Source organism: Haliotis rufescens, unplaced genomic scaffold (assembly GCF_023055435.1).
Source record: "Haliotis rufescens isolate VD_foot unplaced genomic scaffold, xgHalRufe1.0.p SCAF_2, whole genome shotgun sequence".
NCBI classification, from domain to species: domain Eukaryota; kingdom Metazoa; phylum Mollusca; class Gastropoda; order Lepetellida; family Haliotidae; genus Haliotis; species Haliotis rufescens.
Genome location: NW_025963890.1, coordinates 63,460,624 through 63,582,519, shown reverse-complemented (window position 1 = coordinate 63,582,519; position 121,896 = coordinate 63,460,624). Strand labels below are relative to the sequence as shown.

Genomic DNA, 121,896 nt, shown 5'->3' with positions numbered 1-121,896 from the left:
TATTGTCATAACCCAAGTCTCCATGCAGACTCGAATATGTACGCGGGTCGCCATGGTTTTAGATGGAACCGTGCTGAGTGCGGGCCTCAACAACATTCACTCACTCAGCTAAAAAGGAATTTAATGTGAATGTTTTTTGTCTACATGACGATTGTTTTTTAGAAATTTAATGTGCATTGACATATTTGAACAACTCCTTTCAGAATATCTTTGTAAGTCATTTCTTTTGCTATAAGTTTAATTTATATTTCTTTTTGATGGGAACACAGCATGGGCGCGACAGATTCAGTATGTTGTCACAAACCATAATATTGCGTGCTTTCCCCACCTTCAATCTACTTATTTTTTTATGAAGAACATATTAATTTTTATACGTCTACATGTTTTTCATTCTTTGGGAGGCATATTTCCCATTTGACAAAAAGTATTCAGAGTGAGTGAGTGAGTTGGGGTTTAACGCCGCTTTAACATTATTCCAGTTATATCACTGTGAGTCAGCTTAATGTGGGAGGAAAGCCCGAAGTGATGCAGGTCTCAGACGTTTACCACTTCGGTGAAACCCACGAGCGCGGGTATGGTGCTGACAAACCTAGAAACATAATCGGGGCGAACCGGGATTCGAACTCACAATCATAGGTTTCTGGAGTGCCCAAGGGACGCAACTCTGCACAGCGAATCGCGGCGCCTTAGACAATTGGGCCACCCGTGCCCCAAAAAGAATTCAGAAAAAATCGAGCTTTAAGATATTACGGATGCTCACTCCCATGGGACGAAGGAGGGGGTAGGTTTTCAGTCAGTTCATTAATTATGCAAATTCGTCGTTTTCAGGGCCAACTGTAACCAATGATCATTAAAGAGAAGAGGGTAAATACAACGTCCATGGGAGTGTCATATTAATTCATCTGATCTATACTTGTTGACCAAAGTAAATACTCATCCATGCTGATAATATGTCGTTAAAACAGACAGAAGCAATATATAGCATTTGCAATATCTTTATCTTTCTATAATTTAACGGATGAATGATAATCAGGTGGTATGATAATGACAAAAGAATTACCCCCTCAAGCAGTGATAATATGATTTTTTTTCTCGTGGCCATTAACGTTAATGTGTTTCTATGTTTCACTCTCAAATGTTCGAAAACGGGTTCTCCGTTTTCAGCACCATCTATTCAGGCTTAAGACTTAATAAGCATTGGCTATAGTAAAATCGTGTTTGGTTGAGTGACTTGAACAAAACGATATGACAATCGCCCAAACACCCCAAAACGGGGATATAAGTATCTAAAATCTGCACATGTGTCACATTGTCGACGTCGTTGGGAGGTAAAACCATGAAGGCGGCGTTGTCTGTTTTGTTGGTTTTCGTGGCTCTGTCCGGATCTTCAGTGGTCCAGGGTTTGAGAAAATCCAGTCTGGAGATAGAACTGAAGTCACTGAAGAAACTCTTTGAGGCAGCCATAAAACAGATGCGAACAGTCGACACTTCTGTTGCAGAATTCTGTCCTGCATGCGAAGGTAAGGAAAGTTACTTGTGTCAGAAACATAACCATTAAGATAGAGGCACATTTGGCAATATTTATTCAGGTTTTTGTTGTTTTTTTGTTTGTTGTTTAACGCCGCACTCAGCAAAAGTCCACCTATATGACGGCGGTCTGTAAATAATCGAGTCTGGACCAGACAATCCAGTGATTGACGTCATGATAGTCGATCCATGCAATTGGGTACGATGACATGCATCAACCAAGTCAGCGAGCCTGACCACCCGATCCCGTTAGTCGCCTCTTACGACAAGCATAGTCACCCATGGCTTGTTCCACAAAGCGTCTTAAAGTCAAGATTGTACAAAGTCAGCAGTTGAATCACGACCGTCAAAACGCCGGAGAGGTTTTTAAGAACAGGGCCAATCCTCGTATCACGAAGAAACTATTGAACTAAATGGAAGCGACAGTTTGAAAATCTTCACTCACAATTTAAGTCACTGCCAGGCTGTACAGATGTCATGTATTCGTGAAACGGTTGATATCACGCTACGCATCCAGTATCTTCCGTTGTCTGTGAGGTCAGAGCAGAGGAATCCAACGTTGTGATATAGAAAATGACTTCTTTTTTTTATGTCAAACACCCTCTGTGTAGTGTTTTTTTCTATAGCAAGGGGTGTTTGAAAATAAAATACAAAACATGACATGTTGGATTCTTGTGGTCGAAGTCATGCACTAAATCATTCAAGCAAATAGTCGTCCTCCAAGAAATGTGTGAATACGCAGGTATACATATAGTAGTATTTATTATGTTGTTGGAAAAGTTATTGGATCACTGTATGAAGGATAGAATTGAAGTAGTGCTTGTTTCAAATATGAATTTAAAATAACACTCAACAAAATATCCGAGATGACTTTTTTTCGTCTTCCGAATGCATACGAACCTCTGGAAATAGACTTTATTTAATTATTTTTTTCAGAACTAAAGTTTCAAATTTTGTTTTAAATTTTTTTCTTTGATATTTTATAATAGAATGGAGACTGTTCCAGTCTACATGAGGGGTGCCTTGGTACAACTTTAATTAGAACTTGACATAACTGTGGACGTTACATATGATATATATCTTCTATACGCATACGTTGATAAGGCTTATTAAGACAATTATGCTCTACTTGCATAAGATTTAAATAGAATTTATCACATATCAATGACTTTGATTGATATGAAGAGACTATTTCAAGCTTATTTTTCAGTGAATCTTTTGGAAATCTTTCCTTTTGCCAAGTATGCAACTCAAATAACTCAAAAACACCCGATTCTTTCATATTACTATAGTAACTTTGTCAGGACATAGGCGGTGGTGCGGTGGTTTGGGTCGAACTAATCACATAAACTTTTACTGATATTGTATATATAAAACTCAAAATAAGTTAAAGAACATCCGATTCTTTCATACATACCATGGCAAATTAACTTCAGTAATATGAAAGAATCGGGTGTTATTTATCTCTTTTTTAGAAGTGCATGTTAACATTGCCTTTGCAGCAGTCAGGGAATCCAAGAAGAATTTAATGTTTCTTTCAAAGAATATTTAGTTGTTTGTAACTGACTGACCCTTGTTGAACCTTTACGTATCTGTGTTTAATTACAACACATTATAGAAACATAAGTGATATTAATTTTGAGCTTTATTCTCCGTCAGCTAGACGGATATCCACCAATTCTACATTTACCGCCAAAGAAAATATGTCCGGCCAAAAGAGAGTATATATACACCAGAAATTTGGATTTGGCCCCAAAATGTCATCTATGATACCCGTATCAAATACATCACCATCAAATAACCATTTCTTGTTTGTTTTATTTTTAGTCACTATCTTACATGGGTGTATACTTTCTTTTGACCAGCAGTATATTTTCTGTGGCGGTAAATAAGGAATAAGGTATGAGAGAGGCCATTATAGTTGTGTATTAGAACGTTAAACTAAAGACGTCAAAGGGTGAGCTGGTATTCCGGGGCACCACTACCAGGGGGGAACTATGGTGGAATCAGCTTGTTCTGTTTCACGTGCATACCTATTGGAGTAATACTGGAATTTAGAAAGCAGCGTTTCGATACGGCCTGCAAATAACCGAATCTTGGGCCATAAACTCGTGTTTGGCAGCAACGACAACAATCAACGCCTTCGAGACACAATGGCACCTCCCAGCTATACCTTTGCTGACCTCCTCCATGGTCTTGTGGGCAGAGCGTCTGCCTGGGTGAGTGAGTGAGTGAGTATGGTTTTACACCGCTTTTAGCAATATTCCAGCAATATCAGGGCGGGGGACACCAGAAATGGGCTTCACACATTGTACCCATGTCGGGAATCGAGCCCGGGTCTTCGGCGTGACGAGCGAATGCTTTAACCCCTAGGCTACGCGACCACCCCTCATCCCCTGACAGCGTCATACAAAAAAGACGATAAACCGATTTTATTTTTTGTTCCTTGGCATAAGGAAATAGGACAAGGATCGGTCGGTTTAGAGATAGTATGCTGTGTCTGGGTAACTATGGAAACTGCGGCATGGTATTTAAGTGGGCTATATAAGTCCGGGTTAGTGCAACCAACCACACGCGCATGCACTCGCATGCACGCGCATGCACACGCACGTCGCTATATAAATGTAATCATCTTGAACGCGACGTTAAACACCATTTATATCCCTCCTATTTGTAGCTGGCTATTACAATCACTGGGTACGAGGCACCTATTCGTGCTCGTAATCCAAGGGGAGGTTTCTTTTACAGAATAATGGCAGGTAATTTGACTTGATTTCAATTTTCAGACGAATGTGCAGATGACTGCCTGACCAAGTTGCTACGGAGGTTCGAGGAGCGCCTTCAGCGTCTGCAAGAGGTCATCAGTAAACTGGAGAAGCTTGCTTGTCACGAGTGTCCTGGCGAATTCTGGACTGATGCAGCAATTATCACCCCCGATAGTACGTTTACCAACATATAAACCAACGCACATACACATACACACACACACACTAGCACGCATACGCGCAGACACACACACGGACACATCCACACACGCACACATAGACACATCCACACACACACACAGGCAGACACACACACGCATTTATACTCACACGCAGACACACATAGGCAAGCACTGACATACAAACGCACGCACGCAAACAGAGAAACTCACGCACACATACACACGCGCACGCAGAGATACACACGCACATGCTCAGACACACACGCAAGCAGACGTATACACTAAGACACATCTGCACAACACACACAAACACATCCACACACGCAAGCACACGTACACACAAACACACATGTACACGCACGTACATATACAGAGGCAGACACGCACAATTACTCACACGCACACTCACACCATACAACCACTCACACACAAACTCACTCACACACACACACACGCACACTCACACCATACAACCACTCACACACAAACTCACACATACACAAACACACACACACAACATGTACATACACACACAAACGCCCGCGCGCAAGCACGCACGCACGCACGCACGCACGCACACACACACACACACACACACACACACCATACTCCTGGTATAGAACATAGAACCTGTAACCATACTCTGCCTGTCGAAGATGGCGGTTGGCTTGGTATTGATAGAGAATTTAGAACATGTAAACTGTCGCAAGCTATAGCCGATGAATTCCACTACCTGTTTAAATGTAAAGCTTTCCGTGAATCTAGATTTAAACTTGTCTCAAATAAATAATAATGTTGTCTCAAATAAATAATTAAGTTTCCGAATATAATAAAAAACAAAACAAATAATTGTTAAGTACCAGAAATGTAAAGGAAATCAAGAACCTTGCAAAATTCATATGTATAACAGATAAGTACCTTGGTGTGTATATATGTGTGTTTATGGATGTGTTTCTGTTTAAATGTTCGTAAAAAATAAAATAAAAAAATGTTGAAATGTCACCAAATATTTGTACGGTATAACCGTCATCTTGTTAAATATCAATTATAATCATGAAACCTTTTCTTCTGTACCACCGTGGGGAGTTCTTTCTGAGAAAGAAATGATGATTGATGACTGATTGAGATTTGAGTGCGCACTGATTGAGTGACAGGAGAAATAATAATATAGCGATGTGAGCATGCATCAGTGGGAAATACAAAGGCCCATGATGTATACTGTTCAAAGTGGCTTTAAACACAACCCACACACTCACCGTTCATTCGCTATTGTCATTAGTAAAGCAGTAGTAGAAGTAGTAGCAGTAGTAGTAGTAGTAGTAGTAGTAGTAGTAGCAGTAAGATTAGCAGTAGTAGTAGTAGTTGAAGTAGAATAAGCAGAAGTATAGAAGCAGCAATAGTAGTAGTAACAAACTCAGTATTGTTGTTTGTAGTAGCATTAAGTAGGAGTAGTAGTAGTAGTAGTAGTAGCAGCAGAAGCAGCAGTTCTGTTTCCAGCTATATGACGGCGGTCTGTAAATTATCGAGTCTGGACCAGACAATCCAGTAATTGACATCATGAGCATCGCATCACACAATTGGGCTACGATGACATGCACCAACCAAGTCAGCGAGCCTGACCACCCGATCGCGTTAGTCGCCTCTGACGACAAGCATATTCGCCTTTTACGGCAAGAGAAGCAGCAGTGGTAGTAGTTGTAATAGTAGTAGCAGTCATGCGTAGTAGTAGCAGTAGCAGCAGTAGTTGTAGTTGCTGAAGCTCGCAGCAGTTGATTGAGCAACAATAGTGGCTAGTCTTTCAGTTCTGTTGTAATTGATTTTCAGAAAATGGATGTAGGTTCTTCATATTCCCTTTTTTCGACCAGGTATCTTACGTCCGCGGGAAACCCCTGTTGCACAAGCACCCAGTCTAACTGATTTTGGAGGAGTCAGTGCCATGTCCAATGCGTTCACCAGCCGTAAATCTGTCGTGGTTGCCACCAATGAGCACATCTACCGTGACGCACCCGCCGTCGACGTCAGCGCCGGGAAGACAATTCTTGCAATCTCCTACGACCGTGTGTCCAACAGCCTTTATTCTGTTGAGGAGGCAGATGATGATTCCATTACAATTGTCCGTAGAGATGTTGATGGTAGCAACGAGGCAGATATCAGAACCTACACTGGTAAGTATCACACAGGTGGGAGGGGCGGAAGACATCAATGTTGTATCTGTAAGTGATAGGTAACAAGTGTTATCACTAAGAAGGGAGGGGCGGAAGACATCAATGTTGTATCTGTAAGTGATAGGTAACAAGTGTTATCACTAAGAAGGGAGGGGCGGAAGACATCAATGTTGTATCTGTAAGTGATAGGTAACAAGTGTTATCACTAAGAAGGGAGGGGTGGAAGACATCAATGTTGTGTCTGTAAGTGATAGGTAACGAGTGTTATCACTAAGAAGGGAGGGGTGGAAGACATCAATGTTGTATCTGTAAGTGATAGGTAACAAGTGTTATCACTAAGAAGGGAGGGGTGGAAGACATCAATGTTGTGTCTGTAAGAGATAGGTAACGAGTGTTATCACTCAGGAGGGAGGGGCGGACGACATCAATGTTGTATCTGTAAGTGATAGGTAACAAGTGTTATCACTAAGAAGGGAGGGGTGGAAGACATCAATGTTGTGTCTGTAAGTGATAGGTAACAAGTGTTATCATTCAGGAGGGAGGGATGGAAGACATCAATGTTGTGTCTGTAAGTGATAGGTAACGAGTGTTATCACTAAGAAGGGAGGGACGGAAGACATCAATGTTGTGTCTGTAAGTAATAGGTAACGATTGTTACCACTCAGGAGGGAGGAGTGGAAGACATCAATGTTGTGTCTGTAAGTGATAGGTAACGAGTGTTATCAGGAGGGAGGGAGGGTCGGAAGACATCAATGTTGTGTCTGTAAGTAATAGGTAACGCGTGTTACCACTCAGGAGGGAGGAGTGGAAGACATCAATGTTGTGTCTGTAAGTGATAGGTAACGAGTGTTATCACTAAGAAGGGAGGGACGGAAGACATCAATGTTGTGTCTGTAAGTAATAGGTAACGATTGTTACCACTCAGGAGGGAGGAGTGGAAGACATCAATGTTGTGTCTGTAAGTGATAGGTAACAAGTGTTATCAGGAGGGAGGGAGGGTCGGAAGACATCAATGTTGTGTCTGTAAGAGATAGGTAACGCGTGTTATCACTCAGGAGGGAGGAGTGGAAGACATCAATGTTGTGTCTGTAAGTGATAGGTAACGAGTGTTATCAATCAGGCGGGAGGGATGGAAGACATCAATGTTGTGTCTGTAAGTAATAGGTAACGAGTGTTACCACTCAGGAGGGAGGAGTGGAAGACATCAATGTTGTATCTGTAAGTGATAGGTAACAAGTGTTATCACTAAGAAGGGAGGGGTGGAAGACATCAATGTTGTGTCTGTAAGTGATAGGTAACGAGTGTTACCACTCAGGAGGGAGGGTCGGAAGACATCAATGTTGTGTCTGTAAGTGATAGGTAACGAGTGTTATCAATCAGGCGGGAGGGATGGAAGACATCAATGTTGTGTCTGTAAGTGATAGGTAACGAGTGTTACCACTCAGGAGGGAGGAGTGGAAGACATCAATGTTGTGTCTGTAAGTAATAGGTAACGAGTGTTACCACTCAGGAGGGAGGAGTGGAAGACATCAATGTTGTATCTGTAAGTGATAGGTAACAAGTGTTATCACTAAGAAGGGAGGGGTGGAAGACATCAATGTTGTGTCTGTAAGTGATAGGTAACGAGTGTTACCACTCAGGAGGGAGGGTCGGAAGACATCAATGTTGTGTCTGTAAGTGATAGGTAACGAGTGTTATCAATCAGGCGGGAGGGATGGAAGACATCAATGTTGTGTCTGTAAGTGATAGGTAACGAGTGTTACCACTCAGGAGGGAGGAGTGGAAGACATCAATGTTGTGTCTGTAAGTGATAGGTAACGAGTGTTATCAATCAGGCGGGAGGGATGGAAGACATCAATGTTGTGTCTGTAAGTGATAGGTAACGAGTGTTATCAATCAGGCGGGAGGGATGGAAGACATCAATGTTGTGTCTGTAAGTGATAGGTAACAAGTGTTATCACTAAGAAGGGAGGGACGGAAGACATCAATGTTGTGTCTGTAAGAGATAGGTAACGAGTGTTATCAATCAGGAGGGAGGGGCGGAAGACATCAATGTTGTGTCTGTAAGTGATAGGTAACGAGTGTTATCACTCAGGAGGGAGGGTCGGAAGACATCAATGTTGTATCTGTAAGTGATAGGTAACAAGTGTTATCACTAAGAAGGGAGGGGTGGAAGACATCAATGTTGTGTCTGTAAGAGATAGGTAACAAGTGTTATCACTAAGAAGGGAGGGATGGAAGACATCAATGTTGTATCTGTAAGTGATAGGTAACGCGTGTTATCACTCAGGAGGGAGGAGTGGAAGACATCAATGTTGTGTCTGTAAGTGATAGGTAACAAGTGTTATCACTAAGAAGGGAGGGGTGGAAGACATCAATGTTGTGTCTGTAAGTGATTGGTAACGAGTGTTATCACTCAGGAGGGAGGAGTGGAAGACATCAATGTTGTATCTGTAAGTGATAGGTAACAAGTGTTATCACTAAGAAGGGAGGGGTGGAAGACATCAATGTTGTGTCTGTAAGTGATTGGTAACGCGTGTTATCACTCAGGAGGGAGGAGTGGAAGACATCAATGTTGTATCTGTAAGTGATAGGTAACAAGTGTTATCACTAAGAAGGGAGGGGTGGAAGACATCAATGTTGTGTCTGTAAGTGATTGGTAACGCGTGTTATCACTCAGGAGGGAGGAGTGGAAGACATCAATGTTGTGTCTGTAAGTGATAGGTAACGAGTGTTACCACTCAGGAGGGAGGGTCGGAAGACATCAATGTTGTGTCTGTAAGAGATAGGTAACAAGTGTTATCACTAAGAAGGGAATGGCGGAAGACATCAATGTTGTGTCTGTAAGTGATAGGTAACGAGTGTTACCACTCAGGAGGGAGGGTCGGAAGACATCAATGTTGTGTCTGTAAGTGATAGGTAACAAGTGTTATCACTCAGGAGGGAGGAGTGGAAGACATCAATGTTGTGTCTGTAAGTGATAGGTAACGAGTGTTATCAATCAGGCGGGAGGGATGGAAGACATCAATGTTGTGTCTGTAAGTAATAGGTAACGAGTGTTACCACTCAGGAGGGAGGAGTGGAAGACATCAATGTTGTATCTGTAAGTGATAGGTAACAAGTGTTATAACTAAGAAGGGAGGAGTGGAAGACATCAATGTTGTGTCTGTAAGTGATAGGTAACAAGTGTTATAACTAAGAAGGGAGGGTTGGAAGACATCAATGTTGTGTCTGTAAGTGATAGGTAACGAGTGTTATCACTCAGGAGGGAGGGGTGGAAGACATCAATGTTGTGTCTGTAAGAGATAGGTAACAAGTGTTATCATTCAGGAGGGAGGGGTGGAAGACATCAATGTTGTGTCTGTAAGTGATAGGTAACGCATGTTATCACTCAGGAGGGAGGAGTGGAAGACATCAATGTTGTGTCTGTAAGTGATAGGTAACGAGTGTTATCACTCAGGAGGGAGGAGTGGAAGACATCAATGTTGTGTCTGTAAGTGATAGGTAACGAGTGTTATCAATCAGGCGGGAGGGATGGAAGACATCAATGTTGTGTCTGTAAGTGATAGGTAACGAGTGTTACCACTCAGGAGGGAGGAGTGGAAGACATCAATGTTGTGTCTGTAAGTGATAGGTAACGAGTGTTATCAATCAGGCGGGAGGGATGGAAGACATCAATGTTGTGTCTGTAAGTGATAGGTAACGAGTGTTATCAATCAGGCGGGAGGGATGGAAGACATCAATGTTGTGTCTGTAAGTGATAGGTAACGAGTGTTATCAATCAGGCGGGAGGGATGGAAGACATCAATGTTGTGTCTGTAAGTGATAGGTAACGAGTGTTATCACTCAGGAGGGAGGGATGGAAGACATCAATGTTGTGTCTGTAAGTGATAGGTAACAAGTGTTATCACTCAGGAGGGAGGAGTGGAAGACATCAATGTTGTGTCTGTAAGAGATAGGTAACGAGTGTTATCAATCAGGCGGGAGGGATGGAAGACATCAATGTTGTGTCTGTAAGTGATAGGTAACGAGTGTTATCACTCAGGAGGGAGGGTCGGAAGACATCAATGTTGTGTCTGTAAGAGATAGGTAACGAGTGTTATCATTCAGGAGGGAGGGTCGGAAGACATCAATGTTGTGTCTGTAAGTGATAGGTAACAAGTGTTATCACTAAGAAGGGAGGGGTGGAAGACATCAATGTTGTGTCTGTAAGTAATAGGTAACGATTGTTACCACTCAGGAGGGAGGAGTGGAAGACATCAATGTTGTGTCTGTAAGTGATAGGTAACGAGTGTTATCACTAAGAAGGGAGGAGCGGAAGACATCAATGTTGTGTCTGTAAGTGATAGGTAACAAGTGTTATCACTAAGAAGGGAGGAGCGGAAGACATCAATGTTGTGTCTGTAAGTGATAGGTAACAAGTGTTATCACTAAGAAGGGAGGAGCGGAAGACATCAATGTTGTGTCTGTAAGTGATAGGTAACAAGTGTTATCACTAAGAAGGGAGGGGTGGAAGACATCAATGTTGTGTCTGTAAGTAATAGGTAACGATTGTTACCACTCAGGAGGGAGGGATGGAAGACATCAATGTTGTGTCTGTAAGTGATAGGTAACACGTGTTATCACTAAGAAGGGAGGGACGGAAGACATCAATGTTGTGTCTGTAAGTAATAGGTAACGATTGTTACCACTCAGGAGGGAGGAGCGGAAGACATCAATGTTGTGTCTGTAAGTGATAGGTAACGAGTGTTATCACTAAGAAGGGAGGGACGGAAGACATCAATGTTGTGTCTGTAAGTAATAGGTAACGATTGTTACCACTCAGGAGGGAGGAGTGGAAGACATCAATGTTGTGTCTGTAAGTGATAGGTAACGAGTGTTATCACTAAGAAGGGAGGGACGGAAGACATCAATGTTGTATCTGTAAGTAATAGGTAACGATTGTTATCATTCAGGAGGGAGGAGTGGAAGACATCAATGTTGTGTCTGTAAGTGATAGGTAACGAGTGTTATCATTCAGGAGGGAGGAGTGGAAGACATCAATGTTGTGTCTGTAAGTGATAGGTAACGAGTGTTATCATTCAGGAGGGAGGGGTGGAAGACATCAATGTTGTGTCTGTAAGTGATAGGTAACGAGTGTTATCATTCAGGAGGGAGGGGTGGAAGACATCAATGTTGTGTCTGTAAGTGATAGGTAACGAGTGTTATCACTAAGAAGGGAGGGACGGAAGACATCAATGTTGTGTCTGTAAGTAATAGGTAACGATTGTTACCACTCAGGAGGGAGGAGTGGAAGAGATCAATGTTGTGTCTGTAAGTAATAGGTAACGAGTGTTATCACTCAGGAGGGAGGAGTGGAAGACATCAATGTTGTGTCTGTAAGTGATAGGTAACGAGTGTTATCACTAAGAAGGGAGGGACGGAAGACATCAATGTTGTGTCTGTAAGTAATAGGTAACGATTGTTACCACTCAGGAGGGAGGAGTGGAAGACATCAATGTTGTGTCTGTAAGTAATAGGTAACGATTGTTACCACTCAGGAGGGAGGAGTGGAAGACATCAATGTTGTGTCTGTAAGTGATAGGTAACGAGTGTTATCATTCAGGAGGGAGGGATGGAAGACATCAATGTTGTGTCTGTAAGTGATAGGTAACAAGTGTTATCACTAAGAAGGGAGGGACGGAAGACATCAATGTTGTGTCTGTAAGTGATAGGTAACGAGTGTTATCATTCAGGAGGGAGGGATGGAAGACATCAATGTTGTGTCTGTAAGTGATAGGTAACGAGTGTTATCATTCAGGAGGGAGGAGTGGAAGACATCAATGTTGTGTCTGTAAGTGATAGGTAACGAGTGTTATCATTCAGGAGGGAGGAGTGGAAGACATCAATGTTGTGTCTGTAAGTGATAGGTAACGAGTGTTATCATTCAGGAGGGAGGGATGGAAGACATCAATGTTGTGTCTGTAAGTGATAGGTAACGAGTGTTATCATTCAGGAGGGAGGAGTGGAAGACATCAATGTTGTGTCTGTAAGTGATAGGTAACGAGTGTTATCACTAAGAAGGGAGGGACGGAAGACATCAATGTTGTGTCTGTAAGTAATAGGTAACGATTGTTACCACTCAGGAGGGAGGAGTGGAAGACATCAATGTTGTGTCTGTAAGTAATAGGTAACGATTGTTACCACTCAGGAGGGAGGAGTGGAAGACATCAATGTTGTGTCTGTAAGTGATAGGTAACGAGTGTTATCAATCAGGCGGGAGGGATGGAAGACATCAATGTTGTGTCTGTAAGAGATAGGTAACGCATGTTATCACTCAGGAGGGAGGAGTGGAAGACATCAATGTTGTGTCTGTAAGTGATAGGTAACGAGTGTTATCAATCAGGAGGGAGGGGTGGAAGACATCAATGTTGTGTCTGTAAGTGATAGGTAGAAGGTGATTTGAAGCAAGGTCTGTAGTCCATACGGCAGATCTGCGGAATCTATGACCCGTTTAGGCTACACGAAATTACATTTAAATTCAGTATATGTACACGGAAAGAAGACAAAACATTCGAATCTTGTCAGAATTTCCAGATCTGGGAGGACACAATCAAGGCACAGAAGCGTTTCTTGGCATTTGATCAAGATATTGGACCAGCACAAAAACATGTCTTTCCCACACTTCTACTAATCCTGCAGACTGGGGCTGGTCGAGGACATGTCGTAATATGTGGATACCCAAGTGGACAACGCTTGGTAAAGCACAATAATGGAATCTGTTTCGGCAGATAATCTAGACTGATTATTACCTGGCGACGTTTTATATTTCCTTGAACTGGGTCCATGTTCCTGATGATGGAATGCAGTCGACCGAGTTTCATCCAAGCTCAGTAGCATTTATCAATTATATTTTACTTCTAAGCAGCAGAATCTCTGCATTTGTAAACGCAGCAGAAAGTAACACATGGTTATCAGATCAGTAAAATCACAACACAGCGCCAACATGTCCTGTAATCGTCATTTTATCCCTAGTCCATCCTTTTTTCATCCATTATCATCATCTCTTTGTATTTCTGTAATAATCTGTTATTTTCGAAAATCCTCTACTTTTCCTGGAGATCACACATTCATACAATGTCATCATATTCGATTTATTTAAATCTTGTCAACTTATCCAAAGCCAAAAGATATCAATAATATCGATAGCTGCTGTACAAATGGACAATTTCTGAAAATTAAGTCATTTTGGCGGCCATTGTGGATTTTCGTCACCACAAGGGGGCGCCGCATACTAGATTTGAATTTTATGCAGCATTGTTGTAATTAATCCTAAAATAAATTAATGTGATAATTTATATAATTGACCAGATAATTACGATATATTGAGTATTGAGTGATATCTTAAGAGATTTCAGCCATATGATGCAGGCCATCTTGATTTTAGGTCACTTCCAGGGCACGTGGCCGAGCTGATCAATATCCAGAAATGTTTGGAATGGTTCAATGTATACGTGTGTCATTTTTGGTGCGTTTAACCCGAAGTGCAAAATTTTCGGCATAACCCTTTGATGCATTTGAAAAACTATATCAAATGTTATATAACCAGATAGGTATTGTGCATGTGTTGTAATACTAGATACCCTATTAGTCTGTTCATTGATGTTTCTTTCTTATTAAATGTGTTTATTAGCGTTTCCAACTTAATATAATTTCCATAAGCCAGATATTCCGTGACTTAAAATGTCCGAGGGAAAAAAGGAAAATGCTGACATTATTTCCATATCTTTAACAAAAAATGTTTTTGCAAAAGTGTTCATTTGCCTAGGGAAGCCCTTGTTTGACAATAATAACCTTCAGGTTGAGATACTCATATATTTTAAAAAATGCAGTGAGTGAGTTTGGCTTAACGCCGCTTTTAACAATATTCCAGTTATATCACGGCGTGTCAGCTTAATGTGGGAGGAAAGACCGAAGAGATTCAGGTCTCAGACGTTTACCACTTCGGTAACAAACCTAGAAACATAATCGGGGCGAACCGGGATTCGAACCCACAATCATAGGTTTCTGGCGTGTTCAAGGGACGCAACTCTGCACAGCGAATCGCTAAAAATGCAATATAATGGGACGCAACTCCTAGAAAGGAATAAGAATTTCAATGAATTTCGGCGGTCATCTTGTAAATTAATACGTGGGCCAAGAATATATCTTTGTTAATAAATATGTTTAATTTTTTTATGATGTTTCTGACAAAAAAAGTAAGCTTATACAAGGTAATAAGAGTCTATTTACTTTGTCAAGAGTGAAAACAAAATGAAACAAGGCCTGAAAACTACTACTGATCATTTTCAAAATGTGATGACTGGTGTCTGTAACAGATAGGCAAACGCTGTTAAAGTAGCTGTTGATGGAAACTTGATCCTGCGTGTTTTAGCTCAACACGCTCCAGTTGATCTGACGTTTGACAACAGTGGTGTGATGTACGTCCTTCTAACCGAGGGAAATTCCAATTACATCGAGCAGATAGAAAATGTCACAACCACTCCCGTCGTCACAAACATGGGCGCTTCCCTTGGTCATGGCAGACGACTCGCCATTGATTCAGCCAATAGGTGAGTAGCGCGTGGCCATGCTGACTGCATGATGAACACTGAGGTATATCGTGAGTGAGTGAGTGAGTGAGTGAGTGTTGCTGACAAATCAAAATCATAATCGGGGCGATTGTGGAAAACAAACGTGATCAGCGGATCCTCGCGATGTTAAGGGAGGCAAATCTTCACAGTATATTGAGACACCTGACACCACTTGTCCACCGTCCCCAGACAAATCATAAAGCGAGAGAGTGGCAATGTGGTCTGTGCCCATTTGCCCAGCCGGGGGTGATTAGTGGTATTCAAGGTGTGGAAAATGTATTTTGTAAGTAAGGTAAACACAGTAAGAAGTATGAACAGTATTCCTTTTATATCGAGGTATAACACAAAAAGACAAGAAGGTGTGAAACAATACAATTAAAGGCAAAACAATCAAGGTAAAGGTATGTACATAAACATGAGGTGAGGTGAGGTGAAATGGGGTTTAACGTCGCGTCCAAGATTATTGCACTTATATAGCGACGTGCATGCACGGACTGATGCCGATTTATAGTGCTAGCTCACTGAGATACCATGCCGCAGTTTAACATGAATACCCCACTCTGACACAGTTTACTGACTCCGAGCCGACCAGTCCTTGTTTTAGCCCCTTGATACCGAGCGCCAGACAGGTAACAACAAGTACCATCTTTTAACGTCTTTTGGTATGACGCGGCCGGGGATCGAACTCCGGACCTTCCGCTCTCCGGGCGGACGCTCTACCACTAGACCACGGAGGCGGTCTCATAAACATGAAATCTATTTCTCATTCTTTGAAGGATAATATATTACACCTCCTCTACGGGCGTCAGCGCATTCGACATCAGCGCTAACACCCACACCAAGATCAGCGACGCCACAAGTGCTGTGGGTATTGGATATGAAGCTGAAGGTATGTTGAGGGTTATTGCTAAATGAATGTTTGTCTCGATGTTTCTAGATAGGTAAGATATCCGTAGAATAGATCTGTACAAGGCCCAAGTCTTAAGAAGGGACAATAGTCATACATCTCTCTATGGGTTGTAATGATACATACAGGTGGAGCACTTTCTGATAGAGTGGTAACGACGCGTTGAGATCCGGGGTAGAATAGGTCTTCAACAACCCATACCTGTCGTTTAAGGCGACTATGCTTGTCGTAAGAGTGAGTGAGTTGGGTTTAACGCCGTTTTTAACACTATTCCAGTTATATCGCGGCGTGTCAGCTTAATGTGGGAGGAAAGCCCGAAGTGATGCAGCCTCAGACGTTTACCACTTCGGTGAAACCCACGAGCACGGGTATGGTGCTGACAAACCTAGAAACATAATAGGGGCGAACCGGGGTTCGAACAAACAATCATAGGTTTCTGGCGTGCCCAAGGGACGTAACTCTGCACAGCGAATCACGGCGCCTTAGACGACTGGGCCACCCGTGCCCCCGCTTTTCGTAAGAGGCGATCGGGATCGGGTAACGGGATCGGGTGGTCAGGCTCGCTGACGTGGTGGTTGATGCATGTCATCGTATCCCAACTGCGTGGATCGATTACTAGTATCATGATGTCAATCACTGGAATTTCTGGTCCAGACTCGATTATTTACAGACCGCCATCATATAGCTGGAATATTGCTGAGTGAGGCGTTATACAACAAACAAACATCTTAACGTGGGAGGAAAACCTGAAGTTGTGCATGTTTTAGACGTTTACCGCTTTGATAAAACAAAGGAGCACGAGTTTGGAGCCGACAAACCATTATTCATAATTAGACCCAACGCAACTATTGATCCATATCATTACTATTTAATTTTGGCCCTTGGACCTAACTGAATCTCATACTACACATCCCGTGTTGCAGATGAGACGGTCGTGTACTGCTTCAGCGACAGCGGTGACGTCGTCGCCTACAACCCGGCAGCTCAGACATCAAATACGACATCACATGAAGGAAATGGCTGTTCGGACCTCGCTGTGAACAACCTGTTAACAAATAGCGTCACCGCTCAGACTGCCGGAGTTAGCAACGTCCTTGTTTACATCACCGCAAATGACAAAAAGTAAGTCAACTTTCAATGTCTGTTTAAAGGTAGTCATCAAGCGCTCATTACAAGCTCTGCTTAAACCCCAGAACGTAGCTTACATTATGCAAATATACGGGGCTTTTCTACACATAATTCCTAAATGGTGATTATATCCAGGGACTCCGTATAACATCGTATGCAGAAGCCCGTCATAACACTTGCATCCTGTGTAGAATGACAATTCCATTATTACGCAATTATGTCACGTGTTTTTGTTTAGTCTTTCAGCCTTTGGGTATGGTTCGATGACTTTCTTAATCATATATCACATAGTAAATAAAGGTAGTAATAATTTGTTTAACAGGTTCTTGTTACAGTCGGGGTCACCTGACTCAAAGTGATATATCGCTATTTTAGCTTCCATTATTGCCTCCAAAGGGGGGGGGGGGGGGGGGGGCACGGATGGCCCAGTAGTCTAGGGCGCCGCGATTCGCTGTGCAGAGTTGCGTCCCTTGGGCGCGCCAGAAACCTATGATTGTGGGTTCGAATCCCGGTTCGCCCCGATTATGTTTCTAGGTTTGTCAGCACCATACCCGTGCTCGTCGGTTTCGCCGAAGTGGTAAACGTCGGAGACCTGCATCACTTCGGGCTTTCCTCCCACATTAAGCTGACACACCGTGATATGACTGGAATACTGTTAAAAGCGGCGATAAATCCAACTCATTCACTAATTGCCTCCACGAAGTACGATGTTTGTATACTACTTTAAAAAAAGTTAAAGAACACCCGATGGGTATACCCCAAAACAATATCACTGCGGGGGGAGGGGGGACACCAAAATGGGTTTCACACAGAGTGAGGAATCGAACTCGGGTCTTTAGAGTCCCCAACGAACGCTTTAACCAATTGGCGACCCTACAGCCCTTAAAGAAGGAAGGGTGTTGGTGTAGTCTAATGGTTAATACGCACATAGGTAGAATATTTGAAACTCCCGCCTTTATATGACTGGAGTATTGCTAAAAGCAGCGGAGAATTCCGTGGGTCAGCCGACGAAAGTGCTAGAACTTGCTGGGGCTGCAACATTAAATCATCCTCATCCCCCTTTATCACAGTAGTGGTCAAGATTTAAGAAATTATTTTTTTCTTTCAGCGAGGTGTTTGTGTGCAGCCTTGACTCACAGACAGGCGTACCTCAAATGACCAGTGTGTTCGAAACCGACAGCACATTGACTTCCATCACCCTCGTTTAACAGTCCACCACCTGCACACATCCCCCTATTGATGCAAGGGCATGGCCGGATCCACTAAACACAATCAACCATACAGAAATATTTCCTTTAACAGTTTCGATTTTATTATATCTGCGAAATGATGTACCACTGATGAGATATCACTTTTTGAGGGTTGTTTAATGGATGTTCGAATCATAAGTATTACTCGAACTTTGAAATATGTGTATCGAGGTAAGCGTCTTTAAATGTTCAATGTGCTCTTAGTGTTGTGGCCTGTCCTGAATACTTTATTTTCATGTTATCCTTTGAAGCAGATCACCAACGCTTTGAGATATTAAAACGCATGAGAAAACGATGGTTTGTTTGTTGTTTAACGCCGCACTCTGCAATATTCCACCTTTAGGACGGCGGTCTGTATATCGAGTTTGGACCAGACAATCCAGTGATTGACATGAGCATCGTATACACAACATGTATCAACCAAGTGACCCTGACCACCCGATCCCGTTAGTCCGCCTCTTACGACAATGATATCCGTGGATATTTCATTAGATATGATTGTACGAAAAAACTATATAATTCGTGTTAACTTCGAAAATGTTTCATTTCACACCACAGGTACAGAAACTAACCTTTATTAGATGATATTTGTTGTTGCTATTTCGTATAAAGCACACCATACTAGCAATCACTTGGTTAGATGTGAGGTAAGGTGAGGTGAGGTAGAATAGGGTGCAATGTGCAGATTATTGCACTACTATAGCATGTGCATGTGGCTGCTTTCACTAGCTCGGACTAGTGCTAGCCCAATGAGATACTGTGCTGCAGTTTAACATGGAAACCCCATTCAGACAGAAAACGGACTCCAAACCGACTGGCCCTTGTTTTACCCCCCAACTGCAACATAATTAGGCGCCGTCGGGGCGTTGTGATTTGACGTGTTTTCATTGATATTTATGGTGCTCTTTACATCTTGTGATATGTGCTATAAGGACCTCCTACTCTGCTGCTGTATTTCAGCAGCATTAATCTGTGTTTTTTAGAAATGTTTATAGAGTAAAGAATTATTTTGAAGGAATATAAGAGCAAGATCAAAACGAAAAATATATAATATCGAGAAACATGGAACGTTTTTAGCCCCACTGTCAACACACATACCAATTTTCTAGATAAATTATTTTCCAAGAACAAAAACAACATATTTTCAACCACATAATTCTTCTTGCAAAAAACCCCCTTCACTAGTCAAACATTAAGAAAAACCCATTACACTTTCCTTTCTTCATAAAAATGTTGAAAGATGTATGTAAAATAAAATAATCTATCTCAATGAAAAATAGTAGAATTAATAAATTCGGCAGAAAATGGAAGGAATTATCAGCCTACTTATTATAATGTATGAGTCAATCCAATAAATGTATATTCCCGTATCTGATCATGTTTTAAGATATGATGAATTGCTACACTTTAATACTTCATGAAACAATGTTACATTTATGTCTACTGAATTGAAATAAAAATATTAAAAAATCAAACAAACAAAAGATCAGTGCATGTTAACCAAAAACAATGACTCAAAAAAGGTCATAAGAGGGTTGTGCAATATGACAGCCGTTGTCGGAAGGGTCATAAAAACTAATACACATATTTGAGGAGAGTAATGAAAAAAAAAGACAATTTATAATAAAAAATAAAGTGCTTTTGCATCGTATCTTTTCAGGGAGGGTCTTGAATGAATTGTAGAAGGACATGGGAGGGTCCTCCGAATATAGAACAAGCATTAGGGGAGGGTCATTACTTTACATTTGTGCATCAAAAACCTCTGAGCCCTGTAATAAATGACGTATCCCCAGCAAAACAACAAACACATTCAGTCTTATGTCAATTTTTTTAATGCATTAGGATGAATAATGGCACATAATGACTGGCCTTACAGACCTATTTTTAAGTAGGTAACATTCAGTTAAATCAAGAGAACAAACTCAAAGGACCTTAAAATAATCTGTCTTCTCTGAATATGCCACCTGGTACAACCCAAACAGTCATATCTCCTTGTTACTTGCTTCAGCCTACAAACTTTCTCACCGTGCAGCAAAGGTCATGGTTTTCATTGGCCAAAACAGCAAGGATAACTCTAAACTCAACAAGGGTTTGTTTGTTTGATGTTTAACCCCACACTTAGCAATATTCCAGCCATATGACGGCTGTCTGTAAAGAATCACGTCTGGACTAGAAAATCTATTGATCGACATCATGAGCATCGATCTACACAACTTGGCTATGATGATATACATCAACCAAGTCAGCGAGCCTGGCCATAGGATCCGGTTGGTTGCCTCTTATGACAAGCAAAGTCACCTCTTACGACAAGCATGGGTTGCTGAAGATCAATTCTAACCCAGGCCTTCAAGGGTGTAACAATGGTAGACAAGAAACCCATAAGTATTGAAAGTTTTCACCTTGCTGGAAATTACATTATCGCCAAGCATTCATTCCATCAAGATGACTAATAGAAGAGAGACCAGGCCACCAGGCTTCCTTCACTGTATTGATCATCTCCGCCACATTCAGTCTCCTTTCATAAACAAGGGAGTAGCTTCATATTTACGAGATTATCCACAGGTCTCTCTTCACATAACATATAACTAGCACCATTTGTTCCTCACCATGTCCCCCCCCACACACAAGGATAAAGTTAATCTCAAAATATATCAAAGTATTTTTTTTGTCCATGAAAACGTATTCAGTCCATTGTCCACCAAAATGACTATTGCAAATTAAATGAATACATGTCTGCTGTCATGAATTGAAAATATGTCAGGAACAAAAGCTGTGACAAGTGCTTTACTATTCCTTGTGACAAAGCAATGAAATATAACAGAGACTTGTGTCTCAGCTTGAGATTATATTAGACTATGGCAGTCTGACAATGCTGCTGAAGACTTGTTCAACACCTGCAGCACACTCTGTCAATGATATCGAGCATCACCAGCCCATATGGATGTCGTATTCCTTGTCACGACGCCCCCTGCCACCCCCACCTCGGAATGCCCCCCTCCCAAAACCCCCACTGATGAACCCATCATCCTCCCCACCGCCACCCCCACCCCCAAAGCCACCGCCTCCTCTTCTACCCCCACCAAAACCTCCTCCTCGTCCCCGTCCACCACGCCCTCCTCGGCCACCGAATCCTCCGCCTTCCTGCGCCACACGCTCTCTGTGGGCCTGATACCGTTCTGCCATTTTTATCAGGATGTCTGGGATCTCCTGGAATACAAACACAAAATGAGTGAGGGGTAATAATAATAATAATAATATAACCACTCTACACACACAAGAGGACTGACTCAGGAGGGGGGTTCAAAGCGGTGTTAAACCACCCTCCTGAGTCAGTCCTCTTGTGTGTGTAGAGTGGTTATATTATTATTATTATTACCGATAATAATAATAATAATAATAATAATAATATAATAATAATAATATAACGATAATAATATTTAATTATTAATAATAATAATATCGATAATAATAATAATAATATAACCACTCTACACACACAAGAGGACTGACTCAGGAGGGTGGTTTAACACCGCTTTGAACCCCCAGCCCCTACAATAGCAAAAGGCACCACTTCAGCCCCTGGTTAATACATGTACCAAGTTTGGATAAAAAATATTTCATGGTTATACTCCGGAAATGTCCGCATTATATGCCGGGGGGATAAAAAGGGTTGGAAAAATAACAAAATTTCTTATTTCTGTAAAACAAAGTTTGAAGGTTGTGAAAAAAATACATATATGGTGCTTTTAAGATATATTTGTTTCCCCTATTAATTTTTGTTAGGGTCATGGACTCCAAAAAACATCCCTTGTCTCACCTGGTCAGCTTCTGCCATGATGTCGATGAGTTTCTGGGCCTGTCGCCAGTCTCCCCTGGTGATGAATGTAATTGAAGTACCTGTATTCCTGGATAGAGAATACAACAGTCAGTGATGGCCTTAAGTGACATCTTAGAAGCTATGGCATCAATGAAGACTGAGAATGAATGAGCTGATTTGTGGATGTAAACTTGTTTCTTCTGTCAAGATGATGTTAGGTATAGGTGTTGTGGTACCTATAGTAAGCACGTGGTCTTCATGTACTGAAGGAGTAATGAAGTTGAAATCCTCACTTACACCCCTCAGAGGTACCTACCCTGCTCGGCCCGTTCTGCCAATCCTATGTACATATTCTTCAATGTTCCGGGGGAAGTCATAGTTCAACACATGCCTGAAAAACAGAACCAATCACAGCTGACTCAGGCATCTCAACATCTACAACATGGAGGAGACAGCCTATCAGCAAACGTTTTTGTAGCTTGTAGTGAATATTATTGAAGTCATGAATGTGTCTGCCTTAACTGATTTGAACACTATTTCTATTATATCACAGTACGTCTTAGATGTAAAGCAGTTTGGTGACACACATGAGCATGGGTATGGTGTTCTTTCTTAACATCTACAACATGGAGGAGACAGCCTTTAGCTTGTAGTGAATACTATTGAAGTCGTGAATGCGTCTGCCTTAACTGATTTGAACACTATTTCTATTATATCACAGTACATCTTAGATGTACAGCAGTTTGGTGACACACATGAGCATGGGTATGGTGTTCATTCTCAACATCTACAACATGGAGGAGACAGCCTATAGCTTGTAGTGAATACTGAAGTCGTAAATGAGTCTGGCTTAACTGATTTGAACAGTATTTCTATTATATCACAGCACATCTTAGATGTTAAGCAGTTTGGTGACACACATGAGCATGGGTATGATGCTGACAAACACCAAGTGCTGGCCTTCCCTAGAAAACATTCACATGTCATCCACACAGTCACCTTACTGTTCACATGGTTACAATTCATAGACATCCTCATCTCAGTGAGTTGTCAGCAACATACGTGATGTCCTTCACGTCAAGGCCCCTGGAAGCAACATCCGTTGCAATGAGAATTCGGACGGCTCCGGACTTAAAGTCACTCAGTGCAGCTTCTCGGTCACACTGCTCCCTGGAAAAGAAACATGTGACAGTCAGAGGGGCAACAGTGTTTTTGTTTGTTTGTTGTTTACTGCTGCACTCAGCAATATATCAGCTATATGACAGTGGTCTGTAAAAAAATGGAGTCTGGACCAGACAATCCACAGATTGATATCATGAGCATCGATCCACGCAATTGGGATACGATGACATGCATCAACCAAGTCAGCGAGCCTGACCATCCGATCCCGTTAGTCCACTCTTACGACAAGCACGGGTTGCTGAAGACAACCCGGATCTTCACAGGTTAGAAACCTACAAGCATGGGTATGGTGCTGACAAACCCATGATCATAGTCAGGGATTCAAACCCATGACCATGGAATTCCGACACACCTAAGGGACAACTCTGAATCGAGTTTTGCAGAGTCTTAGACGACAGAGCCTCCCAAGTTTTGAGTATGACTGGGTCTATCTATATTCTCAAGTACTGGAGACTTTAAGGGGGCTGAGGCATGAACATTGGGAGTGAGTGAGTGAGTATGTTTTTACGCCGCTTTTAGCAATATTCCAGCAATATCACGGCAGGGGACACCACAAATGGGCTTCACACATTGTACCCATGTCGGGAATCGAACCCGGGTCTTCGGCATGACGAGCGAACGCTTTAACCACTAGGCTACCCGACCGCCCCCAAGAACATTGGGGTCCATCAGGTACTTGGGAAAAACTAAATAAGTTTCCCAAACATAATAGTCTTCCAAAATTGAATTTTGGGGTTATCTTGCAGTTTATTTTATATCAAATATATTACTGACCTGTCGCCATGGATACACTGACACTCCACACCCTCCATAGCCAAGTCACTGGACAGGTCATCAGCTCTGGAAATACCATAGCATGCGTGTCAATCCAGGGATTTATCGGGGATTCTGAACTAAGTGCCCCTGGCAGGCAAACTGGCAGAAACCTTGTGAGTGTGACAAGTACTGTTAACATGTACCCACAACCTATTGATTTAGAAATTTGACAAGCAAATATGGAGTATTTCATTGAAACGGTACTATCCAATTTACTAGGGTTTCACGGTACTTCCTGATGATGCCTGATGCAAATACTCTCAAACTGAGAGCTGTCGGATACGATAATGAAAGCATAACTGTGTAAGATTTGATTTTATTTATCCTCAACTTTTGATTCAGGGAAAACAGCAACAAACATGTTCCTACATCTAGCTACAAACATCATTTCAGCCTTGGAACATGATAATCTTCCTCTTCTTGATCGATGTCATTTTTCAGCCAATATCCAAATTCACTTGATGTTCTGACGATAATATCTTTGACACTAATGGATAGTAAATTGTTTTTGGGGGGGTAAACAAAACTTTTGAACATTCAATAATATGATAAGTAATATTAAACATGGTGGACCATGTAACTGTGCACAGAAATATTTACACCCTTTGTTACTATGACAACCGATGATTTCAACAAATGATACTCACAAGACTTTCTTCCCCACAAACACAATCACTTTGTCTATGGGCTGAAGCTCATACTGGAGGAATTCAAACAGCTGAAAGTGAAATAAAACGTCATCAATATCATACATGCTCATTCTAAACTGTTGCATAGAATTCCCCAAAATGAGGATAACTCTAGGATAATTAATGGAGATAATCTTTGATGGTCCTTGAGATAAAAATGTTCCCTGAGTTAGAGGGCAATAAAGAGATATAGTACATAAACGATACACAAACAATGAAACTAAAGATTCAGATTTTATACCAAATACCATCTTGTCAACCACTAAATTTTAACATTATCAAATTCAGAAAGCTCAATAGAAAGCTCGGGTTTTGTTATTAAAACATTTTTACTAATTTTAGCATCTAGTTTGTTTGCTGGATTGATGTTTAATGCTACACTCAGCAATATTCCATATACATACAAAGACGTCCGATACAAAGTTTGATTAAATAAGACGTGACAGTTTCCTTACCCGAGGTTTCTTCTCTTCATCATCTAACATTTCAACCAGCTGTGTAACACTGTGGCAAGCCTACAACAAAGGGGGAGTGAGTCAAGTTTTCAACCTGTCGTTAGGAACACCCGTCATATTGTCATGATCACAGAAGAACGTCAGACACAGAAGAAGATCAAAAGAGATCTTAGATGTCTGTCACTAAAAACCCATTGCAAAAATTGCCTGAAGCATTCATACAATCCTCAGGCAAATCTCCAAAGGTTTCTTAACGTATCTGTAATGTTTGTTTGTTTGTGTCAACACTCGGCAATATTACTGCTATGTCATGTGAACAACGGACAACTGCATGGAGGAATGACACCACAACATTAGCTCCCTAGACTTTCAGTCGTATCAGCTAAAAATGTGAGTGTCTCTTGCTCGACATAATAAAAAGATGCAATATTACCTACGAAAACAAACATATCAGGGTTCATAAAAATCATATGTGCCCTAGGGTCATATCATGTCACTAGATAACAGTTTATTGTTACCAGAATTTAGACACTTGTGTCGTAAACATTATATGACATGTACACTCTACAATATCCCCTATTTAGTATCCGGACATATAGGGTCAAATGTCACTTCCCTCATATATTTTTTGAATATGCCTTGTTTGGAATTTCTTGATATTGATTTCATGCAAGTTAGATCACATGAGAAGCAAGAGAAGAGAAGGTTTTTTTGTAAGAAAGCAAATGAAATAATAAAATTGAACTGCTATTTAATACTAAATCATGGAGTGAGTGAGGTTTTACGCCGCTTTTAGCAATATTCCAGCAATATCACGGCGGGGGACACCAGAAATGGGCTTCACACATTGTACCCATGTCGGGAATCGAACCCGGGTCTTCGGCGTGACGAGCTAACGCTTTAACCACTAGGCTACCCGACCGCCCCACTAAATCATGGAAGTCGACAGTCTTGACGTTTTCGTTTGCTGATCAGTGTTTACAAACTTTAAAGATAGGACAACTCATGAAGCAGTCTGGCTAACGGTAAAAAAATTCATTTAGGAGTCTGGCTTATGGTCAGCACCTAGAGTGATTTACACGTTATGGCAATGCAATGTTTGTATTGGTTAATCATGATTGACCTGGTGAATATTGGCTTTTTGATATTTCACAATCCTTCTTTTCTGCCCTGTTGTTCTGAGAAACTCAGCCCATGCACATTACTATACTCATTCACCAGCCCCTGGACCACAGTGTGAGTGACAAGACATGTACCAAATAGTGTTGGGTAATGGTATTTTTCAAACCCTTGACAGACGAATAAGGTTCATCTGTTCCTGTTTGAAATATTTTCATGAGGAGAATACCATCGGCATGATGAATAGACTTACAGCCAGATCGAGTGTTCCCACAAAGATGTTGATAGGGCTGGACATGTACATGTCTGCCAGCCGCTGGACATCTTGAGGCCAGGTGGCGCTGCCAACAGAACCAACATCAGACATTCTCACCGACTTGTTTCCACAAATATAAATATTTGAATAACACCTCTCTCAGTATTGGTGTGTTATTAACAGCCTGGTTTCAGTGAGAGGGTAACCAGAGACTACTCTGACCCATGAGTGCTCAGATTACACAGGTAATATTTCTTGCGACCTTCTGCTCTACACATTGCTTCAATATCAGGCAACATATTGGGTTGCACAAAGTTCATGTATGGAATAGGGGTCATTTGGCTTCATTGAGTTATAAAGAGCATCATGTAATAAGCTTACTATAAATAGACACACAGAACTATGAGCCAGGTAGGTGGTCCTATTTACAGGTGATGGAGGAACATAGTGAGTGAGTGAGTGAGTAGGGTTTAATGCCGTTTTTAACAGTATTCCAGTTATATCGCGGTGTGTCAGCTTAATGTGGGAGGAAAGCCCGAAGTGATGCAGTTCTCAGACATTTACCACTTCGGTGAAACCCATGAGCACGGGCATGGTGCTGACAAACCTAGAAACATAATGGGGGCGAATCGGGATTTGAACCCACAATCATAGGTTTCTGCCGTGTCCAAGGGACGCAACTCTGCACAGCGAATCGCGGCGCCTTAGACGACTGGGCCACCCGTGCCTCCGATGGAGGAACATAGAGTATGGCAAACCTGGGAAGTACAGACGTTAAGTTGAGTTTGGCGAAGACAAAATAGCAATACACATCATCGGTGCAAGATGGAACATGAATAGCCTAGTCACATGCTGTAATCACACGACCCTCTTCATGATCAGTTCTTCCTGAAAAGAAATTGGGCATTTGTAGTTGCTCAGTCAAGGGATTCCACATTGAATATTTTCTGAGACGGTTTCTGTGCAGATTATTACCTTGTCATTACGGTCTGTCTGTCTCGTCTGATGTCCAACAAAATCTTTCGGATTTCAGGTTCAAATCCCATGTCCAGCATTCTATCTGCTTCATCAAGAACCTGCAATAAACACAAACTTCATTGGACGCAGAACATTTGTTTGTTTGTTGTTTAACGCCGCACTCTGCAATATTCTAGCTATTTGACGGCGATCTGTAAATTATATTGCCTTTTATAGCATGCATAGGTTGCTGAAGACCTTTTCTACCCCGGATCTTCACAGGTCGGGAGGTGGGACAAGGTAATGAGTCCACTCAGTCATTGTATTTCTATGCTTTTCCTAAAGTTACTTTGATCATTTTAAGTTTTACATTATATCCCAAGAAATTATCTTTGCGTGTTTTCCGTATCACAAATATCTTATATAAGGAATAAAAAACATGTATTATGCTCACCAAATATATGGTATTTACGGTACAGAAACACACTCATAATCTCTATTTATCAAAACAATAAGGAAAGACTATTAGAATTAAGCCTCTCATGACTTGTATTGTAGGTGTATAATGCTAGCAGTACATTCAGACAGACAACAGCAGGTGTCTGGTTAGCCCCGAGTCCTGAGCTGTTTTCAACTAACCAGATACGTAACAGACTTCACATCTACGATGCCATTCATGATGAGATCGTTGAGTCGCCCTGGTGTGGCTACAATGATCTCCACACCTCTTGTGACCACATTGATCTGGCTTCTACGGTTGCCGCCACCATACACGACCACACTGAAAATAGGAAAGATGACAACTGACCACAAACAGGGATATATCTCACAGGAACTACACCTGCAAAAGAACGGCACTGTCCTCACAAAACCATGCATCACTCATACTGTATGTAGCAAGAGCACAATAAAACATTGGAGAGAGAGTAAAACATTGGAGAGAGAGTAAAACATTGGAGAGAGAGTAAACCACTCAGGCTGCTTCCCTCATGGTTTATTCTCCCTGCAGTGTTTTATTGCACGATAAACAACTCCAAATCCTTTATTTCTTTAGTACATGGATGATTATTAGCTGAGTTTACTAGACCGAACAGTATTAACTGGGGTCAAGGACCAGTGGTTACAGTCACGGACGGCTGAAGCTCTGCCAGTGGGAGACAACACACGAACACGTACACGTACCTGCGTATGCCCCTGTAGTTGATCTTCTTCACCTCCACCTCTATCTGCTGGGCCAGTTCTCGGGTCGGAGACAACACCAGCACATTGGGGCCGCCTCGCTTTTCTCTGGGGCTGTGACAATACAAGGGGAGGGAGTGAGGGAGTGAGTATGCAACATTCCATGAGTGAGTGAGTGAGTGAGTGAGTGAGTGAGTGTGGTTTTACGCCGCTTTTAGCACTATTCCAGCAATAACATGGTGGGGGACACCAGAAATGGGCTTCACACATTGGACCTGTGGGGAAACGAACACAGGTCTTCGGCATGACGAGCGAATGCTTTAACCACTGGGCTACCCAATACAAGGGGGGGAGTAAGGGAATCATGTTTCACTGCAGTCAGCAATACTCCAACTACAAGGGAACGGAGAAATCAGTTTGTTTTATGTTTTCGCTCAGAAAAGTCCGTCATCTTGGATAAAACTAACCACAATACACATAATTACAGCATTGACTTGTATTAGCAGTGATCACTTCATAGTATTCAATTAATGACATTTCATAACATTCATTTAATAACATTAAAATTGTAACATTTTTAGAACATTGTTTATCAAGTATGTATTTAGCATTTCACGATTAACATACAGGAAGACATTTAGTCGGTGATTGAAAAATGTAATAACCCAAGTAAAATAGAAACCTTAGAGTAAAAACTAAATTGCTCAAAAAGTTATCTGGGGCTCTGCTTTGATGACCTTATATTGTTGGGAACTTGTTCTCACCCGGACACCCACAAGGTGTGACAACACAGTAGTTTCTATATAAATGGCATCGTCAAGTATGACAAAGATGACGGTGGGTGAGTGAGTGAGTATGGTTTTATGCCGCTTTTAGCAATATTCCAGCAATATCATGGCAAGGGACACAAGAAATGGGCTTCACCCATTGTACCCCTGTGGGGAATCGAACCCAGGGCTTTGGCGTGATGAATGAACACCTTAACCACTAGGCTGCCCCACAAAGATGACAGTGTTTGACAGTCCACTGTTTTCAACACTATTTCAGATTTATGACTGCATGTCAGCTTGACATGGGAGAAAAGCATGAAATAATGAAGGTCTTAGATGTTTACCTTGGAAAAATCAATACTTATTACTTAGTGTGCGATTGTGATCGATTCTTGTATCGAGAAGTAAAAAAAATCGCCATCCACATTGCATCAGTGTATCGTCCAACTACTTTTCTCAGGCAATGGCTTTGAAATTATTGTGCAGGCAGTGATTTTTTTATTAGGTTGTTCGAGCTAGTAAATATTGTCTACAATAACTTTGGGGAAATCATGTTGTTCTTTAGGATTGAAGCATTAAACTGCCGGGGTCGTGTGTTCGAGACGCAGAATATCTGAAGATTATACATGCGGCAGACTTAATGATGATGCGGGCGGTGCCTGAGAACCAAGACTATTATATTTTTTAGCCTTAGCTATTCCAAAGCAATAAAACCAGCTACTATGGTTACCATGTTACATGTTCACAACTCACACGGGCTGGTTGTCAATGTGGATTAAAGCTGGGAGGAGAAAGGCCAAGGTCTTTCCGGTACCTGTCTAAATAGAAACAGTTCGATCTGAAAATCAACTCAAACAAGTATTGACAGTTTATGTTTCTAAATCACTTGATGTTGCAACAAATTGGATCATAATTAAGTTTATCATGTCTTAACACACACATATATTGTTTGACATCGTTCCAGAAAACTCCAACAAATGGATGAGATTAGGATTTTGGTGCAGGACACCTACCTGTGCTATTCCAATAAGGTCGAGTCCTTGTAACAGAATGGGCCATGCTTGTTTCTGAAGAAACAAAACAAAAACAGGTTAGATGAAGAATTTCTACAGGGTGGTTAATGGACACAGACACTAAATATCAACCAAGTCACCGAGCCTGACAACTGGATCCATTATGTCGACCACCATAGGTTTCTAGGGACCAATTCTAACCTGGAACTCCCACGGGTTGTCTGTCTTGTCTATTTCAGCATAAATTAAACTTAATAAACAGTTTATTTATATTCTGTTTGAAATGTGCTGAATACACACGTTATTGGAACCATGCCTGTGCTGTGATATGTAAAACCATATCTTGTATAATTCTAAATTTTGAATTTCGAAGCATCAATCCGGGGAGATTCTCAACTGAACATGAAACCCAACATCATTCTGACACAACATGTTTACAAAACAATACATCATTTGGAACAACTCACACTTTGACAATACCTGTTTCAGTGTTGACAACCTACTATGTGGAAAGTGTGACTGTCGCCATGTAAGGCACAAGATGTTTACCGAACTATGAACTAACCACTTTTTCTACATGAAACAAACTGTTGATTATGTTTAGTGTTTCTATACACAAGGAGCAGATCAGCTCGTACGACTGAACTCATTGTAAGATGTTGATTAGTTTACAAAAGGTTTGTCAGAAACTGATTTGTCGACCAGAAGAGTAGGGTACAAGTGGAGAATAGAACTCGGGTCTTCGGCAGGACAAGCGAACACTTTAACCACCAGGCTACCCCACCGTCTGGCTGTAAGGTGAACACATGTTTAGTGAATGTACAACAATGTAGCAGAGTGCAAGTACTGACCTGTATTGGTGATGGCTCAACGAACTTTTGATTATAGATCTGTTGTAGGATCTCAGCTGTAAGGAAACTCCTTGTATTAATTTGAGATAATAACCAAACACACTGTTTATATGATGAAACAGGTCTGAACAACGATACACGCCATTGGGGTAACGATGACATCTTCCCAGGCTATTACAACAAGCATGAGGTACTGGGGAACTGCTCTGTATTTCAAACCATCTTTTACTCAAGGAGTGTAAACTTCCACTGACATACTAGGGGATTGTAAATAAGGCTGAGCCCTCTAAATAAATTGCTGTCTTCATTGTTTTACTAAATGACATTCCAGGGACACCAACAAGGACAACAATTTCTTACGGTAATGCTGGAAGGCTTCTTCAAAGGTCCTCACAGGGTTTGGCACACGTTTCTCCCCGCCTTCCACAATAATGTTGTTGTTCTTCTTCCTGTTAAAGATGGCGCACATCAATAACATCAGTAGATTACCCAGGACCCAAACAGAGGCAAGATAGTACACAGACAGGTCAAGCCGATACAGACAGGTCAAGCCAACACAATAAGGTCAAGCCGATAATATCAGGTCAAGCAAATACAATCAGGTCAAGCCAATACAATCAGGTCAAGCCAATACAGTCAGGTCAAGCCAATACAGTCAGTTCAAGCCCATACAATCAGGTCAAGCCCATACAATCAGGTCAAGCCCATACAATCAGGTCAAGCCGATACCGACAGGTCAAGCTGATACAGACAGATCAAGCCAATACAGTCAGATCAAGCCAAGCCAATACAGGCAGGTGCAGCTCAAGCCAATACAGGCAGGTCAAGCCAATACAATCAGGTCAAGCCAATACAATCAGGTCAAGCCAATACAGGCAGGTGCAGGTCAAGCCAATACAGTCAGGTCAAGCCAAGCCAATACAGGCAGGTGCAGGTCAAGCCAATACAGTCAGGTCAAGCCAAGCCATTACAGGCAGGTGCAGCTCAAGCCAATACAGTCAGGTCAAGCCAATACAATCAGGTCAAGCCAATACAATCAGGTCAAGCCAATACAGGCAGGTGCAGGTCAAGCCAATACAGTCAGGTCAAGCCAAGCCAATACAGGCAGGTGCAGGTCAAGCCAATACAGTCAGGTCAAGCCAAGCCAATACAGGCAGGTGCAGGTCAAGCCAATACAGTCAGGTCAAGCAAATACAGACAGGTGCAGGTCAAGCAAATACAGACAGGTGCAGGTCAAGCCAATACAGGCAGATGCAGGTTAAGCCAATACAGACAGGTGCTGGTCAAGCCAATACAGGCAGGTGCTGGTCAAGCCAATACAGACAGGTGCTGGTCAAGCCAATACAGACAGGTGCAGGTCAATCCAATACAGGCAGATGCATAATCGAGTCACCTCCTAGAACAAGCACAGGTTCCTGAGGACCAACTACCTTTCTACCATCACAACCGCGGACTACACATACTACCACGTGACAACACATACCATACCTGATTTCTTTCACTTCTCCTGGATGCATGTTAGCGACATCAGGATCTTCAAAATAGAAATTCTTCTCCAAAGGCGGCAGACCTACAAGAAGAAGGTGGTTCACCTTGTGACACAATGTGGAGTCAGCAATATTACAGCCATATCATGACGGCCTGTAAAGAATGACGACCTGGCCACGAACACTAGTGGTCAATAGCATGAGCATAACGCTCTCTTAAACCCGCTTCGCCCCAGTTATGTTTCTAGGCTTGTCAGCACCATACCCATGCTCATTGGTTTCATGAAAGTGATAAACATCTGAGGCCTGATCACTTCAGGTTTTCTTACCACAATGCTGTGACATAACTTGTATACTGCTCAAAGCAGCATTAAATCCATCTCACTCTCTTAAATGTCTCAACTACTATATACATAATTAATTTCACCTCAGTCCCCAGAATCCCAATGGAAGACCAGTATCAAATGGTTCACTATTATCTTTTTACATTGCTAGATACGGTTTTCGGAAAATACAACTTATCACTTTCATGTTTGTACCTTCAAATTTCTTTGCTTCATTAGCCTCTTTGGCTGCTCGAATGATTCCCCAGTTGATCTTTGGTTTCTCCGTCTCTTCTCCATTTCCTGCAAGAAACGTAATACCTTCATCTTATTATTGACCTCAATGAATACAAGTGAGCGGCTCATAGCAAATGGATTCGCAAATTAGGTACAGTACATTTGGTTGGTTTGTTTGTTGTTAATCTGCACTCAGCAATATGCCAGCTATATGATGGCAGTTTGTAAATAATAAAGTTTGGACCAGACAATCTAGTGATTGATATCATGAGCATCGATCAACTCAATTGGGATGGATGACATGCATCAACCAAGTCAGAGAGCCTGACCACGCGATCCCGTTAGTTGCCTCTTACGACAAGCATAGTCATCTCTTATGGCAAGCATGGGTTGCTGAAGACCTAGTCTAACCCTGATCTTCACGGGTAAAATCATGACGTAAAGGACGTAGATGAGCTGACAGGAAGTGCAAGGAATAGAGACAGTCACAGGCATTCACAGAAGTATATGAAAGCTGTCACACGAACAATTTTAGCTTTTGGTCAGCTTGCATATCCCAAGCAACCAATTCCTCAGTGAACACTGACATACTGTTATTGTAAATTTTACATTATATTGTATCCTATCTCACGTTATGCATGTCTTCCTTCTTCTTTCGATCATAGTTGGAAACGTGCTTGAACAAGGTATCCAGATTCTAAAAACAAATCACCCGAACACTGCCAGCATCACCATGGTCACCACCCAAGCAAATGGGTCACGCACTGTAATCCCATGCACAGCGACCTACACGACCTGATCACATGACTACCCCTGCCACATCATTCTCTTTCTTAGAGCTAACAGGCTAGAGGAGCTCTGGTGTGGGGATGGCTGGGTGGGCATATAGCGTGTGAGATAGGATAAGGAAAAAATATATAATTTAAGATAAAATTTACAAATATTTAAACTTATACTATCTCACACTATGCAGTTATCCCAAAGTTGGATAGTGAGGTGCAGATACCCTAGCCTGTAAAAAACTACAACCATGAGTGAGTGAGTGAGTGAGTGAGTGAGTGAGTATGGTTTTACGCCGCTTTTAGCAATATTCCAGCGATATCACAGCGGGGGACACCTTAAATGGGCTTCACACATTGTACTACGACCATGAGACACAGACTGACTGACTGACTGAGTTGGGTTTAATGCCGCTTTTAACATTATTTCAGTTATATCACGGCGTGTCAGCTTAATGTGGGAGGAAAGCCCCAAGTGATGCAGGTCTCAGACGTTTACCACTTCCGTGAAACCCACGAGCATGGGTATGGTGCTGACAAAACTAGAAACATAATTGGGGCGAACCGGGATTCGAACCCAAAATTATAGGTTTCTGCCGTGCAACTCTGCACAGCTAACCGCAGTGCCTTAGACGACTGGGCCCCCCGTGCCCCCCATGAGACACAGATGAGGAAGCTGGCATTAAATAGTGAAATAAATATAACATTTAACCACTGCCTAGTGTCGTAAAGACAATAACTTTTGAGCAGGAAAACACACCATAAAAGGCGATACGATCCCTATATGTTAGTCGGACGTAACAGGTGAGGTGAGGTGAAATTGGGTTTAACGTCGTGCCCAAGATTATTGCACTTATATAGCGACGTGCATGCACGTGTATGTGTGTGTGGCTGCTTGTACTAGTCCGGACTGATGCAGATTTATAGTGCTAGCTCACTGAGATACCATGCTGCAGTTTAACATGAGTACCCCACTCACACAGTATACTGATTCCGAGCCGACCAGTCCTTGTTTTAGCCCCTTAATGCCGAGCGCCAAAACACAAGTACAATCTTTTAACGTCTTTTTGTATGACGCGGGCGGGGATCGAACCCCGGACCTTCCGCTCTCCGGGCGGACGCTCTACCACAAGACCATGGAGGCGATCTCGGACGTAACAGCATGAAAGCGAGTATAACATGCGCTATATTTTTCACATATAACATCGTAACATGAATGACCGTGTATCTGTAAAGAACAATCTATACAGCATATGACCTCCTGAAGGGGTCTCCAACCAATTGAGTCCACAAGACAGGTCACAGCACTATCTCCCACAGACAATAAGGTACGCCTGCTTGGTAACTCTTGAGAGGGGATAAAATCCTGATCTTGAACATTAAAAAGTTGGCAATCTCCTTGAGCAACAGATTAAACAAACGCCGAGGAGAGAGTCTGGTGATTCCGTGCAGTACGTAATTGAGAGCAATGTCAATGTAGACTGTTATAAAATCTCCAAACCGATATAGTTAATCCGATCTAGGTCAACTTCTAAGTAATGCCTATCAAACAATTTAACCGATCTAGGTGATGCGTAGGTGATAGAGTGAGTGAGTGAGCGAGACACTATGGTTATACATCGCTTGTAGCAAAAATAAAATAAGAATTGGTTCTTCTATAAACATCAATGCAATAAAATAACCAGTCTTGATCATACAGTTCGGTGGGTGGTCAGCTGAATAGGGGGTGACTGTAGAAGGCAATCTTTCAACCTCAAAAACACAGGACGTGCTTGTCGAAAAGGTGGGAAAAATCGGCTATGAAGAATGAAAACGGATAGTGCATGCTCCGTCATCAATAGGGAAGTCATAGTCAATGTGGTCTTGAAATGATAAAACGAGGGAGGTATGATCACAATGGAGAGCCAGTTCCCTTAGGTTATTTGGTTGAAGCGTCACAGGATGGGTTGGGACAGAAGAGTAGGAAGCAGAGACAACAATTGGGGACAGCTCCGAGAACGGTGATCCACACGAGTGACCGACAGAGATAAACATCTATGAGAAGTGAGTGAGTGAGTGAGTGAGTGAATATTGCTGAACGCTGCATCAGCAATTTTGCAGCTATTCGCGGCGAGTCTATGAGAGTGAGTGAGTGAGTATGGTTTTACGCCGCTTTTAGCAATATTCCAGCAATATCACGGCGGGGGACACCAGAAATGGGCTTCACACATTGTACCCATGTCGGGAATCGAACCCGGGTCTTTGGCGTGACGAGCGAACGCTTTAACCACTAGGCTACCCGACCCCCCCCGAGTCTATGAGAAGAAGAAGTTTTCCACGGTGATGGCGATCAAAAGGTTGTTCCCGCTGAGGAGAGAGGTATAAACAGTGTGGGAGCATAAGGACAAAGCTTAAGGATAACCACGCCAAGGAGGATATGATGCTAAGTGCGAGGAGTAGCTCTCCAAGCAACATTGGTGGTCTGCATAATCGACGTACTGATAGGGATACCAAGCGAGCAAGTCCGACTGATGACAATCATAGGAGCAGCAACGATCTCTGGAGGACTGGAAGTACCCAAAGTGGAAGAACACTCGACTGAGTCTGTATAGGAACCCTCCTCTGAGTCACGTCAAACAGGATTTTTTAGGACGATCCCCAAATTGTCAAACCTGTAAGAGTCAATCCTGAGAGCGACCAGGAGACCCGGAACAACAATCCTAAGACGGTCAATCCTCAGATGAGCGACCCTTAGGAGAGTGATGCTGGAGGGCCGATCTACTTTTCTCAAAACGGTGACTCTTGGAAGTTGGGTGGTGACCATGGTGATGCTGGGACGTGTTTTGGTGATTTGTTTTTAGAAGCTGATAACCTTGTTCAAGCCAGCTTCCAAAAAGGATTGCAAGAAGAGAGAAATGCATAGTGTGAGATAGGAAAAGTTTAAAAAGTATACAATATATGTTGAAATATTCTCAAGTAGTTGATCTAGTACCTTCCTTGTTCTAGGTAGTGCACTCATTGGGATTGGTTGAAATAAACCCCTGGCGTACAAAGAACCTCGCCTGTGGTCATTCCTAATACTTGCAGCATTGCCCATGCCACAAACAAAGATCTTCCCGAGGCAAGTGAGTTAACTGACTATAAAAGTCCAGTTTCTACCTTGCCGAACTAGGCTGGTATTATGGAGTTACATTTTGGCTGGGCTAATGAGTCTATGCATAGTCCAATCAAAATCGCGCAACGAAATCGAAATCCGGTTCGTAAACTGTCATGCAGATTTCGGTCGACTGCAGGATTTGCAAAGCATATGCACCGCTAACTCGTTGTCAACAGATATTTTCTAAATCTTTTCATGTTTTTAATCAAGGTGCTCACGTGATTTGATGCACTTCGCGATGTAAGACTCGTTTTATCATAATATAGATCTTGATTATCGATCAGATCGTCTTGACTGGGCGAAACCGTTTTGTTTGAAGCAAATGCAAGTGATACGAGAGGTTGAATCTGATTGGTCAATAGGAAAAACATAGAAAGGACATAACTCGTAATAGCCACTTGTGGCGCTACGATCGAGCCCAGGAATTCCAGCCTAGTTCGGCAAGGGTGGAAACTGGACTTTTAAAGTCAGTTAACTCTCTTGACTCGGGAAGATGCAAACATATAGAAGAAGTCACAACACCACACATTACATTCAAACCTGAAAAAGTTCATCTGCAATTGGCCTATCGAGTTCATAAACTTTGCTAAAAAAATCTGATTGGTGGTTATTCTTAGAACATATGCAAATGGCTGTTGGTATGTGATTGATGCATGTTGATAGGTATACTTCCCCTCACCTGCATTGTCATCTGTGCTTCCCCAGCCTGTGGATCGCCCACCACCACCACCTCTGTAGCTCGATGACGAGTCTGAAAATAGCACAATGCAACAATAAGGTGAAAACAACACTGAAAAACAGAATCTTTTGTATCATGTTATTTTTCTGTCAAAGCTTGATGAAGAGTCTGAAAATAGCACAGTGCAACAATAACATGAAAACAGATTTTTTTTTTATCATGATGTTATTTTTCTGACAAAAACAGACGGACTGACATAATATGATTTCACATATGAAACTATATGGATGAAAACTGGCTCTCAGTCAGTGGTCCAGCACAATACAGTGGAGTCTGCACTGACAAAATTAGTTTGTTTCTTGTTTTATGCTACACTCTGTAATATTTCAGCTATATAACGGCGGTCTGTAAATGATCGAGTCTGGACCCAATAATCAAGTGACTAAGATCATGAACATCGATCTACGCAAGTGGAATACGATAACATGCACCAAGTCAGCGAGTCTGGACACCCGGTCCCATCAGTTGTCTCTATGACAAGCATGAGCTGCTGAAGACCCGGATCACACAGACAACAAGTGCAGTGAGTGAGTGAGTATGGTTTTACGCCGCTTTTAGCAATATTCCAGCAATATCACGGCGGGGGACACCAGATATGGGCTTCACACATTGTACCCATGTCGGGAATCGAACCCGGGTCTTCAGCGTGACGAGCGGACGCTTTAACCACTAGGCTACCCGACCGCCCGACAACAAGTGGAAGATATGGTGAAACTTAAACTGACCGAAGCAGGATTCCGTGAGTTCCTTTATCATGTCCTCAGCCTGTGTGCGAGCGTCAGCACTCCCCGTCAGGACCACAATAATCTTCCCGTCTTCTGTCTCATTTCTTGTAACCTGAAATTGGACAAAACTCAGGATAAACATGATAACCTCAATTCATAACTTGCCCGTGAAGAGATTGCCCGTTTATTAAACATACAGCTGTATTACACATTGTGTATCATTACATTGTGTAATACCAAAACGCATGCTTTTGTACTACAGGAACAAATTTCACCAACAAATATTGAAAACTCCTAACATCCCTGGGCTTATTCAACGACATTGTGTGTAGAGATGATAGATCATTGAAAGGAGCTTATGCACAGTCAATGACCCAATTATCCCTCTTGCTAGGCTGAGGGCATATAGCATTGTTTCGCTTGTATCTTGCAACAAAATTTCACAAATTACACCATTGGGTATTGTGATGTGATTGTAATCCTTGTGGTTCAGTGAGGTGATCGCAATCCATTAACAGTTATATGTTTATGTATACGGGAGTTACGACAACTTTAGTGCTGCGACAGCTTCATGGAACAGACCACTGCTAAAGGTGAGCAGTTGTATGACATATACTTAACTTATTACGTGTCCACTTTTGATGTTTGAAGTATTTTTCTGTTAAACTCATTTTGATAAGAGTCATCAGGAGATGGCATGTCCACCAGTCTGGTGCAATTCAGAAGAAAGTCTGGACCAGACAATCCAGTGATTTACATCATGAGCATCGATCCACGCAATTGGGAAACGATGACATGCATCAACGAGCCTGAACACCTGATCCTGTTAGTCGCCTTTTACGACAACCATAGTCGCCTTTTACATCAAGCATGGGTTGCTGAAGGCCTATTCTACTCCGGATCTTCACCAAGTCTGTGCTATTCTGATCCTGCCGACAAACATAAATCTGCCCTAAATGTTGCTGAAAGGTATACCTTGATCTTTGCTCCACTTTCATCCTGCAAGTCTTGTATCTTGGATCCCCCTCTACCTGTAATACAGGCATGAGAATGTTTGTTTGAGTTAGCTGGGGGGCTGGGGGACCATATCATCTATGCATATTTTGTAATGGCATGTATCACTAAAGTGACCCCTTGACGTAACAAAAAATTTCAGATCCACAGAAAATTCTCATTCCTGGTAATACGACAGAAAATTGAGATCAATAATTTAGAGAGCAAATTCACTGGGAATAACAATGAACCGCATTTCAATATATCACAGCATTGCAGCTTAATGTGTTAGAAGAGCCAAAAGTGGCTGAGGTTTCATTGAGGGTTGGTTGTTTTCATGGATGCTCTTGCATCAGCATCAACTACATTGTACATGTTATGATAGTTCACTTCATCTTACATCAATACTGATGACAGTGAACCTATCTCATAAAAATGTAGACATGAGGTCAGTGACGCAACCATACCAATTATTCTTCCAACACAACTCTGGTCCACATGAATTTCTGTTGTTTCTGAGCTTGAGCCCTTGTTGTTGAACATCCGCGTCTTCTCTCCATTGCCTGGAAGTACAGCAATCGGCTCAGTACATCCTGCTTGTATTAGGAATCATGGCGGTACATGTTCAAAGTTTGTGCGTGCTTTATGCCACTGTCAGAAATATTTTAATATATTTCAGCAGCCTGTAAATATTCTAGTTTGGCCAGAAAAAACAACATGAGTTTGATCATTTGATCAATGTATGAGATGAGGTAAGGTCTGCCCAGGAATGCATAGATTGAAAGCACTTTTTTTAAAGCAAACCTAACTTCCACAATCTAAGGTAATATTTAAAGGGCGGGCTGTACCGACACTTAATTGTGCAGACATCTTTGACAACTTGATCCGTACTTCATATCTTATTACACAGGCGATATTGATGCAGTCTGCGCCAACGAGTTTAACACTACAGATGTAAGAATAAATTTTAGTAGAATTTCGGGTTATCATATGGGTTATTATTAGCTGAGCTTACTAGGCTAACAGGATTTTACTTGACTTGGGCTTTGGATAAGCGGCTAAAGTCACAGACTGCCGATGACACCACAGGGGGACTGTCCATGTACTTAAACTTTTCCAGTAAAAGTTTCCCTCACCTACAGAATCTGCGTTTCCATCATTGAAATCCCAGTCTGATGATCGTCCACCAACACCTCCTCCTCCTCTGTACCCTGAGGAGTCTTAAAATATCCCAGTGTAATTAAAAGGTGAATATAATACTGAAAGATGGTTCTGAATCACTCCAGTGTAAGAAGGACACTTCAGGCTGTGAGAGAGAGAGAGAGAGAGAGAGAGACAGACAAGAGAGAGAGAGAGACAGAGAGATAGACAAGAGAGAGAGAGAGAGACAGACAGAGAGAGAGAGGCAGACAGAGAGAGGCAGACAGAGAGAGACAGACAGACAAGAGAGAGACAGACAGACAGACAGACAGACAAGAGAAAGAGAGAGACAGACAGACAAAAGAGAGAGACAGACAGACAGACAGAGAGACAGACAAGAGAGAGAGAGACAGAGAGACAGACAGACAAGAGAGAGAGAGAGACAGACAGACAGACAAGAGAGAGACAGACAGAGAGAGAGACAGACAAGAGAGACAGACAGACATAGAGAGAGAGACAGACAGACAAGAGAGAGAGACAGACAGACAGAGACAGACAGACAAGAGAGAGAGAGACAGACAGAGAGACAGACAAGAGAGAGACAGACAAGAGAGAGACAGACAGACAGACAAGAGAGAGACAGACAGACAAGAGAGAGAGAGACACAGAGAGACAGACAAGAGAGACAGACAGACAGACAGACAAGAGAGAGACAGACAGACAGACACACAGAGAGAGAGACAGACAAGAGAGAGAGAGACAGACACACAGAGAGAGACACAGAGAGAGACAGACAGACAGACAGAGATAGAGAGACAGACAAAAGAGAGAGAGACACAGACACAGAGAGAGAGACAGACAAGAGAGAGAGAGAGAGACAGACAGACAAGAGAGAGACAGACAGACAGAGAGAGACAGACAAGAGAGACAGACAGAGAGACAGACAGAGAGACAGACGAGAGAGAGAGAGACAGACAGAGAGACAGACAGACAAGAGAGAGAGAGACAGACAGAGAGACAGACGAGAGAGAGACAGACAAGAGAGAGACAGACAGACAAGAGAGAGAGACAGACAGACACAGAGAGACAGACAGACAGACAGACAGACAAGAGAGAGACAGACAAGAGAGAGACAGACAGACACAGAGAGAGAGAGACAGACAAGAGAGAGAGAGACAGACACAGAGAGAGAGAGACAGAGAGAGAGACAGACAGACAAGAGAGAGAGAGACAGACAGACAAGAGAGAGACAGACAGACAGAGAGAGACAGACAAAAGAGAGACAGAGAGAGAGAGACAGACAGAAATAGAGAGACGGACAAGAGAGAGAGACAGACAGACAGACAAGAGAGAGAGAGACAGACAAGAGAGAGAGACAGACAAGAGAGAGAGACAGACAGACACAGAGAGAGAGAGACAGACAGACAAGAGAGAGAGACAGACAGACAAGAGAGACAGACAGACAAGAGAGAGAGAGAGAGACAGACAGACAAGAGAGAGAGAGACAGACAAGAGAGAGAGAGAGACAGACAAGAGAGAGAGAGAGAGACAGACAGACAGACAAGAGAGAGAGACAGACAAGAGAGAGAGACAGACAGACACAGAGAGAGACAGACAGACAGACAAGAGAGAGAGAGAGACAGACAGACAAGAGAGAGAGAGACAGACAGACAGACAGACGAGAGAGAGAGAGAGAGAGAGAGAGAGAGAGAGAGAGACAAGGGTGATACTCAATTTCCACTAGTCTCCATATACAACACCAAGGAATACACTGTAATAGACCAAGTTTAACTCACCATTAAATGATTCTGTGTGTTCCAATCTGGAATCCCCACAGGGTCAGTTCATAGGTATTTGAAAATGCCCACAGCATCCAAGCAACACTATAGTCCATGTCTATCATCATATTCCAGGAATGATTTTAAAGAACATGTTGACTTGTTTGTTTGTTGCTTAATGCCATTCTTGGATATTTATCACTTTAGTGAAACCCATGAGCAGGGATATGGTGATGACAAACCTAGAAACACAATCAGAGTGAATCTGGGAAACAAGCCCTAGATCACAGGTTCCTGGCACACCTAAGGGGTGTAACTCTACACTGAATTGCAGCACCAATACTGAGGACCTATTCCAACTTGGAATCCCCACAGTGTCGGTTCATAGGTATTTGAAAATGCCCACAGCATCCAAGCAACACTATAATACATGTCTATCATCATATTCCAGGAATGATTTTAAAGTCACCAAACCACAATTTTATTACTTCAAAATAATGGTACTGAGATCTTTAAACCTGTAAAAAAGTATCGTCTCTTACCATTAAATGATTCCGTGAGTTCCTTTATCATGTCCTCAGCCTGTGTGCGAGCATCAGCACTCCCCGTCACGACCACAAGAACCTTCCCGCCTTCAGTCTCATTTCTGTTCACCTGAATATTTCACAGCAATTGTAGTGAGTTTGGTTTAACACCACTTTGAATAGTATTTCAGTGATATTGTCAGCTTGATGTGGGAGGAAATCTGGAAGTGATGTGGTTCTTAGATGCTTACCACTTCTGAGGGGAGTAACTCTTTCACATATTTTGACAAGAAATCTTGTCTGGCTTGTGCTACGTTAACCCTCTTACTGCCAAATGTATTTGAGAAATAAACAACGAAGGGGAGAATGAAGAATAAACCATGAGCAGCACTAAGGGGAACAACTCACTACCCTCTAAAAAATAGCAACATCCAATTCATGAGGTTGACAATGTTCAAATCTCGAGAAATGACATCATGATAGCACTATGGTTTATTGTGAAATAAACCATACCTCGATCTTCATTGTTCTTTGTGATCTATCCTAGCTCTCCTATATATCTGCATAAAAAGAGTCACAAAATAATACCTTGATGTTTGCTCCACTTTCATCTTGAAGTTCACGAATTTTGGATCCACCTTTACCTATAACAGGGATAGAGATGGGTGAGATTGTGTTTGTTGTTTTACTCACAGTCAGCAGAATTCAACCTGCATCAGTGTGGCCATCTTCCCGGGCAAGGGTGTTAACTGACTCCATATCACATATCCCTTGCATTTGCTTCAAACAAAATGGTGGCCGTCAGTCAAGACGATCTCCTCGATAATCAAGATCTATATTGTAACAAAAAAGGCCCTACCCAGCGAAGTGCATCAATTCACTCGAGCACCTTGATTAAAAAACATGAAAAGATTTGAAAAATAGCTGTTGATGCCCAGTTGACGATACACATGCTTTGCAAATCCTGCAGTCGACCGAAATCTGCACGTTGAAATCAATGTTGTTTGCTAGTTTGATACACGATTACACGATTCTGATTAGGACTATGCATAGACTCGTTCATCCAGCCAAAATGTAACACCATTATTCCAGCCCATCTCGGCAAGAGTGGAAACTGGACTTTTATAGTCAGTTTACTCCCTTGCCTCGGGAAGATATGTATTTGTATTCAAGAACCTCAATATTTTTTATATTTTACACAAATACGCAGTTTATCTGTAGCTGTGGTATGATGACTCTCATTGAGATGGCCCACAGAGTCTGACCACCCAACTCAGGAAATAAGGCAGCCTGCAAATAATCAAGTCTGGATCAGACAAACCAGTGATTGATGTCCTGAGTAAGTTGTTTTTTATGTCGCTTTAAACAGTATTCCAGCTTAATGTGGGAGGAGAGCCCAAAGTAATGCAGATCTCAGACGTTTACCACTTGCGTGAAACCCACAAGCATGGGTATTGTGTTGACCAACCAAGAAACATAATTGGGCTGACCGGGATTCGAACCCATGATCATAGATTTCTAGCGTACCTAAAGGGATGCAACTCTACACAGTGAATCACTGGTGTCCTCCGATTAGCGCCATGAACATCGATCCACGCAGCCAGGGTACGATGACACCCTATTAACCAAGTCACCAAGCATAACCATCAGTACCATTGGGTCGCCTCGTATGATGAACATTGGTTTCGAGGCCCCTGTTCTAAACCACAATTCCCAAGGGGCCGGCTCCTTCCACAAGCATCAGGTACAGGGGGACCAATTCAGACTTGGAATTCACTGGGGCAGTATGTTTGTTGTTTAACGACGCACTCAGCAAGATTCCAGCCATATGACGGCGGTATGTAAAGAATCTTGTAGAATTTTCCTATTCGGAATATTCTATAAGTAATACGTTACCACTGTTATACCGAGGCTGTTGTCTCCCACAACTGCTGCTATAGCGAAATCTACCACAGAGATCTCAATTACCTCATGCAGCACGTGCGTAGCCACCTAGCTGCCATGTGACACCCTTCACTCTTGTCTCCTGCGAGAGCAAGTGCTCGGGGGACGGACGGGCGGGCAGCAGCCCAGTGGTAACGTATTACTTATAGAATATTCCGAATAGGAAAATTCTACAAATTACATTAAGTAATACGTTACCACTGTTATACCGAGGCTGACTACCACAGTAGGCGGTGGGGAGCACCTACAACCCGAATCCTGACTGCTAGCGTTCCTTCCGACCAGCGGAAGTAAACACCAAGGCGGAAGCACTCGATGCGCATGCACCTAGCTAGGCGTTACCCTATAGGAATACCAAAGCACTGTCAAGCGCATACCGTAAGGCTCAATCGTCATTGCCAAAACGATTGGTGACTCCAAACGGCCCCACTAGATAGGTATTTCATCGCCGCAGCGGATGAGAACACTGTATCCGCGTGAGCTTAATCTTAGATCAGGTTAAACAGTCGAAAAGAGGGAAATTAATTTCATTCAGACCGTATATCCCAGAGCAAGCCTACTTAAAGTATGCATTAGGCGCGTGACCTAATTCCAGTATTTGTAAGCATGCATCACAAGGTTGGGATACACGACAGACAATTAAAGACATAATTGTCAAAATACAAATAAGGACAAAGCACACAAAAAGCCGCCCTCACCTGTGGTGTGAGTGCACTGGTTTGCGGGACCCCAACTCCTGTACCCACGGCAGTGGGAACATTGGAGTAGACCCAGATTGACCACCGTGCAAGGTCAGACGCCTGAGGAGTTCGGAATTGCGCTGGGCACACCCCTTAGGTGCCCGCTTGCGCCGCGATCCGCGGGCCAAGACGGTGCACACTCTCCACGACGGCATCAGCGACCTGTTTGAGGTAATGATTGGCAAAAACCGAGTCAGAACGCCAGTAACAACCTCGTAATATTCTGCGAACAGAGATATTCGAGTGTAGGGCAAATGTTGCCGCTAGCGCCCTGATCTCGTGCGGGTTTGACCCCGCTACCGGTAACCCCCGAGACCGGTACGCCAGATTGATGACAGAACGAAGCCACAACGCAATCGAGTTGCGAGGTATGTCAACCGTGCGATTAGGGTTACACGATATGAACAGACGGTCACGCCCTTGTCTACGTTCATTCGAAGCCTTAAGATAATACTTAAGGGCCCTAACCGGACACAGCGCTCTGTCCTCAGTATCAGCAGGATGTAAGATTTCTTTGAGTGATCTTACAGTGAATTCTCTCTCCGTTTGCCCGACTCTCTGATTCTTGGCGACGAAGCCCATGAGCAGGCCCAGGCGGACCGCTCCTTCGTCACCCCTATCGAATCGTACCTTGGCGACATCGAGTGCATGAATTTCGGATACACGTGCCGCCGTGGCAAAGGAGAGGAGAAATGCTGTTTTCCAAGTCACATGCCGGAACGAAGCACTATGCAAGGGTTCATACGGAGCTTCCGTAAGTGATTGCAACACTAGGGAAAGATCCCAGGCCGGTGCCCGAAGGCGGCCCTTCTTAAGATCGTGCTGTTTGAAACCCTTGATAATACCCCGTATCACCGGCTCTTTGGAGAGACTGGTACCCATAGCAACGTCCCGTACCGTAGCAACGGACGAGACATAGTTGGCAATGGAACCCCCGGAGAGTTTCCGGGTCTCTCGCAAGTGAGACATGAAACGAGCAATATCCTGCACAGATACCTTATCTGGCGAATGAATGTGATGTTTACAACACCACTTCGTGAAAATAACCCAACGTGCATTATACACCTTCTGGGTAATCACGATGCATACTAACGTATGCCCGAGACGCCCGGCGAGAAAAAACTTTACTCCTCAGACGCTCGGTGACAACATCCACGCGTGCAGATTGAACTGCCCTGCGTTTGGATGAAGCTGACAGGTGTGAGGGTGGATCAAGAGATCCGGTCTCACAGGCAGTGGAAGTGGCGACTGCGTGACCTGGGTCAGCAAGTCGGGGTACCACGATCTGTTCGGCCACATGGGCGCGATCAGTAACATTCGACAGCGAACTCCTCGGAGCCGGCTTAGAATGTGTGGTATCAACGCTGTCGGCGGGTAAGCATAAGCGACCAAGCCCGTCCAGTCTAACGCGAGAGCATCGTGATCGATGGCCCTCGGGACCGGGACTGGTGATACAAACAACGGGAGTTGATTGTTGAACCGCGTTGCGAACAGGTCGACCATCGGACGACCCAAACGTTCGCACAGCCACTGAAACACTACTGGGTTCAGCATCCACTCTGTGGGGCTCGGATCCTGAGGCCTCGATAGAGCATCGGCCAGTACGTTCCGCACACCTGGGATGTGACGGGCGCGTATCTGGCACGGGACACTGTCCACCAGAGCGTAAAACTCGAACGTGAGATCGAGTAGCGAGTGACTGTGGGTTCCCCCCAGTTTGTTCACATAGGACACTACCGTCGTGTTGTCGGTCGCCAGTATGAGCCGGGCGTCGACGAGACGATGCTTCCAGTGATTGACTGCGTTGATCACTGCCTTGAACTCGAGACAAGTGATGTGAAGACCTAGTTCGTCTAAGCACCACAGCCCCGAGCTCACCTCCCCCTTTAGATGGGCGCCCCAGCCCACTAGAGAGGCGTCTGTATACAGGGTCAACGTGGCCCGGTAGGGCCGCATAGAGACTCCTGATAAGACAATGTAAGGGACCGTCCACCACTCCAGATGCGGTCGGAGCCGATCCGGGAGGGCGACGGTCGCACTGTTCACCTCCGTTGCTAACAACTGGATTAAAAACCGTTGCAGCGGGCGGAGTTGGAGACGACCCCGTGCGGTGCAGTCCTGGGCTGATACAAGTAGCCCTAACAGCTGTTCCCAAAAGTGAACAGTCTGTTGCACCGCTAAGACTTTGGCAATCATCGCCTGAATTTTGTGCCACCGGTCTGGGGGGACAAAGAGGCGATGGGACACCGTGTTGAACCGACCTCCGATGAACAGCAAGTTCTGAGAAGGGGTTAACTCGCTCTTGGGGAGATTGATAATCCACCCAAATTGCTCCAAGAGCCGACGTGCGAAATCGAGATGGCGTGACAGGGTGTCCGTCATTCGATTTGCTACTAGCGAGTCGTCCAGGTACGCGAAGTACCGGACACCCCTCCTGTGGAGGAACCCCACTATGGGGGTGGTTAACCGGGTGAACAGCCAGGGAGCGGACGTGTGAATCATTCTGAGTTCGGCACTGTCCTACTTGGGAACGAGAAATATCCTGGAGTAAAACCCCGGTGTTATTTCTGGTAGAGCTAACTCCCGTACTGCCCCTTCTCCACCAACCTGCCGATGGCATCGGCGAGGATGGGAAGATTGGTTTCCGAATCGAAACCTGCCAACGGGGCAACGGTGAGCGGCGGATTCGCTTTGAGATCAAGCCGATAGCCGTACCGAATCGTGTTGACCACCCACGGGTCGTCGAACACTTGTTCCCAATTCTCCCAGTAAGTCTGGAGTCTGGCTCCCACTGGGGAAGGAGAGGGGGCCCTGACAGGTTGCGACAGGCGCAACTGTCCAGGGCCAAGTGACTCGGGTTCGCCTAAGGGCCAACCGAAGTTGGCGCTGTCGGCATACGAACCCCTCCAATGAGAGTCACCTGGAGGGGCCCTTGCCGTCCGTCGACGACTTGGGCTTCCCCCAGTTCCCCGTTTTCCCGCGAAAGGGCAGCTGATTGCCCATACCGGAGCCCTCAGGGCGGGGCTACTTCCCAGAGGAAGAAGAACCCGACCCCTTAGACCTACCGGCCGCAGCAGCCTGGGGCGCGCTCCGGTTAGGAGCGGCACCCAGGCGCCTATGCAGGGACCCAACAAGAGCAAGTGTGTGCCGAGAGTCCTCGGCAACGTACTCCAGGGAAGCATTTAAACTGAGCAGGCAGTTGTAAATGCGCTGGTCACGGTCCGTGGGAGAACCTTCGACCAGACGGGCCGCTGCAGCCAAGTAAGTGTCTCCGTGAGACATGGAGTGCCGAGCGAGGGCGTCCAGCTGGTGCAAGGTAGCTTGCGTTACCGTAGCAGCCGGTGGGGCACGGACACCCAACCGCTCAACATGGGCCTCCGCGGTAGGACCAGCCTCGGGAAAGGCAAGGTCATGTACCGGGAATAAACCCTTTCTCCACGACGTCGGAGGCAACGGGAGACCCCGACCGGAGGCCGCCGCGAAGGCGTTCTCCAAGGAAGGCTTGAAACCGCGCAGCAAGGTTGATGCGGGGAAAGCCGAGTCGGAAGACTCATCGTATACCTCGGAGGAACCCACAGTCGTGGATTCCCCGCGGTACCGGCCGGGGCATGTCCTCAAAGAGGTCATAAACCATGGCCACGCGGTCCTAAACCGATAGCGGGAGCAACGGTTCGGGGGAAGGACCGGTGACCACGGGAGCCGCCGCCGTACCGGTGGACCCCGCGTCCGACCCCGCGGCCACCGAAGTGGCCGGGGACGGAACAGCCAGCGGCCTATCCTGAGATAAGGCCGCCAGCTTGGAGTCCACAAGTTATGCAAGTAATGCAGCGACGGAATCCCCGGACAGCACACGGGCCGCCAAGAGATCCGCCGCTTTACCGGTGGACCCCGCGGCCACCGAAGAGGCCGGGGACGGAACAGCCAGCGGCCTATCTTGCGATAAGGCCGCCAGCATGGAATCCACAAGTTTCGACAACAATGCGGCGACGGAATCCCCAGACAGCCCGAGGGCCGCAAGGGGATCCGCTGCAGCCGAGGAGGTGGTACCCGCACGGGGACCCCGACCGGACGAACCGGCCACCACAGGGGTGGAGACGGACTGTACGTACAGCCGGTACCGCTCAAAATCCGCAGGCCCCAGACCTTCGCACAGGATGCACCGGGTGTCCCCGCAAGGAACCCTGCACCGCGGGCAACGAACGTGGGGATCCCGGGACGACAAAAACTTTCTGCACACCCCATAACTCCGAGGAGCAGGGGTAGAGGGGGTGGATACTGGGGACATATCCATGTCAGACATTGATTGTTTGCTATAAACAAAGAACAAAACATGGTTACAACGCACGCACCACAATGATTCACAAACGAACATTTTCACAAGAAAATAAACGAGCAATGTGAACATATAACATACACATATAACTTTTATTAAAGAAATAAGTTATGTTAACCCCCAAAACATACAAGAACAGGGGAAACGTAAAACACAACGTGCATACGCGAACCCCGCAAGTATATAGAAAAAAGGGCGGGAAAAATTTTCCGTTTGGCGGGAAAATTATAACCAAGCGTAGCTACCACAACGCCCCATAAAAGCACAGTTTATTAGAGAATAAACTATAATAAATATCACCAAATCTTCAAGGAACGCTTCAGCAGGAGAAAACACGTCTTGCTAAGCAGACGAAGGAGACAAGAGTGAAGGGTGTCACATGGCAGCTAGGTGGCTACGCACGTGCTGCATGAGGTAATTGAGATCTCTGTGGTAGATTTCGCTATAGCAGCAGTTGTGGGAGACAACAGCCTCGGTATAACAGTGGTAACGTATTACTTAATGTAATAAGTCTGGACTAGACAATCAAGTGATTGATGTCATGAGCATTGATTCACACAGTTGGGATACGATCACATGCATCAACCAAGTCAGCAAGGTTGACCTATTAGTTGCCTCTTACGACAAGCATTGTAGCCTCTTACGGCAAGCATGGGTTGCTAGAGACCTATTCTAACCCACATCTTCACAGGGTCACTGGGGCAGTAAGACAGTGAACGAGTTTACCTGTGTTTCACTTATACCACAATTTCCATCATTGCAACTACACATACGCTACATATAAGACACTCAAGGACCAAACTGTACCAATAATTCTTCCAACACAGCTCGGGTCCACATAAATGTCGGTTGTTTCCGAGCTTGAGCCCAATGTCTCCTCTCCATTCCCTGAAAGAACATCATTAATATTTAAAAGTACATAAATGGTATTGATGCAGTCTGCGCCAACAAGTTTAACACTACAGATGTTATCATAAATTTTAGTAGAATTTCGGGTTATCATATGGGTTATTATTAGCTGAGCTTACTAGGCTAACAGGATTTTACTTGACTTGGGCTTTGGATAAGCGGCTAAAGTCACAGACTGCCGATGACACCACAGGGGGACTGTACATGTATTTAAACTGTTCCAGTAAAAGTTTCACTCACCTACAGAATCTGCGTTTCCATCATTGAAATCCCAGTCTGATGATCGTCCGCCACCTCCTCCTCCTCTGTACCCTGAGGAGTCTGAAAATATCCCAGTGTAATTAAAAGGTGAATATAATACTGAAAGATGGTTCTGAATCACTCCAGTGTAAGAAGAACACTTCAAGTAGGCTATATAATACCTAGAGTGCGTACAGAAGGCTGTGAGAGAGAGAGAGAGAGAGAGAGAGAGAGACACAGAGAGAGAGACAGAGAGAGAGAGAGAGAGAGAGAGAGAGAGAGAGACAAAGGGTGATACTCAATTTCCACTAGTCTCCATATACAACACCAAGGAATACACTGTAATAGACCAAGTTTAACTCACCATTAAATGATTCTGTGTATTCCAACCTGGAATCCCCACAGGGTCAGTTCATAGGTATTTGAAAATGCCCACAGCATCCAAGCAACACTATAATACATGTCTATCATATTCCAGGAATGATTTTAAAGTTGTCACCAAACCACAATTTTATTACTTCAAAATAATGGTACTGTGATCTTTGAACCTGTAAAACAGTATCGTCTCTTACCATTAAATGATTCCGTGAGTTCCTTTATCATGTCCTCAGCCTGTGTGCGAGCATCAGCACTCCCCGTCACGACCACGAGAACCTTCCCACCTTCAGTCTCATTTCTGTTCACCTGAATATTTCACAGCAATTGCTCAAGCTGAGTTGTTGTGAGTTTGGTTTAACACCACTTTGAATAGTATTTCACTGATATTGTCAGCTTGATGTGGGAGGAATTCCGGAAGTGATTTGGTTCTTAGATGCTTACCACTTTTGAGGGGAGTAACTCTTTCACATATTTTGACAAGAAATCTTGTCTGGCTTGTGCTACGTTAACCCTCTTACTGCCAAATGTATTTGAGAAATAAACAACGAAGGGGAGAATGGAGAATAAACCATGAGCAGCACTAAGGGGAACAACTCACTACCTTCTAAAAAATAGCAACATCCAATTCATGAGGTCGACAATGTTCAAATCTCGAGAAATGACATCATGATAGCACAATGGTTTATTGTGAAATAAACCATACCTCCATCTTCATTGTTCTTTGTGATCTATCCTAGCTATCCTATATATCTGCATAAAAAGAGTCACAAAATAATACCTTGATGTTTGCTCCACTTTCATCTTGAAGTTCACGAATTTTGGATCCACCTTTACCTATAACAGGGATGAAGTTGGGTGAGATTGTGTTTGTTGTTACTCACAGTCAGCAGAATTCAACCTGCATCAGTGTGGCCATCTTCCCGGGCAAGGGTGTTAACTGACTCCATGTCACATATCCCTTGCATTTGCTTCAAACAAAATGGTGGCGGTCAGTTAAGACGATCTCCTCGATAATCAAGATCTATATTGTAACAAAACAGGCCCTACCCCACGAAGTGCATCAATTCACTTGAGCACCTTGATAAAAAACATGAAAAGATTTGAAAAATATCTGTTGATGCCCAGTTGACGGTACACATGCTTTGCAAATCCTGCAGTCGACCGAAATCTGCACGTTGAAATCCATGTTGTTTGCTAGTTTGTTACACGATTACACGATTTTGATTAGGACTATGCATAGACTCGTTCGTCCAGCCAAAATGTCACTCCATTATTCCAGCCCATCTCGGCAAGAGTGGAAACTGGACTTTTATAGTCAGTTTACTACCTTGCCTCTGGAAGATATGTATTTGTATTCAAGAACCTCAATATTTTTTATATTTTACGCAAATACGCAGTTTATCTGTAGCTGTTGTATGATGACTCTCATTGAGATGGCCCACAGAGTCTGACCACCCAACTCAGGAAATAAGGCAGCCTGCAAATAATCAAGTCTGGATCAGACAAACCAGTGATTGATGTCTTGAGTAAGTTGTTTTTTATGTCGCTTTAAACAGTATTCCAGCTTAATGTGGGAGGAGAGCCCAAAGTAATGCAGATCTCAGACGTTTACCACTTCCGTGAAACCCACAAGCATGGGTATTGTGTTGACCAACCAAGAAACATAATTGGGCTGACCGGGATTCGAACCCATGATCATAGATTTCTAGCGTACCTAAAGGGATGCAACTCTACACAGTGAATCACTGGTGTCCTCCTATTAGCGCCATGAACATCGATCCACGCAGCCAGGGTACGATGACACCCTATTAACCAAGTCACCGAGCATAACCATCAGTACCATTGGGTCGCCTCGTATGATGAACATTGGTTCCGGGCCCCTGTTCTAAACCACAATTCCCAAGGGGCCGGCTCCTTCCACAAGCATCAGGTAGGGGGGACCAAATCAGACCTGGAATTCACTGGGGCAGTTTGTTTGTTGTTTAACGCCGCACTCAGCAAGATTCCAGCCATATGACGGCGGTATGTAAAGAATCAAGTCTGGACTAGACAATCAAGTGATTGATGTCATGAGCATTGATTCACGCAGTTGGGATACGATCACATGCATCAACCAAGTCAGCAAGGTTGACCTATTAGTTGCCTCTTATGACAAGCATTGTAGCCTCTTACGGCAAGCATGGGTTGCTGGAGACCTATTCTAACCCACATCTTCACAGGGTCACTGGGGCAGTAAGACAGTGAACGAGTTTACCTGTGTTTCACTTATACCACAATTTCCATCACTGCAACTACACATACGCTACATATAAGACACTCAAGGACCAAACTGTACCAATAATTCTTCCAACACAGCTCGGGTCCACATAAATGTCGGTTGTTTCCGAGCTTGAGCCAAATGTCTCCTCTCCATTCCCTGAAAGAACATCATTAATATTTAAAAGTACATAAATGAGGAGAAGACAAAAAAATGGTGAACATGAGAAGCTAAAATGAAAATAAAACATTTTTCATTATTTTCTCTCAATAAGAAGGAACTTATAAGCAAAAGAAAGTGAACTTTTCTGTCAAAAATGCAAACAATCTTGCCAGTCAATGAACTAATAGTGCAACTAGTTTTTTCATCAGACTAAAAATGATTTTGATTGACCCAAATGATATTCCTTCATGTGGCATGTCCCAAATGTCATGCATGACAATTTTTATTACCATCTGTAAAAATTGATACACTTCGAGAGTTACCTGTCTGACCTGCTGAAGACCCCCAAGTGTCCTCGCTGCTGCGTCCCCAACCTGATCGTCCACCACCTCCTCGGTTGTTCCCAGCGGACAGACCTGTAGAACATGTTGACTTGTTTGTTTGTTGCTTAACGTCATTCTTAGATATTTATCACTTTGGTGAAACCCATGAGCAGGGGTATGGTGATGACAAACCTAGAAACACAATCAGAGTGAATCTGGGATACAAGCCCTAGATCACAGGTTCCTGGCACACCTAAGGGGTGTAACTCTACACTGAATTGCAGCACCAATACTGTGGACCTATTCCAACCTGGAATCCCCACAGGGTCAGTTCATAGGTATTTGAAAATGCCCACAGCATCCAAGCAACACTATAATACATGTCTATCATCATATTCCAGGAATGATTTTAAAGTTGTCACCAAACCACAATTTTATTACTTCAAAATAATGGTACTGAGATCTTTAAACCTGTAAAACAGTATCGTCTCTTACCATTAAATGATTCCGTGAGTTCCTTTATCATGTCCTCAGCCTGTGTGCGAGCATCAGCACTCCCCTTCACAACCACGAGAACCTTCCCACCTTCTGTCTCATTTCTGTTCACCTGAATTCAACAAACTTAAGGCTGCCAAACACACCAGGCTTTATGCATAACAAGATGTTTAAAAAAGAAGGAAAAAGAGAAGAAAGGATTTCAATATGTTGTTGCAATTACTTTAATTCACAAGTATACCTCAAAGCTAACAGTTTTGTTTTTGTTTGTTTGTTGTTTAACACTGCACTCAGTAATATTCCATCTATATGATGGCGGTTTGTAAATACTGTAGTCTGGACCAGACAATCTAGTGATTGACATCATGAGCATCGATCCACGCAATTGGGATACGATGACATGAATCAACCAGGTCAGCTAGACTGACCACCTGATCCCATTAGTCGTCTCTTACGACAAGCATAGTCGCCTTTTACGGCAAGCATGGGTTGCTGAAGACCTATTCTACCCTGGATCAAAGATAACAAACATTCCACTAGTACAAGCAACATCCTGTCCCATATATGTGTCCAGGAGCAGAAAATTTACATATTTCATAACTGTCTGCCTCTGTTATCAGCTCCAAGAACATTGAGCTGATACTAAACATGCGTAGGTTTTACCAGAGTCTTGTATTCATATCTAACAGTATGACTGCTTTGTACAAAATAAACATGTCATATATACATGTTTGAATCAGCAATTGAAATTGAATTGAAACAGTTGGACAACTGAAAAGACATTAAGTGAGTTTTCAAACTCCAATACCTTGATGTTTGCTCCACTTGAGTCTTGCAACTCTCGTATTTTCGAACCACCTCTACCTGGGTTGAGCAAAAAATAAGGTTGGAGAATATACATGTACAGTGATCCCTTGCTACAACGCTACCTTTGGGGTCCAAATATTTAATGAGCATTATAGACGATCAGCGGTTTAACCAAAGTGGAATCTTTTTAAAGCCGGATGTGATAAGAATTGGATTAAATTGCGGACTTCAGTTCGGATTTGTTGACTGGTATTTCCTGAGTTATGTGATCAGCTGATAATGTTTTTTTGTTTAGATGGGGAAAACATTGTGTCATTGGAAAACTAGAGTTTATTAAAAATGTAAGTAAATTTGAGAAGCCATGCTCTACCGTGCGCTGTAACCGAGTTAGCGCTATATTGAAGAGCGCAATTGCGAGGGAACACGTACTGGAAGTCATATCTTTAAGGTGAAAGGAATTTGTATCAAGTTAATAGAGGAAGACACAAAACTTTGAAGTAAGCAAGTAAAGGTGTCAGTGTCACAGACTTTGGAGCCGAGTCTCACTTTTTTTCAGGCCTACTGGTAAAGTCTTATGTTTTAGGTGAGGTAAGGTGAAATTGGGTTTAACATCGCGTCCAAGATTGTTGCACTTATATAGCGACGTGCATGCAAGTGTGTGTGTGTGGCTGCTTGTACTTGTCCAGACTGATCCCGATTTATAGTGCTAGCACACTGAGATACCATGCCACAGTTCAACATGAATACCCCACTCAGACACAGTATACCCCACTCAGACACAGTATACTGACTCCGAGCCGACCAGTCCTTGTTTTAGCCCCTTAAAGCCAAGCACCAGGCAGGGTAACAACAAGTACCATCTTTTAACGTCTTTTGGTATGACGCGGCCGGGGATCTAACCCCGGACCTTCTGCTCTCCGGGCGGACGCTCTACCACTAGCATCTTCCCAAGACAAGTGAGTTAACTGACTATAAAAGTCCAGTTTCTACCCTTGCCGAACTAGGCTGGTATTATGGAGTTACATTTTGGCTGTGCTAATGAGTCTATGCATAGTCCAATCAAAATCGCACAACGAAATTGAAATTCGGTTCATAAACTGTCGTGCTGATTTCGATCGATTGCAGGATTTGCAAAGCATGTGCACCGCCAACTCGTTGTTAACAGATATTTTCCAAATCTTTTCATGATTTTAATGAAGGTGCTCATGAGATTTAATGCAATGTGCGATGTAAGACCCGTTTTAACACAAAATAGATCTTGATTATCGATCAGATCATCTTGACTGGGCACCGCCATTTAGTTTGAATCAAATGCAAGTGAAACAAGAGGTGGAATCTGATTGGTCAATGGGAGAGGTTTAGAAGGGACATAATTCGTAATAACCACTGGTGGCGCTACGATCGAGCCCAGGAATTCAAGCCTAGTTCGGCAAGGGTGGAAACTGGACTTTTAAAGTCAGTTAACTCTCTTGCCTCGGGAAGATGTACCACTAGACCACAGTCTGTCTTATGTTTTAGGACTGAGGTGAGGATGTTGTACACTGTCTTCAGGTACATCAATTAAAGCACAGGGACAGGTTAATTGCATGATCCATCAATATATTATTATCTTATGAATGTATCTTTAGCACAAACCTGTGCGTTGGGTGCTCTTTTGTATCAAACCAGTTAATTTGAAGTGTAGACAAACATTAGGGGAACTCATTTACAAGCATGCCAACATCAAAACAAACGTAAGTGATACTGATAAATCAGGAACAATAATCTTAAGTTTGACCAAGTCCAAGAATTTTATTAAAGGGCACATGTGCCTTATCATAATCAGCTGATTATGGACTCTCTATCGAAATTTATGTTGGTGAAGAGACTTTTTATTTTTCCCGTTATCAATAATCATAAAAGAGTTAAAACTTGTTTGGAAGAAACTAACAGGATAAGAAGATAAAACCCTCTTACCAATGATTCTTCCAACACAATTTTCCTCCACATACATTTTAGTTGTATCATTCTCAGAGCTTGACACCCCGTCCGAATTCTGAGAACGCCAGTTGGAAGAATCTGACCTGTTTCTGTTGTCATCAAATCCCCCGTCCCTTCTGAAACCCCCTCCGAAGCCCCTTCCCCTGCCTCCTCTTCTGCCCCGTTGGCCAAAATCCATTTTCCCGCGACGTATGAACAGTGGCAAGATATTCACGTGGTTTCCAACTGTCAAACTTCGTTTGAAACAAGTTGAGATCTAAAATGTGATATACTTATGCGTTCTGCTACATCATGTCACTTATATCATAAAATACATGCAGTGGCATGGAAAGAAACAGTTAATATATTAAGATACCGAAACTGAAAGTTCCATTCCATCTTTCATGCCCGCAAGGAACATAGTGAACTCCATGCAGTGTCTCGGTGATCGGAGTTTGAAGGTGCGTCTTCGATTAGAACAACCTACCATCTTTACTATCAATACAAGACAAACACTGTCGGGTTCTTATTGCAACTACTATGCACAATAAACTTAATTTCACTGAAATGAGAATACAAATGTTGCATTTAAAGAAAACCAGCTGCCATAGATGGGTTTATGATTATATAATATTATTTGCTAAGGTTTCTGCCGTCCATTATTAAACCGACTTTCAGCTGAGTAGAGGATCTATCTATCTATCTATCTATCTATCTATCTATCTATCTAATTTTTTTCTTGGTTCATATATATGTTTGACCTACCACCATAGTTCACTGCATATGTAATAATTAAGCTAAATCGTGTTGGGTGAATGGAGAAACCAAACCGTATATGTTGATATAATTTGCTGAGGTGCCGTTTTATATGGGCGGCAAAACACGAGGTGGGAATATTTTAGCCTGCACCCGGTAGAAACTACAAAACTGAGAATATCATGTGTTCGTGTCAAATACTGCTAAGGTTATAAGCAATTATTGGCTTTTGTCTATTTCCTTCTGTAAACCTATTCAGATACACACACGTATGTCATATGTCATGATATATCATTAAAATCGCAGTCAATAATTTTTTTAAATATGACTCTAAATTTTAAGCATGGCGTCATGTTTCAATTGTAATTCAGGTAGACAGGTACATTACCTAGATAAGATATCAATTTTAAGGGTTTTCAGGTCATTAAGTAATTGCTTTTAATCTTTCAAAAAACATTGGATAACACATGTACGGTGTTATGTACAGTAGACATACTTTCTTTAATAATACACTGTCTACCACACAGACATACTGTATACGGTCGATAGTCCATGGAGTCATGGAAACAATGATAGATTTATATATTCCTGTGGATTCTACGTTCTCGTGCGAAGATTCATAAAAAGTCTATTTCAGTGTATTTTATTAAAGGACTAACTGTTACCATGTTCATGTGTAAAGTTGTGCTTCTACAGTTGTTTTTAACAGAGACACAATTTTTTTAAGTCGCAGCTGATCAAATCTCAGACTGTAATGGTCCAATCGAATAGAGCATAGCCATCAAAGGTGAAGGTTGTCAAAGATGGCGGACTGTGAAAGTTCGAACTGGAATGTAGATATGGAAGTGAATTTATTTCACGCAATGAGGCGACATAAGCCAGCTGGTAGGTATATTTGCAAGCTGAGAGTATATCTGTGTCCTTAGACACGACTGAATGCCTATGGGTTTTCAGAAAGATCTTGGTTTTCGATTCTTTGTTTTGATCGTCAGGAGCCTTGAGATCCGGCCCGGGAAATGTAATCTAATACACTACCCAGTGTATAACATAAATATATTCTACACAACATGAACGGCTATTATTCCTACACAGTGTGTGATACTGTATACAACATGAACACAGTGTAACATAATGATATTGTATACAACATGAACGGCTATAACACTATACAGTGTATAACATAATGATATTGTATACAACATGAACGGCTATAACACTACACAGTGTAACATAATTATATTGTTTGCGACATGAATGGCTATAACACTACACGGTGTATTATTACATTTCATACAGTGCATCATAATAGAACCGAGTTTTACTGCCCCGCGGAAGCCTTTCTCAGCTCTTGAGTCGACGATAATGCATCGTCCGGGGTAGCTGTGGGTGTATCGATTCACCGAACACAGAAGCTTGAGGTCAAGTAGGATTTTGCATTTGATTCCTTTTCAGTGTCGTAAGGATAACAAGTCGACTTTCTCTTGAGCTGAGCACCCAGACTCCTTCGACCCTTATGCCACGGTGGTATTTCTGTTTCACAAACTTTGATTCATCATCCCACCATGGTTCCAAGGCTGCCGATCTTCTCGCTGTCAGCTTCGTTCACCGTCATGCAGACCTCCCTGCAGAACATGTTCCAATCCATTAGTGTGTGCTTGGAACTGACTCTGAGTTCCCGCTGTATGACGTGGCCTGGAGTCTTGTACATCCAATAGTACAAGTGCTTCATTTGCCAGGGTGAGGTGGGAGCAGGAAAAGCACTTCCCTCCCGAATCAAAACTTCCTGGCCACAGCTCTTCATCCGGCATCACCAAACAAGGCTGTTTTTTTTCCTGTGTCAATTGGCCACTACCACAACAGGGACAGGCTCCTGTGAAGTCACCTATAACCCTGTGGGTAGTAAGCCAGTCCACGAGAGTCATTGAACGTGATGCGAAAGACATCATCATAGACCCTAGTGTTGCTCGATTAGTTGGTCATGTTGATATAAACAATGGCGGGTGTGGCTTCAAGAAAAGATGAATGGGAGAGCGGAGCTTGATGTCACACGCATGCACAATTCATTGTTTACTTAATTGCGTATGCGCATTAAGGGGGTGCTAATGACCCGTTGGAGGGGTTATTACATGTGATAGCGCTCGTGGTCTTGTGGTAGAACGCCAGCTAATTGACACATTAATTAGCCAATCCGGTGAGTCGGCGAAGTGCGTTCAAGCCCCTGCAGCGCTAATATGATCTGAAAAAGTGCGCCTGATAAATTACACTACTCCCATTTAAACTATTTATTTTAAGTTTTATTTGTGGCCTTTGGGTTTGGTCAGTTGAATCCTCAAAATTTCTGCCAAAAGAAGTGCTGACATGGCAGATATTGTAGGAAATGCAGGTGCAAAATCAGCACCAACATTTAGTAGAGCGTTACGAAGATGTGAATCATAGATATGTAATAGCGTCCAGTGAATGTCAGAAAGTAAAGTGAAGCAGTAGCAATCTATGATTTAGCCATGTTAGCAGCTTCACTACATTTTCAAAAGACCAATTATTGCCAATCCCATGTTATAGGCTACACTTGATCTAGTCATCACGTGGCACATGCTGTTACATGATAGACATAGCTGGTTCCATTTCATGGTTTTGATTCTCTCTTCATAGAACAGAAATTGACTTTAACCTTTTTGCACTGATATAAGCGCATTTAGGTGTTTGAATGGAAGAAAAAATGATTGAGAGGTTGAATATGTTAATTGATCAGTGATCAGTGTTTAAGGATGAAGATGAGCATGGTAAGTAATTAAAAAAAAAATTGTTTGATGATACCACCTGCATGTTAGAGCTGAAACGATATCCCAGGACACCGATGCATCACGATTCACTCCATACGATACGGTGCGCGTTTATTGAGGTGCTGTATCTCGATTTTCCACGATACGTTTTTTTTAATAAACTTTTATCACAGATATGTTTTAAATGTGCTTTAACTCTTTCAACACCGTAGGCCGGTAAACCTGCCAAGAAGCATCGAGTTCCCAGACACCGTAGGCTGATTAACCAGCCAAGCCCTAGTAACGTCAAAATAGTATATAATTTTAAGAACCTACCTGTCATACCATTCATTTATTAAATCTATCACATTTCACAATGTTTGAAATACGTATTCCATTTCAATTTATCATTTTTCACGGATAGATTAAAAAATTATTCACTATTTCCTGCAATATTATTGAAAATAAAACTCTCGGACACACACTTCGACAACGGGTGCACATCGAACATGTCAAAGAGCAAAATAAAGACGTCTAAAGCAAATCTTTAAATATATTATACAAAGTTATAAATAAAGTATTTTTATAAACAATAGGATCAGACTTTCAATGGTGTATAACATGACTGTTCTGTTGGTTGCATTAATTGTTTTTAATTGTTTTTATTCCTTTATACATGAAAATGGCAAATCATTAGCTACAGGACATTGGTACATTTAGTATTTACTCCTACTATCTAGTCACAACTCACAAATATGTAGGACTGTTACTTTTGTGGTTGCTAGCCATTACATGGAAATGACAGATGATTCATTAAATTAAAATACTAATTACAGTACATATTTTATCATGTTTATGACTCATGGGCATTCATTCACTTTCATTTAATTTTTAATTATAATAAACTAAGTTTCATTCATTTATCTCTTGTCTTTTCTTGTCACTATGGGTATCGTAGCGTATCGAGATATGTATCGAATCGTGATGTAAGTATTGAGCTAAGTATCGTAATGTGACCTAGGTGTATCGTTGCAGCCCTACTGCATGTCAGTGGGTAAAACAAGGATGTGTGGATTGATGAATTTTCTTATGTCTGTATTTCAGGTGTAAATAGGTATTTCCAAATGATGTTCATCCACGATAAGCTGAACAACGCCAGTAGTCGGAAGATCTCCTCCAAGCACATCTGGAAACATCTTACAGAGATGTATGATTTACAGGCACTGGTCAGTACTTAAATTTTCAAGAAAAACATTTGGCGTGATAGAATATTGTTGAATCCTAATTCAGCAGCTTTGTAGCCAGTAAGATGAGACTTTAGTTGGAGGTTTCAAGCTATTCATGTTTACATCTGATTTTGAAATGTGTGATGGTTGAATAAAAGAGATTTCATGTCCACAAAACTGCCTTTGGGAGGTACATGGGGTCGTGGATGGAGCGTCTGCCCGGAGAGTGGAAGTTTGGTGGTTCATGATCCTGGCTGCTTCACAATCTCATTAAAATCAGATCTTAGCTCTTGCTACCGTTAAGCAACTAAACAAATATCCGAGGACATCACATTACAAGTGATTAACTTTAAGGGTCATGTCAAAGCAACCTTTTGCTAAATTTGAGCGACCATTGAAATGATCAACAAGAAGTCGACATTAGCCAATCAGAAAGTTAGATATGATAAGCGACTCTCTAATTGCTCGCATGAAAGGTTGTTCTGACATGACCCATAATAGAATGTGCCCAGGACTGAGGTCTTAGCTAAGCGATAGTGAGAACTAAAATCTGATTTCAATGAAATTGGGCTGCGTCATTACAAAAAGATGTTGAAAGATTTTATATTAGAGTTAACTGTATGGCCCATAGCATTAGGGGGATGCAAAAAGGACTGGCTGGCTCAGAGTAAGTGGGTGACCGTCTCTGTGATCTAGTGGATAGAGCTTCTGCTCAGACATTGAAAGTGCAATGGTGCAATCCCCTGGCTGCATCATACCAAAATCTTGTACTTGTTGTTACCCTGCCTTGTGCTTGTTGTTAGGGAATACAAGAAGGACTGGTCGCCACGGAGTCAGTATACCTTGTCTGAATTGGGTGTCTGTGTTAAAATGTGGCATGGCTCTCAGTGGGCTAGCACTATAAAACGGGCTAAGTTTGACTAGTACAAGCAGCCACAAACATTCCTGTCACTTTTTAAGTGAAATAACCTTGAACACATTAATCCCCATTTCACCTCGCCCTACCTCACCTCATCTCAAGACTTGACATCAGTTTTGGCTTATGCTCTCAGGGTTCACGCGAGCAGCTTTCTGACATGGGCCCTTTATCTGATAATTACACCCACACTTGCCCATACAGCACAATGTTAAGATGCCCCATTGTCTTTGAAAATGTGGGCCTTTTTTCAAATTTAGGGGCTAAAGACACACAATAAAAATAAGTGGAAATTGGGATATATTTTCTTTTCTCTCCAAATTTGAAGAAAATTGTGTCGGCAGATAAGTTATCCAACAAATAATAAAATAATAACTTAATGAATAACCATATATTTTTTAACTTATCCTCCACTTATGGAGAGTAGAGAGCAAATTTGAAATGGTGGATGGAACAACAATACGCCTGTAATCAGGTAATATTACAATCGAGCAAGAATACATTATAATATACGAATGATCAGGGTTCCCCCTAGACTCCAATATCTGAGTCACCTTGACTCAGCCTATGAATTTTTGTGAGTCAAAAATATTTTTTGTGAGTCAAATGTTTTATTGTATGATTAATGAAAAACTAGACGTAAATTTTAAGATGTTTGCATATATTGTCTTCAGATAATGTTTATAAATTAAGTTCAGGTGAGTAATTGTAATATTTTCATTCCAAAGCTGGTAAATAACCTGGATATTTTGAAATTTCGTCAGTCATGACGCAGTCATTTATTTCTGGACGTATTTTTCCTTAATTGAGAGTCATATACGCAAGAATTCTGCGTCAGGGGAAACCCTGGGAATGGGAAGACCATAAAAGGCACCGCTGGGTCCACCCATAACCAGAATACAATATGAGCAAACGATGGTGGAATAAACAAGCAAAGGATGCTAGAAACAATGAAGCATTATTCCACACTGGATACACGCCCGTTCGTGGAGCTGACAAAGCAGTAATGTGCTCTGATGTGACATCATCACTTCCGGGTCATATGCCGACTGTGCGAGGGTACTGGCAGACTAGTTGGAACAACTTTTCTTCAGCAGCTGGACCTCTCACAGTTAGTCTTTCTGTAAAGAAACCTCAGTGAATGCATTAAGGATTAATGCAGGAGTATACATTTCAAATGTAAAAGAATATTTAGATTTTACTAAATCTATACAAGAGTTGACAGAAAATGATGCCATGGATAAGTAGGCTAGTGGCCTCAACCTTTTTTGAGCACATATACAATTTCTTTATGAAACCCTATCTTTTTCACATCTTTTTCATTTTCTCTGTTTTGTTTTTTGGCAGAATGAGTCTGAAATCATTCCCTTCCCAAACAAGGAGGTAGAGTTCCTGCTGCCTGATGTAGACTACCAGTCTCTGATGGAGAAGCCCTACCCCAGGATTGACTTTGCATCCATCACCACTGAGGCAGACAAACAAGAGGGTAAACTGCCACCTCACTTGTCCGAGATTGTAACAATTCACAGAGCATTTGGCACATCGTGATACCCTTTGCCACGATAGATACAAATATCACATGGTGTCTGTTATACTGTCTTAGCTGCGAATAGCAGGAATATTGCTAATGCGGCTTAAAGCAACACTCACTCACTCACTCAGAACCTATGCTAAAATTATTCAATGACAGGACTACAACGGACTACAGAGTTAGGTCCCTTAGGCACCAGCCATTTATTATAGGGTGGGTGGGTCAGGGGGATTTGCTTTTTGCCTTTTCAGGAAGGGTCATTCAAGAAATGTACAAGAACATAGGGATGGTTATCCAAACATGTCCTATGACAAGCATTAGGGGAGGGTTGTTATTTTCAATACCTTAGTGCATCAAACATCTCTGACAACCCATACCACGACGGACATACAGCAACATCATCCTTTGAAAAATGAAATTCAATCGAGTGCAAGTTGTCACAAAGTTCCTTAAAAAATTACTGATGAAAGAAAGCATGCAGTATATTGGGTTATGTTTTGCAATACATGAATCAGTATTGCAATAAAATTGCAGTACAAAAGTCAGGCCAATACTCCTCACTAATTTTGATCATTGACCTGTCAGCACAATAGACAAGGGTTTCGCTAAAGTCATCAATGTCTGTAGCCTGATTTACCCTCAGCTTTTCTTCCACATCTGCTTTCATTCTCTATCTCAAACACTGCATATGGTACAAATGATTTTCTCTTCTTTGTCAAATAAACTGAATAAAAGATCATCTTTTCCCAACTGCATGGATTGATGCTCATGATGTCAATCACTGGATTGTCTGGTCCAGACTTGATTATTTACAGACCACCGTCATATAGCTGGAATATTGCTGAGTGCGGTGTTAAACAACAAATAAACAAACAAACAAATCATTATTATTTCTGTTACTGTTAAATGCAGTTTGTATTAGTCCGTGCTGACATGTGTTTTGTTGTTGTTCATTCTAGGTAAAGGAACAAAGAGTGATGGGAAAGGATCTGGATCCTCGAATGATAAAAGTAAACATGACAAATCCTCCAATAGGGGTGAAACGAAAGGCTCTTCAACCCCACATTCTAAAGACAGTAAAAGTGATAGTAAAGGCACATCAACTCCTCATGGGAAAGATAGCAAAGGTGAAAATAAATCAGGAAAAGATTCCAAAAATGACAGTAAAGGTTCCTCTACACCTCACGGTAAAGAAGGCAAGGGTGAAGGCAAAGGCTCCTCCACCCCCCACAGTGTGAAAGGAAGTAAATATGGGGTGTCGGGGTCGGGAGCCACATCTGCATCCAGCACCCCAGAATCGACACCCAAAAGGAAACGAACACGCCAAGCAAATTCCACGAATGCAAGTCCGGCCACTCCATCAGATTCACAGCCTACAAAGAGAGGCAGAAGGTGATCGTTTGGAGCTGATGTTGTAGACTATGTATGTGAACATGGTGAACAATCAAATAACACTCAGAGCACATCTGCAGCAATAGGACGAAAAAGATATTTGTTTCTGAACTGGGGTTGCAAGGGTAGAAAGGATCCCCTACATCTCATGTTCCTGGTTTAAGATCAAGGCCCTGTTCACAAAGCGATCGTAGCACTACGACTGTTGTAAGTCTATGTAAAAGTGTTGGCATTACGATAGTTGTTGTGTTAGTATCGATACGTGAAACAGGACCCAGGCCCCAAATCTTGCAGTCTTCAAGGATAAGGACCCTAAGCTCAGGCATATCAATCAATGTTAGGTTGTAAAATGAACTATGCATCATGACTTTTTGTTCAAGCCCAAACTATCGTATAAAACATTATGAGTTGTTTCATTATGTTTCTCTAAAGTTTTGTACCTGTTATTGGTGGCCTCGTGACCGCCTCCGTTGACTTGTGGATAGAGCATCTACTCGGAGAGCTAAAGGTTGGTGGTTCAATCCCCTGCCTGCGGCATACTAAAAGACGATAAAAGATGGTACTTGTTGTTACCTTGCCTGGCATTTGGCATTAGGGGATACAACAAGGAGTTGGCTCGGAGTCAGTATACTGTGTCTGAGTTGGGTTTCCATGTTAAATTGTGGCATGGAATCTCTGTGGGCTAGTACTAAAAACCCGACAGTACTACATACACCCCAACACACATATGTGCATGTACATTCGTATTTAAGTCCAATAATCTCAGGGTTTACTGTAAAACAGCAGCTGACAGCAAGTGACAGTAAAAATTTCCAATTTGAATTAAGAATTCTCCTACTCCTCCGAATTTTACAAAAACTAGAACATTAAAAATGTCTTATTTTGAATATTACAATATTTTCACAACTTGCCTGCCAAAGGCACTGAGTTTGGGATCCTAAATAAATCCCTGAATCTTGAACATGGTGTTTAACCCCATTTCACCTCACCTTTTGTTGGCCTAGTGGAGTAAGGTGCCAGCTGTAGCTGTGTCAGCATCCTCTGGGATTGAGTCACGGGATCGAGTCCAAAAGTAGTAAACACCTGCATCTTGCATCACTTTCCTGTCAGATTTGGCTGTTAAGCTGTTTTAACATTTGAGTATTGTATAAAACTGTTATATCCAAGTCACTCACTCATAGGTGTGTCCAGTCTAGGTCTACAGTATCTACTGAGTACTTATTGTGTACTCTTGACACAACCCTGTGGGGATTCTGGATTCAAATTTGCCCCAGCAACCTGTGCTGTTCATTAGAGGCAACTTAATGGATCCAGTGGTCAGGCTTGGAGACTTGTCAGATGGTTTGTCATGGTACCCTGAGTTCCTGAATCTGCTCACATTATCTCAATAATATAAGCTCACTGGTTTGTCTGGTCCAGACTAGATTACTTGCGGGCTGCCATCGTATAGCTTGAAAGGAAATCTGTCTACAATAAAAATCAAGTCTGCATTACAAGGGGATGATAGTTGGAGTCAATTTACATCATTTAGGTTGTTTGCAGAATTGTCATCTTGACCAAAAATCTCACTATGCATCAAAATTTAATGTGTGATTTGAAAAATATCTGAATGGCTAGTATGGAATAAAAAAACATTTTGTTATTTTCCAATCATCTTTTGCCTTTAGATTATGAGACCGCCTCCGTGGTCTAGAGCTAGAGTGTCTGCCCGCCCGGAGAGTGGAAGGTCCGGGGTTCGATCCCTGGCCGCGTCATACCAAAAGACGCTAAAAGATGCTACTTGTTGTTGCCCTGTCTGGCGCTCGGCGTTAAGGGGTTTAAACAAGGACTGGTCGGCTCGAAGTCAGTATACTGTGTCTGAGTGGGGGTATTCATGTTAAACTGCGGCATGGTATATCAGTGAGCTAGCACTATAAATCGGGATCAGTCCGGACTAGTGTAAGCAGCCACTTACACACATGCATGCACGTTGCTATATAAGTGCAACAATCTTGGACGTGACGTTAAACCCAATTTCACCTCACCTCACCTAAAACATAAGACTTTATGAGTAGGCCTGGTCGGATACAGTCTTGTTTCGTTCACACATTGCTAGTTTCGACCCTTTAGTCTTTTTGCACTGATATCCAAATTTGGAAAGGAGCTTTCAAATGGTCCATTTGGAAATATCTAAGTCATGCTCTGTAAGGAGAATTTGTTTTAGTTTTCGTGTTGAAATAAATTCATTTCTCGTGTTAACCGCCGAATCACGTCCCTGATAACTTTCTTATCAAAGGAATTTAACTTTAATTTTCTATCCTGTTTTGAGATGCCCCCTAAAAGATGTGCAGGGGAGCATGTGTTTTTATGAGAGTTCAAAATCTTAACTACGGTTTGTTTGGGAAGCTGTAACGCATGAATTGTTCTTTTCATGTTCTTTGAAATGTCAAAGAAGGGCGAACGTCTTTCACTTTCAGGCTTAAAGTATTCAAATATTTTAACAACGAAACCTTTCGCATCAGCTAACACCGTATTCGTGCGTGCGTGATTCCCGTGCAACCTTTCGAGTTGAGTTGATTGGTTCAACTGTGTCATATGGCCCTGTGACGCAGGGGTAGCATTATGCAGATGACTGTTACAATGAATGCTTGTTCCACCCGTGACGAACGGGTCTGGCTGTTGATGAAATATAGTGATAGCTAAATAGACAGATTTTTATATTCATGCATCGATTATCTTTAAATGTAATATCCAGTTATGTATGACCGTTTAATAATCTCATACCAACTATGACTGGAGTAGGTCCAATAGTTTATCAGATATTGTAGTAAACGTCGGTACCTTCAATTAACTTCCAGACTATAGTTAGGATCACCTTAGCGCTAAGATCGCTTTGTGGAAGGTGCTCAGGGTGCTGAAGCAAGTTACCGTCAAATTCAGAGTTGGGAATGTTCAGAGCTCCCCTTGGTCAGATATATTGAACCTCAGGATTATCTGTAACTTCTGTCCTATCTTTTTAATGAGTGAGTGAGTGAGTATGGTTTTACGCCGCTTTTTGCAATATTCCAGCAATATCACGGGGGGAGACACCAGAAATGGGCTTCACAAGTTGTACCCATGTCAGGAATCGAACCTGGGTCTTCGGCGTGACGAGCGAACGCTTTAACCACTAGGCTACCCGACCGCCCCTCTTTTTAATGGAACAGATTAGCTGCAAACATTGTTAAAGCCTTGAAGACATGATATGTATTCAAGAAGGATGACACAGCGAGTTGACTGGTTGGTAGCTGGTCTGTTTCATTAGATAGATAGTACACAAGATACAGATAATCATGAGGTTCAATATTTCTGACCATGGGCAGCTATTCCCAACTCTGAATTTGGCTGTAGGTGGCTTCAGCACCATGATCCCCGTTCCAGAAAGCGATCTGCTGTTTTCTGTTAGTGGGGTAGCTGCAGTTTGTGAGGTTAGTTATTTTAGCAGTGTAGTCTTAACACCCAAACACTGGTCTAAAAAACTGTTAAAAAGGGACTAAAAATTGGCTGGGTGTTTCAAAACGTTTCGAGAAAATCGAAATCATACTGACAGGTCTGTACTTTTGCTAATTCAAGTGGTCCTTCTTCTTAAAATACTGATATGATCTGAGCTTGTTTAAGTTTATATAGAAAAGAGACACAATTGATTGACTCGTCAATTTAGTTTCTTAAGTGGAGGCTTATAGCAGAGTGAAATATGTTTTAGCAACCTTGAAGGGACATTATCAACTCCAGTAGATTATTTAGTATTGGAGGTAGCTTTCGCCTTTTCACCGAAATGTGATGTGATAGGACTGAAATTGAAAGATAAATAAGGGGCTTAAATTGTGGTGGAAATGGAGGTCAAGGAGCAAAGAAGCATTGTCCTTGTCTTTCAAAAAGGACCCATGGCTCCATCGTATCACTTCATCACTCCTTTGCAACGCATGGTGATTCCATGCAATCGCTCGCATCGCATCGCATCGCATCGCATCGCATCATTATTCCATCGCTCGCATCGCATCGCATCATTATTCCATCGCTCACATCGCATCGCATCATTATTCCATCGCTCACATCGCATCACATCATTATTCAATCGCTTGCATCGCATCGCATCATTATTCAATCGCTCGCATCGCATCATTATTCCATCGCTCGTATCGCATCGCATCATTATTCCATCGCTCGCATTGCATCATTATTCCATCGCATCGCATCGCATCATTATTCCATCGCATCGCATCGCATCTCTTCATTATTCCATCGCATCGCATCACATCGCATCTCTTCATTATTCCATTGCATCGCATCGCATCACTATTCCATCACATCGCTTCATTTTTCCATTGCATAGCGTCGCATCTCTTCATTATTCCATCGCATCACATCGCATCTCTTCATTATTCCATCGCATCGCATCGCATCGCATCGCATCGCATCTCTTCATTATTCCATCGCATCGCAACTTCATTATTCCATCGCATCGCATCGCATCTCTTCATTATTCCATTGCATCGCATCGCATCGCATCGCATCGCATCGCATCGCATCTCTTCTTTATCCCATCGCATCACATCGCATCTCTTCTTTATCCCATCGCATCACATCGCATCTCTTCATTATTCCATCGCATCGCATTGCATCGCATCGCATCTCTTCCTTTTTTTCATTGCATCGCATTGCATCCCATCTCTTCATTATTCCATTGCATCGCATCTCTTCATTTTTCCTTTGCATCGCATCGCATCGCATCTCTTCATTATTCCATTGCATCGCATCTCTTCATTATTCCATCGCATCGCATCGCATCGCTATTCCATCGCATCGCATCTCTTCATTATTCCATCGCATCGCATCGCATCTCTTCATTATCGCATCGCATCGCATCGCATCTCTTCACTATTCCATCGCATCGCTTCGCATCGCATCATTATTCCATCGCATCGCATCTCATCTCTTCATTATTCCATCGCATCGCACAGCATCGCATCGCATCGCATCGCATCTCTTCATTATTCCATCCCATCGCATCTCTTCATTATTCCATCGCATCGCATCTCTTCATTATTCCATCGCATCGCATCTCTTCATTATTCCATCGCATCGCATCTCTTCATTATTCCATCGCATCGCATCGCATCGCATCGCATCGCATCGCTATTCCATCGCATCGCATCTCTTCATTATTCCATCGCATCGCATCTCTTCATTATCGCATCGCATCGCATCGCATCGCATCGCATCGCATCGCATCTCTTCACTATTCCATCGCATCGCTTCGCATCGCATCATTATTCCATCGCATCGCATCTCATCTCTTCATTATTCCATCGCATCGCACAGCATCGCATCGCATCGCATCGCATCGCATCGCATCGCATCTCTTCATTATTCCATCGCATCGCATCGCATCGCATCTCTTCATTATTCCATCGCATCGCATCTCTTCATTATTCCATCGCATCGCATCGCATCGCATCGCATCTCTTCATTATTCCATCACATCGCATCGCATCGCATCGCATCGCATCGCATCGCATCGCATCTCTTTTTTTATTCCACTGCATTGCTTCCACGCTTCATGGGATGATCTACTCGCTCAATCGCATCGCTCCATTTGTTCGTCGAAGCTACAGCTCCGTTGTGACCACATATATCATTGCCGATGCTGTATTACAACCCTTAATATAAAAATGACTCTTAGAGAAAACATTTTTACATTAAGGGTTACGTGTTAGCTCTTAATGTAACCTTTTTTTACACTAAGAGTAACAACTCGCAAACCTAAAAGTTATCATTTTTACATTAAGGGTTAATATCGCACCCATAGCCCCTTGCATATTTCACACACATTGGAGCAGGACAAGGTCCCAGCAAGACTAACACTTAGTCAATGAAAATATTATTATTTTTCTTTGAAAGAACCTTTCTTCTTCTGCTGTTTTTTAGACTAATCAACTTCACTACCCTATCATCAACAGAATCTCTGTAGTAGCATTTTAGACATGTAAATGTCAACATAAATAAGTGTCATAAATTTCAATACCTCTCATACTGTCATAGATGAGATATGTACTGAAGATAAGGTCTGATATAAATTTGAAAGTCGACAATTATCCTTAATGTACAAGCATGCTATGATTTAGATTGATATAGAACCATTTGTTAGGTTCTCGGGTAACAGTAACATCACCAAATGGGCAAACTATTACAGTTTCAGAGAATCTCTATCCCTTATTGACGGCCCTGAGATCATCTGATTTCCGGTATATTGCTAAGGTAGCACTGGATATAGAACATAAAAGAAATCACATCTTTGATTCTGTTACACACGCGCTCAATGCTGAAGTTACCCTTTACGGAATAGTGACAAAGCGTCCGTCCTTGATTTTAACTGGGACACAATTGTAAAGGAATGGAAAGACAAAGCACCACTGTATTGGTCCTTCTTGGAGGTATTTGTTTCCAATCCAACCCTTACAAAGAACAGACTGAAGGATGCACCATCCTTACTTGTGACTGTTGGTGCTAAGCTTTTATCTGTGTAATCAGCAGCTCAATCTGACTCAGCATCCTGACAGTGTAGTTCTGTTACACGGGGGAGCCAAAAAAATCCCTGTTTAACAGGTTCAGTGCTACACACGACTCCCTGAGCTATACAGCTGCTATAAACCAGGTTGAAAAATATGCATCAGACTGGTCTGCTGGAATCAACACCTGGAAGCAAATGTGTGAGACTGATGCTAAGCGGGAGCCGACTTGGAATGAGAGTGTATAGGATGCAAAACATGACATGGAGCATGTGCTGGAAGAGTACTATATCTTGATTCTAAGAGAAGCACTCCATGCCCACAGAAGAACTATGCAGCCAGGCTACTATTTCATAGGAGACAATGTGGATTTCTACACGAGAGTGAGGCATATGACATTTATCGACAAAAGTCTCGCGTTCTCGCGATCCCGACCTTTGAAAACGAGGTAAATATGCCCAAAACCCGAGAATGCGAGATCGCCAGATCGCGAGAAAGTCCCTTACAGTATTTCATATGTTCCAGATGCGTGCCTTAACGTTAAATGTGTTTCTATGTTTCACTCTCAAATGTTCGAAAACGGGTTCTCCGTTTTCAGCACCATCTATTCAGGCTTAAGAATTAATTAGCATTGGCTATAGTTAAATCGTGTTTGGTTGAGTGACTTGAACAAAACGATATGACAATCGCCCAAACACCCCAAAACGGGGGAAAAGTATCTAAAATCGTGGCTCTGTCCGGACCTTCAGTGGTCCAGGGTTTGAGAAAATCCAGTCTGGAGATAGAACTGAAGTCACTGGAGAAACTCTTTGAGGCAGCCATAGAACAGATGCGAACAGTCGAAACTTCTGTTGCAGAATTCTGTCCTGCATGCAGGTATGGAAAGTTACTTGTGTCAGAAACATAACCATTAAGATAGAGGCACATTTGGGAATATTTATTCAGGTTTCTGTTGTTGTTTTTGTTTGTTGTTTAACGCCGCACTCAGCAATATTCCAGCTATATTACAGCGGGCTGTAAATAATCGAGTCTGGACCAGACAATCCAGTGATTAACATAATGACCATCGATCCACACAATTGGGATCGATGACATACATCAACCAAGCCTGACCACCCGATCCCGTTAGTCGCATCTTACAACAAACATCGTCGCCTTTTACGACAAGCATGGGTTGCTGAATATTAAGAAATAATATCTAATTTATTAAGAAACTGTTCAGGAAGAAACTTTCAATATGAACTTGTTGATAGTTTAATTATGCATTGATCAGTTCAGTTCTAATTACCCATGTCCTATATATTTCAGATACAGAAATGGATATGTGATTTGCCCTGTACCAAAGGGACTTGGCAGACCATCCTTCCTCTCAGTACATCAACACGGAAACATATCTCCAAGAAACAACATCACAGTGTGGCGTCCCAAGCTACAGAAGAACTCGATGACCCGTTGTGTCAAAGCATTTGAACACAACTACAAGAATGTGTCACAGCTTGTTTGGAATATTGAACTCAACCGAATGTTTGGAGTGGACAAATTTGTCTTCTACCTTGACAGTCAGACGCAAGATGTTGTGGACATGCTCAAGGTATATGAAGCCGAAGGTATTGTGGAAGGCAGAAATTTTAGTATCAATCTTCCAGGAAGCCCAATTCAGCAGCACATAGGGAGCGTTCCTCACTGGACAGAACTTGGCACATACCACGAGTGTCTCAGATGAAGTCAGCAAAATATGTCCTATTCTCTGATATTGATGAGATCATTGTCCCAAGGAAACACAAAGATCTTGTCCATTTGGCAGACGAGTTTCTAAATAAAACCTCCGATGACAAGCCAATTACTGGTAGTCTTCTTTTCAAGAACGTATACTTTCTGCTTTTCAAAAATAAGACGTCAAAGGACTTCCCCTTAAGGAATTTGGCAGAAAAATACAACATACACCCTTTACTGTACACAAGAAGAATGAAGACAAATCATAAGGGGATTAATCCTAAAAGCCTGGTAATACCTGAAGCAGTTGAAGAGATGTTCATTCACTACGTACAGGTGTACAAGCCAGGCTATAAGACTCTGGTGGTTGATGAGGACGTGGCCCACCTGCAACATTACAGAATTTTTAAGACTTCGTACATGGAAGAACCCGAGTCAGATGACTTCTACATGCATGGATTCACTCAACAACTTGTTACAGCAGTAACGAACAGATGCAATGGTCGAGTTTGCTAAAGATGTAGGACAGTGTATATTGGTTTGTGTATGACAGATTATTTCAATTGACTGTGTCTGAGAAAAGTTTCAGAGACCAGAGCATTACCTACATGCAAGGAACAGACCCGTTACCGTGTTAACCACAATGGTGCGTGTTCTGTGGTTTCTTGTTGTTTGCAATGTTGGCAGGTTCCTGATGCGTGTTTTTAAAATTATTTTGAGGTGGTTATTTAGGTTGGTATGTCCTGTTTGGAGTTTAGTGATTACTCTGTCGATTTTTTGGGACGGATGTAGAATTTTTGGTTTGGTTAGCGTTTTTGTTAGAACCTTTTTGATTTGGCTATTTGAGTTAAGATATAAGTTAAGCCATTTTTTGGTGATTTTTTGTTTGTTGACACTTTTAATTTCTGATTTGGAGATGGGTAGGTTTAAGCTTATTTCTGGGATTTTAAGGGATAGTTTAGCTGCTTTATCGGCGTTTTCATCGCCGTATATTCCTTCGTGGGTGGGGATCCAAATGAATCCTATTTGTTTGCCTGCCTTAGTTAAATCGTTTGAGCTTTTTAGTATTTGATTTATTAGTTCAGGGCGGTTTTTGGTGTTTTTATTTTGGAGGGCTTGTAGTCGGTAAGTATTAGGATTTTTTGTTCTTTTTTAGATTGTTGATTATGAAGGGCTGAGGCCATGCCCATTAGTTCGGCAGTGAATATTGATTGATTGTTTGGGAGTCGGTAGGATTGTGTGGCTTTAGTTGGTTGTGTGATGTGGACTCCGAAACCTGTGTTTTTGGAGATCGGATCTGAGGATCCGTCTGTGTAAATGTGACACCAATTTGGCCAATTTTCATGTATGTATGCTAGTGCGGTGATTTTTGCTATGTTTGGGTCGGTTTGTTTATTTATTGTGCTAGCTAGTGTTATGTCTATTTTGGGTGTTTTAAGTTTTGGGGTGAAGATATTTGATTTTTTACAGTTTTGTTTAAGATTGTTTATTTGGTGTTCATTTAAGTAATTGGTTATTCTTTGGGATATTGGAGTAAGTAGAGGGTGTTTTCGAGCTGGGGCTTGGTTTTGGGGGCTGATATTTTTGTTTATTAGGTTTTGGATTAGGGGGTTGGATTGAGACGCGGCCCAGAAATTTAGGGTTAATTGTTCCCTACGTAGATTTAGTGGCATTTCTCCTGTTAAGGCCTGGAGTGAAGTGTAGGAGGTGCCATGTTGAATGCGTGTTATTAGTTTTAGAGCCTGATATTGGATTGAATCTAGTTTTTTGCTTAGGGATTGGTTTAGGGTGTCGTATATCGCACATCCGTAGTCTATTTTAGATCTAATTAGTGATATATAGCGTGAGAGGAGGGTGTCTTTGGAGGGCCCCCAGTTTGAGCCAGTTAGGCATCTTAGCGTATTTAGATCTTTGCTACATTTAGTTATTAGATTATTTATGTGAGCGTCCCAGGACGGTTTGTTGTTTAGCTGGAGTTTTGGGGAGGTGGGTTTCATGTTTTTGTGTTTAAATACTATTCCTGTAGTTTTTTCCGAGTTAAGGGAAAAGCCCTATTTGTCAGCCCATTGCTGTATTTTGTTTAGAGATTTTTGAAGTAGGTTTTGGGCCATTTTAATGCTTTTTGTGCGGATCCAGAGGGCTCTATCATCCGCGAATTTAGATGTGTTTATTTTAGGGGATAGGCCCTCGAATAGATCATTTATCATTATATTGAACAGTGTGAGGCGGTTATTTTAGGATTGTTTAGGTAGTCCTGGTTGTAGTTTATTATTTGACCTTTGAGTCCTATTTTTTGTGGTTTTCGTATTAGCCCGTCGTGCCATACCATGTCGAAAGCTTTGGAGAAGTCTAAGAAGATGCCTGTAGTATATTGTTTGCTGAGTTGTCCTGTTTTAATGTCCTGCTCTTACTTACTTATATTGGAGATTCAACGTGCGCTTTCCGACTGCAAGCGTATGTCGCACACGGTGTCCTGCTCTAAACGGGCGAGGTTATCTAAGGTTGAGCGGCCAGGAGTGAAACCACTTTGATCTGGGTTTATGATGTTATTTTAAGTAGGGAATGTTGTAGTCTGTTTTTAGCCATAGATTCCATTACTTTACGTAAGTTTGAAGTTAAGGAAATTGGTCTATAGGAGTTAGCCTGATTAGCTGGTTTATTAGGTTTAGGGATTGGTATGACTAAGGGCTATTTCCAGGGAGTAGGTACTTGTCCGTTTTGATAGATGAGATTGTATAGTTTAAGTAGTACTTGGAGTAGTTTAGGGTGTTTTTTGGTCAATCTTATCGTACCTCGTGTGTTGGTTGTTATTTGGGAGTACTAGGTCGTTTGTTTCTATCCATTCGGATATTAGTTTGCCATGATTATCTATTTTATCATTTATGCTCCAGGTGAGCGTTAAAGTCTCCTAGGAATATAGTGGATTTGTTGCTTTTTTGGAGTAGCTTATTTAAATCCTCAGGTTGGACTTTTTGTTCTACCCAGTGGTATATATTAATTATGTTTATATTTTTTTTATTTAATGTGATTTGAATGCCGTTAGCTTCTATGTTTGGCGTGTCTATCTTTATTTCTTCGTAGTTTATATCTTCCCTGATATATATAATCAGTCCTCCTGCGGCTCTACCTCCACAGACGCCATATTTATCGAATGGGATTACATGTGCAATAAACAAGCTCGTCTCAAACGTAACTCAGTGTCACTTGGTTAATTGTCTTCTCACGAATCAAAGGATTACCAATAGCGGAAGTATATTGTCCGGGTAAGTGAGACAATTTTGTGTGCATTTCAGTGTTTTGTGTATGAAAATGACCATCCGGTTCCGGAAACTGAATTTCCGTATATACGGGTAAATTTATATAGTAATTATTTCGTTTTGAATGAAAATCGTCCGCGAACCGAGGTTTCCAGATATCTGAAGTCCGTATAAGCGGGGCATGACTGTACCACCTTATAGTTAGTTAATGAGATACATATGTCCTACTGGTTAATGAATGTGAGTGTGATATGTACAATACAACATTCGCCTTTAACTAATTTTGATCTTATTTTTCCGAAAAAGAAATCTTTCAGTGATACAAACATTCATTATTTGTAACCAAGTCATTGCATAAGGCATCTTTCAACTAGTGTCCTTGACCATTGTCCTCCTAATGGTATGTGACATGGAATTATTTATTTCATTATTATTTAATTATAAATAATAATGTTGTTTTAGGACATTGTTTTGGTTTATATTTAATAAAACCCAGGATATTATTTTTTGTGATTTCTTGATAACACTTGAACGATAAAATTGTGATAACTATTTATACTAAGTTCTCGCCTACTGGTGCAACAGACCATGATGAAATCTTTTAATGTCATCATCGAAGCAATCAGTGTTGCGGCCTAGCCAACGCCCATAACATCCGATTTCAAACTACCGTATTTCCTGTATTTGACGCTATGCCGTCTATCAATGTCGCGAGAGTGTTTGACTCGGCATGCATTAGAAACCTGGCTGGTATTAGAGACCCATCGTGCATTAGAGGAAATATTGAAACGTTTAACAGTTCATATGGGGGTAATCGATCGGCAGCAATTCTTTTTATGAATCGATATGTAGGCTATCCATGTACTCATACTCACGTTTTTTTGGTAAAAAGTCTAAATTTATTTGAAAGGGGTTTGCGTAGCAAAAAGGAAACTTCTATTTAACCAATCAAAATCAAGCATTCATCAATGCCATGGTAGAACACCAAGTAATAGAACAAATGATAAGTGTTGGCGACAAACATCAAATGCAAGATCGTATATATTCATTTCCGGTGGCGCTGCACTCAGGAGCGGTCGGTAAAAAATAGCTTTCCCGCAATCCGGTGAAATCCTAAGAAAATATCCGATAATAAGAACGGAAATATAACTAAACAGAATACAGAAGCTCAATCGTGACCAGAGTGAGTATTTAAGTTATATCCATGCTTGTCAGCTTAATGTGGGAGGAAAATCCGAAGTGATGCAGGTCTCAGACGTTTAGCACTTCGGTGAAACCCACGAGCACGGGTATAGTGCTGACAAACCAAGAAACATAATCGGGGCGAACCGGGTTTCGAACCCACAATCGTAGGTTTCTGGCGTGCAACTCTGCACATCGAATCGCGGCGCCTTAGACGACTGGGCCACCCGTGCCCCCTATTGTGACCAGAGCAAGGGCCAGTGCAGAAAATACGGAGAAAACATCGACCCCAGCAAGCCCGGCCACCATGACGTACGACGTGACTGTGAGTAGTGTTGACATGAAGAATTTCATTAAAGATGTTTTGAAAGCTCAAACAGAAGAAATAATGGGCGAAATGAACATTATTAAACATGAAATTAAGGGGCTTGACAACAAAACCGGTGAAATTCTTGAGACGGTTGACTTAAACGCCAAACAAATTAAATAAAATAAAACTGAAATTAAAAAAGTTGAAAATCAAACTCTCACAAATGAAGAAGGAATTTGAATACAAACTACTGGTACAAGAGATGTATTCGCTAAAAAACAACTTGCTTATTTACGGTTTAGCAGCGAAAAAGATGCGGAGCAGGCAACTAAAGAGGTCTTAGCGTTTATTGGGGTCAGCGAGGCTGACAAAATCCTGTTCGCTAACGTGCATCGAATTCCTTGAACAAGTACCGATCCGAATAAGTTTAGACCCGATATGCCGAAACCGATTGTCATCAAATTTGTTATTGCATCTGATAGGCAAAGGGTGTACACAGCTGCGCTGGAAAATGGTCAAGTGTTGGATAATAAAGGCCAGTAGTCACACAGACCTGTCAGTCATCATTAAAAAGCAAAAATGGCAAATCAACCAATCAATCTTTATTCAAGTGCCCCAGGCAGAGATGTTGCACACAATTTAAACTATTATATACGTAGTAGATAGTAGTTCTGTATATATTAATCATGTTTTATTTATTAGGTTTTAATTTACTTATGTATGTTGTCAATAATGTTATTTTGTATATTTCAGATATTGCAGTAATTAACAATAATTTATTGTATTTCTCATTTTAGGCTGCATACTTAAGTAGTTGTAAGCCAAGTATCAGCATTAAAGCCCTATTTTAATGTCATGTTTTACTAAGTGGGTCAGTCAACTTCTTGGTGGGCAATCAGAGTGTAGTAAGCCCAAGCGTCCTCTGGATTGGCTAGTTTTATATATCTGTGTCCCACTTTTAAACCCCTGGGTTTTCACCCTGCACTCTGCATTAACACTTTACTGTGCACTGGACTGAGAGAAAGAATAATACTTATAGACAGGTTATCACGAGGGATTTATCTTATTTACGAGGGATTGTGACCACCCAAATACAACCCAGTGGGATTCACCGGGTGTCGGTTTATCACCACAGAAAATAAATTAATCATACCTCACACCCTAGCCTGTGTCATTATGTTTGTGGGATACATATGCACATATCATGGCGACAACAATTGAGCGCCCAGTGAGGATCTGTTGACGACTGATGTTGGGTTGAGTGACAATTCCAGTGATCATCCAAGTGATCCATGCATACCCATGTGAATATGTGTTAACTATGCACCCAATTTTGTCAAGTTTATTCAGGGACTACAACGATCTTAGCTACTTAAGATTGGTCCGGACCAATTGTAAGTTTCGATTGTAGCTTACAATGATCTTAGCCTACAATCACTTTGTGCAAGTGAATGACGATTGTAGCCGAAGCCTAAGATCGCGATCTTAAGGATTTACAATAATTGTAGCGCTAAGATCGCTTTGTGCAAGTGGGCCCAGGCCCAAGTCTGCAACTGTGAAGATGACCTCGACAACCGAGACTGCCATAGAAAGAGACCTTTGGGAACTAAAGGACATGATGAAACAATTAAAAGCAGAAATTTCAGAGATGAAAGAACAACAGACACAAATGTCTGCTTAGGTATATTAGGGTCAGTCATTTATACATCCCAATCCACCAAGCTATGAGGACAGGCAACACCAGAATGGTTCATGGAGACGAAGAGGCAGAGATTCCAGACGTGGACATAGTAGAGAGAGTGGACGAACGATTACTTGGAGGGGGGCAGAGTCAGGGGATGCCCCACAGGGTGCAGCTGCGCCACAGTATCAGCCCCCCAGCCTACAGCAGTCTCAGCCGACAGGTGGACGTACCACGTCACAGTGGAATAACAGACAACCTCAAGGAAACACACCTATTTGCTACAGATGTGGATATCCAGGCCATTTAGCCTATGGTTGTCGTGTCTTATTGGATCATTAGAGGCGCCCTTTCAACTTGCCCGGGCCTATGGGGAGGGGCTACTTTTAGGCAATTCTCAAAGCCCCAAACACCGGCAACTGCCTCAAGGAGAAGTAGGAACTTCTAATGAAGTTGAAGTTTACATTGAGGACATTCCAGTTTGCGCCTTTCTTGATACTTGAGCTACTTCAGTACACGAATATATTTTTTTCTCACAGTGGAGTACAATGGACATACAAGTAAAAAGTGATATTCATCCTCTATATCTTGCTCATTACACATTTTACATAGTCTTTCTGCCCTTGGTGCTTTTGTGTATCTCCCACTCTCGATGCATAAATCATGAGATGAACATCGAAATCTTGCCAATGAATTGCGGTATTTCTATATATTTACATAAAACAGATACTGTTCAGTGTATATATTTGTTTTCCAAATTCTGTAATACAAACATTTATTCGATAATGTCAACGAAAATGACCACGATTGTAGATAAATATCTTTTAACCTCAGTAGTGAGTGAGTGAGTGAGTGAGTGAGTGAGTGAGTTTAAATTTAACGCCACATAATACTGGTACTCTGTCTCGATTGTCTGACGAAAAGTGAAAACGATTGGGGAACATTAGATAAATGGTTCATTGAAAAACACTGATGACACCAGGTGGTCGCAAAAAGGGTAAGCATGCCCTGTCCTGCCGGTAGGAACCGCCAGTCCCTTAATTTGCATAAAAGGTAAGTAGTTGTTGCCTGTTTCCTCGCAGCTATACTCCTGCCATACAACAAACCAGTGACATGCTAACAAGAGTTTGACAGAATTGTTACAACCCTTAATGTAATTACCACTCTTTATGTAAAATATTTTACATTAAGGTTTGCGGGCTAATCCTTGTTACAACTCTTAATGTAAAACTTACTCTTAAAGTTTTGGTTTGGTTTGGTTTGGTTTGGTTTGGTTTGGTTTGTTGTTTTACGCCACACTCGGCAATATTCAAGCCAAATCACGGCGGTCTGTAAATAATCGAGTCTTGAACAGACAATCCAGTGGTAGATATCATGAGCATCGATCCATGCAATTGGGATCGATGACATGCACTCTTAAAGTAAACATGTTTGCATTAAAGGTTGAAGTGACAAATATTATTATTTTTTTCGTTTAGGGTTATCACAATGAAATAATACTTATGGGACATTCATGAAACGTTGCCGATTTATTTGATCGTTACTTTGTCTAGATGTCCAAATGACTAATCATTTTGGATTCCCTCTCTACAACGACCACCTGGTTGCTATGTGTAGGTTTTATGACCCTTTTATCCGATTTCTATCACACTTACTGTAGTACAAAGGGTATCCTATGGTGCTGTACAAGGTAACCCAATTTCCGTTACTATCCTAATACCAAAGCCACGGAAAGGAGGACTCTGGTTGATTGAAATGTTGTAATTGTCCGATTTCGTTCAACATGTATATGTGTTATGGAAACCCTACCACAATGACCACACGCATAAACCTCTAACTTCGGCGGATGCGACTTGTCGGTGGAGTCATTTTGAAGCAGAACAAACCAAGATGGTAGTGGGTAGGGCTGGGACGAGTCCAAATTTACTACACGGGTACCCACCCCCATATTACCGAACCCTACCCGGGTACCCAGTGTAGGTCTCAAGAGATAGGTAAAACATATCCGATTGGGAACCGTTTGACCGTACTCCTGTCAAAATAAATTTAGATACAGGTATAATCCGATCTGGTCATGCATACACTGACTTTGACTGATGTTTTATCATTATAAAAAACATATAAAGTCAGAAAGAATGTGTGCATAGTCGGAAAGAAATGTGATAGATAGTTTTGCCATTAAACAATATAATCACGTGACTAACAACGGGTCCGGGTAGTACTGTAGGTACCCGGGTCCTACTCAGTACCCACCCGACCGGGTACCCGAGATACCCGTCCCAGCCATAGTGGTGGGTTGTTAGAATGTAATGGAAATGAAGGCATACCATACAGTGTTCGTAGCTACGCCTACGTACATATCTGAAAGAAATCGATGTAATAGTTTAGAAATTGTCCAGACAAATTGAAATGACGAAGTAATAAAGGGCAATGACTCTACCGAAATGAAAAAAAGTAATTGCAATGTGCCCAACTACATGTTGAAGTGGACACGTCTACAATTTCTAATTGTAATCAGTCAATTAGTTCAGAAGGAATTGTCCGGAAAGTTATTTTCTGTGGACAGACCGACACATAAGCGGACACGCTGAGATCATTTTAAGTACCGTTCGTTGCAGGGGTACAGTATACTAACAATCTAATGAAATGATGTTCACGAGGATTTTCAAAACGACTTCATAAGTATATATTTACTGATTCAGATGTTTGCGAAATGTTAATTACAAAATGCGACTGTGAGACCACCTTGGATTACTGGATGGGGTTATTTTACTGGACCTTGTGCTGATCACCCACACCTAGATTCATAGATTCACCTAGAGCGCCTATAAGAATGGGAAAATAAATAGGATTAATTATCTTAATTTAGAACAATCAGAGAGCCTTGTGTGCAAACCTATATCTAAATATCTTTGAACGAAATCGAACATCTAAATCTCGGCAAAGCAGATGCCTCGGGTTACATTACATTGCCTATTCGGTCCTAAAATACATTGTGCCCACATAACAAATTTGAACGAAACCTCTAAATATCGATCAATCAGCTCTGCAGATGTTGCTTTCCGTTGCCATGGAAGCAAGGTAGTAACGTTAATAAAGTCATATTGTATAGTGTCCCTTGGTAAACCTTTGTACCACGATTGAATAAAATCGGATAAATGACATGTAAGTAATGAGCACTTAAAAGAAAACCTGTTAATAAGGACCAGGTTGTCGTTGTTGAGACTTGTCGTAAGAGGCGACTAACGGGATCGGGTGGTCAGGCTCACTGACTTGGTTGATGCATGTCATTGATCCCAATTGCGTGAATCGATGCTCATGATGTCAATTACTGGATTGTCTGGTCCAGAGTTAAACAACAAACCAACCAACGTTGCTGAGAGGTTGTTGGAACATGAAAGGTGCAGTGCAGAACACAAGTTCCATGGCTCTACTTTGTGTAGTTTCTGAGAAAACGTTTGCATTATGGGGTTATAAATCACAGCATGAGCAATGACACATGGGATCACAACGGAGCGGTGGATACGACGAACAAATGGAGTAGAGTGATAATTTTGTGTTATTTCATTCTGTTATTGACATTTTGGTCGAGATTTTTCATGATTATATTGGAAACGTATTTGCTCTGGGACATGTTACGACATTAGATGACACCAACATTAAAGTTGCTGATATTCTCAGTTGGTATGGTATTTGGAATGAGTGAATGTAGGTTGGTATGAGATATACTCTAGATACAAGCTACAATTTAAGGTATTGGTTAAAACATAGTGGGGTGCCCTGAAACCACTTTGGTTGAATGAAGTTCACATATTTCAACTGACTGGTGGGTTTACTGTACAACACGACGACGTGATGTCACGAAGTTTTCTTATATCTTACATAACTGTTATGTAACTGTTGCCAAGGAAAATGCTCCTTGACCTCCATTTCCACCACAATCGCATAGAAATTAAAGCCCCTCATTCATATTTCAATTTCCGTCCTATCACATCACATTTCGCAAGACCAAATGTAAGAGTTCACTGCGAAGATCACCAACTTCTCCGGCTACAGCTACCTCACTAGCAGGAAACAGCAGATCGCTTTCTGGAATCATGGTGCTGAAGCCACATACTGTCAAAGTGGGAATGCCCAGAGCTGCCCATGGTCGGATATATTGAGCCTCGGGAGTATCTGAATCTTCTGGCCTGTCTGTTTAATGGAACCGATCAGCTGCAACACTATTAAAGCATTGAAGACATTTAAAAGTAATGACATATATTCAAGAAGGGTGACACGCTGAGTCGACTGGTTGGCTGTGTTCATAGGTGGTGAGCAGGCCCAGTCATCTAAGGCGCCGCGATTCGCTGTGCAGAGTTGCAAAACCTATGATTGTGGGTTCGACTCCCGGTTCGCCCCGATTATGTTTCTAGGTTTGTCAGCACTATACCCGTGCTCGTGGGTTTCACTGATGTGGTAAACGTCTGAGACCTGCATCACTTCGGGCTTTCCTTCCTCATTTAGATGATTTAAATTGTTAAACGCGGCGTTAAACCCATTCACTTATGGGTGTTGACACAAAGTGGCAACTGCCTGACTGTCTTCATTGGGGTGACACAGTTGTCTTACACTAGTTGCCTGTTGCAAGCGGTCCCTTATTTTGAGTGGCAGTTTAAAACCGATATCTTAATGCCACCGCTCTGACGAGAGTTTTTGACCTCGGGCGTCCAGAGTGGCGTCGATCATCAACGTTATCTGTTTGTTGTTTATCAAATGTTATGTGATAAGACGAGTGAACCATTAAACAAATTATCCACGACATGGGAATCAAAATTGGGGACTACCGCTATCAAAGAACACCCCCTTATGTTCTAAATGTAATAACCAAGGCAGCATTGACAATAAAACTAGGAACTTTCAGCATACCATATCACATCGCATTACAGCAACACAATCGTTTTTATACAAAATAGGAATATCTACAGACATTAAATGTTACTTCTGCAATGTCGAGCATCTCTTCTATGATAGCCATAAAGTTAGAAATTTGATTCATAAATTTCAAACTTGGAATGAAACACAAATAGATACTAGAGAAGAAATGACAAAACAGTCCTTTCTACTTGGAGACCCTGCCAAAGCTTTCTACTTAATCACTTACGTATACATGCATCCTTACATATAAGGAAACGCACTTAAATATCATTCAGCTGCAGACAATGATAAAACAAACTTCACCCCTCCTATCTACTTCCTCATCTGTCTTACCTATCTTTATCTTTTTTTTATACTGTACAATGTCGACTGCTTCTATTTCAAATGATTGAAAATGTCCTACCACCCCCTGGTCACATGGGAATGTAGCGGCTATATGCATATCATGGGTACGTCACGCAAATGAAGTTTTTTTTTTAAAGTATCAGGTATATAATCTGCTGATGACAGATTGAGAAACGTGTAGCGTTTGGGCAACCACATTCAGACGTGTGCCCACCTGCAACATGCCTATGACACGTAAATGTTCAGCACGTTTCAAACGCCGCATTATCAGTGTTTAAATGTGTTTCATAAAGTGTCTTTCAGTGTTTGATACGTCTACAATATACGTCTACTCACAACCGAGTCGACCCGTGAAGATCCGGGATAGAAACCATGCTTGCCATAGAAGCGACTATGCTTGTCGTGAAAGGCGACTAACGGGATCGGGTGGTCAGGCTCGCTGACTTGGTTGATGCATGCCATCGTATCCCAATTGTGTGGAACGATGCTCATGATGTCAATCACTGGATTGTCTGGCCCAGACTCGATTATTTACAGACCGCCGTCATATAGCTGGAATATTGCGAAGTGCGGCGTTAAACAAACAAACAAACACAACCGAGTCTGAGTGACAATGGTAAATGTGGTATACCAACCCGTGCACGTGCTGTCCAAGGTCATGTGCTTCAAGACTGTCACAGTGTTGTGTTTGGAGCTTGATTTCTTCAGAAATGTCCTTAAGGAAATGTTCTTGTGTTCTAACTTTCATTGCTAGACATTGGTGTCCTTTTTTGCACACTATATTATAACCCAGATTTTCATAACCTGTAAGTGACTACAGAGATACCCTTTCATAATCATCATGTACCCTTGAGTTTTGTGTGCTAGATTTTACGCCAACAACTATTTACATGTATATTCATGTACCTTTCAATAACATCCAAATGTCCCAGGTCTCACGGGCTTATATCGCCGTCAAATGAATTATTATTTAAAAAAACCCATCATATGTAATATTGTCAAAAACTCTGAAGATTTGTTATATGCCTAATAGTTGTTTTCCTTAATGAAATTTCCGTGTATTATTTGACCAAGTTAATATTCTTGTAAAGAATAACATCTACTTATTAATAACAAGAAACAACTTCTTCGGGTTTTAAAATGTCATTTTGTCTTTGTCAAGTAATCAACGTTTAAAAAAATAATAGAACTTTGTTTTATCCATGTGTACAGTCTTAGTATAGATTTGAGTACAGTGATTTATGCTGTACTGAACTGATGCAAACTGAGCAAACAGAGATGACAGTGGCAGCGTAATAATGAGGGAAGTAATTTCCGTTTAATGTCTTCATATTGGACACGTGTCCACTGTTGTCATGTGTCATTTTTGCAATATGTCATTACTTATCAAGTGTTTGGGTGTGCAAACAATGTGTAACTGCGTTTTAGGAGTTTATATGCATTTGACACTGTACAATAAACTTAACTGTTGTTAACTGATGTATTGTTTCACAATACGAATGTGAAATTCTTCTAGATCATAACAGCACATTGTATTCGCCTAACTTGTAGGATTCGGTGATAATTACACGTTTCTAATTCGTTCACTTGATCAGTCGTATTGCCATTGAATAAGAAAAACACATTTTGTGGCTAGGATGGAATAATTTGTTATGAAGGCACAATTGAGCAACGCTTAGATGTAGGGTGCCTGCTATTGCAGACTATAGGCTTATGAGTGCGTTTATCTAACTTACTTCCCGCTCTCTTATTATGAAAGAAGTACAGTATGATCCTACATATCCGCTTTCCTTTATTTCACAAATGGCGACTGAGCAATATCGACATATCGCAATATCGCTATGTCGGTTTATCACCATTTCGCCGTATCGCGTTACCATATCGCCCTGTCGTTGCGAGTTATCGCTATTTCGTTTTTGGCTGTATCGCAACATCGCTATATCGTGTCGCGATATCGCAATGTCGTGTCGTACTATCACTTTTGTCGCCATTTTGCGTGGGTTTTTCAGAGCGATATGGCGATGACCCTTATCAGCCACCATAAAAAAAGGAAAACATAACAAGATGGACGTGAATGCAAGGACTGGGACTAGGTATTGTCATCAGTATATTCATAGAGAGTCAAATATATCGTTAATACAAATATTAACTGAAATTAGACTAAAGTTTAGGTCAAAACTAACATTCTATCTTATAAATTGTTTGATAGGCATTACTTAGAAGTTGACGGATGACAAGGTAAACACAATTTAATGGATTACAACTTCTTTAATACTGTAAAAATCGATGTTTCGGAAAAGATCCTAATACCGTTGTCAAGCAAGACTGAATGAGGGATATAGTACAGAATATATATAGTAGGTGGAGGATTAACAGTAGAGGATTAACAGTAATAACAATTGCTGACATGAGTGGGATAACATAGGTAGCCTTGAAATAGCCTTGATCTCTGTTGATTGATGGCTTGTGGCGGCGAATGTGGACTGCCTCTGTTAGTTTTCTTTTAGTGAAATCATGGAGGTTGTTGGAGAGGATTTGGTCGTTGTCCCAGTTGATGTTGTGATTAGGACAGTTGCTTATATGGTCCGAGATGGCTGATTTACTGTCGGATTTAATGGTGGAGGTTTTGTGCTCTTTCAATCTGGCCCACCCACACCGACCAGTATATCCACTTCACGTCCAACCACCCCCTTAGAACCAAGACTGGCATCATATCCACCCTCACCAAACGAGCCATCAACCTTTCTTCTGCTGACCACAAACGTGAGATCGAACACCTCCGCCAAGTCTTCACCCACATCAACAATTATCCCCCCAAACTCGTCGACAAAGTCATCACCTCTGTACTACATCCGACACCCAGACCTGCGACCCTTAAACCCGAATCAGCGCCCTTCCGCATCGCCCTCCTGTTCATAGGAAAAGCCTCCCACATCATCAGCCGCCTCCTCAAACAGCAAGCCCACATCGACACCCACTTCACCAGCTCCAACTCCCTCAAGACCCTGCTAAGAGCCAACGGCAGGAACACAACCAAACCCCAAGAGCCCAAAGGTGTAGTTTACAAAATTGACAGCAAGTGTGGACAATCTAACTTAGGTGAAACATCCCGCCCCATCAACACCAGATTGAAAGAGCACAAAACCTCCACCATTAAATTCGACAGTAAATCAGCCATCTCGGACCATATCAGCAATATTAGCGATCCTGTTAATCCTCCACCTACTACATATATTCTGTACTATGTCCCTCATTCAGTCTTGCTTGACAACGGTATAAGGATCTATACCGAAACGTCGCTTTTCACAGTATCAAAGAAGTTTTTATCCATAAAATTGTGTCTACCTTCTAACTAATAGATTGTATGTAAATAGGACAGTGCTATGGTGGAAGATTAATTGATCTATGACAACCTTTATGTAAGGATGAGGAGGTTGATTGTCAGGGTCACAAATAACAAGTAGCATCTGCACAGCTTGGCACGCGTGGTATGGCTTATTGGAAAATGAACATTTTGAGTGAGTGAGTGAGTGAGTAAATGTTGCTTTAAGCCGCATCAGCAATATCCCAGCTATTCGCGGCTAGAAAAACAAAATCAATTTCCTTTAGTCAACATTATTTAAAAGTGATGACGACGATCACTAAAACTTCAGTCCATTATCACAGTAGGCAGTAAAAACTGACATTCAAAATTAAAATCTATATCTTTTCATACAGTTTAAGTTTTTTCAAATAGGCTCAAACTACGTGGTTAGAAACGGTATTGAAAAGTTCAGAAATAGTTTGAACTGTGTAAAAACGTTGACGAATAAGTGCGAAATCCACACATTCCAACAAAAGGTGCTTGATAGTCAAAGGACCATGGCAAGGTTTACATTGAGGGGGATCTTCTCCCTTCAATAAAAAGGAATGAGTCAAATGACTGTGTCCAATACGACACCTTCTGATTACAACTTCATCCTGACGACATAATCCAGTAAGGGCATGATTACCGATCAAGGGTTGTATGGCATGAAGCTTATTCAATACTTGTTTATTCCATTTTTGCTGCCACATATGGCCAACATATTGACAAATATCAAGTTTTAGGTCAGTATATGGAAAAATACCTCTCGACACGGATTTCCCAAGAGCAGCTTTAGCTGCAGAATCTGCTTTAGAATTTCCTGTGATGCCAACACGACTGGGAAGCCAACAAAATATGATGTCATTGTCAGCCACAGACAAATTCAAATGATATTTCAAAATTTCAACCAAAAGGGGATGGTCAGTTTTGCGGTTCTTGATTACCAGTTAGCAGGATAAGCTATTAGAAAAAATGATAAAACTGCTCTCCTTTGAACGTTCAATAAATTGCATGGCTAATAGTAAAGCCTTAGCCTCTGCCGTAAAAATGGAACTTCCATCAGTTAATCGTAACGATAGAGTACCATCCTGTGTAACAGGTGCAGCTGACACCTTATCGCCTTGTTTGGAGAACATTGTGATGGTGCGAGCATAGAATATAGCTATATAGTGTACAATCATGAGCAAATGCACTATATAAACGAAATATTCTAACAGTTATTTTACCTAACATTGCGAACATGCACTGATACAAAACTAACGTTAAAAATGTTATAGTATGACATAAAGTGCTTCACCTCACTTTCAAACGGTTAGACTAATAGACAAGACCAATATTTACACAGGATATAAGCACGAAAAGGGATGGAAACACAAGGAGACGAGTGAGACCCCAACTTCTCTTTTATATACTGAACAACAAAAGTTCCTGTGACATTGAATAAGATTTTAAGTTATGTTTTTTACAAAATATGAAACAATTTCGGTTTGCAACAGATAAAAGACCCCTGTAAGTGTTCAAATGGTTTAATTTGCCATACTGACTTCAGAAAATGCGTGATTTCATAAAAATATGAACATGTCAAAATGTCAATTTACAAATCAATAGCTGTGTGTCCACCTCTGGTTGCGATGCAAGCAACACATCTTCATCTCATGGAATGGTCCAGGCGTCGCACAACGTCCTGTGGGATATCTGTCCATATCTGCTGGAGCATGTTTCGAAGTTCCTGGACTGTCTGTGGAACACGTGGTTGACGTCGAAGCCAACGATCCAACTCATCCCACATGTGCTCGATTGGTGAGAGATCAGGGGAGCGAGCCGGCCAGTGGATGACATTCACGTTGTTTTGTTGAAGAGATTCCTGAACAAGTCGAGCAATATGAGGCCGGGCGTTGTCATGTTGAGAAGTGCCATGACGATACAAAATCGGTAGGGCAACAGGGCCGATGATCTCGTTGCGGTTGCGCTGTCCATTGAGATTTCCCTCTACCACTATCAAACGGGTCCTCTGTCTTGCTGTAATCCCACTAGCTGTAATCCCACCCCCGAATCGGTTTTCTTCCATGACACAATGATTGATGTAACGTTCACCTCGACGTCGGTACACTCGAATCCGTCCATCGCTGTGGCTGAGGTGAAAACGAGACTCGTCAGTTAATAGAACTTGTCCCCACTTCATGGCCGTCCAGCGTAGACGCTGTCTGCACCACTGCAGACGTGCTTGACGGTGGTTTCCTGTCAAAATGGGACGTCTGGCGGGTCTTCTGGCGACAATCCCTGCACATCTGAGGTGGCGACGACGTACGGTTTGTGAAGATATTCATCGAAGGCCAGGGATGTTTCTTGCAGTCACTGTTGCTGGCTTGAATCGATTTCGTAGGTGTGTTGTTCGAATCCAGTTGTCTTGTCGAATATTGGGTACGCGTGGCCTGCCACTCCGAGAATGGTCTCTGACTGCATTCGTCTGTTGCCAACGTTACCATAAACACCAAACGGCGTTTCTGTGGACGTTAAATTGTCTTGCAACCTCACGTTGACTCCATCCTGCTTCAAGTGAGTGAGTGAGTGAGTGAGTAAGTGAGTTAATATTTAAAGTCACATCGGCATTGTTTCAGCCATATCGTGACTTGAGCAAGTTATGCATTTATATAATATCTTAAGACCTGTCGTCGAAGGACAGTATAACAAGTAGCAAAATATCACAGATTCTAATTGTAAAACTAGTTTTAGAACAATAAAATAATCAGATTATAACAGACGACACAATATAAAAACGGGCTATAGATCGTCAGCAACTGAAGGCAGACCACCATACTGGGGACCATGGGGACTTACGTTACCTTTGCTACCTGCATGGACCCCAGCAGGATTTACATCATACCCTCAGCAACTGGCGATTGTATGCAAAGTAAGCCACAAGTAAAAATACAAATATTCTACGTTTAAACAACTAGTAGCCAGAAATATTCTTTGAATGACATATCCTCTCAGGGGGACAATAATTTTACACTTCGTCAACCCCCTTTGAGGATACGGCCAGTAACAAACTCAGATATAATTTCGTTCTACCAATTTTTAAAAGGTCATTCATTTTATACAATACATATTATCAAAATTTGTTAAACAATTCTATCTCTTTTAAAAACCCAATAACTAAATGAGAATCAATATTATAAAAAAGAACCTTGAGAGGTGATGATTTAAAATATTTATCCCTTGTGATGGCAAAATCAATACAGTCAAGCAAGACATGCTTGATCGTGATTCTTTCATCACAAGGGATACAAAATGGAGGATCTTCACCTTTCAACAAATATTCGTGAGTGTATCTGCTATGGCCAATACGACATCGTCGTAAAATGACCTCCTCAAATCTGGACTGACAACCCAAGAAGGTATAACCGATATTTGGTTTAATTTCATGTAATTTATTGATACCTACTTGGGTGTCCCACTTCTTATGCATCAGATCATGGATGTAAGATCTAATTATAGGTTTATAATCACTATATGGGATGAGAAGTGGTGTCACAGATTTGGTGAGTGCTGCTTTAGCAGCAGCATCAGCCATTGTGTTACCAGTGATACCAACATGGCTTGGTAACCAACAAAAGACGATGTCGTACTGGCCAGTAGCAAGATCATTATGTAGTTCTATTATTTTTCGTAAAAGTGGATGTTTACAAGATATATTATTAATTGCCCGAAGACAGGAAAGTGAATCAGAAAAGACAATGAACCGTTTATGTTTAGATTGAGTATATATATATTTGAGAGCAGTTAATATTGCCTGTGATTCAGCTGTAAAAATGGAACTGTCATTCGGTAATCTAGTCGATATGGTTCTGGATCCAATGACAGTTGCGCTGGCAACAGCGTCACCATCCTTAGATCCATCTGTAAATATGGACTTATAAGTATCATAAGTGTTCCTTAATTCATTATATTGTTGTTGACAAATTAGTTGATTTGTTTCAGATTTTTTTAATTTGGTTAATGTGAGATCGGCCTTACCATTTGCCAAGGAGGTGATGAAAACAGTTGAAAGGGAGCTATATCTTGCAGTTTAATATTAGCGGCAGCAGACATGGCAGACTGGATTCTGATTCCATGTGGTGGAACAAGAGACGATTTGTTATTATAAATGTCTTGGTAAAGAGGATTAAAGACGCAATTAAAAGCTGGATTTGACTGATTAGAATATAATTTAGTGACATATTGTAATGATAATTTCAGACGGCGTTGTTTAAGAGAAGGTTCATCCGCTTCTACATACAGACTGTGAATTGGAGACGTCCTAAAGGCTCCAAGGCAAAGCCTCAGGCCCTGATGATGGATAGTATCCAGTTTTTTTTAAAATTACTTTTGCAGGCTCCACCATAGACGATGGAGCCGTAATAAGGTTTTGAACGGATCAATGACCTGTATAAGTGTAGAAGGTTGTCTGATCCCCTCCCCACTTTGAATTTGATACAACTTTCAACAAATCTAGTGCCTTCAGACATTTAGCTTTAAGTGATTTAATGTGTGGTAAGAAAGTTAAATGGCTATCAAAGATGAGTCCCAAGAATTTGGCCTCTTTTACAACTTTGATAGGGGTGCCATTCAAAAATATTTCAGGGTCTTTATGCGGCTTATATTTTCTGCAGAAGTGTATACAGTTGGTTTTAGATTTAGAAAATTTAAACCCGTTTTCGAGAGAACACTTGTGAATTTTATTGAGACAGATTTGTAACTGCCTCTCTATGGTATGCATATTTTTACCACGACAAGATATATCAAAATCATCAACGAACAGTGATCCATCAACTGAATCACTTAAAACCTTGGACAGACTATTTATTTTAATACTAAACAAGGTAACAGACAAAATATTGCCTTGTTGGACTCCCTGATCCTGATTATAATGGTCAGACAGGGTGGTACCCACTCGGACTTGAAATTGTCGGTCTGTTAAAAATTGTGATATAAAATGAGGTAAACGACCTCTCAAACCAAAATCATGTAAATCTTTTAAAATGCCATGCTTCCAAGTAGTATCGTATGCTTTCTCAAGATCAAAGAAAATTGATACTACGTGTTGTTTATTTACAATAGCACAAAGGATTCTAATCGTACTAAATGGTCGATAGTACTTCGATTTTTCCGGAAACCACATTGGATATTTGTAATTAGATTATTGGTTTCCAGATACCAAATTAATCTATTATTCATCATTCGTTCCATGGTTTTACATACGCAACTTGTTAAGGATATAGGTCGATAGTTAGAGGGATCTGTATGATCCCGGCCAGGCTTTGGTATTGGGACTACAATGGCATTATGCCATGAAGGAGGAAAATTCCCTGAGGTCCATATTTGATCAAATATATCTTAAAGTGTCTCCAGACATGATTCAGGTAAATGTTTTAAAAGCTGGTAGTGTATGTTATCAGCTCCCGCTGCTGTGTCATGAGCTTGCCCAAGGGCGGTATGTAGCTCATGTAATGAGAAGACTTCATTATAGTCTTCACCATTATCAGAAGAGAAATTAACTTCATCTTTTCCTGTTGTTTCGGGACATAATTAGATGTTGAAGAATGTTTTGCTAACGTTTCTCCAAGCTTATTTGCATTCTCATTTTTATTAGTTTATAACTGATCACCATCCTTAAGATGATGAACAGAAGATTTTTAGCCTTTGCCTTTTATTTTCTGAACCATATTCCACACTTTGGACATGGGTGTACGGGAATTTATTTTGGAGACATAATTCCTCCAAGTTTGTCGCTTATTTTGTTTAAAAGCACGTCGTGCCTTGGCATTTTTAATTTTAACCATATCCAAATTATTGACTGTAGGATGTCGGCGAAAATATTTTTCTGCTTTCTGGCCTGTTTGCAGTCATTAGTAAACCATGGTTTACGAATATGGAGATTCGCAGAGGACTTAGGAATGGTTTGTTCAGCAATGTCATTCAGTAAATCCGAAAACAACTGTATCGGATCTGGAATATTCTGGAAAATGTCATGTTTTATTTTGTCGGTACACAGTACCTCATATAAGGACCAATTAGCCTTGGTAAAGTTCCATCTGCATGATGGTGGCTCATCAGTAGGATTATCAGTTTTAAGTATAGTGGGAAAATGATCACTCCCACAGAGGTCATCATGGACTGACCATGCAAATTCATTATACAAGTTTGAGTCTGTGAGTGACAGATCGAGGGCAGAATACGACCCAGTGGCTGGATGTAAATATGTGGCAGAATCATCATTAAATATACACAGGTTGTTGTCAGAAATAAATTCCTCAATGATTTTTCCTTTATGACTTGTATTTGCACTTCCCCAAAGCGGGTTGTGTCCGTTCAGATCTCCCATGATGATGCAGGGCTTTGGGAGCTGGTCATACAGATTTTGAAGATCAGACTGTATATCCCTCCTTCTTCTGATCTTCGACAAAGAGCACAGTGTAAAAGCAATGTGCAGAGTCAGACGAACAGCAAAAGTTTGAAGATTGGTATTAAGAGCGACAGGGCTATGTATGATGCCCTGCCGCACCAAAATAGTTGAGCCTTCCGTTGCTTTATATCCAGGAGAAGAAAAGGAATGATAATCATCGAACTGTCTTAAGGTAAACTGATCTGTACTTTTGAGATAAGTCTCTTGAAGACATAGTGCTGACGGTTGTAAATCTTGTATCAATAATTGGATCTCAATGAAATTATGTCTAAGTCCTCTGCAATTCCATTGCAGTAGATTGGACAACTGAGTAATGGTGGCTCAATTGGGACCTGTCCTGTGAGGACAGAGTGACCTCCATATCCAGAGGTCCAAAAAAGTTCCATAGTGGAACCTCAGAAGGGGTAGGGACGGTTGGTGTTGATTGTCTATTTAGTTTTTTTCTTTCTTTTCTTGTTAAAGGAACGGTGGCTTGTTGTGAAACAGACGTTGAGGATTGTTTGTCAGGCGGACTCTCTGTCTGAGATCTAGCACTAGACTGAGTGACTTCGGAAATAATCTGATGGATTGAATCTTTGTCAACAGGATGTTTAGACTTGACCCATGTCAAGTCAGTCTGACATGAAATAGAGGACATTGCTGCAGAATGAGTGACTGCAGCAGAGTAGGTTAAGTGAGAAGGAGTTGAGGTCTGATTTGTGAAGAGTTTCTTGGCATCTAGGTATGATAGGTTTTGTTCACTTTTAATTTTCATGATTTTTTATTCTCTTTGCCACACAGGGCAGGACCTTGATGAGGCAGGATGTGGGCCATGACAGTTAAAGCATTTTATATCATTTACACAGTCGGCATTTAATATCATTTACACAGTCGGAATTTTCGTGGGAGCCACCACAACGATGACACACCACAGAGTTGTGACAAGATTTTGACCCATGACCGAACTGTTGGCATTTGTAACATCGGAGTGGATTGGGGACATACACCTCCACTCCGATATTGATGTAACCTGCCTTAATTGATTGCGGAATCGATGTACGCGCAAAAGTCAAGAGATATGTGTTTGTATTTGTTATGACACCTTCTTTCTTGACAGTGAAACGTTTTACTGCATTGACAGCTTGCTCTTCTAACTCTGCAGCAATGTCATCTTCCGACATGTCCGACAAGCAACGAGCCCGGTCGCGAACGATGCCGCTACAAGAATTCAATGTTCTGTGCACAGACACAGCAACCTCAATATTGGCAAATGTTGTGATAGACAAAAGATTGAGAGATTGCTGTCTCCGTGCACACTCAACCAGAAGTGAGCCGCTACGAAGACGGGTGACATTTTTCACCTCTCCACAAATTCCAGAAACTGCTTTAGAGATAGCAAACGGGTTCAGTTTAATGGGTAGTTGATCCTTAGCCTCAATAACTAGGAATCTAGCCCAAGAATCAATGTTTGAAGAATTATTTCCATTTGATTGATCTATATCCTCAATACTTCTCTTCTTTTCATTTCGAGAGGAACCAGATTGTTGTAGTACCATGATGAAAGAAAATTATTCCACACCCCTGCTCCCCACCCACCACCGAGTGACAACAAGGACGGTGTCAAATTGCACCGGATATCCAGGATGCTGACACCAGGGATACAGGGATGTTATACTCCAGAGAATATGATGCGAACAGCTGTATTTGTCTACCAATTTAATGCCAGACTGGTTCGGCCCATGAAAAGAAATTGGAAACATACATTATTCGGAGGTCAACATCACCAGAGCCCATGAGGCACCATCTTCTGGCATAAGACTCTAGGCAAATTGTGACATAATAATTTGAGAATGTAAACATGTTATATAAGGCCAAGTGTAAATAATACATTTATAAAAATCACGTGTGTGCATTCACAATGTTATGCACAGGGCTTGGCGTGACCAGCCGATTGATAGAATCGGGCCCATTCTACCACCCATTTAGGCGAAGTAAGGGTCAAAGTGGTGTATTGGGCAGAACGCTGTTCCTGGATCCCGTCCTCCACCGACACAGGGGCGCAACCCACGGCAAACAGGTTGCCCAATTTGGTCGCCTTTTACGACCAGCAATGGGGTGCTGTGGACAAATTCTACCCCGAGTCCACACGGGGAAGAGCTATTAGCGTTACCCAGCACTCACCACGGGGAGGTTGCTCTTCACGAGTGCCCCCTGCTTCAAGCATACCAATAGCTCGCAGACACTCATTTACGGACAGGCGTGGCATTTCGTAATGTTGAATAATTGCGTAATTTTGTTGTTTTTCTGAGTGGTTGTTGTCAGCACGATGCTAAACAATGCATATGGAATCCCGTTAACGCACATGTTTTTATACTCATTCTTGGGTAGTGAAATGCATGGGGCTTGCATAAAAGTCAACTTTTGCATGGAATGCATGCTTTTCTGTAGCAGTTGCGTTTTTGTGACTTGATTCCATAATGTACTACAATATTGAAAACCAAACTTTACTTGTTTGAAAAATACACTAAAATATTGGTGTCACAGGAACTTTTGTTGTTGAGTATATGTAGATCTATGTACAAACATTCAGAGTGAAAAAAACACTTTCCACAAGAATGTATGACAGGTGGGATGACTTCAACTTTCCAATAGTCAACTTTTCCTTTTTGCAGAGCAATATTTCAGCAGTATTGGTGTTTACATTTTACAACTTTTGAGGTGCAATCGAGCTTGCTCTTTCTAGAGCGAAATGCGACTCTTGCTCAGAAGTTGTTGCCGACATCCATACAAAATTAATACCAAAATAAATTGGTCATTTCTGCACGGATTGGGATTGATTTGTTTGGAAAGAATGAGGTACTGCAAAAATTTGGTGAAAAGATTGATTACTCGCAAAAACACAACCACGTGAGAGCCTGGCACTGAAACACAGCACCATGACTGTGGAACTGTTATCAGACACACGCGACAACACGTGACCATACCAGATCCGGTCGACCACGTGTCACTACTAGGGCACAGGACATATTCATACTACCTACAACAACGGCAATACCAGGATTGCGTGCGATATCATCCCAGACAGTGAGAAACCATTTACGCGGTGAAGGTATTCGCGCTGGACGACCAGTTCGAGGTGTCGTTTTGACGGACCTGCGACGTCAATGGTGTCAAGGTCACAGAGTATGGCCACAACTGCGAGAAAGACAAGTTGGGTTTGGGAAGAGTCACGTTTAATGCTTCGCCGGGCGGATGGTAGATGTACAATAACTACAATATCACAGATTTTAATTAAAACTAGTTGAGAATAATAAAAAGCAGGAAGTATTAGAGAACAACGCAATATAAAAATGGGCTAGAGATCGTCAGTAACTGAAGGGTGACCACCAAAATAGGGACCATGGGAACTTACAGTACCTTTGCTTCCTGCATGGACCCAAGCAGGATTTATATCACCCTTCAGTAACTGGCAATAGTTTACCAATTAAGCCTTATATTAAAATGACGAAAATACTACGTTTAAAAGTCTGGCATGCATAAAAATACTTTGAATGATGTGGAACTTACATAACCTCTTTGGGGGACAATAATTTTACGCTAATTCAACCCCATCCCGAGGGTACAGCCACTAACAATCTAAGTTATTATTTAGCACTACCAATATATAAAAAAACTCATTATGTACATCAAAATTTATGAATTAATTCTATTTCCTTTAAAAAGCACAATATTAAATGAGAATTTACATGACTAAAATGGTCCTTAACAGTTTTTACACTATGATATTTATCCCTTGTGATGGAAAAAATCAATACAGTCAAGCAGAACATGCTTGACCGTGATTCGTTCATCACAAGGGATGCAAAACGGAGGATCCTCACCTTTCAATAGTGAGTGAGTGAGTGAGTTAAATTTTACATCGCATCGGCAATATTTCAGCCATATAGCGATGTGAACTAGGTATTAAATCTAAAATATCTGTCAACAAAGGACAGAAAAATAGTAAGTTATATCACAGTTTTTTAATAAAACAAACTAGATCATAATTTCCTTTAAACATATAGCAATAAGAGATTAAGTCCTATCAATTAAAACAAGGCTATAGACCACTAATAACCAAAGTTAGACCACCTTACTGGAGATCATGGGGACTTACAGTACCTATGCTTCCTGCATGACTCCCCAGCAGGATTTATGCAATCACTTTGGTCATCATTGGCTGTACCGTATACTAGCCAATATTACAAAACAAAACAAAATGACAATACAATCAAAGGACTAAAACTCAAGTCAATATTACTTACCTTGATCGAGAATGGATTTTCATGGCACTAGCAGGAGGACAATATTTTTACGCTACTTTAACTACCCGAGTGGCACCACCATCAATAATCTCAGTTGATGTTAATATTTAACTTATTTAAAATGCATATCATCTATTCAAAATTTATCTAAAAGTTCTATTTCTCTTAAAAATTCAAGAATTAAATGAGTACTGACATTATTAAAAAGATCCGTTAATGAAGATGAATGATAATATTTATCCCTTGTGAGAGAGAAATCGACACAATCAAGCAAAACATGCTTGACGGTGACTCTCTCATCACAAGGGATACAGAATGAAGGATCTTCAGCTTTTAACAAATATTCGTGCGTATAACGAGAATGGCCAATACGACATCGTCGCATAATGACCTCTTCAAATCTGGACTGACAACCCAAGGAGGTGTAAGCAATAGTTGGTTTTATTTCATATAATTTGTTAATATCTACATGGGTGTCCCACTTCTTTTGCATCAGATCATTGATGTAACATCTTATTACAGGTTTACAATCACTATATGAGATAAGAAGTGGTGTCACTGATTTGTTGTGCTGCTTTTGCAGCAACATCGGCCATTGTGTTACCAATGATTCCAACGTGGTTGGGTAACCAACGAAAGACGATGTCGTACTGGACAGTCGCAAGATCGTTACGTAATTCTATAATTTCGCGTAAACGTGGATGAAATATTCTTAATGGCCTGAAGACAAGAAAGGGGATCAGAAAATATGCTGAACTACTGATGTTTAGACTGAGTATTAATGTATTTGAGAGCTGTTAATATTGCCTGTGATTCTGCTGTAAAAATTGAACTGTCATTTGGTAATCTTGATGATATGGTTCTGGATCCAATAACAATGGCGCAAGCAACTGCGTCACCATCTTTGGATCCATCGAAAAATAAAGACTTGGAAGTGTTGTAAGTGCCTCCTAATTGATTATATTCTTGCTGTTACATTTGTTGGATGGTGTCTGATTTCTTTAGTTTACTTAAGGAAAGATCTACTTGTGGCTTTACTGGTTGCCAAGGAGGAGATGACAGTGTTTGGGTGGGAGAGATGTTATTGAGGTCAATTTTTGCAGCAGATATTTCAAGTTTTATTCTTATTCCAAGGGGTGGAATGAGGGATTGTTACTTTTGATACAGATTCTCATACAGAGGATGAAAAACGCAGTCATAGGCTGGATTAGATTGACTGGAAAATAGTTTTGTGACGTACTGTAATGATAGTTTTACACGCCGTTGTTTTAGAGATGGCTCATCAGCCTCCATGTACGGACTATTAATTGGTGAAGTTCTGAAGGCACCAAGGCAAAGCCTCAGGGCTTGATGATGTATTGTATCTAATAATTTTAAATTACTTTTACAGGCTACATCATAGATCAAATTTGGAGCTTGATGATGTATCTTATCATTTGAAATTACTTTTACAAGCTCCACCATAATCCAATTTGGAGCGGCTAAGGGCTCTGTAGAGTTGGAGTAGGGTTTTCTGATCCCTCCCCACATGGAATTTGAAAGAACTTTCAAGTCAAGGGCCTTCAGGCATTCATTTTTCAAATACTTGATGTTCAGTAAGAAGGGCAAATGTTGATCGAAAATGGAGATTTGGTTTAGATTTTGAAAATTTAAAATAAATTTCTAATGACCATTTATGGATTTTATTTATACACAATTGTAGTTGCCTTTCTACGATATTCATATTTTTACCACGGCATGAAACATTACAATCATCCACGAATAGAGACCAATCAATTGAATCGTTTAAAACCTTAGATAGGCTATATATTTTAATACTAAACAACGTGGCAGACAAAATACCGCCTTGTGGGACACCCTGATCCTGATTATAATGATCAGACAGGGTTGAACCCACACGAACTTGAAATTGTCTGTCTGATAAACACTTGGATATAAATTTAGGGAAACGGCCTCGTTATCCAAAATCATGTAAATCTTTTAAAATACAATGTTTCCATTTTTTTCTAAATCGAAAAAGATTGACACTGCATGCTGCTTGTTAAAAATGGCATGCTTTACGAATGACTCCAATCTAAGCAAATTGTCAACAGTACTTCGATTTTTCGACCCGCGAAGATCCGGGGTAGAATAGATCTTCAACAACCCATGCTTGCCGTAAAAGGCGACTATGCTTATCGTAAAAGGCGACAAACGGGATAGGGTGGTCAGGCTCGCTGACTTGGTTGATGCATGTCATCGATCACAATTGTGTGGATCGATGCTCATGATATTAATCACTGGATTGTCTGGTCGAGACTCGATTTTTTACAGACCGCCGTCATATAGCTTGAATATTGCTGAGTGCGGCGTTAAAGAACAAACCAACCAACCAACTTCGATTTTTCCGAAATTTTCCGAACACTGTTAGTAATTAAATTATTAGATTCCAAGTACCATGTTAATCTATTGTTGACCATACGCAGCTGGTCAACGAAATAGGTCCATAATTTGAGGGATCAGTATGATCCCGTCCAGGTTTTGGTATGGGAACAACTATGGCACCACGCCATGAAGACGGAAAGTTTCCTGATGTCCATATTTCATCAAATATTAATAGAAGGGTTTCTAAACATGTTTCTGGTAAGTGCTTCAGGAGTTGATAATGTATGTTATCAGCTCCTGTAGGCAGTATCATGAGCTTGCCCAAGGGCAGTATGAAGCTCATAGATTGAAAATATTTCATTATAATCTTCCCCATTATCAGATTTAAAATTAATAGTTTCTTTTTCTTGTTGTTTTTGATACTTTTGAAATTGGGGTACATAGTTATTAGATGAGGAAGAATGTCTCACCAAGTTTACTTGCAATATCTGAAGTATCTGTCAATAATGTATCCCCATTTTTAAGATGGTGAATGCTAGATGTAGAACCCTTACCTTTGATGTTTTGGATCATATTCCATACTTTCGACATAGGCGTACGTGAATATATTTTTCAAACATAATTTAGCCAAGACTTTTTTAAACGTACGCATTGTCATTGATAAATGTTTGTAACTTTCTTGTGTCACACCTAGATGTTTCATTTCAGCTAAGATCTCGACTTCACTCAGGTCGGATAGACAACGAGCACGATCTCGTACGATACCCCTGCAAGAGTTCAGATTTTTGTGTTCCGTAACAGTAACTTCAACGTTGGTAAATTTAGTGATGGATAAAAGGTTCAGAGACTGCTGTTTACTTGAACATTCAACAAGTAAGGAACCAGAACGGAGGCGACTAACATTATTCACTTCGCCACATCAGCCATTGACAGCCTTAGAAGTGTCAAAGAGTTCAATTGGATTGGAGAATGGTCTGAAGCTTCAATTACTATGAATCGAGCCCAGGAATCTAAAGTAACATCATGATCTTCATCAGATGAGCTTGCATCCAGATGTCGTCTTTTCGAACCAGAGTGTTTTTGAGCCAAAATGAAGTGAGTGAGTGAGTTAATATTTAACGTCACATCGGCAATATTTCAGCCATATCGTGACGAGAGCATTAACAATATTTAAATTTAGATGATAAAAACCTGTCATCAACGGACAGTATAATAACTAGACTATCACAGTTTAGAAGTAAAACTAGTTGGGAACAATTAAAAGATTAACCTATTATTCGACAATACCTTCTAAAAACGGGCTATAGATCGCCAGCAGGATTTACACCATCCCTTCAGTTGTTGGCGATTGTACGTAAGTTTTAGCAACAATTGAAATGACAAATATTCTACGTTTAAAAACGTAGTAGAAGTAAATATTCTTTGAATGACAGGGACTTACGATACACTCTCAGGGGGACAATAATTTTACAGTACTTTAACCCCCTTCGAGGATACTGCCACTAACAATCTCCGATATAATTGAATTCTACCAATTCTAAAAAACTATTTATTTATACAAAACATATTAACGAAACTTATGGTACAATTCTATTTCTTTTAAAATGTCAATAATTAAATGAGAACTAATCGTAGTAAAAAAGATCCCTTATAGATGAAACCTTGAAATGGAAAAATCAACACAATCAAGCAGGACATGCTTGACGGTGATTCTTTCATCACAGGGGATACAAAATGGAGGATCCTCACCTTTTAATAGATATTCGTGTGTATACCTACTATGGCCAATACGACATCGTCGCATAATGACCTCTTCAAATCTTGACTGACAACCCAAGTAGGTGTAACCGATATTTGGTATAATTTCATGTAATTTATTGATACCTACTTGGGTGTCCCACTTCTTTTGCATCAGATCACGAATATAAGATCTGATTACAGGTTTATAATCAGTGTATGGGATTAGAAGTGGTGTCAAAGATTTGTTGAGTGCTGCTTTTGCAGCATCATCAGCCATTGTGTTTCCTTTGATGCCCACATGACTGGGCAACCAACAAAAGACGATGTCGTATTGGCCAGTAGCAAGTTCATTAAATAATTCAATAATTTTGATTAAAAGTGGATGTTGACATGAGATGTTATGGATAGCCTGCAGGCAAGAAAGAGAATCGGAAAATAGGATAAATTTCTTATATTTTGACTGTTTACTGATATATTGTAAAGCTGTTAAAATGGCATTGGCCTCAGCTGTGAAAATAGAACTATTGTCGGGTAATCTGGAGGAGATAGTCCTGGATCCAATGACAGTGGCGCTAGCAACAGCGCCACTATCCTTGGATCCATCAGTAAATATAGATTTGTAAGTATTATATTTGTTTCTTAATTCATTATATTTTTGTTGATAAATAAGTTGATTTGTTTCCGATTTCTTTAATTTAGTTAATGTCAGATCCACCTCTGGCTTTACCAACTGCCAAGGTGGAGAGGACAAAAGCTGCGTGGGGGCTATAGCATCAAGATTAATTTTAGCGGCAGAAATATCAGATTGAAGTCTTATTCCAAGTGGGGGGAGAACCGATGATTTTTTATTATAGAGATTTTCATAAAGGGGGTGAAAAACACAGTCATATGCTGGATTCGAATTATTAGAGCGTAATTTAGAGACATACTGTAAGGATAATTTAATGCGGCGTTGTTTAAGAGATGGCTCATCAGCTTCAACGTACAGACTGTGAATAGGAGAAGTTCGGAAAGATCCAAGACATAGTCTTAGACCTTGATGATGGATAGTATCCAAAAGTTTAAGGTTGCTTTTGCAGGCTCCACCATAGACGATGGAGCCATAATCCAGTTTAGAGCGAATAAGTGCTCTGTATAATTAGAGGAGGGTTTTCTGATCCCCTCCCAACTTAGAATTTGAGACAACTTTTAACAAATCTAGGGCGAAGCCCCTGCGGTTTTTCCCGACCCCCAGGGCATGCTCTGTCTACCAAAACCGAGGGAAAGTATTTTTCAATACTTATAAACCGAAAAAAGAAACTTAAAACAACATTTATCAACATTTTTATGTTTCGGACATACTTTCCATGAACCTTAGGAAACGCGCTTAAAATATCTGTTGCTGGCGTACGGATCTTGAAAATGACATTCTAAAAACCAGTGAGGCTTATCAACACCTCTGTAGCCCTGTGGTACACTCAGTGGGCTACAGATATAAAGGTTGCGAGTTCGATCCTCGGGAATATAAACAAAACATTTGTCATTTGATTTTACATTTCATTACATGTTACAATCTGAACGGAAGTTATATTAATAAAATACCCACGGACATTACAACGTCCCTGTTTATGAGATTTAACCCGACTGGAAAGTAAAACATTAAAGTCATCCACGAACAACGATCCATGAATTGAATCCTTTAAAACCTTTGCTAAACTGTTGATTTTGATACTAAACAAAATGACAGACAAAATACTGCCTTGTGGGACACCCTGATCCTGATTATAATTATCAGACAGGGTTGAATCCACGCGGACTTGAGTTTGTCTGTCAGTGAAAAACTTGGATATAAATTGAGGCAAACGGCCTCGCGATCCAAAAGCTGGTAAATCTTTTAAAATACCGTACTTCCATGTAGTGTCATATGCTTTTTCTACATCGAAAAAGATAGACACTGCATGTTGTTTGTTAACAATGGCATTCTTAACGAATGACTCCAATCGAACAAAATGGTCATTGGTACTGCGATTTTTACGAAATCCACATTGAATATGTGTGATCAAATTATTGGATTCTAAGTACCAAGTTAATCTATTATTGACCATGTGTTCCGTGGTTTTGCAAACGCAGCTAGTCAATGAAATGGGTCGATAATTGGAAGGATCAGTGTGATCACGTCCAGGCTTAGGTATGGGAACAATTATAGCTTCACGCCATGAAGAAGGAAATTCTCCTGAAGTCCAGATTTTATCAAATATTATCAAAAGGGTTTCTAAACAGGATTGCGGTAAATGTTTTAAGAGACCCATGAAGATTCCGGGCTAGAATAGGTCTTCAGCAACCCATGCCTGCCGTAAAAGGCGACTATGCTTGTCGTAAAAGGCGACTAACGGGATCGGGTGGTCAGGCTCTCTGACTTGGTTGATGCATGTCATCGATCCCAATTGCGTGGATCGATGCTCATGATATCAATCACTGGATTGTCTGGTCCAGACTCGATTATTTACAGACCGCCGTCATATAGCTTGAATATTGCTGAGTGCGGCGTTAAACAACAAACCAACCAACCAACCAATCAACCAACTAAATGTTTTAAGAGTTGATGGTGTATATTATCAGACCCTGCAGTAGTATCATGATCCTGCCCAAATGCAGTATGGAGCTCATGAACTGAAAAGACTTCATTGTAGTCTTCCCTGTTATCGGAATTAAAATGTAAAGGTTTCTTTTCCTGCAGCTTTTTGTATTTTTGACATTGAGGGACATAATTAGAAGAGGAAGAATGTTTAGCCATAGTTTCACCAAGTTTATTTGCAATATCTGATGTATCAGTTAATAAGTGATCCCCATCTTTGAGATGGTGGATGCTTGATTTAGAACCCTTACCTTTTATTTTCTGAATCATGTTCCATACCTTGGAAATATAGGCGTCCGTGAATTTATCTTGAATACATAATTTTGCCAAGATTGACGTTTGCTTTGTTTGAAGTTGCCCCGTGTTTTAGCATTTACAATTTTAAATTTATTGAGATTATGGACCATTGGATGGCGTCGGAAATATCGTTCAGCTTTTTTCCGTGCCTTCCTAGCTTGTTTGCTATCATTGTTGAACCATGGTTTACGTACATTCAAGTGAGGATCTGAGGAGGACTTCGGAATACATTCATCAGCTATTTTAGTAAGTTCATCAGAGAACAGTTGTATAGAGTCGGGAACATCGATAAAAACTTGAGACTGAGGGGTAGATGGTATAACAGTCCGTGTTTCAGTGAATGCAGTCATCTCAGAAAGAGAGTAGAGCATTGTTTGCTGATCCTTGACCAAGCTAATGGCTGTCTGACATGAAGTATTCACCTCTTTGATTGGAGAAGAAACTGCGACAGAGTATGACCTTGAGGAAGAAGTATTGGGAGATTGATCCGCTACCAATTTCTTGGCTTCAGAAAACGAAATGTTGTTTGTGTACTTTATTTTCACAAATTTGGATTCTCTGTCAAATAGTGGACATAACTTGGAGTAGGACATGTGCTCACCGTTGCAGTTTGCACACTTGATATCATTGGTGAAATCGATATTGTCATGTTTGCCACTGCAGCGGGAGCAAATTGGATGGTGAGTGCAAGATTTGGCCCCATGTCCAAAATGTTGACACTTAAAACAATGGAGTGGGTTTGGAATATACATATCCACTCCGATGTTAAAATCGGAAGTTTTGACAGTGAAAAGGTCAAAAGATAAGTAGTGGTATTTATAACTCTGCCATTATCTTTTAGGGTGAATCGTTTTACGGAAGTCACCCCTTGAGATTTCAGTTCCACCTCAATCTCCTCCTCTGACATGTCAGACAGACATTTAGCCCGATCACGAACAATGCCCCTACATGAATTAAGAGACTTGTGCACTGAGACAACTATCTCAGTATCTGCAAAATGATGTGCATTTAGCAGATTTAGAGACTGCTGTCTCCTTGCACACTCTATCAAAAGAGAACCAGACCGTCACGCCACCACATATTCCTTGTATAGCTTTGGAAACAACAAAAGGATTGATCTTGAGCGGTTGGCCACTAACACCTTCCATAACCAGAAATCGAGGCCATGAATCTACATTAGTAACACAAGTTTCATCAGAAGAAGATGAAATTGTATCTGTGTCAACGTGTCTTCTCTTATTTTTGAAACGAGAACCAGCGATTTGTGGGGAAGCCATGATGAAAGAAAACAGATTCGACAACCCTGCTCCCCACCCACCATTGAGTGTCAACAAGGACAGTGTTGCAGTGGAAGCCAACTACCTACACTAGGGCTACAGGGGTGCTATACTCAAGCAATACCAACACAGGTAGCTAATAATGTCAAACAGAATAAGAGTCAGGTTGGTTCTGCCCTATACAATTATCTGAAGACAATCAGAACCTGGAGGTCAATAAGATCGGCCCATGAGCCACCGCCTTCTGGCATAGGACTCTAGGCAAAGTTGTAATATGTGCAGAATGCGATAATATGCCATATTTACTGCATGATATACTTATATTATCAAAATTGACATTGACCATGCACAGGGCACGGCATGACCAGCCGATTGATAGAACCGGGCCCATTCTACCTACCGTCTAGGTGAAGTCAGGGTCAAAGTGGTGTGTTATGCGAAAGGAACACCTGTTCCTGGCCCCAGTGCCCTCAACCACCAGAATCCCGTCCTCCACCGACACAGGAGCGCAACCCACGGCAAACGGGTTGCCCAATTTGGTCGCCTTTTACGGCAAGCAATGGGGTGCTGTGGACATATTCTACCCCGGGGCCACACGGGGGAAGATCTATTAGCGCCACCCAGCACTCACCACGAGGAGGAAGCTCTTCACGAGTGCCCCATAATGAAGAAAATGTTGATCTGCATCCCTGCTCCCCACCCACCAGGGGCGTTACACTCCAGCAAATACAACGCAATTAGCTACACTTGTCTACCAAAAGAACTGCCCAGCTGGTTCGGCCCATGACAGAACATTGGAGACATATAGAATTCGCCTTCTGGAGTCCCCCGCTGTGATACGGCTGGAATATTGCTAAAAGCGACGTAAAATCATACTCACTCATTCTGCCTGCTACACTCACGTTTCCTGACACGTCTCAGCGATTTCCGGAATACAATACAAGTGAGCCTCATCCCATTCCATAGGACCCATAAAGTACCCCAAGGTCCCACTAGTATTTCACATTAAGTACAAATAGTACAGAGATGCTTTTACACTACCAGCCTGTAATGTGTTTATTGATGTCAACTCTCCAGCGAGCTGTTGCATCTGTCAGTGTGTGGTTTCAGAAAGGACAGAAGCTTACTCGCACAGACACACATACTGGCTAAGAAGTACAAGGGTGAGTGGAGTTCTTTTATTTCATATTTGTCTGTGTGGCATCGTTCAGTTCAACCTTTATTATTTGTCACATTCTAATATTATTTCTATTTCTATTATTAACTCATTTTGAACTCGAAATATTCCTATTTAAGATTTTCGACTTCGTCATGCGTTACAAGTTGTTGTTAATAATTCATGTCCTGGTTCTAAGCAATGATGTCACCTCGGCATTGCTTCCACATTAAACTGACACTCTGTGACACAACTGAAACACTGAATGTCTAAAACAGTACTTACTTTTCAAATCAGCCTTACAAATTACACATTTCTTGTTCACAGATAAACGGGTTCGATAGGATGGCTGTGAAATTGTCTTATATATTTTCTCTCGTCATATTGATTGGAGTTCTTCTGTACCTAACTGACGTATTGCGAAATGAATATCTACAAATGTACAGACTCGGTGCATCTCGGCCAAAGACCCAGAGTTATATGACTGACATAGAGCATGTGGATAGCCAGGTTCCCCCTCAGGAAGGGGTGAAAAGAGTACTGGAGGATGTTACTAACTCTATACAAAAATCCGCCCCTAAAGATGTCCACAAAGCCGTTATCAGTGAAAGAAAAGAAGAAGAAGCTAAAAGGCGCTTTGGAGGGTTCCAGTGGGTCAGTGACAATGTCACATTCGTATACTCTGGTTACTATGACGACAGAGATGCCATTCCAATTGTTCGTGTCATTGCCATGGTACCTGGCGACCTGAAATATTACTATACCTGCATCCTAGAGTATTTCGACGGAAGCTTGTCTCAAGTGATTGGTTTTGCAAAATACAACTTTGCCGAAGCCATACCGTGGCTAAAAGATGAACCGTATGTATATCTCTTTGTTCTGGTTTATCATTGACTTTAGCTTTGAAATCAGAGATATTCCCGATTGAGTGGTTTTCAGTCACAAAATACCATCTGTTGTCCTCTTAACTGACTAAGAGACTGTCAGTACATATCCCTAATTTTGGAATGAGACAGTAGGTGGTTTGGTTTACGGCCGCTTCAAATAATATCACACATATACACATGGACATCAGTTAAGCCCCACGTACAGTAAAGTAAATCGTCACATTTTTAAATGTTATCCTGTGTTAAAACATTTGGACTGAACGCATTTGTTTTCTTTAGAAGGTGACACACTCCTGTTAAAATACAGAACCGAAATTGATTATCTTATGAACCGTTTTATAACTGTTCCATGTCAATAGTTATTGACTACCCTCCCAGTTGTTTCCTCTCCTTTTGAATATAATATTGTATGGCTCAGTAATTGCGACATCTGGAGACACGAACAACGTTCCTACACCAACCAGAGGTGTGGTGATGACAGACTAACAGTACATTCCAGTTGTTTGTATCACCCTAGTATACTCAGTCTGTGGTGACATTATCTGTAAATAAACGCATCATAGAAATCATATCATAAGTATGTGTCTCACGAATCACTACCAAATAATAACGATAGGTGATGGCGAAAAATGGACCGTATCCAGCCCCATTTTAGCACACGTCACAAACACATGCAAATGCAAGTCAATTGTTCACCTGAAACAAACACTGGAAAAAGATGTGCTAAAGATACGTTGGTATTTTTTGTCAATGATGTATACAATTTGGAAATGTCCTCCACAAGTCTACCATTAAACTGATCTTTTAATTTATGAAACCCTATTGCTATCCCTACCAGTTTGTATTGTGATATATATATATATCATGTTAGCACAATGTATCGAATATATATCATGTTGCCACCCATTAGGTAGCATGTTGTCAACAAACCGCATTGTCATGACAAAGTCGTCTCATGAATCAATCAGTTATATTTTATCTTTTAAAATTAATAAAGGATCGGACAAGCACGTAACACGTTGTCCTAACATAAAACGAAATACAAAAAATCATCAAGGTATAATTGAAACCTACATGTTTTGGTTGCCTTCTGTGAATCCATCCCACAATTGTAGATATTTTGACACCCTAACAACATAATTGACTACCAATGTGATAGGACAGTGGCTAGTGGGTTCGAGCTTCGTGAAGTTGGACACGGGTCGAAGTTCAGGGTGAATATGACACACAAATGCTCTTGTCTGTGACACTGCTCTAACATTTAAATAAAGCGACACAACCCTTTCCATATGCAATAGAAATCTCTGCACAAAACAGAGTCGACTGTGCATTTCCGACTATATCCTGAGCATGTGTTTATGAATTAATATCAAATAGTAATGATACCAGGGGTTCACGAAAAGTGAGCGTATCCTGTCCCCGTCTCAAACACATGCAAAGGCAAGTCAGTTGCACACCCGAAAAAAACATGAGAACTTATGGTGCAAGTCAGACTAGGGAATTGCATCGGACATCAATTTTGTCACTGATGCGTCAAATTTGGAAATATCCTCCACATGTCTACCATGAAACTTTTTGAAAGCTTTACTGAGGACTTGAAGGTTGTAACCGTGATCAAACAATTTCTGAGCAAGAGTCGTATCTCAACATGAAGTGAAAGTCGACGATTGGAAAGTCATACAGTCTTGTGGAGAGTCTTTTTTCGCTCTGAATCTTAAAGCATAGATCTAAAAATGAAGCAGATGAAGCGGTCTTATCAGTCTCCTTTATTATCCCCCGCCCAACAAAGTTGGCGGGTGATATAGAAACGGGCTCCGTCCGTCCGCCCGTCCGTCACGTTTCGTTTCCGGAGCAGAACTCATAAAACGTTCAATATGTTTTCATCAAACGTTGCAGGTCTATCAGGTACATGCTGAACTTGTGCCTTTTGCTATTTAGAAACTTTAGAAATTGTAATTTTTTACGTTTCCATGGCAACAAGATTGACTAAGGTTCTGTGAGGGTAGGGTTCGTTTCCGGAGCATAACTCATAAACCGTTTAATATTGTTTCATCAAACTTTGCAGGTTTGTCAGGTACATGCTGAACTGGTGCCTTTTGCTATTTAGAAATTTTAGAATTTTTTATTTTTTTACGTTTCCATGGCAGCAAGATGGACTTAGGTTCCAAACTCTTCTTTTTTTACAATTTCCATGACAAGTTCCACCTCAGTTAAAAAAGGTTAGGGTTTGTTTAGATTTAATTATGTCACAAATTCTGCAACAGGGGCAGGGGATATAGCCACGTTAGTGGCAAACTCTTGTTTCTAGTTCAGGTGGGTAAGTCAGTGGAAGGGAATAGGCTACTTGAGGGTTATTGATCGATATCAAATCATCGATATGCCTGAAGCTTAAGTTAAACCTCTTGGCCAGTTTACCTTGTTTTGACTTTGCCAATTCGAGCAGAAATTCTGAGTCATATGCATAAAGTTGGTTGGTTGGTTTGTTGTTTAACGCCGCACTCAGCAATATTCCAGCTATATGACGGCGGGCTGTAAATAATCGAGTCTGGACCAGATAATCCAGTGATTTATATCATGACCATCGATCCACGCAATTGGGATCGATGACATGCATCAATCAAGTCATCGAGCCTGACCACCCGATCCCGTTAGCCGCATCTTACGACAAACATAGTCGCCTTTTATGACAGGCAGGGGTTGCTGAAGACCAATTCTTTCCCGGATCTTCATGGGCCTACTTGTGAAATAGAGAAAAATATTCAAAAATAATATCTAATGCATAAAGAAACTGTTCAGCAAGAAACTTTCAATAAGAACTTTTTCATAGTTTAATTATGCATGGATCAGTTCAGTTCTAATTACCGATGTCCTATATATTTCAGATACAGAAATGGCTATGTGATTTGCCCTGTACCAAAGGGACTTGGCAGTCCATTCTTCCTCTCAGTTCATCAGCAGGGAAACATATCTCCAAGAAACAACATCACAGTGTGGCGTCCCAAGCTACAGAAGAACACGCTGACTCGTTGTATCAAAGCATTTGAACAGAACTACAAAAATGTGTCACAGCTTGTTTGGAATATTGAACTCAACCGAATGTTTGGAGTGGACAAATTTGTCTTCTACCTTGACAGTCAGACGCAAGATGTTGTGGACATGCTCAAGGTATATGAAGCCGAAGGTATTGTGGAAGTCAGAAATTTTAGTATCAATCTTCCAGGAAGCCCAATTCAGCAGCACGTAGGGAGCGTTCCTCACTGGACAGAACTTGGCACATACCACGAGTGTCTTTTGTCTCAGATGAAATCCGCAAAATATGTCCTATTCTCTGATATGGATGAGATCATTGTCCCAAGGAAACACAAAGATCTTGTCCATTTGGCAGACGAGTTTTTAAACAAAACCTCCGATGACAAGCAACTAACTGGTAGTCTTCTTTTCAAGAACGTATACTTTCCGCTTTTCAAAAATAAGACGTCAAAAGACTTCCCCTTAAGGAATTTGGCAGAGAAATACAACATACACCCTTTACTGTACACGAGAAGAATGAAGACAAATCATAAGGGGATTAATCCTAAAAGTCTGGTAATACCTGAAGTAGTTGAAGAGATGTTCATTCACTACGTACAGGTGTACAAGCCAGGCTATCAGACTCTGGTGGTTGATGAGGACGTGGCACACCTGCACCATTACAGAATTTCAGAGACTTCGTACATGGCACAACCCGAGTCAGATGACTTCTACATGCATGGATTCGCTAAACAACTTGTTACAGCAGTAACGAACAGATGCAATGGTCGAGTTTGCTGAAGATGTACGATAGTGTATATTTTATTTCAATTGGTTGTGTCTGAGAAAAGTTTCAGAGACAAGAGCATTACCTACATGCAAGGAACAGACCCGTTACCGGGTTAACCACAATGGTGCAAGACACAAATATATACCACCTTATAGTTAGTTAATGAGATACATATGTCCTACTGGTTAATGAATGTGAGTGTGATGTCTATTATATGAAGGGGTAGCGTACACTACAACATTCGCCTTTGACTACTCTTGATCTTCGTACATGGAAGAACCCAAGTCAGATGACTCCTACATGCATAGATTTATTATCCAACTGGATGTAGCAGAAGCGAACAGAAGCAAATGTCAAGGTTCTTGAAGATGTATGACTGTATACATTTGTCCGATTATTCCAGTAGACAGTGTCTGAGAAAATTCAGTAACTAGAGAAGTGCTCAAATTACCTTCTAGAAAGAAAGCATTCCCATTTCCGTTCTATTTTCGTAGTAAAAAACATGTCATGATATGGTCGGAATCATACAATCGGCTCTGTGTTTTGCATATATTTCTTATGATCGTGGAAAGGCTTCTGTTGCATTCATTTATTATTATGATTTATAAAATGGAACCCACTCATTCCAATGAGCAATCTTTATCTAGTGTCCTTGCCCATTGGTCTCATGACATGTGACATAAAACGATATGCTATTCATCATTGACCTTTTGCTATCTGTGTTTTGGGGGATTGTTTTGAATCCAATAGAGTCCCAGAAAGTTATTTACTATGATGACTTGATAACACTTTAGCCATATCATGATATCAACTGTTTATACAGAGTTTTAGCAAATTTCGTGCAACTGATGCTGAGCTGAAGGAGAGGACTTCAGGAGAGAGACACACTTCTTATAGAATTATTTTTTGCACACAATTTCAACTTTCTAAACTTTATGATTCTCTAGAAATTAGATTTCATTTCATTTGTAACACACCATTATAACAAAAATATACCAACGATGTCAACAAACTTTGATTTAGTCAAGACATAAATAACAGAAGTAAATACAATCCCTACAACAGAAATTGCAACTCAATAATGATGCTACTGGCAAATTAGAATGTTCATTGACATGATACAATGCCAAGTTTTGTAAAATAAATTGTGTATAGCTGATAATAATAACAACAAACAGTACCAATAATAAAGCGACATGATGGTGTAGCTCGATCATTTTATTACCGTCTTTGCCATGCTTGTGGTTTTGACACAGAGGTCCATCCATGGTACGACCCGGAATATGTAGAGGACGTCATGGAAAATGATAGATACAAAATCCTTTGGAATAGGCCCGTATACAGCCTCAGACGTATCCAGTCCAACAAACCTGATCTTGTCCTTTTTGATAAATCAAATGAAATCATATTTATTATTGAATTTTCTGTCCCTTTTGACACTAATGTGATTGACAAGATTCAGGAAAAACATTCGCTTTCGAAATGTCACGCTTGCATCCCAAGTACCAAGTTGTCCGACTCCCCATTGTTCTCGGTGCCTTAGGTTCGGTACCTCCCAATCTGTTGAGTGACATTGGGAGAGTACCCGGGTTTGCTACCAGGAATACAGCAATTCTGACAATCTGGGTAATGCAGAGGGCTGCAGTGTTGGGGAGTCACAGAACTTCCGAAAAGTTTTTGGTGGGTTTGACTAGGCAGCGCTTCCTGGGAGAAGTCCCATTCGCTGTCTAGGCTGCGTGAAGATGCTGTCGCACAATCTGACGATCTTGACGTCGCGTGGTGACCCTTGGTCTTCCACTACGTGGTCGGTCATCTGTAGTGTTGGTGGTCTGGTACCGTTGCTGGAGCCTGTATCTCATCCTTACGTGGACTTGAAATGCAATGGCTACTTGCAGGGCGGTTTGTCCAGCTTGCAATCGTCCAAGGGCTTGGCATTTATTGTTAATCTTGGCATGTGGTAGCAATTCAATAACGAATGAATGTTATCCGATCTGGGTGGATTTTTATAGGGCAAGAAATGGGGAACTCACGAGCATCGGGTTACCATGGCCGTTGCCGTGATGCGTTTGGGCAATCCGTTTTATTGCCATCTGCGGGGGCACGGGTGGCCTAGTCGTCTAAGGCGCCGCGATTCGCTGGTTCGCCCCCATTATGTTTCTAGGTTTGTCAGCACCATACCCGTGCTCGTGGGTTTCACCGAAGTGGTAAACGTCTGAGACCTGCATCACTTCGGGCTTGCCTCCCACATTAAGCTGACACGCCGCGATATAACTGGAATACTGTTAAAAGCGGCGTTAAACCCAACTCACTCACTCACTCACTATTGCCATCTGCTTTGTTTTTTATCATCAAATTTCATTTTTCATATATATATATATCCTAACAAATTCATTGACAAAAGCCATACCTTGTACCAAGAGACAAGCCCTAAAAGAGGGGTAGTGTAGCAACTCAAATAACAATGTCAGTTTCGGGTGTAACCATCAATTGCGTTGACAAAGGCGACGCGGCGCTTCAAGTAATAGCACAAGTCAATGAAACAGGTAAAATGGTGTCGTCTGCTCTTGTGTGGTGTTTACGTGTAAAAAGCAGTTCCCTTACATGTTAACGGTTGTGTTTTGGTCGAGGAATTCAATTTATATGTAGTGAATGTACTTGATCTAGGATATTACGATACGAATTACATGTAAATGACATGTAAAGTTGCGGATATTATCAGTTGGTATATTATGTGAAATGGGTGAATAATGGAGGTTATTCTCATAAGGCTTTCGTTTAAGTAGCATTGTGTACTTTGATGTAACATTGGTCTGGATTGACATCATGAGCATTGATCCACGCAATTGGGATACGACATGCATCAACCAAGTCAGCGAGTCTGACCACCCGATCCCGTTCGTCGCCTCTCACGACAAGCATAGTCGCCTTTTACGGCAAGCATGGGTTGCCGAAGACCTATTCTACCCCGGATCTTCACGGGTCCGTGATGTCACTATATTATGACGGCCCACTTCCTAATGGACCGACCATTTGATATTTGGGGGTTGGGGTTGGGTTTAGGGGATTACTTGTATATTGTGACTGTGAGCCTTAATATTCAATCTTGCAACAATGTAATATTTGTGGCAGGCTATTTCTTTTCATTTCAACATACTGAAGCATAAATATTTTTTACTGACACAATTTCCGTTAGATGTTCATTCATCCAAACAGATTTTTTAAGAACATCAATACTGTCAATATACCAATGGATGCGCACCAGCAGACTTGGAACATTGGCCCACTCTTATTACTTAACAAGGCATCGCAGCTCTGACTCGTTATTCATTGTGCTTATTACACAAATGGTTAACAATTTATTTCCTATTTGCTTTGTGTTGTTGATATTGTAAACGTTAATTGGATATGTTTGGCGTGTGATCTTTACTTGGATAAGTTCACTGTGTGATCTTTGGCGTGTCCTGATGTCACTGCTAGTTGGTTTCACTTCATAGAGAACGTCAATGGCCTGCACCACCTCGTCTCCCTTCCACATCAGGCTTACGCGTCATCATACAACCGAAAGCACTTTTCAACTCGGATTGTTGATGAATTTCATTTGATTTTACACTTGCTTATTACCCTGCACGACCACACACTGGATGGGATGGCTGTGCGTTTTATGAAAGTGTCTTATATTTTTCCTTTCATCATATTGAATGGAGTTTTTCTATATTTACATGTCATGTTGCGAAAAGAATATCTTCAAATACGCAGATTTTATGGATCTTGGTCAAAGCTTCAGAAAGACATGAACAACTTATACAGATATGTTTCCAACCCATGTATGGCTGAAGGGAAAGATGTCAGTAACCTGGCACCTAAACAGGAAGGGGTGGCACGGACACTTGCGAATTCGCCTTATTCTAAGCCGATATCTGCGCTTGACGATGTTTCAGTGAAAGAACAAAGGACACTCACCTTCTGCCGGAAGGGGCAATGAAAGATAACCACCAATGAAGCTTGAAAGAAGGAAGAAGCTGAAAGGTGCTTTGGGGGGTTCCAGTGCGTCAGTGCCAATGTCACGTTTGATATTCTGGTTACTATGACGACAGAGATGAAATTCCAATTGTTCGAGTCGTTGCCATGGTGCCCAGTCCGCTTGAGTATTACTACACAAGTATCCAAACGGAATCTTCTCTCAAGTGATTGGTTTTGTAAAATACAACTTTGCTGAAGCTGTGCCAACCCTAAAGCTTCAACGGTATGTTTATGTTTCTGTTGGTTCATTCTTCAAATATTTTAATTTGGCATTATCCCAATCCGAGTTATTGTCCAAATCTTTGCTGCCAGCCTTAATTATTATTTAAAATGATCTGAGCCCTGCGACAACCAGTCTTCGTTTAAAGCATGGTATGTTGACAGTCATTGCAGCTTAAATCAACCCAACACATTATTTTTCACGACATTCAGCATGGCCATTGAACTTCAGTCGAACACCGTTGTGTCGAACTCGTTGGGACTCGGAAAAAAAGTTCGAATTGTCCGAGGTTCGAGACATCAGGGGAATTTTGTGCTTAATTTGGAAACTTGAGACTCCCAAATGAGTTCGATGAGTGAGGTCCAACCCACACCACCCCAACCCATACCGACTTTTGAAGATCCCGGGTAGAATAGATCTTCAGCAACCCACGCTTGCCCTAAAGGCGACTATGTTTGTCGTAACAGGCGACTAGCGGGATCGGGTGGTCAGGCTCGCTGACTCGGTTGATACAGGTCATCGATCCCAATTGCGTGGATCGATGCTCATGATGTCAATCACTGGAATGTCTGGTCCAGGCTCGATTATTTACATACCGCCGTCATATAGCTGGAATATTGCTGAGTGCGGCGTTAAACAACAAAGAAACGAAACCAAACCTATGCCTATGATGTCAATTACTGGATTGTCTGGTCCAGACTCGATTATTTACAGACCGCCGCAAATGGGTGGAATATTGCTGAGTGCGGCGTTAAACAACAAATAAATAAACAAACAAACAAACCCATACCAAGTGAATGTGCAGCTGGCTGTGTAGAAAAGCTATCTGTCACGCAGTCTCGATACAAGTTCTACGTATAAAAAGTAGAAAATTCTGAGTAGTATGGTTCTCAGGTACCACGCTCAAGCTTCATCTGCATGACTCTTAACTGCCTTTTTAATTTATAAAACCCCGTCGCTTTCCCTACTAGATTGTAATGTGATATATGCATCATTACATAACACTATATGGATTCTACATATTACTGCCGTCCGCTGGGCAACATGTTGTCAATAACTCGTATCAAAACAATTAATGTCAGTCAATCAATCATTAACAATATCTCACCAATCGATCAGTCGCATCTTATTATGAGACAGACTTTCGTGTAACATGTGGCCCTGTTCCTTCACCAATAAGCCAATAAGCTACAAATAGACAGTGGGCAGAAATGTGCGCGGAATATATTCATATACATATATATTCAAATATGCATCAATGTCAAGGGAAATATTTGAATTCCTTTTGAAAGTATCTGTTTCTTTATGAGTCGGAATATTCTGTTCGGATTGGCAAAGTCAAACCAAGGTAATTTGGCCAAAAAGTTCAACTTCAGCTTCAGGTATATCGATGATCTGATATCGTTCAATAACCATCAAATAGCTAATCCCCTTCCACTCATTTACCCAAGGGACGTTTGTACGGTTTTTTAAGTGCTGTTACTGTCTATTTAGTGTTGGTGTTGAGAGATTATCTGTTTGAACATATTATGGTAAGCATATTAGAGCAGTTATAAATTGGATAGTGAGCTAAACTAATTCATAGCTCCCCGGCATTTACCACTTACGTAATAACCAGTATAACAGTATACATAAACACTGCCGTTAATATTAATGTCTGTCCAACGTATTCAGACGCCTGGCACTATAGAGATATATTCACAATGCCCTTTTTATCACGTTTGGAATAGTGAGTGAGTGAGTGAGTTGGGTTTAACGCCGCTTTTAACAGTATTCCAGTTATATCGCGGCGTGTCAGCTTAATGTGGGAGGAAAGCCCGAAGTGATGCAGGTCTCAGACGTTTACCACTTCGGTGAAACCCACGAGCACGGGTATGGTGCTGACAAACCTAGAAACATAATTGGTGCGAACCGGGATTCGAACCCACAATCATAGGTTTCTGGCGTGCCCAAGGGACGCAACTCTGCACAGCGAATCGCGGCGCCTTAGACGACTGGGCCACCCGTGCCCCCCACGTTTGGAATAAGTGTAAATAATCCTGCTATTTGCATCACTTTTAAACCCTTTGGAAATTCTAAGGCAAACCTTTTTGTCCATCAATTTCAAAACAAGGATATACGGATCACATACATTTAATTTATTCTTGTATATTTAAGCCTCATTAGGAATACATGGAAATAAGTTACTTTGTGTGCCTTCATTCTTAACATTTGGCATATAAACACATAGGCGATGTCGCCTGTGAGCATAGAATTCAACCATTCAAAACCTTTTACCAAATTTGAAAGCATAAATGCACGCGTTCGTGAAGTGTGAAGGAGTGGGTGAGTGAGTGTGGTTTTACGCCACAATATTCCCGCAATATCACGGCTTCACACATTGTACCAATGTCGGGCATCGAACCAGGGCGGTGTGAAGGAGACGAGTGAACCCACCTCGTCCATTTCATACTTAGATCTATGTATAAACATTCAGAGTGACAAAACACTCTCCACAATTATGTATGACAAGAGGGAAGACTTCAACTTTCCAATAGTCAACTTTCCCTTTATGTCGAGCAATATTCAAACAGCCTTTAGTGTTTACATTTCACAACTTTTGAGGTACAATTGAGCAGGCTCTACTACCAACATTTCAGAGAGCTTCACACGACTCTTGCTCAAAAGTTCGTTGAATAAGGTTACAAGCGTTCAAAAGGTTTATGGTAGACATGTGGATGACATTTCCAAATGATGTCCGATTCCCTACATTGGCTTATACTACAACTGACTTGCCTTTGCATGTGTTTGTGATGGGTGCCACTGGTGGGGCAGGAAACGCTCACCTTTTCGGGACCACCTGGTATCGTCACTATGTGACAGTGATTCATAAACACATGCTCATCATA

The 121,896-nt window shown here is 41.5% G+C and overlaps 3 protein-coding genes across 9 annotated transcripts; 2 read left to right on the top strand and 1 right to left on the bottom strand.

Annotated features, from left to right (window-relative positions):
* Positions 1-1,298: 1,298 nt before the first annotated feature.
* LOC124143888 lies at positions 1,299-18,829 on the top strand. The gene is made up of 7 exons (XM_046513050.2): positions 1,299-1,520; positions 4,314-4,466; positions 6,340-6,639; positions 15,053-15,230; positions 16,028-16,140; positions 17,082-17,280; positions 18,395-18,829. Exons 1-7 carry the CDS (start codon positions 1,337-1,339, stop codon positions 18,492-18,494), a joined length of 1,227 nt encoding a protein of 408 aa, XP_046369006.2. The 5' UTR covers positions 1,299-1,336; the 3' UTR covers positions 18,495-18,829.
* Positions 18,830-20,352: 1,523 nt separating this feature from the next.
* On the bottom strand, positions 20,353-58,495 carry LOC124143490 (probable ATP-dependent RNA helicase DDX43). 7 transcript variants are annotated; one of them, XM_046512494.2, is made up of 33 exons: positions 58,046-58,495; positions 56,091-56,146; positions 55,283-55,394; positions 54,788-54,880; positions 54,381-54,461; positions 52,824-52,879; positions 52,240-52,351; positions 51,668-51,748; positions 51,326-51,406; positions 44,090-44,145; positions 43,520-43,631; positions 41,196-41,279; positions 40,527-40,622; positions 40,042-40,097; positions 39,067-39,178; positions 38,282-38,353; positions 33,667-33,753; positions 33,129-33,210; positions 32,001-32,089; positions 31,641-31,696; positions 30,790-30,843; positions 30,530-30,594; positions 29,010-29,120; positions 28,467-28,608; positions 27,846-27,946; positions 26,868-26,955; positions 25,496-25,555; positions 24,999-25,069; positions 24,310-24,375; positions 23,416-23,523; positions 22,670-22,744; positions 22,354-22,441; positions 20,353-21,743 (listed from the first exon to the last, which is right to left on the bottom strand). In XM_046512494.2, exons 1-33 carry the CDS (start codon positions 58,245-58,247, stop codon positions 21,462-21,464), a joined length of 3,087 nt encoding a protein of 1,028 aa, XP_046368450.2. In that variant the 5' UTR covers positions 58,248-58,495; the 3' UTR covers positions 20,353-21,461. The 7 variants fall into 7 exon arrangements, with proteins under 7 accessions (XP_046368450.2, XP_048256267.1, XP_048256268.1 ...); XM_048400310.1 differs by having other exon boundaries at positions 54,797-54,880; XM_048400311.1 differs by lacking the exons at positions 43,520-43,631; positions 44,090-44,145; positions 51,326-51,406; positions 51,668-51,748.
* A 1,066-nt stretch (positions 58,496-59,561) lies between these two features.
* Positions 59,562-68,278, top strand: LOC124142978 (MRG/MORF4L-binding protein-like). The gene is made up of 4 exons (XM_046511758.2): positions 59,562-59,689; positions 62,668-62,789; positions 65,053-65,191; positions 66,196-68,278. The coding sequence occupies exons 1-4, from the start codon at positions 59,608-59,610 to the stop codon at positions 66,630-66,632; spliced, it is 780 nt and encodes a 259-aa protein (XP_046367714.1). The 5' UTR covers positions 59,562-59,607; the 3' UTR covers positions 66,633-68,278.
* Positions 68,279-121,896: the final 53,618 nt, after the last annotated feature.

Excerpts from the sequence above, each read along its gene's own strand:
- LOC124143490 (XM_046512494.2), bottom strand. The coding sequence starts at position 58,247 with ATGGATTTTGGCCAACGGGGCAGAAGAGGAGGCAGGGGAAGGGGCTTC. Across the intron at positions 27,947-28,466 it reads TGAAGTCTGTTACGTATCTG|GTTCTTGATGAAGCAGATAG; the intron begins GTTAGTTGAAAA and ends TGTTTATTGCAG. Across the intron at positions 25,556-26,867 it reads TGGGAACACTCGATCTGGCT|GCTTGCCACAGTGTTACACA; the intron begins GTAAGTCTATTC and ends CCTTTGTTGTAG.
- LOC124142978 (XM_046511758.2), top strand. The coding sequence starts at position 59,608 with ATGGCGGACTGTGAAAGTTCGAACTGGAATGTAGATATGGAAGTGAAT. Across the intron at positions 62,790-65,052 it reads TGTATGATTTACAGGCACTG|AATGAGTCTGAAATCATTCC; the intron begins GTCAGTACTTAA and ends GTTTTTTGGCAG. Across the intron at positions 65,192-66,195 it reads TGAGGCAGACAAACAAGAGG|GTAAAGGAACAAAGAGTGAT; the intron begins GTAAACTGCCAC and ends TGTTCATTCTAG.
- LOC124143888 (XM_046513050.2), top strand. The coding sequence starts at position 1,337 with ATGAAGGCGGCGTTGTCTGTTTTGTTGGTTTTCGTGGCTCTGTCCGGA. Across the intron at positions 4,467-6,339 it reads AGCAATTATCACCCCCGATA|GTATCTTACGTCCGCGGGAA; the intron begins GTACGTTTACCA and ends TTTTTCGACCAG. Across the intron at positions 16,141-17,081 it reads TATTGGATATGAAGCTGAAG|ATGAGACGGTCGTGTACTGC; the intron begins GTATGTTGAGGG and ends CCCGTGTTGCAG.